This window comes from Homalodisca vitripennis, chromosome X (genome assembly GCF_021130785.1).
Source record: "Homalodisca vitripennis isolate AUS2020 chromosome X, UT_GWSS_2.1, whole genome shotgun sequence".
Taxonomy (NCBI): domain Eukaryota; kingdom Metazoa; phylum Arthropoda; class Insecta; order Hemiptera; family Cicadellidae; genus Homalodisca; species Homalodisca vitripennis.
The window spans coordinates 136,676,696-136,786,463 of record NC_060215.1 but is presented as its reverse complement, the minus strand read 5'-3'; the positions used below and the strand labels follow the sequence as shown (position 1 = coordinate 136,786,463).

The 109,768-nt window shown below is 33.9% G+C and overlaps 3 protein-coding genes across 4 annotated transcripts; 2 read left to right on the top strand and 1 right to left on the bottom strand.

The window, feature by feature from the left end:
- The first annotated feature begins 6,405 nt into the window (after positions 1–6,405).
- On the top strand, positions 6,406–50,910 carry LOC124369884 (putative serine/threonine-protein kinase STE20-like). Its single transcript, XM_046828023.1, has 7 exons — positions 6,406–6,531; positions 14,608–14,757; positions 17,515–17,747; positions 18,878–19,046; positions 26,482–26,746; positions 37,920–38,162; positions 45,620–50,910. The coding sequence occupies exons 1-7, from the start codon at positions 6,526–6,528 to the stop codon at positions 45,718–45,720; spliced, it is 1,167 nt and encodes a 388-aa protein (XP_046683979.1). The 5' UTR covers positions 6,406–6,525; the 3' UTR covers positions 45,721–50,910.
- An 8,734-nt stretch (positions 50,911–59,644) lies between these two features.
- LOC124369883 lies at positions 59,645–76,126 on the bottom strand. Of its 2 annotated transcripts, XM_046828022.1 has the most exons (6): positions 75,996–76,126; positions 66,333–66,495; positions 63,743–63,891; positions 62,097–62,214; positions 60,414–60,662; positions 59,645–60,382 (listed from the first exon to the last, which is right to left on the bottom strand). In XM_046828022.1, exons 1-5 carry the CDS (start codon positions 76,042–76,044, stop codon positions 60,431–60,433), a joined length of 711 nt encoding a protein of 236 aa, XP_046683978.1. In that variant the 5' UTR covers positions 76,045–76,126; the 3' UTR covers positions 59,645–60,382; positions 60,414–60,430. The 2 variants fall into 2 exon arrangements, with proteins under 2 accessions (XP_046683978.1, XP_046683977.1); XM_046828021.1 differs by having other exon boundaries at positions 59,645–60,662.
- Positions 76,127–80,744: 4,618 nt separating this feature from the next.
- On the top strand, positions 80,745–103,038 carry LOC124369882 (sodium- and chloride-dependent taurine transporter-like). The gene is made up of 8 exons (XM_046828020.1): positions 80,745–80,964; positions 92,773–92,904; positions 93,559–93,772; positions 95,613–95,761; positions 96,762–96,880; positions 98,263–98,742; positions 101,340–101,543; positions 102,819–103,038. Exons 1-8 carry the CDS (start codon positions 80,802–80,804, stop codon positions 102,999–103,001), a joined length of 1,644 nt encoding a protein of 547 aa, XP_046683976.1. The 5' UTR covers positions 80,745–80,801; the 3' UTR covers positions 103,002–103,038.
- The last annotated feature ends 6,730 nt before the right edge of the window (positions 103,039–109,768 follow it).

Below are 109,768 nucleotides of genomic sequence, written 5' to 3'. Positions count from 1 at the left end.
CTAATGGTGTAGTGACAGGTTTTATTGCGGAAAATACGAGGATTTTTATACACAAACACCAGACAGCTGAATAATAACAGCTAATTTTTACCAACGGAATATTTAAAGAAAACAAAGACAATTCAGTTGTGAAAGCCACGTATGAATTAAATTAATAGCACTGCTTGAAGGACTATTGAGAAAATAGTTGTTATTTTTCCTTCTTCAAATGTAATCTCTCTGTCAGGTCCTTTTTCTTCGAATTGTAGACCTTGTGAGCTGCTAGTACAGAAGGCACATCAAATTCAAACGTAAAAGAGTCTTTATTGTTTGAGAGTAAAAAAACTGCTTATAATAACATCAATACATCGTGCAACGAAAGAAACTTGCCAAATACAGTCTTTTTTAAAAAAGGTGAAAGTAAAGTATATGACCTAACGAGAACGGAAACTTTCGATGCTATTAATGTAGAGTTCCAGAAGCACCATTTTCACTTGCTTTTTTGAACATCAGTCTCACACCTGAGAGTGTCCATCATAACTAGCCATTTTTATCACTATATGAAATTTAGACTGTCTGTATTTTACTAGTTAGATAGGATAATCAATAATATGAGATCCCTCTTAATCCAAATTTGGAAAGTTTTTGAAATGACATGTCATGATCTACCATTTCCAATACCTTTGACAAATAACAAATATTGCGACAACAGATCTACTGAAGCTTTGACATGGGAAGAAATAAGAAAGTGTATGGCTTGTGTCGAGGACCTATGCTCGGTGAAGCCAAACTGGTGTCAAGGCCGGCCTGAGACGAAATACTGTGTGTGCAAAGACGAACCTTGGCAACCCTTAAATGAGAGTTTTTATGTTAAACATATTGAAGGTACGTAATATTAAATAAATACACTTAGACATGAATCTTCCTAGCTGTAACAGCCGAAAATGTGCTTATTAAGCCATTATAACCTAAAATTTATTAAATATAATTTTCAATTGCAAAATTTCAAGGTTGTTGAGTATTTCTTGTTAATGTGTAAATCTTAGATAGGTTGTTATTCGTTTTAATTCTGAAAACATTCGCTCAGCCGATGCTACCGACATTGGCATAGGCAGGAGTACTCGCAACCACACATTTGTGTAGGCGTCTGTAGTTCCAGTTTCCAAAAGAAAGTTCAGCATGTGCACAGGTGTTTTCCGGCCGAAAACAATGAAAATAAACTGATCAACATTTTTGAAGCTTGACAAAAAACTTGTAATCGTTCTTATTGTTCTTAAAAATATTATAATTTAACTGATAAAACGATTAATAAACATAATAAGTTTTGAATAACTAAAATGTAAAATTAAAACATACCGTACTTTTGCAAGAGGTCTTTGATTAATATCAGCTCCTCACATAACACTGCTCCTTTGATATTACTGCCATCCTCATCTGAAGGTAGGCCTTCTAGTTTTTTGCATTTAACAAGCAAGTCCTCCTTCTTGGGCAATTCATCAAGTTCAAAGAGAAACTCAACTGTTGACAATATTACAAAATTAAATTTTAAATCTCTCTTGGGGGACAATGATTGTTTCATTGGCTTCGTAATTAAATGGCTTTTTATTGCTTCTTACGCATTGTGTTTTAAAGCTTGCTTTGACTTCTAACTCTTCAGACAGCTCTTTGGCTTTCATTAAACGGCCGATGAAACCATTTTCACGGAAGTGTTAAAAAATTGCCAACTGACTTCAAATCAACTGTAGCTTGAGAGAAGTTGACTGTCCTTGATTGCAATATATTAATAGCAATTTTTATTTGAAATAGGATATCATACCACGAAGTCTACGACACTAAGAAACCAAAATCTGTAATTACTTCGGGTAAGGAAATTGTTTGATTTCTAACCTCGTCTTCAAATTATTTATCTTCGTGAAGGTCTAAGACTGCGTTATCGGATTTGCACAATCTGGCATCTTACTGCTTTCATTTATTCAATTCGTGCTTCCCAGCGGGTCCCACAAAGCTCTTATAACGTGAGAGAAGGCCCAAATGCTGAATACGCTTTACATGAATGTGAGAAACTCTCTAACAATTTACTCCACTGTTTTGTTGAGTTTTATTCTTTGGATTCTTCTGTTTTTTCCGATGTTTGGGAGCGCACCCTGGTTCGCCCATTGAAGAAAACAATTAACCCTCAAACTCCTTCTGAACTACGCCCTATAAGCATTCTCTCGTGTCTCTCGAAATGGCTCGAAATAACTCCACCAACAATTTTCTCCTTATCTTAATAACAATAATATTCTGATCAAATTCCAATTTGGATTCAGATCTAATCATATTACCACTACAGCCTTATTGAAGATTATTGATGACATCCGATTGGCAATGTATAAGAGACTAGTGACCAATTTAATATTGTTTGACTTCTCCAAGGCCTTCGACTGCGTATACTACCCCCTCCTCCTGATCAAATTAAAGAAATATGGTTTCTCCGATGGCTGTGTTAATTGGTTCGAGTCTTACCTTACTGGACGTGAGCAATGTGTGAAGGAGGAGAATAACATGTCAGACTGGAAACTCGTAATACGGAGGGTCCCACAGGAATCTATACTTGGGCCCCTTTTATTCTCACTTTATATAAAAAAAGTCTCTTCAATTATAACACATTCAAATTTTCATCTGTACGCCGACGATTTGCAAATATACGTTCACTGTAAATAGCAACAGGGATCAGATCTATGGGTTACCTCAGTATCACCTATTACCAGTCCCCCGTTAAAGGTGCAAGGTTAAGACAAACATTCAGGCAATGTTAGCCCATTATCGCCCGATCCCAGCAACCCCTCAACAGATTAGTGTCCGTCGTTTTCTCTTAAGTAAGTGAACAAGTCAGCCTCCATAGCTAAGGATATGAAAGTTTGCTTTTATACTAACTACCTCTTTCTATCTTTGTTCTTTCTCAGTTTTATGAACAATTAATAACAAACTAGTTCATTCTAACTTACAACTTACTTTTGACAAAGTTATTACATGCACTTATCTTAGCAGAGAATGAACTTACCTTTGCCATTTACTTATATATTTATAATTACTTAATGAATTGTACTTATTTATTATTATACTTATTCCTATTACTGGTGTTTTCAAGACTTCTAAGAGCCTTAGCTGTTATACTACAGTAACCTTTTAGAAACAATAAATACCACTCACAAAAGAACAATTAAACGTTTTCTCACTATAATAGATTCTTTACAAGTTAGTTTTGGCGTTCACCAAGACATTTAGGCTACATTCAAAGTTAGTTCTTTGTTTTAGGCAAGGCACTTCTATGAAACACTCTTTCCCAATGCCAAATCTGCCATCAGTAAGAGCTGATATCTGATTATTTGTAAACTTTGAGTCAAAATATTTAATAGAAGATATGTCAAGACCTAATAGACTCAAAGGGGAACCATTGTTGTCATTTCTAGGATAACAGAATCACTGATACAACGTAAAACCTAATAACAATCTTGTTACATTCAAGAGGTAGTTTGCATATGTCTCACTACTTGACTTGTAGAGCGAGTAATAACAGTTAACTGTTTGAATTACCTACCTTTCTTGCATCTAAGTGATCACAGTATGATTGGATGATGTTGTCATCCAACCATATAGAGCTACTCTAGGTATTGGAGCTATTATTCAATTCCTTCTTAAAACGACTCAAGTTTATTCCAGGTCTGAGCAAGTTTGACGTGCTTGTGTAATTTCATCAATGAGCCTGTTTGTAGCAATTACCTTACTTCCAACCATGTCTCCACGCTCTTTTTCAAAATATAATGGAATCCTTTAATCTTATAAATTTGTAAATCCTAGTTTACTCTTTCAAGACTAAGCAATGACTCAATATAATAGAACCCAATATAAAGACTCAATATAAATGTGTCATTGTATACTAGTAGCTCCCTGTTAGGAGCGGTTCTATAGTCAAGGCCAAGTACATCTTGCAACAGATGAGTGAGTTCAATATTCAAATAATTGATCATCAGTCTATTAATATTCAGACGAAATTTTGAGCAGAGATTTTCAGATTCTTGTGTACGTTTACTACATTATATGTAGATTCTGTGGTCTGAGACAATACTAATCATAGTAAAACTAACTATAATGGTTTTGCTAGAACTATTTTTCAAAATCCAACAAATATATATTTACATATGATTCAACAATAGAAACGTATATTTAAACATCTTGTTGGTTATACAGCGTATACGCAGGTCATGGTTATGAATAGAAATATTATATTTAAAAGATTAAAACCATGAGTCTGTTGAGCTTGAATGGTGCATTTTAAATGACTCTAAAGGAAGTACCAAACAAGTGTCAACTCATTTCCTCTGCCTAAATAGCTAAAAACATTCATCAAGAGAGTAGAGCGATTTGGAAAGTAACCATAATTTCTTTGGCTTTAACCAAAGTATTTTTATCTAGACCCTGAACAGCTTCAGTGAGTCCTGAGTGTCAGCACTGGGAGGCAGTCTCTCGTCTTACTGATCCGGAAATAGGATAAGTCCCTATCATTTAAACCATGGAGATTGTAAGTCTATGTGCCAGCTCTAGATTGATAAGAATTTAAGTTCTCTTTTATATCCGTCACTTATAAAAAGAAAGTAACCTTATGGCTACTAAACATAGATAAAGTTGAGTTAGAATATTTTATAACTTTTTTGGATGCACATTAGCATAATTGTTGAACCTATGTTCGTTCATCGGTAGCATTGACAGTGGGTTGGTGTCATGATGTTGTAACTGTGTAGGATTTAGTGTTGATAGAGTGTCATGTGATGGTGGTAAATGTAGGGACAGGAAGGGGGAGATAAAAGTAAAGAGGAGCAAGGGGGATAGAGAGGGAGGGAGGGATTGAGGAAGAGGGAGGGAGGGAGAGAGAGAGAGAGAGAGAGAGAGAGAGAGAGAGAGAGAGAGAGAGAGATGATTATGTGTGGCGTGAGTGTATAAGTGTGTGAAAGGTTCCAAGCCTCCTAATTAACCGATATCATGTTTTTTTTATAAATTCAGTTTATATTCTTGTTATCATTTATTAATCATCCATTATCACATTATCATTTCTGCGGTTATTATCTGGTTGTAATCTTATTGTCAAACACTTGCTTTGTTGTAGCTATGAAGTATTTGTTTTTTCTTATATTACGAGCATACAAAAGTTGCATTTCATGTTGTCATTACGTTGTTTTTCCAAGACGAAGATTTACAGTATTTTTTATGTTGACGAGTACATATTCATGCAGCTGATCGCGTCTCGATCTCCACACACAGGCTATGACCATGTGGAGATCATTTCCTGTTTTTGCATGTATGTTGAGATCTTTGTATCCATGAGAGGAAATAAATAAATATTCATTCATTATATAAACCAGGATCTAAAGAATATACTGGCCGAAAACGGTCTGGATCCTAAATATCTGAAACATTGGACCTCAGTGATTCTGATAACTAGCAGATGAATTGACACAAGTACTTTCTTCTGAAAGAGATGCACAGTCCCACAGCGTGACACCAGAACAACAGTCAATATCTAAGGTGACTATGAAACAAGGCATTGTAGATTGTGACCAAATTTGTCTCAAATAGTATGTTTCTTAGTCTTCTGAAGAGGAAGGTTATCTTCGCTAGCTTGTTGAAAAAAATTGTTGATGTGGTCTCTCTACGTCAGTTTTGAATCAAGAGTAAAGCGTTAACTTCGGTATCTACATTTAGTTTCAAGTTGCATAGGATACGTTGGTTTTTTTTTCTTTATTAAGGCTAAGCTTTTTGTAGTCAGCCCACTTTCTCCTCAAAGACAATATTCGCAAAGGCTGATGGATTCTTCTGGTGATTTACCTATGCGAAAAATGTAGGATCGTCCGTAAACAAAAGAACATATAATTTCAGTTCCTCGTCATTTATTAGGATGAGAAAAGGAATAACAGTTAATTGATTACACTCAGTGTTAAAATTAAAATGTACTAAAATACAAATAAAGTTTAAAGTTTATGGAGGTTCTATGCTCAAAGTAGACAGAACTTGATGAATCCAGCGATCAAGAAAGAATATTTCATACATCAACAAATTGAAATATAATTGTAGTGGTATTTATGTATGATATGTACATCATGCATACAAATATGTATTTCTGTTCAGAGTATTGATACGAATTATCTTTAAAATTGGTTGCGTGGGGTTAAGATATTTGCCATTTAAGTTTCATACATTTTATACTTTAGTTATAATTGATACATTGTTACATGAATGTATATTATACTAGAGTTTTAATGTAACAAGGAAACTAGATTTTTCTTTTCTGTCCTTTAATGCTGCCCAGAACACTCTTCTTAAGATGGAAAAAAAAAATTATGGCAGTTTCTTATCTGTCTGACTGTCTCCTGTTTTAAACGCTTGCCCCCGCACCACTCACTAATCACTACACTATTCGTCTGAATCGTCTGTTCGCCATTTTAGGTTTTATTTAGGAGAGTTCTTTCCGAAGTGTTTGTGCTGAAAGAGAGTTTTAGGTGATTTGCAGTCATGGAGGTAATTACTTGTTTTTATTTTACTTCAATTGGTTAACTGTGTTTTACATTTGTGATTTGAGTATAAATTGTACTTAATAAATTGCCTTGTGAAGTTACCGGCATGTGGGCATAGCTAGGTCCTATACAGTTCATGTTGATGGATGATATTATAGGCATTTTTTTTATCTACCATCACAAATTATGTTGAAAGTAATATAAGTAAGATGAGTAAATACAGGATTAAAGTATATTTGCTGTTCAGATCATTCTAATTCCACTGCTGAATTATCTCTAAAAGAGTTGACAAGGTGCTCAATTAAATTGAACAAAGTAGGGTAAATGTCACATTAACGGCCGGAGCGGCAAAATACGAGTTTCGCGTTATTAACTTATTGGACCCGTCCTACAGAATAAAACAATGTAAGGTTTGACGGGGTGGAAATGAGAAATAACGAAGCCCGCGCTGATGGCTGGAAGCACTCGTCTCGAACTCGATAACCGGAATGTTAACGTAAATGAAAAATAATACTGAAATGAGCAGAATTTTGATCCAAATGAACGTTTTTCTTAAATTTCGAGCTACAAATTAATTAGTTGTTATCGAGTTGAGACGAGTGGCTCCGGCCATCAGTGCGGGCTTCGGTACTGTCCCGCGCTGATGTGAACGAAAGAAAAACATCCCTCGAGATAGTACCTATCAGTAAAATATCAAATTCTAGAGGGCAAACTTTGTTGCGTTGCAAAACGCTGTGTTCGTACAAAAACCGTTTTAATTTTTCCTGATCTTCACTTGAAACCGTGAAACTAAGTAACGTGTTCTCACACCCGTCACATAAAAAAGGATTATCGGAGGAACCACTAGCCATAACAGAAGGTCACAATTGGCCTCCCGCGCGTCTCCCGCGAGCCACTGTTATCGCGTGGACTTAGAACCACCTTATCGCTCGGCAACCTGTAGGATGGCCTTGCGGGGCTTGAATTATAATATGTTTCTTGGGTACCAGTAAGATTAAACGCCGGGGCGGCAAATCACGAATTTGACGTTACCAACGTATTCTGCTCACCCTCCTGAACAAAAAATATATATAGTACTAGGGGGTGCAAATGACAAATAACATGATTTTAGGGGGTATATTGATAAGTGGTAAAGTTTCTAATGTTTTAATGTTCAGTTTGTGTGCTGTGTCTGGATAATCTGTTTACTTGAATATTATCTGCGGCCGGGACTGATAGCAGCCTGATAGCATACCTGTTATCTGAGTTGTCCGGGGCATAGGTCAGTTCTACACAAGATATCGTGTTCAGTAGGTCGGATTGAGTGAGTGAGTTTACAATGATGAATCAACCATCCACTAGTTCAACCAACCCTAGTGAATTGTGTGTGTCGGAGTGTTTCGTAGGGCACGTAAAGAGCTTACGTTTTAACCGAAACGAAATTATCTCTTTTTTAATAGAACAGGGCATTTTTAAAAATGAGTGTATTTGTTCGTCGTGCGGTCGAGTGGTGTTTTTAAACCGGGAGACTGTGTCGTTTCGTTGTGATAGACCACTTTTTTGTTGCTGCTGTTTAGCTATATCCGCCAACACACTAATGGTAAGTGTTCTCTGTTAATATCCATCTATATATTTGAGTTTTTCATGATTTATTTAGTTTTTAAACTTTACATAATTGCCTTTGCATTACATTTCAATTTATATTTTTGATCAGCCCCTCTAGAATTTTATATTTTACTGATAGGTACTATCTCGAGGGATGTTTTTCTTTTATTGACATCAGCGCGGGGCAGCACCGAAGGTGCTGCCCCGCGCTGATGGCCGGAGGCACTCGTAATTAATTTTTTTCTCGAAATTAAGAAAAACATTATTAATTTTGATCAAAATTCTGCTCATTTCTGTAATTTCTCATTTACGTTTGCAAAGATGGCGGCGCAACCGATGACGTCATCACGAGGTTCAATCATTGGCCACAAAAGGTCACGTGACGCTAGACGTGGATGTAGAACATGGAGATATTACTGGAAAGTTATTTAATTTTTTATTTTCTAGAACTTCGTTATTTCTCATTTCCACCCCATCAAACCTTATACTTTTTTTTATATAGGACGATTCCAATAAGTTAAGAACGCAAAACTCTTATTTTTCCGCCCCGGCGGTTAATATGATAATTACCGTTTCTTGCTTTCTGAGAACATCCTTATGACCGTAGTAAAATATGAAAAAGTTTGGAGTTGAAAAGAATTGCTCAGAATTACCCAAAAATGGAACAACTGTTCAAGCGTGGAGCAATATTTCCCTGTTTTACATCTACATTGGGCATCACCATGATTCAACCTCGTGATGACGTCATCGGATGCGGCGCCATCTTTGCAAACGTAAATGAATAGTAATACTGAAATGAGCAGAATTTTTAGGCGGTTCAGTGCTGCCCCGCACTGATGTCAATGAAAGAAAAACATCCCTCGAGATAGTACCTATCAGTAAAATATCAAATTTTAGAGGGGCTGATCAGAAATATAAATTGAGTTGTAATGGAAAGGCAATTATGTACCGTGTAAAAAAAACTTAATAAATCATGAATACTCCTAATATAAATATATAAATGGACATTAATAGAGAACACTTACAATTAGTGTGTTCCACAGAATGTACAGAAGCTAAATATTCTCGTTTCGGTCAAAACGTAAACTCTTAACACGCCCGACAAAACACTCCGACACACCAATTCACTACGATTGGTCGAACTAGTGGATGGTTAATCCATGATCATCACGCACTCACTCGATCTAAACTACAGTACACGATATCTAGTGAAGCACTGACTTCTGCCCCGGAGAGTTCAGATAACAGATACGCTATCAGTCCCAGCTGCAGATAATATTTACGACACCAGTTCATAACAATTGGTCAAACTAGCGGATGGATGATCCATGATTGTCACGCACTCACTCGATCCAACCTACAGTACACGTTAGCTCTGACTTCTGCCCCAGAGCACTCAGATAACAGATACGCTATCAGTTGAATTTACGAATTTTTCTGTCACAATGAAACATTAGTCTCCCAGTTTAAAGACAATACGCGACTGCTCGACGAAATTCCATGTTCTATTAAAAAGGAAATAATCTCCTGTTGGTCAAAACGTAACTCTTAACCCATTGCGGATCGCATTGTTTTGGTGCCCGGGCACGAATTAATTTACGGTCAGCGGCCATACGAACAGCAATGGTGCGCCACAGTATCGCTTGCTATTATTTACCAGAAAATTCAGCTGTGAAGGTATTTGTTCAGATGGAACATGGGCCTGCTGGGGTATCCGTGATGTAGGAACGATAACACGCAAGCAAGGTTCCGGGGTGGCAGGGATGATGTCTGAATCATAGAATCAACAGCTGGGAAATGACTTCAAAAGAAGAAATTTAAAAACATTAATCTGTTCCCCCATGGGATGTGTGCGGGACCGTGTACCACCTTATCACTTCATCAAAAACTTAAACGTGAAAATGTAAATTTAAATTGTATTCAAAACTTAATTTTAGAAAAAGAATTTGAATGCTGTGTGGTTAAGTATACAATGGTTGGTTTACACTTTGTTTTAATGGCAGTTTATCGATCTCCTAATTCAAATGTGTCAACATTTTTGGAAAAATTGTGTTTTTGTTTAAGAGTTTTAGTTAAGAGATTCAAAAATGTTTTAGTTGTGGGAGATGTTAATATTGATGTTCTAGATAGCTCGAACCAACAAAAGCTTAATGATGTATTGCAATTATTTAATATGAGATTTTTAGTTAATTTTCCAACCCGAATAACTTGTACTACAGAATCTGCATTGGATAATGTTTTAACTAATTTTGATGAGCATTCAATAAGAGTTGAGGGAATTGACACACAGTTATCTGACCATTATGGTGTGATGGTGTTTGTTGATGTTAATGATGGAGAGGGTTTGGAAAGATTCAAGCCTAAGCTTGAAAATAAATCTGTAACAAAAGAAACTAGGGTTTTTGATGATAGCAATTTGGCATTATTTGTTAAGGCTTTGGATAAGGAAAATTGGTTTAATGTTTATAATGCTTGTGTTGATGTAAAATTTGATGTTTTTCATGACATTTTTATGTACTGCTTTAACTTGTTTTTTCCTAAAGTTAAAAAGCGTTTAAGGAAGTGTAGAGATAATTGGATAACACCTGATGTAAAACAAGATAGACAAAAAATTTTAGAATTGAGTCAATCAGCTAGAGTTATTAAGGATCAAGAACTGTTTAATAGGATTAAAACCCTAAGGAAAAATTATAAGAATACTTTAATTAATAAGAAAAAGGATTTTTATCAAAGTAAAATAGAAAAACCAATAATGTTAGCAAAACAACCTGGCAGATTCTGAACAAAGAGATTGGAAATAAGAAAAAACACTGTAGTAACATTGAAATCGTAACTAATGGCCGAACTTTGGTAGAACCACAAGAAATTAGTAGACATTTCAATGATTTTTTTGCCAATTATGTTGAATTGTCAATAATTCCACAGTTAGATCCAATCATTCAGAATGACAATGATTCTCTGCTTAGTTTTAATAATTTGACAAACAAAAATTTTAAATTCAGACCAGTAACAGAACGTGAAATTCTAAAAATTTTGAGATCTTTTCCCAATAAGTTTTCAACTGGTTATGATGAGGTTCCAATGACGGTGATAAAGTTAGCCGGCAATCAACTAATTAAACCCTTAGTCCACTTAATTAATTCTTCCTTTATTAGTGGAATCTTTCCGTCAAAACTCAAAATAGCCAAAGTAATCCCGATTTTGAAAAAAGGAGATTCAAAAAACCCATCACACTACAGACCATTATTGTTGCTACCTACTTTTTCAAAAATTTTTGAAAGAGCAGCCTATAATCAATTAGTACATTTTCTTGAAACCCATTGTTTGCATGATAAGGAACAACATGGCTTTAGACCAAATCGATCTGTGGTTACTGCTGGCATAGATTTCATTAATTCCGTCATTGACTCTGTAGATAAAGGAGAGAAAACAATAGGTATTTTCTTGGACCTAAGCAGAGCTTTTGATAGCGTTTCACACAAAATTCTATTAAACAAGATTGAAGGCCTGGGAATCAATGGCATTACTCTAAATTGGTTCAGTTCATACTTAATCAATAGAAAACAATTTGTTGAAATAAAAAGTAGCATTAAGAATCAAATAGTCACCAATAATTCTTCACTAGCACAGATTCAGCATGGTGTTCCGCAAGGATCAATCCTTGGCCCACTGCTGTTTCTCTGTTATGTAAAAGGTATTCCGCTCTCTTTTTAAAACAGTCCAACAAAAACACTTTGTCTGTATGCTGACGATGCAAGTTTAAAAATTAGTAGTAGTACATTAAATAATTTGGAAAATAATGCTTCTTCTAGTTTATTGGACATAAATAATTTCTTTAATAATCTTAAACTATTATTAAATACCAGCAAAACTAATTTTATTGTTTTTAAAGCAGGAAAAAGGAAATCTTCAGTAAATCCAGGAATAAAAATAAACAACCACTCTTTGGAAAAAGTAAGTTCCACAAAATTTTTGGGTTTAATCTTAGATGAAAATTTGACATGGAATCTCCATACTGAACACATAGTTAATAAAGTTACTTCTGGATTGTATGCTTTGTATAGGTTGTCTAAATTTTGCTCATTAAATACTTTAAAAATAATTTATTTCTCTCTTATAGAATCATCAATAAGTTTTGGTATTGAAATATATGGGGGTACGTCAAAACAGAATTTGGATAGAATACTCCTTCTCCAAAAGAGGGCAATACGAACCATGTTAAATCTAAAATTTGATGACTCTGTTCGTCAACATTTTACTGATTTAGGAATAATGACTGTTTATAGTTTATATGTTTTCCGATCAATACTCCATGTAAAAAAACTAAGCATAAATAAATTGGTTCCGAAACTAGGTGACAGTCATTCATATTTCACAAGAAATCGAAATCAAATTGCTATTAATTCCCATAGGCTAGAATTTTATACCAAAAAAACATCGTTTGCAGGTGCAAAGTTTTTACTAAGACTACCTGTGGAATTAAGAAGTATAGACAATAGTAAATTATTTAAGAAAAAATTAAAAAGTTATTTGATAAACAACCCATTATATAAATTTGATGAACTTTGACAACCATCCTTAATTTATGTTGAACCTGGTAGTATGTGTAGATTGATTTGTTATGGAGAAAACTGTAAATACTGTTACTTAGATGCAGCTAATTTAATTTAACATAACAACGCCATTCAATGTATACCACTGTATATTATATGAATAAAGATGTTTCAATTCAATTCAATTCAATAGTCTAAATAAAGCGGCTCGGGCGAAGCGATCACAACATCCGGGCCATTGTCTAGACTAAACCCGTCAATATGTACATCTATGTCGTTTAGTTCTGTGTCACTAACCTCAAAAGTATTATAATAACAACTGAGGCGCTAAAAAGCACAGAGTAAACTCATATGAATGATTTTTCAACTTCAATATACAACTGCAATCCTTAGGATATTTATAAAATTTTTGAAAACTCTAAACATAGACTGTTGTTAAACATTCTTATTTGACAAGTGAAGACAATCGCCTGATCTATCAGACATTTGGAGGGAAACTTAAAAGCAGACCACTTTTGCGACCTGAGCTTGTCATTGTGCCTTTAGGCCTGGCCGCTCGTCAGTGATCCGCGATGGGTTAACATGCCCGAGAAAACACTCCGACACATACAATTCACTACGATTCGTCGAACTAGTGGATGGTTGATCCATGATTTGTCACGCACTCACTCGATCCAACCTACAGTACACGATATCTTGTGAAGCACTGACCTCTGCCCTGGAGCACTCACAGAACAGATACGCTATCAGTCCCAGCCGCAGATAATATGTACAGATATCCAAACACAGCACAAAAATAGGACACTTAGCTATTTATGAATATACCTCCTAAAACCATGTTATTTATCATTTGCACCCCCTAAAACCATATATACTTTTGTTCAGGAGTATGAGCAGAATATGTTTATAACGTCAATTTCGCGATTTGTCAGGTCGGCCCGTTATAATTTCTAGTTATTTAAATTTTAGGTATTAAAGGTCATATAAATGATTTTTATTTTATAAATTCTGGTAGAGGATTAAGTATAGTAAAGATTTAGTGTTCTAATTTAAATTTTTTTTTTCTTATAAAAATAATGGCTAAAGCATAAATGATTTTACTTATTATTTAAGGCTTTATTTGGATTTTTGAGAGACGTCTTGTGTTAAAGTATGCTTTATATGAATCCAAAGACTTACAACATTCGACTTAAGAAATGTTCACTTTTTATTATGTTCATAAAGGCATTTGGATGTATATTCAAATGCAGTAGTGTACTACAGTTGCAAAGGTTGGTTTGGTCAAGTGAATTTCTGAGAGCTTTGCTGGTGTAGTGGTGGGTTGGAGTGTAAAGAATAGAAATCATTTATAATATTTGGAACAAATTAAATTACTTGTTATTCACTTGAATATACAAAGTAAGTATCAGAATATGATCTTATAAATTCTACAATAGACATGCCAATTTTCAAAGATTGGTCGGTAGCGCCAAGAGAGAACTTGATGATAGTCTTATCCTGAGTCTGAAGATTGTCCAGCATTTTTTACTTATAGTCCGTTGTCATCTGCGTTGACCTTTGGCTTCTTGACCCTTAAATTAATCTTTTGGACAATTTATTGTTAATCTTGTTCTCTTAGAAAGGTTATCTTAATCTAAGTTAAACAGTAAATAGTTAGGTTTTCAACATATCTGTGGCTCGTATTGTACAAGGTCTGTTTCTAATCTTGTTTTAAATGTGTTATATGTTTATTGTTAGTGATGTTTTAAGATACAACATTTCATCAGACAAGTCAATATTGTTTTGATAAATAGCAATATTAGGCCTACTTATTCTTAACATGTATTGAATTCTATGTAAACTATTCTGATAAACTATTATTAGTATAAAATTTGTGTGGTAATTGAAATTACTTTTGTAAACTATGAAGTGTAAGTGTTTGATTAATTATACTTTCTGAACAGAGCACCATTGACTTCAAATTGGGAGCTGTAATTGGAAAAGGTTCTTACGGAAAAGTGCACGTAGGAAAATATAAAAACAATCAAGAAGATGTTGCAATTAAGACCTGTTGCATTGATGAGGTCCCATCTGACGAGTGGCAACTCACTTTAGTAAGTATTTGTTTTTTATTGCTTTGTCAGAACACTTATTTCTCATCTTTACATGTAATAAGCCACAATAAATATTACTGTCCGATTGCATTCAGGTTATTTATAGTTGATGTAACTCTTTGAGGACCAACATTGTTTAAGTTATTTTTGGACAGTACCAAAAGTATTTATTGTATCTTAGAAAGGGATATGTGATAAATACTATGGCTAAAATAATGTGTGGCAGAGAAAATCATAACTGAAGTACTTCATGTTTTTTAACTTCAGTGTTTGGAGATAAACATACTGTATGGAAAAAAATTATATTAAGAATACATTTTAATGAAAATAAATATATTCTTTACAGTCTTATGTAAACAAGTAAAAAAGTTTTAAAATACAGTATAGTTAGAGAATTTTAGGGTGGAAAACAAATAATTCAACTGGGAAAAGCGAATTCATTTGGTTTACGATTTTCTTTCGAACAAAAATACAAATTTTCATTTTCATTAAAAAGATTCTACTTAAAAAGTTGTGATGATAATAATGCTCACAAGCTAGGAAAATAGGAAAAATAAGCGATAGGGAAGGTAATTTTTTGTGTAAGGAAAGCAAATAATTTCTTTTTCCAATATTTTTTAAAATTTTTATTTACACACAGAACCATTTAATGTTTTAAGTAAATTTTTATTGGTTACAAATCTTTTTATGAATCCATGGCAACATCAGCCTGAGCAGGTGTCTTGGCCGACTAAAATAAACAAACAATGCAAGTTTCCTGTTGTTTGTTGCTTTGATAACAAACTAATGTAATACATTCTAGTGAAGAATAATGTTACTAAATTCACAATAAACTTTAAGTTATGCGATTATGACATTAAATGATGGATTTTGTAAAACAATATATTAAAATCATTGCTTCCGTAAAATTCTCTGTTTCTCAATCTTTGGGAGTCTTTTAGCATTCTGTAAAATGACATAATCTGCATCCTTTGAGAGTTTCACAGAATTATGGGTAACTCGAAGTGTTGAATAAGTACAAGAGTATGTATAAATTAATACAATGATAATAATGCTCACAAGCTAGGAAAATAGGAAAAATAAGCGATAGGGAAGGTAATTTTTTGTGTAAGGAAAGCAAATAATTTCTTTTTCCAATATTTTTTAAAATTTTTATTTACACACAGAACCATTTAATGTTTTAAGTAAATTTTTATTGGTTACAAATCTTTTTATGAATCCATGGCAACATCAGCCTGAGCAGGTGTCTTGGCCGACTAAAATAAACAAACAATGCAAGTTTCCTGTTGTTTGTTGCTTTGATAACAAACTAATGTAATACATTCTAGTGAAGAATAATGTTACTAAATTCACAATAAACTTTAAGTTATGCGATTATGACATTAAATGATGGATTTTGTAAAACAATATATTAAAATCATTGCTTCCGTAAAATTCTCTGTTTCTCAATCTTTGGGAGTCTTTTAGCATTCTGTAAAATGACATAATCTGCATCCTTTGAGAGTTTCACAGAATTATGGGTAACTCGAAGTGTTGAATAAGTACAAGAGTATGTATAAATTAATACAATGATAATAATGCTCACAAGCTAGGAAAATAGGAAAAATAAGCGATAGGGAAGGTAATTTTTTGTGTAAGGAAAGCAAATAATTTCTTTTTCCAATATTTTTTAAAATTTTTATTTACACACAGAACCATTTAATGTTTTAAGTAAATTTTTATTGGTTACAAATCTTTTTATGAATCCATGGCAACATCAGCCTGAGCAGGTGTCTTGGCCGACTAAAATAAACAAACAATGCAAGTTTCCTGTTGTTTGTTGCTTTGATAACAAACTAATGTAATACATTCTAGTGAAGAATAATGTTACTAAATTCACAATAAACTTTAAGTTATGCGATTATGACATTAAATGATGGATTTTGTAAAACAATATATTAAAATCATTGCTTCCGTAAAATTCTCTGTTTCTCAATCTTTGGAGTCTTAGCATTCTGTAAAATGACATAATCTGCATCCTTTGAGAGTTTCACAGAATTATGGGTAACTCGAAGTGTTGAATAAGTACAAGAGTATGTATAAATTACAGGCTCTTATTACCCACACTTCCAACTTTTCCAGAGGTCTCATTTGGTCTTTTGATGGCGTTTTTCTTAGAAACCAACGGAATGGCCCGTAGTCCTCAAAGGTTTAAACAATCCTTTAGAGAAATTACGTTAGATTTTTATAGATAGAATACTACATTGTTATTTTGTTTGTAAGCCATTATAAACATACTTAAACATATCTTTAGAAAGTGTATAATTGATTTATGGTGAGTGGACTGACTGTAATGTTAAACTTTAATGTAACCTATGTAAGCGGAGTTGCAATCATATTCTATCATGTCTGCAGAATTAATGTAGAATATGTTCTTGTCAATTTTATATACAGGTTTGCCACTTAGTAAAATCATTGGATATACAATATTGTCTCCAAGTCACTGTAGCTATAAATACGTTTAAAGTTGAAATTTTGTTCGTAACTTTTTATGGTGTTACATTGTCCTAATAGTGTGCTGATATCTTTTTAAATGTTATATGGGAAAATAGGTAAAAAAATTAGAGTTCTGGTTCAAATATAATTTTTATTTTTACTATGGAATGTTTTAGATTATTGCAAAGGGTAAACTAATAACAAAATACTATTTTTAGTGGTTTCATATAATTTGTGTTACATGTGAAGGTCCATGCAGTAAGAATGCAATTACTATTTCAGGGTGAGACGTGCATCACCATGGAATTGTGTCATGAAGGTTTGATCAAGTTCATACACACACAGATATCCAACTCTGTCTTGTACAGAGTGATGCCTTTGATGCCCTACCTCAGTTGTGACAAAATAATGGAGAAGTCCTACCCATACGGTATCCCTGAGGTTGCTATTAGCATGATCTTAAAAGACATTTTGAATGCTTTAGAGTACCTTCATGGGAGGAACTACATTAATAGGTAAGCAAGTTACATAGTCAAAATCAAGAGAACAACATAGTTAGTGATATAATTGTAATTTTAAAAAACATGTGCTGTTAGGATAGCAATGTGAGAGCAATATCCTTAGAGCTAACATGATAGCTTTGAAAAATAGGCAAAAAGGTACCAGATGTACTTTCCTCCACTTCTATGCTGAACAATTTCTATCTTCTATTGTAGTGTACAATATCATACTTATATGTTTACACTTGAACAGTCTGTGAATAAGCACATAGTAATGTAATATGTAATCTGTTTAATGAATTCAATATTTTTACTGCAACATGTCGAATGAAACGGTATCCACGTTTGATGGATTCATGAAGTGGGGTAGGTGCATCTGAGCGGTATATGTAAGTAAATATTGGTAACAATTTCATAAATCTAATAAAAAAATGTTTTACAACTTGCTGAAAAGCACTGTTACTTCTTTTTAAACTAGAAATATATAAAACTTTGTCAATGATTTAGTTTTGGTTTGGAATAAATTTGAGTTTAAAGGTACAAAGCGTACAGCTCATGTTTAAGAAAAAACATTAAAATTTCTAAAGGCCATAACAAACTTATTTTAGCCATTGGACTTAAACTTTGAAATTGAACACTGTAAGTGTTCTTGTGTAAAAATACAACATACAGTAGAACCCCTCATATCCGGTCACCACGGGACCGAGCCCCTGGCCGGATAACGATTCGGCCGGATAAACCAACCTACAGTACACAGCACTTGACGAAACAAAACAATTGTACTGCACTGTACTAACCGCACTGGAAATAATCAACGAACTGTTTACAGGTTAAACCTACTAGCTCAACTGAGGACAACACAGGAAAATGTAAACAAATAGATACACCAAAATAACGCAAGTGTCTTAGGAGACTAGTGCGTGCAACTGCGCGTCTGCGAGCCGTGGTAAATAAATTTCGATATTGGCTTGCGGGAAGTGGCCGGATAAACCGAGGTGCGGTAAAACCGAGGCCGGATATGAGGGGTTCTACTGTATATAAGTAATTTTGGAACGTTCTGTGGCCAAATCAACTTTTCTTTCTTTGTATTACACTGTAGGAAATGTGTAGTGGTACCACTGATGTAACTTCTGTACTATGTCCAGGTCGGTTAAAGGCAGCCATATTTTAATCAGTGAATCAGGAGCAGCCGTCCTCACAAGCTTCAGGTTCATGTTAAAAATGAATGTAACTGATCCAAAAACGTATTCTGTTGAGAATATCGAATTCATGAAAAAGAATATGATATGGCTTAGCCCAGAGATCATCAAGCAGGTAAGATTTACTTATTTGAAACAATCTTCTCTTTGTTTAAGCTTCATAATTATCTTTGTTAACATTGCACCCAGCTGCACTTCTTCCAACGGCTGTTTGAATTAAATTTTAGATACAAATAAATCCAGTTATGTGACAGCAGTAACAAACTTATGTACACAACACTATTGATAACACAAAAGAGGGTTAGGTACCAAGTAATTTTTTAATTTGTTTGTGGACTGAACTTTCACAATTCATCCATACACTTAGTGATGAGCTGGGAAAATATAAATTGCCTATTTTTATTTTATGGTCACTAAACCCTTTTAGTGTCAACGTTATGGACGTTTGGAAAACTATTGAGAAATTCCAACGTCTAAATGCACGGAGGTTTCCATAACAACCGAAATATGCCAACGTCCGTGTACACGAATGTTTGCAGTAAAAATTGTACTATGATAATTTTTTAAATTCATTATAAATTTTTTGGTGTATAATCAGAATGGATCAAATTACAAGAAAAAATATTCATGGGAATTTTGTAAGATTAATTAGATGTTTAGTTTAACATTTTGTGTAATAACTTTAAAAAAGTGAAAATGTAGCTTTCTATTAAAGTTTGGCTACAGTATAATAAGTGGCCACCAGCACAATCAGATGATGATGATTATCGATTTTAAATATCAATACTATCGAATACAACATTTGACCTATAGATATTCATAATTAATCATTGCCAGCTTTCTTTATTTAGACTGTGACATCATTACCAGCTGTTTTGTTATTTTGTTCATGTAGGAGAAGGTTAGTGACAACGACAATTTTAGTATTTTCTCATAATGTTTTTACGAGAGAACTTTTTACTGTCAATACTGAGCATTGTTTTAAATGACAGCAATAAAAGGGGCTAGCTCCTTTAAATCGAGGTGTCCAGTTTGTAGTGAGGAGATGAAAACATGTCTACCCTGTGAAGTAATAGTACTACCCGGTTCAAGATTACTTTAACCCTAGAACTGGCAATGGTGTCACTCTGTACTGGTGGCTCTATTTTAACAGCCTCGCAGACGTTTCTTATAATGTATCACATTTCATAACTGTTAGTCCAAATATAAACTATTATATGTCAATGTATTCACAACTATATGGAGAGCATTATAATAACAATATCTTATTGTTTCCATGGAAAAATATTTTTATTTTTTTACAAAATGTAAGAAAAATGTTTATTAGGAAATTTTGTTTGAAAATATTCCGTTGTGTAACTGCTTAGCAATAAGCTTTACATCAAAACTGTAAATGTATAACTTATTTGAAATTTTGTCCTGATTCCAAAACTATATAATTATAGTAACTTTTACCTCAAAACGTATGTGTTACAGGGCTTTGTATGAAAAAGCACCCATATTTACTTATTTTTAAAAATGCGTACATTTTTAATTAAATGTTATCGTTCATGGGTAAACATAATCTCTTGACTGCATTTATACTTATATAAGTATGACAGATAAAACAAAAATAAAATAAAATAATAAATTTTAATCTTATCTTATTTACATATGTACAATATATACAAAGTTTCATTTTTCACTCAGCGTCCCTAGGTCCCGCCCTGCGAGCTCTCTAAGATGATTTGATCGATCTCTAAAGTTTTCACCCATACTGTACAACTAAAACTATAACCTAAGAAAGCTAAAAAAACAATAATAACAACACCAAATACTATTGGATTCGTAACACAAAACCCGGTACTTGTTGACAGTTTCACAACCATGTGGTTGACCCGTACTACGTTCACATCAGCTGTCATAAAAAATGATGTTTTACGGTAAACAAAGAAGGCAATAATCGAAGTAAGAACAGTAAATCGGTACTATAGTTATTGCTCTTCCAGAATATATCAAATAAAAATCATTTATATAACCTTAATTGCCTAAAATTTCAATTACGGTACATGTCTACTTTGGCGACGAATATTCGTCGTTGCCAAATCGGACGGACCTTTGGCGACGAAAATTCGTTTCATACCAGCTGGAGGGTTAAATACAGTTTATTTATTTTATACAATTTAAAATCAAATTGATATCTGTTACATATAAAAATACAGCTTCTCTATATTAACATTTTTAAAGCCTAAAACTTAATTCAATTTGACATCATTGTTCAAAATTTATTCACAATAAAAACGTTTCTGGAAATAAATTCAAAATTAAAATCATGTGTTTTGTTATTGATTAATGGCGGCAAAAATAGGCGGCAACTACGTGTCTTCTTTGTTTCACAAGCAGTTACGTTTATCCTTGAAAATACATAAGTAAATGTTATTGTTTTGTTGTAAATATATATTACATTTTTATTTGTAAATTATATTAATATTTATACATTAATTTCAAGATTGAAAACTGATTGTTCTTTGAAATATCTATTACATTATTTGGTCTGACATTTTACTTTCAGTCCTTTGGATGGTCATGAATATCGACGATTCCATATAATTCGATAATCATCATCTGATTGTGTCGGTGGCCGTTTATTACACTGCAGCCTAAGGTTTTTAAAATATCAATAAAAACTTTTTATTTGGAATCTTTTTTTCAAAGTGCTATTTCTCATGTTTCAACTGAAAAATTTATACTAAAAGTATATATATATATATATATATATATATATATATATATATATATGTATATAATTTTTAAAATAATATTACACTTCAATATAAGATTTATTATTTGTTTTCCATTTTACTTAAACGTTTTATTTCTAAATTCAATTTTTCAGCTGTTGAAATCTGAGAGAAATCTCTGGCATCTTTCAGACAAACTTGTTTTATTATGCTCTGACACTAAAAGGGTTAAATACCTAAAACAAAGGTGTTTTTAGTTGTTGAGCTTTATATAATACTTTGCATACCATACAACTCAGAGCTTGCTTGTAAAGTTTTCCACTTATAACACCAGTGTGGGCCGTATCTGTGAGAAAACGTTATAACTGGGTTTCACTGTATTTATTGGCACAAAATCTCCTTCTTGTGTATTTTTATAAAGAGCTTATCATGTATTTATACATGAAAATGATTGAAAACCCGAGAAGTTAGTACCAATTAAATATTTCTACAGTTTGGATAGGACTTTTGAATTTTTGTAAATGGGTTAAATTTTAACTGTTGTCTAGAAAATAACGAAAACAGACTAAAAGGGATAGGTTTTGTGCAAAAACCCTTGTTTTTATATTCACCATCTAAAAATGTGTCACAAAAGGGTGTTACAATTTGAAACTTTTGTGTCAGAAAACACCCCCTTTTGGAGGAAATGCTTGACAATTTTTAATATGTCAAAAAGTTGTACACACTATTGAACTAGAAATATCCGCTAAGTTTCATTTTTCTATTCACTGTTCAAAAGTAGGGTAAATGACTGTATGATTGATCTGTATGTTAATTATTACATATTTAATGCACTAAATTGTCAAGACTGTCCATTTCATTTTTTCAATCTATACTTAAGATTTGGGCTGGTTGTGTGTGGAGCACTCCGAACATAATTAACCCTTTTAGTGCCATGGCATCGGCATATTAGGTACGGTAAAAATCTTGTAAATTGCCGGTGTCACTTGGTACGATGATCCACATTTAGGCAGTATATACAGGGCGTTTCAAAAAGGACTTTACAACTTTGAAAATTCATATAAATTTTATTAAACAAGGTACAGAGCTGGTTTTGGTGTTATTTTAAAGGAAAAAACTTTAAGTTTTTTACCTTAAACTAAAGATGTTCTATGTGGCTTCCGTTGGTTATTCTGCAGACATCCCATCGGTAGTCGATTTCTTCCCAGACTCGCACTAGCATTTCAGGTGTAACTTGCTCAGCAGTAGCGTAAACTCTTGCTCTAAGTTCAGGTAGAGTGGCCGGCAAAGGAGGTACTGGCAAATCTAGCGGTGTCAGGTCTGGGGAACGGGAGGCCATGCAATCATGGTCAATCCATTGACCTGGGAAGCGGTCATTTAGAAAATCCCGGACATCAGTCAGATAGTGTGGTGGTGCGCCATCTTGCATAAAGAAAACATTTCGTTCTCGGTCATCCTCATCGATCTGTGATATTAAAAATTGTTGCAACTTATCAAGGTATACTATCCCATTGATGGTTCTCTCCTGGAAAAAAAGGGGCTGTACACTTTCCTCTTGCTCAACGCACAAAAAAACGTTCACTTTAGGGCTATCACGAACATGTTGTAATGTTTCATGTGGATTTTCGCTGCCCCAAATCCTACAGTTATGTGTGTTTACCTTGCCACTTAAGTGAAAAGTGGACTCGTCAGTAAAGGTTATCTTGTCCAAGAAATGTTCATCATCATCCACTCGATTTAACATATCCACACAGAAGTTCCTACGGGCAATCTTATCAGTGTCTTTAATTGCTTGTAAAATCGAATATCGGTATGGTTTCAAGTGCAAACGTTTTCTTAACACACGCCAAACCGACGTATGTGGTACTTGCAGCTCACGAGATGCATGCCGGGTCGATTTCGTAGGGCTATTTGCAAAACATTGTCTCACTTGCTCAACGACTTTGTCAGATGTGCTTGGACGACCTGAGGATTTTTTATGTTTCACTGAGCACCCTGTTTCTACAAAACAACTATGCCACTTATAAATTGTAGGCCTACTAGGAGGATCTTTAGCGTACTTGGTATGAAAATTACGCTGAACTATTGTCGCAGACTTCGATTCTTCAAACCAAAACACACAACTAGCACGCTCCGGTCCAGTGAAGGCAGCCATGTTTAACGTAACTGTCACTAGCGCTTGTGCGGCGCGATTAGGCACTAGCGGACTACACGAGTTAAAACTTGACCTGTTTTCCTTTAAAACAACACCAAAACCAGCTCTGTACCTTGTTTAATAAATTTTATATGAATTTTCAAAGTTGTAAAGTCCTTTTTGAAGCGCCCTGTATAATACAGTACACAGTTGAAATATCCAAGTAGCCATATAGCTGCATTCTATATGTTTCAATGTATCGATGATATTGTTATGGTCTGTCGGCCGATGAATTTGTCAGATGCGAATTATGCGTTTGGCTAGTATCACTGTCTACTTCGTTCTGTAATTATGTTTCGATATAAAAAATATCATAAAGTGGTATACGTTTACATTTATTAGTGTAATAATACCTATATTGATATTTGGATGTTTTCATAGCAGTTTTTGTATTTGTTTTATTGTTTCTAGTATTGCTGCCAAGTGCATAAATGTTTGTTGATCTACTGTTGACTTAATTTTATTACAGATAAATATATTATTATACATGAATTTTGTTCATAATTTCATGGCCTTTCATGTGGGATGACTAAAAATATGTAAAAAATAATTAATATGGACAATTTTTAATGAGACTCAAAAGTTTTAAACAAATTTCGAACTAACACTTATTAAAAATATATTGTATTATATTTTTGCCTGAAAAAATTGTATTATATTATTTGTTTTATTGTTAAAACAAATATTATGAAAATCGAGTTGATATATATATATATATATATATATTTTTTTTTTTTTTTTTTTTTTTTAAAGCCCATTAGTGATAACCACAGATAACCTTCACATGATACAAGAAATAACAGCTAATTCATGATAACATTGAAAGTAATAAGTAAAATTCAAGAGTCATTCTAGTAGTTTCAATGAAAGTGTACAGTTATTTGTTATATTTCATTCAAATATGTGTGACTAAATAAATTGTTTATAAAAGTATTGTTTATGGCCAGCACTTTCTATTCTCTGAAAAAACACTGCCCTAAAAACCTGTTTCTAGTTAATTCTAGTCAATTTTAAATTTTTAGTTCAATTACCATAAATTGTGTATGTATATATTTTACATTGCATTGATGTTGTTATTATTATTTTGTGATATATAATATAATAGTATACTCGAAATGTGTGTTAAAAACTCTATTAGCCAGTAATAATGGTCAATTATTATATTACATTTAATTATGATATTTAAAAATAGGATAGTGTAAATTTTTAGTTATCTGATCTTATACGTGACTACAAGAAATAATTGTAAATGCTGCCAATTATGTTATGATTCATACAGCATGTAAATTATTTTTATTTTGATAAATGCCACCTTGAAAGAGGGGTAATAAAGGTAGGTCAGAACATTGTGAATGTTGGTAAAGCTAAAGTGGTGGTGATACCATTTATTAATTGCCAATATATTTTGATCTGGCTGCCACAATTACATAACCGAACCAAATATTGAATGTATCATTTATTATCTATCATTTATGTATTTCTGGATGTACTAAGTCCATTATTGTGAGTTTTGTGGGTTTTGTCATATATTATGTATTTTTCTGGTCTAATATTCTTTATACATAAAAAAACTATTTGCATTCCACTACATAACAGTTTGTTTTCATTACTTTTTTAGATTCTGTTTATCAAAAGACTACTTTAAAGTATTTTTTATCGGTTATGTTTTGTGATATGCTTTCTAATATTAAAACTTTTTATTTCAAATATGAATGTTTGTCATGAAGCTTACAAAAGCATTGACACAAGTCGTGTATAACATGAATATAAAAACTAATGTGATGCAGCAGTCTTGATACAGAACATAAAGTTGTTTAACCCATTGACACAAGTCGTGTATAACATGAATATAAAAACTAATGTGATGCAGCAATCTTAATACAGAACTGTGCCAGAACATAAAGTTGTTTAACCCATTGCGGATCGTATTGTTTTGGCGCGTGGGCACCAGCGGGCACGAATTAATTTACGGTCAGTGGCCGCACGAACAGCAATGGTGCGCCACAGTATCGCTCGCTATCGTATACTAGAAAATTCAGCTGTGAAGGTATTCGTTCAGATGGAACATGGGCCTACTGGAGTATCCGTGATGTAGGAACGATAACATGCGAGCAGGGTGGCAGGATGATGTCTGAATCATAGTCTAAATAAAGCGGCTCGGGCGAAGCAATTACAACATCCGGGCCATTGTCTAGACTAAACCCGCCAACATGTACGTCTGCGTCTTCGTTGTGTCACTAATCTCAAAAGTATTATAATAACAACTGAGGAAAACACCCAATCAGAACCGCTAAAAAGCAGAGAGTAAACTCATATGAATGATTTTTCAACTTCGACATACAACTGCGATCTGTAGGTTATTTATAAAACTTTTGAAAACTCTAAACGTAGACCGTTGTTAAATACTCTTAGTTGACAAGTGAAGACGATTGCCCAATCTATCAGACATTAAAAGAACTATTTGGAGGGAAATTTAAAAGCAGACCGCTTTTGCGACCTGAGCTCATCATCCTGTTAGGCCCGGCCGCTGCGTGACGAGCCCAGCTCTTCAGTGGGTTAAAACAGTTACGCCACAAAGTAAATATTATTTCAAACTTGTGAGCATAATGTCTTCATAAAGTGTAATTATATTTCAGGATAGCACAGGGTACTCCTACACGTCTGACATCTATAGTGTCGGAATTACAGCGTGTGAACTCGCCAATGGCGTCGCACCTTACAAGGACACCAACCCGACTATGATGCTTGTGAAAAAGCTTAAAGATCGCCGTCCCCAAGTCTGGGACTCCAAATATCTGGAACAGAATCAGGCATGCTCCAGCCAACAGGCTTTGCCTCGTCAGCCAGCTCCAGTGTGTGGGCAAGGTGTTAACTCGATTCTTCTCTCTGAAAGTTCCTCAGGTAAATACACATAATGGGGAATGTTGAAACAGTGCTTGCAAGGTGGTAGTGAAGCGGAACAACACGATTAAAAGTTGCAAGAGTGAGTTTGACACTGACCAAAAGTTGAAAGATTAATGGGTGGGATTTTCTTCTGCTGGGTAGCCCACTTAATTTCTTAAAACTTCTGTTTCCATTAGAAAAGGATAGAGGATCATTGGAGTGGATCAAACTTCATTTTGGGTTTGAATTTTATTTTATAGTTATCTTATCGATTTTGCAAAAACAAAATATTAGAGTATAAGTGTGGTAACTAACAAGTAATTAAAAATAATAGTACGTTTCCGTGTCGAATAGTATGTTCGTCTTCGGCTAGGTTTATTCTAGGGTTCATAAAAGAAGTTGACTGTTGTCCTATTTGTAATATCGTAGAGTTTATAATAGAGCATTGTATTAAAATTTTTGTAAAACCAGTCATTAATAAACTATTATTAATGTATGAGGTGGTTAAAATATTTGTATAAACATATGATTTGACAACTTAATCTTAGTGATTTTAGGAATGAAGGCTTTTCAGAAAGAAAAACAAGCACAAGAACATTTTATTATATACATGTGAAAGAGGGACTAAAATACTAATTTTCTACATAATCACCACACAAATTCAGGCACTTATCACAGCTGTGGACAAGCATTGCAATTCCTGTGTCATAGAATTCTGCTGTCTCGGTGGCGCGTACCTGGAATTCCTCATCGTCTTCAAAATGCTGTGTTGCTAGCCAGGTCTTCATTTTCAGGAACAAGTGAATATCACTTGGAGTGCAATTCTTCATGAATGTATTTCATGGCTATCTACAATTACTCGTTAAGAGTTAATTAGGGTGCTAAGAGATAATAGACCTCTCTGGTCAACAACTGCAGCTTGTCTCTCAATTCACCCTACAGACCTATTTAATAATCCATTTGTTTCTGCCAAACAATTTTTTTTACTTTTTTTTTTTTTTTTTTTTTTTTTACAATTTGTACTTAAGTGGTACAGTAAAGATAACTGCATATCTTAATGTCTTCCATTCTTGCCCTGGTGGTTTATATACCGTTCACAGTTCTCTTGCATATTTTCCAAAAAACATTGATATAAAATCAATACTTGAAGTATCAAATCTCAAGCTACTTGCACTTACTAGCAGACACTCTTAAAGCAGTCCTCATTGTGCTTAATACAACAAAAATGCATAAAGCCGCATCCTAAAAAAATATGTCAAGTCATTATTATATAGAGCTCTAAATATCTCTATGAAATGAAATGAAAAATGCCTTTATAAAAGAGGCGGAGTTAGGGCTATCAAGCCCTCTTTACCACTCAACATCATATTGTATACAGTAAATTTACAATAGTTTGACACAATTGTGGTAAATTAATTTATTCCTTAAATATAAATAACAAAACTGCTTAACATATACAAAATTCGTGGGGGTTCACAGCAACCTAATCTAATAGCACCTAATCTCACAGTACCTAAAATTTAACCGTCTAATAGCACCGATTCTCATAGCACCTAATATTATAGTACCTAATCTCACAGCACCTAAGGAAATGCCCGAGAGTCGCACGGCACCTAAGATCGTGCTGGAGTTTTAATAGCACCTAATATCACACACCACCTAAAAGGGAGTGGTGGGGATCGTCGGAGGGGTAGGCCGCCCACCACTGTCCGTGGCCAGTGGGCGACCGTCCGTTGAGTCGCGTGGTTAGGGGAGAGCTCTGAGTTGGTTATTGACACGTGCTGTGCGGGTTGCATTAACGCGCTCCCCCTGAAGAATTGAAGGCGGTGGACGTTTTCGTTTAGGAATTTATATTATGTTATTTTTACCGAATCCCGGCGACCTCTCTCACACACACTAAACATCTCACTTAAAACGTCTACCACATTAAAATATACCCCTTTATTACATCTGAAAAAGTTTGACGGCTTAGGTAGTATTAATCTATACATTATAGCGAAAGTGAGATATTTTAGATATGTTTATTGATTGCGATAATCAAAAATATGAAGAAAAACACAGTTTTCTTTTAAATTTAAGCTTTCTCCAATTTAACTCCTCCTAATTCAAAAATAATTACAGTTAAAAAATATAATATATAATTAGTTGTATGTCTCTTAAAAGAACGACATACTGATAATTCAGAGTTCTAAGTTAATAATTAAAGGCGTAACAAGTTTTTTGGGAAACTCATTAGACTTGTATTTAGTTATAAATCACGCAATGCTTATTACTAATAGTCTTTACTTATGAGTGAGGGTGCAGAACAAGCGAGGGTACACAGTAACTGTGCCGGAACCTTACTACATTATGGCTTAATGAAACACACATACCAACTTGCCCCGTGTGCCAAAATCACAAGATAAAATATCGACAGTTTTATTTTTACACAAACCACAACAGGAAAATGTTTAAATTAGGCTTGTATGATTCTGGTAAATTTATTAATTTAAGGAAAGGCAATTAAATTATCCATTTACCCAAAACAAACATTTAATTAAACTTATATTTGTAAATTCACTTACAGATAATTTGAGGGAAATTAATATTCCTCAAAGCGAAGCGGCCGAATACCTTCCATAATCCCATCACCATCGTCTTTGTTATCGGTGTTATATTTTCACTGTTTACCTCATGTTCACTGACACAGCCTTCCGACGAATTTCTGTCCCCCAGTCAAAATATTAGTAGTCTCTCTACAGCCTCCCCAGCAATCATTTATTGGTCCAAGCGTTATCAATAACTATTTTTTTATTCTCTACAACTTTCATCCAACAATCAGGTGTAGTCTTTTCCAGAGCTTCTTTACAAATTATTGTGATAGAAGTAATGGTGAACGACTTATTATTTTTGCGATATGTAAATTTAATTTGAGCCCATATTAGTTCCCGTGGAGCTTGACTGTCAATAGAAGTTCGGCTTTATCATATCTGAACTAAAGTGACTCCTTTCTAGTAAACCATCCTGTAATTTCCTCCTAGGTGCTTTACTTATTCATTTTGAATTATACAGTGTATTATACATAGCAATAACTACATCTTTCATTAATATACTGTAATCCACCCATAGGGGTAGAAATGGACTTGGAATTCTTAGAAGATCTTCCCTATGTCCTATGTACATAAAATGTGGCACACACATGCCTCATAACTTTAACAGAAAATCAATAGCGTCTTTATGAAGATTAACTACCATAGCGACTGAAATATAAAATTGCAAACCCTAGAAAAAGTATATTATTATTTTTCATCTTCCCGCTATCCGAAAAAAGTTTTAAATTTCACACACACGCACACGCATACACGCACACGCGCGCGCACACACACACACATCACACACACACGAGTTCTCGTCATATAAATTGATTATACAACGTATGTTAAAGAAGATAAACCTAGATTACTCGTTTTCATGGAAGTAGTTACCCGCTATAAAAAACTACGTTTTGCTTTGTAAACTTCCCTTCCTTACTTCCTTCTTGTAAACTTCCTTTGTAATCTCGGGGAGCCCATTGTCTTGATAATGTTTTTTAGTCTGCCTAGATCAGGTTATTTCATGCAACATCTTTATTTTTTCTTTCTCGGATCGTAATGGGCTTATTTTAAATATTCAAAAGAATACTTTGTCTGAAACATCTAAAACCTTGCTAAATCCAAAAGTACAGGTGACACATTTTATTTGAATTTTTCCATAATTCTCTATTGATGATCTGACAAACCATTGTGTTTTCACATGATTGGAATGTCGTAACTTAGTAATGGAAGAGTATTCTCTACCCAAAAACTCGTTCATGCATATTTCTCCATTTCAGTTCATTAAATAAACATTTTACTCTACAGTGAAAAACAACGTTCCACAGTTAGTGAGATTAAAGGTCAAAATCAAAATTATTGGTATAGTGGGGAACTGGACCAAATGAAAGAAATTTTTGTTTTTGGAGAAATCGACAAAACATTCTACTAGTGACAGGCTTCGTGTTAACTATTTAAAATCTATAGAAATGTTATAAAAAGTCCGTAGAAGATTGCGAACTCACAATTGTCGCAAAAATATAAAATAGCAGTAACCAATTATAAGGCCTGGGGAGAGGTTTTTAACGCCAATATAAGGCGTTTTCGGTGCAGATAAACGAAAATACAACCATTGAGCATCTCAATCGACATTATCAATAAATATCACTCCAGGTAACTTAAACCATTTGTTTTATCAATTCGGTTAACATCAAATAAAGGGTAGTATCAAAAAGCCTCGTGTTAATAGAATGAACTTAATAAGAAATTACCATATTTTGAAAGAAAAACATTTATCTTTGTAGAAGTCTCAATTGATGAGGTCATTAAAGCTGTCAAAAAGAGTTAAAAACTCAGAAAGCAAAGACATTTATAATAAATCTAACAATATATTTTAACGAATTTATCATACGTTTTTTGAACCCATTAACTATATGTATATTCTGCCCGATTCTTAAGAAAGGGTCTAGGAGTTTCCCTGAGAGCTATTGCCCAGTATAAATTTTACCTGTCCTGTAATAATAGAAACTGTTTTACATGATGAACCTTTTGCGTATCTGGAAAATAATATCAATCTAAATTTATTACAATAGAAGAGACAATCAATCTAAATTTATTACAATAGAAGAGGTAAAAATACACCATTGATGCAGTTTTATTCACTAATTAAGGAGGTCCTAAACACTTTTGAGATTAAAGCCTTTGCTCAGGTAACATATTTTGACTTGAGCAGGGCCTTAAAACTTAACTATTACGGTATTAATGGGAATCCGGCTTTAAAGAGTTCTTTAAAGACTATTTATCTAACCGCAGGCGAAAAAGTTTGTTTCTATTAATGGAAATCGGTCCAACAATTTGGTGATGGGGATTGTTGTACCTAAGGGTCAGTCCTGGGCCCTATTATGTTTTTTATTATATATAAATTAATTTCCTACCGTTGTTAGGTTAAAATCTCTTTTATATGCTAACGACACAACTCTTTAGAATATCCATACAAACTTTTGACAAACTACAAGTTCTTGTCATTGAATCAGTTGAGAAAGCCTCAGTGTGGTGATCAAATGGATCTTTACTAAATGAAGTCAAAACTCAAAACATTTGTTTACTTTACGACAAACCCCTACAATTGACACACCACCAAATTATTTCTTTTCTTGTGCTAAATTTCTAGGAATATTTTTGGTAGAGTAATTTTCTTACTTAGACGTATTATAAATTGTGTTACTGAAAAATATTTTAAATCTGCATACTATGCCTATTTTTAATCAATAGCAAGGTATGGCCTAATATTATTGGGTAATAGCGCTAAAATTAATGAAATCGTTATCCTGAAAAACAAAGCTATCAGAATAATAACAAAATCACAACCACTAGAACACTGTGAACCACTTTTTATTAAGCTTTGGTGGAAACTTTTATAAATTTATATATTTTTGACTCAGTATTGTATATTACAAAAAACATGTCATCATTAATTTTGACTAGCAACTTGCATAATTATAATAGCAGAAATAAATATAATATTGTTTATTGAGCATTGCAGATTATAAACAAAAAACAAAATAGGCATGTTATTAATTACTCAGAAGACAAAATTGCAATATTTGTTGTATTTTTCACGAGGCACTCCTGCTGCGTGCCTCGTAACTGTGCAGTGTGCCTGATTCAAAGGTCTACACATGTGGTATTTCCTTGTGCCTTGTGCCAGTGCACTGAGTGCTGAGACACACTGCATGGTTGCCAGGTTAATCTCCAATGCCCGTTATGTAGGCAAGTGAGCCAGGCAATAATTAGAGTTTATTTCTGATAATTATAATTTTTTATATACAATAAAAAAACCGAGATTGAAAGCCTATTTTTGTTCTATATTATAAAATTTTATTTCTTTCCTATGTAATACATCCTGTATAAATAGATTACAATGAAATGGATATGTTATTAATAGTATCATATGGAACATTTTAAGAGGTATTGAGATTGCGTCCTAAACAATTTAATAACTTTGATCCTCAAAAATCAGGAAGATTAATTTTAACAACAATCAGTCTACAAGTAGACTGCGGCAAACTTCTTACGACGCAGTGGGAGGACTGAGAGTAGTCGATCTCACTCAGTATATACCAGCAACAAAAGTGTTAATATACGTTTTTGATGTTGTCGTCTTGCACTGTATGTCATATTATATGGGTCTTCTAAAGTCTTACTGTATACTTGTTCTCAGTTTTTTCAAGTATTGTTCTAATAGTCCTCATCCTCTTTTTAAGATTCACAGACTTGTTTAACATGGTCTCATACATTCATTTTTTAATCTATGAATGTTCAGCTTTGACAATGTAATTTAAAAATTAATTTAAATTTGTTATGCAATCATTACTAAGAGAGATATTCGCGCCAATACACCAAAATTCAGAGATAGCAGGCTGATTAATAATTTTTATAAAGACTCATAACAAGTTGTTATTTTCTTTTGAACAACCAAAACAAGACACGCTCTTATATGTGCGTTACTGGCGCAATCTGTAATAAGATATATATCCCACTAATATTATAAATGCGAAAGTTTGAATGTTTGGATATTTGGATGTTTGTATGTTTAGATGTTAAGATGTTTTGTCCTCGAATCACGCTGAAACTGCTATACGGATTGTGCTGAAATTTGGAACCGGTATAGCTTTTGGTCTGAATTAACACTTAGAGTAGCTGTTTAACACTTTCAGCTGAAGTTTATCAAAGAAGCAGAAACATGTGTTTACATTTAGATTTGAGTAAATATTGAATTATTGTAAAGTGCTTAATCAGTAGTGTAATGTAGATTGCAAATACAAAGTTAATTTAATTTTAAATTTAGATTGCGCCAATGATCAATAATCCATCTAATACAATAGAAATGCTATTTATACGCTGTTATAACAAACTACCTTATTGTATAAAGCTGTGAATGTTTGCACATAACGTAATCTAATCTGGTTAGTTCCTTTAACATTGTGTATGGCCTTTTTACTGTAGTTATTGAAAATCAAATGGAGATAATTTTGCCCTAATACTTGAAGCATATACCCCTAATACATATTTAGCGATCGGTAAAAATATCAAAATCACTTAATCATCAAAATTTAACCTAAGTTAGATTCCGAAACCAACGTATGAGACCATTGTTTTGGTTAGTGCAACAGCATAAACCAATTGTGGAACTGTAAATAGATTAGACCGAGGGGGAATTTAAACGACCAGAACAGACCCATATTGACCGCAGCAATTTTTGAGTTGTACGATACACTTACGTCATTGGGATAAAAAGGCTAACTCTTATTGTTTACTGAAGCCATCGAAGAACTTCAATAAATTAACATGGAATGTGGGAGGGAAATACTAATCTTATAAAAACTGTTTCACTTTACGACTTCAGGATCCCAAATCTCTGTTCTTTAAACTTAAATCTAAATTGGATCAGGAGATTGGAATAGCTTCGAGTGACTATCGATTATCTCTAGACTGTTTATTATGTTATAGAAAAAGAATACATAGATATATTGTCCAGTTTTTCAACAGAAAATTGCGTGCGAAGCCGCGGGTAACTGCTAGTATATATATATATATATATATATATATATATAAATATATATATAAATTTTTGCCTGTCTACGTATCTACTGATCAAGCACCGTTCTGAAATTTAATTTGTATTAAAATGTTTCTGCCTGTTTTACGAACATGAACTGAGTGTCAACAACTTTTTAAATACTCAGTTAAAATTCGATTATGAAACAATATTAGAATAGTTTTAAAATTGTAAAATATTCCAGGCAACTATTTTGATCCACCTCTTCTTATAAAATTTCTTAACATTTCAACGGATTACTAAAAATTTGTCGAAAATAAGAATATGTTGTGATTAATTTTTATGTGTAATATGTAGGTCTTATTTGTAATCGTACTATGGATATTATTTCATATAAGCCCATAAGCCAGATTGAAAGAATTTAGACATCTTCACTTTTTTTAAATGTATACTCATGCCATTTATAGACAACAATATGCAAATTTTTAATAGAATATTAAAATAATATTCTTAAATCAATTTTTCAACTTCAAGTTAAAAGTTCAATCTTCTTTATTATCTAAAAATACATAATATAAATAAAATTTACCTCCCAGTGCACCTCAAGTCGCGCGTGCGGGAGTTCAGTTGAATCATAATTATTACAATTATCTTAGTGTTCATTGTCCAATTCATATTTCCATAACATTGTCTTCACTTAAAACTAAATTCATAAACTAGCCAAAAGCAGTGTAAATCTAATAAATGGTATACCACGAGATTATTATAATATACTGTAGAATAAAGCAGCATTAACAATATGTACAAAAAAATGTAATTATAAGCATTAAAAAATTTATAAGAGCAATAATAAATAGAAAAAAAATTGTATGGGCTCCTTAAATTCACCCATTTGTTCCTTAAAAAGTAATATCAAATTTTTAAATTGAGCCTTAACGGTATCCTCCATTTTGACAAAACTTCTTTGCAATTTGGCCAAAACGTCCTTAGTAATTGTTTATTTTTGCTATTTACTCTTACCTGAGCAGCAGTTCTTACACATCCATGATTCACGACGTACTTGTCCCATGCAATTCCATGTGCTTTTCAAAATATCAGCACAAACGAAGTGTAGATTTGTTTTACATTGAGAACAAACAGGCATTCACATCAGGCAGAAGATCGTCGCAAACGGCAACAATCACTCATCTTGATAACACGGAGAACACCATTGAGTTAAATATTAAAAACTAATATAATCCATTTTTGTACAGTTTGATTTTTTTACTATAAAAAGCTCAGGTTAGTTCCGTTATTTTATGGAATGAATTATAGAAAATTGCAGTTTGACTTATAAGTTTATATAGTAATATTATAAAATAAATATATTTTTTAATGCAATGTAAAGAACCGCCTATTTATTAACGCTTTATGAAGAATCGAAAGGCTTTATTGAAATTGTTTGTTGTGCGTTCGTCTGTGCGATAACTCTTATTATAAAGGCCCTAGTGACTTCAAACTTGGTACATATGCTCTTATTGGTCTAAATAAGAACTCTATTGATTTTAAGATAAAGAAGAATCGTCTGTGCGCTACCACTTATGTTACACTCTGTCGAGTCTTTCAATGCTTCTAACATCGTTCGGGTTATTTTAAGTAATCTCGTATTTTGGTTCACAAAAACATCATATATGTATAGTACTTGTATTCATTAAAACACTTATCTAGCAGTGTTTGGCATGAAATAGCTAGATTTTTCGGCTGAAAGTATAAAACTCGTGAGTCAAATTTCACTGTTATACAACATTGGGAGGTTAAAAAGCTAAACTATAGTTCTTCTAATGGTTGAAATTCCCTATGGATGTTACATTTTAATCCAAATAAATTTGCTTTTTATGTAAGTCATGATACTTACGTGTATAAAATATTTACTTTGACGTAGGGAAAATTGCAGAATAAGTGATGAATGATTTAAGGCTTTGCCTATTTTTATATAGATTTGAATGCAAATTATTACCGGTTTCAGTGCACGGAATATACGATTTGAACACATTTAATTCCAATGACGATAAAAACTTATATAAAAATGTAAAACATAATGAAATTAGATGAACAAATAATTTACATTATTGGATTATGTGCAAGATTTGCGGTTTGGCCTAAACATTCATTCAAATTCAAGGTAAATAATTTTTGGTGGTGCCATTATTAGTTGTAATCAACAACCCGCCGCACAACGCCATGCGCACGGGACCCTTCTCTTGTGCGAGGAGACAATTGTCTATCTCCGGGTCGCCTCGCCTTGTGCTGTCGACTGCTCGCCCTGCTGTAGAGGACAGTAATGGCGGGTCGTCGGAGCGGGGTGGAGGGGCAAGGTTGGATTCTCCTCCATCCCCTCTGTCCCCACCAAGGCCCCTTTGGAACAAAGCGAGAGGTGCTGTGACACTGAAACTTGAAACAGTCTCACGGCACCTAAACGAACCGTGGATCGTTGCACAGTACCTAACCTTATAGCGCCTAAATATCACAGCACCTAAATGACGACTTTTTTTCTGTAGGTGGTATGAGATTAGGTGCTAAAAGATTAGGTGCTATGAAGCCCGCACCCATATTCATAGCTCTTCCAATATAGAAAAGGTTTTACGTGTCAGTCATTATACATGCTAATTTTCAACATTAGTATGATTAACGGATCTACAAGGATATATTTTGTCTGTTTAACCCTTTGAGTGCCAACGTCTGATATTACCAGATGTCAAAAATTATGTGAAAAATGCTAATGTCCGATTTTACCGGATGTTCGGGGGGGAAAATCACTAAATATCAAAAACTTTATATTTTTAAACTAATATATTAAATTGTTCATGAAGAACTATTCTTTTAAAAATAAATTGTTATAGTATACTTCCGATCAATTGACTTTAACGAAAATCAATCTAGAATGCACTGGCATCACTGTCAACAGATTATGACGCATATTTCTCAGTTACTTAAAAGTTGTATAACTCACTAGTTATTGAAGACGATTTATAGACAATTTAATATGGGCCAGTGATATGGACAAAGAAATGATGTGAATTTTTTTGTAATGATAATTTGGTTGAAACATGAAATTTATAAATAAATTCTGGAATTTTTTTAGGTAAGTCCATTTTTTGCTATTCCTAAATTTAATGTTATAGTGACTTTGTTTTTTATGCTAATTATAGACAGAGTTTTCAGAGAGAAAAAAATATGTTCATAGCTTATTAGATAATCAAACTGAATTTTGTACTGAAACCTTGCAAAATGCCTTCAAAAGGACTGGCACTTTTAGGTACACCCACTAGATAAATATCTGGCACTTTTCAGTACACCCACTCAATAAATACTTGGCATTCAAACGGTTAATATTAATGTTGACTTTTTGTGGAACAGTAAAATACTTTATTTCCATTTATCATAAAAGATATGTGTTTATCAATAGAGTTTTTATTGCTCTAATATAAAATTGTTCTTCAAAAGCAACAATTGTATGTTGGTTACATTTCAAGAAATATTAATCGTGTTTTGGGTTTTCTGTATTACCAGTTGAATTATTGTGAAACTCTTGTTTGTTTTCTAGACTCTGATGAAGATTTCACAGTAAAGAACAACAGCATGGAACAAATGAACAAGATTTACAGGGAGAAGCTATTCTCCAAAGAATTTCAAAACTTTCTCGATCTATCACTCTGCATTGATGGGGATGCCAGACTGTCTGCCTCAGGTGCCTTGAAGCACAGATTTATAAAAAGCTGCCAAGGCCACCCTTCTACAGAACTCCTTCAACTATTGAACTTAACTGATCCCGTTGTATACCAGCCAGGTAAGCAGATCTCAATTTTTTCGTGACAGTAAAGCTGAGCATTTCTAAAAAGATATGTTTTGTTCAAATACATAATATTACATTAAGTTTAATCGTCTTTAATTAATGAAAATGAGTATGAAATTCAAATCTGTTTAGTTCTCAGTCACCTTTAAAATTATTTACGACAAAACATATCTTTGTATTTAAATTTTTTTTGCTATACCAGTTTCTTTGTTTAAAGATTTTTATTGATGATGTATGATTTGAAAGGGTAGTAGGATTTCAGACCTGTGCCATTGTTGTATGTTACAAAAAGTATACCACTAGTGTAAAGAGTTAAAAACACCAGTTTGAATCAACATAACTTTAAAATTTGTGGGACTAGCAAAATATTTGAAAATGCTTTAGTGACTCATGGGAAAGCTTGTGTTTTGTAGGTCTCCATGAGTTTTATTTTCATAGTTACTATTTTGAAACTGAACTGGTATTTTTTTCCATTCTTTTTACTTGGTTTTCAATATGCATTTAAATGTTTATATAATGCAAATTTACATTTCAGTGTTGAGATCGAAGCCTATAATCTTAGGTTTGTTGTTTTTATTTTACAACATGATTGGAGGAAGCTGTGGTAAAAGTTAATTAAGTTTTTTCTGTCAATTTCCATATCTTTTAACCCATTAGGCTACCAATTAAAAATCAAATATTTTTACCCTCAGGTACTGAATTAATATTTCATTTAGCTATGGAACTCATTTTGTGGGTGTTTAGGCTCAATTAAAAATATTAAACTACCAAATAACGTTAAAATAGTATTTTATTATCCTATATTTTAAATATTCAGATGCCTAGGAACAATTAGGTTTATACCAGATCTACCACTAAAAATAAAATTATGTGGATCATTAACTTGCCTTGGCCATAACCCAAGTTGAAGGTTAGGCCTTGTCATATAATTTTTATAAATTTCTTCATCCTCTCTTTCATTCATAATTTCGTCATCAAGGTTACCATCACTCATTTTATTTTTACTTTACTTTCATTGAGATTGTTCTGCACGTCACGTTACTAAAACTCTCTGAAGAGAACAATGGCATTTTACAGCAACATCATTTCAGACGTCAGCTAATCATAACAAACAATCAACAGATGAAACAGTAAACAACAATCAATTTCGAGAGAGCCAGCCAGCTTCAAAATCGAACATGTTATGACCATTGATATATTAGTATTGACAAATGTAAAAATAATCAATATCAGTAATATTTTTTGACTTGAAAATTATGAACTTAGTGTGACGGGCAGTGCCAATATACGTCATTGGTAGCCAATGGGTTAATCAGTTTAAGGCTTCTTATGTGAAACAATCTGTCTTTGTAACTATTTACATTCCGAGGGAGGAGGTCCTGAAACAATGTTAAAAGCACATTACAAAATATATAAGGGAAAGTCATCGATTTTTACCAAATTTACATAAGAAGTGTACTACTGGAAGTTTAAATTTTTATTGCTAAAATAGAACATTAAAAATGTAGTTAATTTTCTAACTTTTAAATCAAAAACCTAACCAGTTTAAAAAATTATAAATTTACATGAATTTACTAGCATGGTTTAGGAGCTACCTTGCGGACAGACGGCAGTTTTGTGTCTGTCTGCGGTGTGAATGGTGATGAGCTTCCTGTGGACTATGGTGTAGTTCAAAGGAAGCACTCTGGGCCCTATATTATTTTTTATATACATTAACATTTCAAAACTGCAGATTCATGGTAAACTATTTCTTTTTGCTGACGACACACTAATTATTATCAAAGGTAAAATCTTGGCAGGATGTTCAAAATAAAAATCTTTAAATGACCTCATGATAATTAAAAATGGATGGACCAAAATGTTTTTTATCACTTAACGTTTCAAAAAACTAAATTTATGCTCCTTTCTCTTACATCAAATTCAGATTACAACTTACACGTTTTTAATTATTCATTAATTGTAATAATCACTGTAACAATCATGCCTGTGCCTGTAATAAAATCGAGAAAGTGTTGTCATACAAATATTTGGGTGTGTTGTTTGATTCTCGAATGAAATGGATAGATCACATTAATTAAAAAAAAAAATAAAAGCAAGAAAGTATATATTTGCTTTTAGGCAGTTAAATGGCATTTTGAGTTTTGAAGAAAACTAAAATCGTTTATTTTGCTTATGTGCAATCCCTTTATTCTTATGGCATTCTAGCTTGGGGGGGCTGCTTTTTCCTTCACATATTAAAAGTTTAGATATAGTTCAGAAATCTATTCTGAAAAGCCGGTTTTGCGAAGTGTAGTGTATCCCTCTGATTTCAGGAATACAGGAATTCTGCCAATTAAAAAAAAAAAATTTATTAAAGTCTTAATTATTCATATTTACAAACATTTTGACTCAATTCTTTCTACGATTCCGCATTTTTATAACACAAAATATGCAAATATAGTCGGAATTAAACACTATTCACCAACACAAATCACTTGTGAACAACAGTTTTTTATCTAGCACACATTTTATATCGAAATTATTCTAATAGTTTCAGAAATTTCAAGCTGTTCGATTCTCCCACTCTTGAAGTTTTTAAGAAAAAATGTCAAGGAATTTTTTGATTCTCATAAGCAGTGAGAGGGCCCCAGTTACTTATCTCTGTTGACTACAGACGGACCTAGAGTATCTGATAACTGACTGACGGGATTGTCCCCCTTCCTCTCTTCTTCAAACTATAGATAGAAAAAATTCATTTACTTAAGTAATTATCCTATTTTTATGAATTTTTGTTCACTCAATATTTTTATTTGTTTTTGTCTACTTTTCTCTACAATATTGTTAATTATCAGAATTCCAAGTCATATCCATCAGTTATTGTGCTTCAGATGACTTCTTTCAATTAAACATTATAAAATTAATCTACACTCTGCTCAAGATAAAATTCGAATCGTAACAATTTCAAACTCGAGTCTACGCACAGGCCATTAAGGCCCATGTAGGCTCTTTTCCCATATTATTTTAAATTACTCAGAAATGTTATAGCAAATTTTAATGCTGCTTATACTAGGTATGCATGTATGTATGTGTATATATATATATATATATACATATATATGTGTGTGTGTGTGTATATATATTTCAATTTATCTCTTAATTCATTACATTGATTTATTTATGGTGACATAAGTCCTTTTTTTTATATTATTTTAGCGTAAATTATTTAATGTTAATTATTTTGAAGTCTATTACCAGAATACTTTTGTATATTTTATATTAATTAGATATACAACTGCTGCATTTGTTACCATTTTCAATGTAAAGATTTACTTTTGTCTTTCATTTTTTTGTGTGGAAATAAACGTGATTTGACATAAATAAATGTTAAATGCGCTGATATTCTAAAAATTTGACTTAACTTATCTATTGTGCCGGATCTAACTTTTCACTGTTGGATTTAAAATGAAATATAATTTAATTGTTTTGTTATTGTTAAGATTTCAGGTTTAATGTGCATAGAATTCCTTGTGCGTTAAACCTTTGAATTGTGGGCATGTTACATAAGTAGAATTGTATAAATTTCAGCTAAAAATCTTTACATACTTTGTATTAACAATAAAAGTAGTAAGTTTAAAATTGGATATATACAGTCAACAAAAGACTTGGTCAATTTCTTTAAAATATGTTCTACATTTTTAGATTAAGGTATGTTCAAATAATTAAATTAATTATTTATGACTGTTATTAACAAAATGGTAAAATATAAAGTTATATTATGTATATAAGAAAACTACCAAAACTTAATTTATACAAAGTTTCTTTGTCAAAATGGTTGCTCCTCTACGAATGGAATGTGTGTCCCTCATCCCTCACCCAGTAGTGGTCAGCGAAATTCGCCTCGTCTATGTTCTGCCAATGATGATTGGCTCTCCCAAGGTTGATAGCGACAGCTCTTTTTCGATATTTTCTTAATATCTATTACTTTGGATTATTAAAATACAAGTGCACCACTGTTAAGAGTTTCTACCTTCAGTTTGAAGTACACAAAGTATTTATCCGCACCAACGATTAAACAGAGTTCTAGCTCTTGCACTGCTATGTTGGTGGTATTGAACATAACACTTGAACTTAGCAACAGTCACTTCTGTTCCCGCACTTTTCGAATAATGTTCAGACTTTTTTTTTTAATTTGCTGAGTCCAAACTTACTCGGTTCTAATTAATATAAAAGTATGTAATTTTTGCCTTTTGTACATTGTGCAGCTCATGAGGTCTGATCTTGAACTAACTAATGTTCACACTTCATCAGGTGCAGAGGCCGAGAACTCTATATTGGTTGCGGTTCAGTCTAGCAAGTATGTAATGCTTACATTTTTACCGTTACGGAGCCAGTTTGATCTTGCATCATCTACTGGTCGCACTTCATCAGGTGCAGAGTTCGAACTCTAATTGGTTGCGGTTCAGTCTAGCAAGTATGTAATGCTTACATTTTTACCGTTACGGGCCAGTTTTGATCTTGCATCATCTACTGGTCGCACTTCATCAGGTGCAGAGTCCGAACTCTATTGGTTGCGGTTCAGTCTAGCAAGTATGTAATGCTTACATTTTTACCGTTACGGAGCCAGTTTGATCTTGCATCATCTACTGGTCGCACTTCATCAGGTGCAGAGTCCGAACTCTATTGGTTGCGGTTCAGTCTAGCAAGTATGTAATGCTTACATTTTTACCGTTACGGAGCCAGTTTGATCTTGCATCATCTACTGGTCGCACTTCATCAGGTGCAGAGTCCGAACTCTATTGGTTGCGGTTCAGTCTAGCAAGTATGTAATGCTTACATTTTTACCGTTACGGAGCCAGTTTGATCTTGCATCATCTACTGGTCGCACTTCATCAGCTGCAGAGGCCGAACTCTCTTTGTTACGGTCCAGTCCAGCAAGTATGTAATGCTTACATTTTTACCGTTACGGAGCCAGTGTGATCTTGCATCATCTACTGGTCGCACTTCATCAGCTGCAGAGGCCGAACTCTCTTTGTTACGGTCCAGTCCAGCAAGTATGTAATGCTTTCATTTTTACCGTTACGGAGCCAGTGTGATCTTGCGTCATCTACTGGTCGCACTTCATCAGGTGCAGAGGCCGAACTCTCTTGGTTATAGTCCAGTCCAGCAAGTACTGTGGAGTCCCGCTAATCCGAACACGTGTAATCCGAACGTCGGTTAATCCGAACAGGTCCAGGAGGAATTATTTATAACGATAATGAACAGTTTATAGGAACTAATTACTTAAAAAATGAAAATGGGTGCATCATTTCGTACATAAACAAAGAAAACTTTAATTAAATAGACATACAGTATTTTATTAAGACAAATTGTGTACGGTACAGTACATAAATAATGAAGTTAAATACAGTACCAAATTGAAACTTATAGGTTAAGTATGAGTTAGTTAAATTACTGTTTAAGAAGTGAAATCAAACAAAAAATTGGACGTACAGTACTGAATATTATTATTGAGTACAATATTAATTGTTAAAAGATATAAATTCAGTTATTGTCTTCTGTCGCATTGGATGACGCGTAGTTTCACCATCGTGTGATAAACATGATATCGGCAGGTGTAGCAGTAGCCTGTTGCTCTAAGTATCGTAGTGCAAGGTTAAGCGCTGCTGCACCGTCTGCGTGTGGCACCAGCTCTCCTTTATCACCCAGGTTCTCGTCGTCCCGTAGCGCGTGGACCCGTACAATATCCAGTACGCTCACATTGCTTAACAATAGAACTCTCACACTAAATACGGTAAATGTGCTTAGTATTCGTAAATACGTTTATTTGTCAAGAAATAAAATGCAACAGTCAGAAAACATATTTTAATAAAAAATGTTGATAATTCTATAACAAAATAGACCCATTCTCAAGTTTTTAAAACCGTATTTTTCTGTAATTCTGGCTAATCCGAACAATCACATAATCCGAATAGGGCTCGGTCCCAATTAGGTCGGATTAACGGGACTCTACTGTATGTAATTCTTACATTTTTTCCGTTAACGGAGCCAGTGTGATCTTGCATCATCTACTGGTCGCACTTCATCAGCTGCAGATTCCGAACTCTCTTGGTTACGGTCCAGTCCAGCAAGTATGTAATGCTTACATTTTTACAGTTACGGAGCCCGTGTGATCTTTCACCATCTACTGTTCGCACTTTATGAGGCACAGATTCCGTACTTCCGTAGTCACAGTTTCCTCTTGGACTAACAATTGTTTGCAGTTTTGTCAGGCATGGAGTATGAACTTCCTTGGTCTCGATCTATTGTAAACCCTTATCTGTTGTAGACTAGTCCATGTTCTCTCGGTCGCACTTTGGTCCAGAGTTTGACTTCCCTCTCTCACCAAACCTTTTTCCGCATATTCTTCTCTCTTACTGATAGGTCCCTTTAAACCCCTCCCCTTCCCATCTTAGAGTCGGAGCTACAATTTTATTCAGAATTTAGTTTCTACGAATTCTGCACTGGTTGAATTTCGGTTACAGATTATAGTATAAGAAATAGATTTTTATATCAGGAATTTGTACTAGAAAAATGTAATCACGATTAAAATGTTAAACATTGAATTTGAAATTATTTAAAATTCAATTCGTTTTAAAAGATCGTTTATTTGTGAATTATTTTGATTATCATTGAGCTTGTCAAATAAAAACTTCACTTATCAGATTCGTTTATTTGTGAATTATTTTGATTATCATTGAGCTTGTCAAATAAAAACTTCAGATCGTTTATTTGTGAATTATTATCATTGAGCTTGTCAAATAAAAACTTCAAATTTGTGAATTATTTTGATTATCATTGAGCTTGTCAGATCGTTTATTTGTGAATTATTTTGATTATCATTGAGCTTGTCAAATAAAAACTTCAGATCGTTTATTTGTGAATTATTTTGATTATCATTGAGCTTGTCAAATCTTCAGATCGTTTATTTGTGAATTATTTTGATTATCATTGAGCTTGTCAAATAAAAACTTCAGATCGTTTATTTGTGAATTATTTTGATTATCATTGAGCTTGTCAAATAAAAACTTCAGATCGTTTATTTGTGAATTATTTTGATTATCATTGAGCTTGTCAAATAAAAACTTCAGATCGTTTATTTGTGAATTATTTTGATTATCATTGAGCTTGTCAAATAAAAACTTCAGATCGTTTATTTGTGAATTATTTTGATTATCATTGAGCTTGTCAAATAAAAACTTCAGATCGTTTATTTGTGAATTATTTTGATTATCATTGAGCTTGTCAAATAAAAACTTTACATACTGTCATATTAATTAAAACGTTTGTCAATGCAAGTATCATATTTTAGTGGAAGCTACCAACCAAAGAGACAATTATAAAATTCTTGGCCAGATGAAAAAAAAGAGTAGCCCTGAAATTGGAGATAAAGAATTGTATGTGTGTGTGTCCTACTATGTTGATTTCTTCTTTAGTTCCAGAAACACAGGAAGCAGAAAAACCACAAGTGTTTAAACTCTCACCTGAAGACATTGACTGGAATTTTGATTCAACATCCTCTGATGAATCTGAATAGAAATTCATCTTAAATTGTGATACATTTATAATGGCTAGTGACTTTTGTTTTAGTTCTTATTCTATAATAAGAATAGTATTATTTTTAATATTGAGACACTACCATGGTATGACACTTCAGCCCCAGGCGACTATTTTACTTAGCAGTAAGACTAAACATAACATGAATCTTCATATGGGGCTGTGAGTGTTAAATTTAAGGATAACTGCTGATTGTCCACAAAGACACAAAACCAAAGTTGAATTAATACACATACTTATGTACACACAGACAAAACCAAAGTTGAAATAATACACCTACTTATGTACACACGGGACATACATATGCGTATATATAAATAAAGTAAGTAACCCAGATAAATATTATTGCAGAACAATATTAGTTCAATGACTTAGTGTTCTGAGAATAAATTCATCTATGGTATTTACACAGTCAATGATGAAAACTGCATTTTAAAGATCTTAATAATACTAAAGTCAACATCAATTTTGAATCAAGTTAAAAGCATTTGAGTTATAACATCTCATTTTTCACAAGGTAAATTTAAAAAAAATACTATTTTTGCTGTTAAAATTCAGTACACAATAGCTGAGGGCTTTTAAACAGTATGAATCATCCATTCAAGGACACTCGTGCTACCCGATACACTCATATTACTCTAAGACCCGTCTCCTCTGGCTCGGACTCTCTAACCTAGATATATGTAGCAAGCAACTCATGGTATGGAACTAAATAAATATATACGTTAAAATATAAATACTTGATTGATAATTATGTACAATATATAAAATACAACCAATTTATTTAAACCATGCACAAAGGCATTCTGGCTTCTTAACAGACGACACTAAATGTTTCTACGTGAAAACGTTCCAATTAACCCAGTTTTCATCTCCCTGGTACTTGAATCCGTGACCTGTAGTTAGAGAGCTGCATCCTCACCCTTATGCTACGATGAAGGTCTCGATTTTGGTGTGAGAGTTCGTTTGAAATAAACATGTAAAAATTAATCATTGGAAGACTACATATTTCTATATGTATACCACTGAAAAGTTAAACATATCAGCTTATGCAAAATATAACACAAGCACTTCACTTTTTCCTTCAAAAAAGCAAGTATTCATAGGCCCAACTCTACATGTGTTATCTATCCATCATGTCCACTCATCCCCTTTATTTACATTAAATGATGATTAAATACGTGTTTTTTAAATGATATTATATATTAACCTTGTCTACCGACAGCACTAATTATCATGATATCTATAAGCCAGTTTTGGGTAGTGTCTCAATTAAAAACTTGAAATATTATGTACTTCAGTACATACAGTATATGTTTTGACTTTTAAATCCTTTATGTTAAATTTGTTCTTTGTTTAAATTTACTTGATTTTTTAATTCCAATTTTAAACAGTTGCGTAAGTTCCAGACAATTTTAAATTAATTTGAATCAAATTAAATAGAGGAACAGTAAGTTATTTTTAAATAGCGTAATTAGTTTTCCATTGCAAGATCTGCATTAAGTATAGACTTTGAGTAGTGGTCGAAATCTAAATTAAAATAAGAACTGTTTGTTAGTTATGTTTAACTATGTGTAATTTATGTTAAATTCTTATCTTGTGTTTAATACTATAATTTAAAGGCCACCTAACATTAAACTATTAAGATTTGTTGTGAAATAAAATACGATACTAGCTGAGAGAATTCTTGAATAGGATGTTATTGAGATTGGTAACTTCACGGGTAGTTAGGTGGCTTATGTACTTGCCTGTGATAATACATTATAAGCCAACAAGTGTCTTTTAACTTACTTGTAGTATATTTCCGTACACACTTTCCTACACGTAAATACAATGTTGTGACTATCATTCACTGCCTTAAATAGTCTTATTGGGTGCTTAAGTTACGCACGAGGTGCTGGTCGTCAGACTAATTACGCTCAGTCATCAGTATTGAAATGGTACTCGTGTCTTTCATTTCAGGCTGTTTTTGGATGGAGAGTACTAAATGTCACACTGTTATTTGCCACATATACGAGGTCTCTGAACTCCTTAGTACTTCAGAATGAGTTCCTTTTTAATTACTTGATACTTTCAGACCCAGTAGTGATACCGCAGCGTCAAGCGCTATACACACGGCTAGTATCGATCACATCTCGTATAGTATCATGTTCTACCTTTCATCCCGTTTTGCATTTAGTAACAATTTTTTTACTGTAAAAAGATTTAACACATCCTGGAACGTCACCATTTTCAGTTTTAAGGTGAACCATTAGTATAGGAACCAAGAGAATATCCATAATATTAAACAAACTTGTTTCATTTGCATAAAAATTATCTGATTGCCATAATCTAAACCAATAAACGATCTGTTTTGAAACCAGGTAAAATGGTTGCTTTGAACACAGTAAATAAATGTGACAGCAGAATGCAGAATATTTCCGGCTAGTTTCTATTGATGATGTTAGCTATAGTTTATTTTGAGGTTATAAATTTGGTATCAGTTAATTTATATGGATTAGTCATTGACTGTCTTATCATCCCTTAGAATATTCTCGTTCACTTACAGAACACTGCTGTGTACTCTTTTTAATATTCAATTAAATTACTATTTAATTAAAGTAAATAGTACACTACCAATATTATTATATGAGAGCGTAATATTGTAATTCATCTAAATACAGCATTCAGTTTAATCTAAATTGAAAACAAAATTAGCCTTTTAAAATTTTGACAAAATATTTACACAACTTGTATGGAAAGTTAATCTGTGTTTCAAAGCTTCATATGACAATTCTAATAATGCAACTCAGGTTTAGATCATTCAATCATTAAGAGTGAACTGGGTAACTCTTCAACTTTCTTCCATCTCCATTCCCGAACTTCTAATATGTCATTGCACTTTGAATACAAGCTAGTCCATCCATTTTTCTTACTTAATAGCATCACATGATCGACTGTCCGATAATCTTCGCTCATAAATCTCAATTTATTTACATCCTTTCCTATATATAAAAATGTCTGGGTCGTTCGTATCAGTGGCAAACTTAGCTACATAAGTTTATTGGCATATGTGCATATATTCAACCTTCACTACGGTATATGGTTAAAAATGTAGTAATTTTGATAATTTGCTACCTAAGATTTCTTTTAGGGAAGTAAATGAGGTCACAACATTTTTGTGTTACTACTACAGTAACAAGCTTAAGAGTTCTATGGAAAAAGAAATACTTACTAATGTAAAATTTTACATATAAGGATTACAGAGTATATATATTATTATTTTTCAAATGAACTGTTCAACATCAAAACAGCAGAGACATAATAATGATAAGAAAGAAAACAGATCAAATGTGATTGAGGCAGATTTGGGATTTGTATATCAACTAAAGTCAATACATTCTTTGTTGTAGACTTTTTGGGCTTAGTATAAATTGTACTAAATTAAATTTACATTGTCAATATTGATGAAATGTGTTTATAATATGATGAGTGGTTTTTAACTGGGACAGTCAAGGTCAAATTGCAAAAATTCACAGATAGAATATAATAGTTGTTTGATTAAAGAATGAACACTTTTGTGTATTTGTTTAATTTCATATTGAGCAAGGAGTGTAAATTCACCTGATAGTTTTTTAAGGCTGGATCAAATCAGCATTGAGTTAATAAATCAGAGTAACATCGAATCAAACCAGACTTATAATATGAGTTTTTAGAGCATCATTTAAAGTGTCAAATTAATTATTTCACTTTGAAAATTCTTTAGTAGAGTTTGAAAGTAATTTTTCTTGGTAAACTTAGACAGTTAGGTGTCACTTTCAACAGCCATTTTTGTTTTTAAATAATTTGAAAAAAATGTTGTTCCGCTGTAATTGGTATTTACTTTCACCTCTAATGTGAGGTTTTAATTTTTGTCCTACCGAATAAAATTTACTTTGTTTTTCTCCATTTAGTCCCAAGTTGTGGAAATTACAGTATTGTTTAGCCAGATTATAATACTTTTCTTTTTTACAGCAAAGCAATTTCTTGTAAACATATGTTGTAGTGGAGATGTACTCTCTGAAATGTGTCTGCCCCAGACTGGGTCCCTGAAGAAAGATAGTAAGTTAACAGATAATGCATTAGTTGTGTTGTTCATTGCATAAATTATGTCAAACAACTAAGCACCATTGTATTGTATACTCCCGATGGTTTTAACTTTGGATTTGTTACAAATTCAGATTATCAAATTCTTTATAAAAATCATATCAAATTCTTTATAAAAATCATATATGTCCACTTTTTTTAGCTACCATGGATTCAGTCAAACTTGTGATGGTTGACTTGGCAATGATCTCAAGCCAAAAGACCCATCAAGTAATGGGTCAGATTTTTCATAAAACCTTGTTAGAACAAAGGTGTTTGTTCCATAAATCTTCTCGGAAATGTTGTAATATTTTGGGAACTGAGAGAATAAGCTAAATGGGTCTATAATCAACTACCACTTTGCAGGACTTCTGTTATATTTGAGAATACTCGAATTACTGTTATGTTGTCCTGAAAGATACCCTTGTTAGAATGACAGAGAAAGATTGATCTGTTAACCTGTCAATAAGACCAAGATTGTGACATCACTTAGTGTATATATTTAAGTGTTCTGCAAATGAAATGGATTTATAAGTATTTTGTCAACTATTAACTATTCAGTTGCTTCATGTGTATGTATATTTTAATCTTTACTGTGTTTAATGCCGAGATAAGTATTCCATTGTTTTTTTATATACTATACTTAATATTTTTTGGCATTTTGCATATGCCATTCTTAAATATGATATATTTTGAATGTTATCTATCCTAACTGTTGATTGTGAGTTTTTTTAAGTGATCCAATGTTTTTCTTTATTTGTTGCCTTCGATCAAGTTGAATGTTATCTATCATAACTGTTTTATTTTAAGTGATCCAATGTTTTTCTTTATTTGTTGCCTCCTATCAAGATTTCAGATGGTGGGTGTGTTGAACAAGTGTCATGTCAGTATAGATTAAGTTTGATTTCATATTAGTAGGTAGCATCTTTTTACATTTATTTTAAATGTGTGCCATCAAATGGCTTTCCAATGATAACTAAATAACTGATATGTTTACTTTATAAGACTGTTAGTTACCTATGTTACAGCTGTTGATACTTTTATAATAAAAAGTTACCAAAGTTGAGTTTTGTTTTATTGTATCAAGTTAACACACAACTTCTTTTTCAGCATAGATAGTATAAAGTTTTCTCTGAGATGCCTGAGTTTGGCAATGTATCATACCTTGGGTGTATGGTATTAAACCCTTAACTGCCACGCCTGTTATATCATGTGCCAGTTGCTTCACCTGGCACCTGTAAGATGATACACATTGCCCTCTATTTCTGTTTATTTGGACTACTATAAATCCACAGTAGTGCTGTTTAATTTGTACTTCACTCTAACGGTCAACTAAAAACTATGACATAAGCACATAGTGAAGTTACCTGGACGTTAGAAACAGAACATTTTTTGAAATTGTTACTGTAATTGTTTTATATTTAATTTTCATTGTGATTCGGTTGGTATGGCAGGCATTATTAGTAATAATGACAATGAGAATGATGGCGATCAGAGTGTGGACTCAATTTATCAACCACGATTCTGATGTGACGAATCAGAAGATTCTGCGGCAGTTAGGTCTATGAAGATGTTACTGAAGTTGATCATGGTGGACAAGATATACGCTACATGTGTACTGCCTGTGGAGGAGCTCTGTGCGTGGCAAATAAACCTGACAGCACTGTTGAAAACTCTGCACTTAAAGGGTTAAAGAAGTGTTTAGAACTAAAGTTTGGACGAACTGGAGGATTAAATTGTTCTTAACATTAAGTTGTACTACAATGTGTTTTCAATATGACATTACCATGTAATCTTTACCAGTAATAAATGAGTATCATATTTATTTCACATCACAAGTATTCAGTCTGAAATGAGTTCATTTGTTCAAGGTTTCAAGCAAAAGAATCCTCATTTGAATAAGACAAAGTCAATACATTAAATACAAATCAAATTGTTTAAATAGACCAGCGTTGTATTTTATTACCAATAAAATAATACTCCATTATGTCAAAGATTGTAGTGTTTTAATATTCAGTTGACGTAAAATAAACTTAATGATTACAACAAACATAGAGCAATTTTAAAAGTGTAGAGCTGATTGCTCTTACGTCATTTTGGTACACATTGACTGCAAGCTTCAATCAAGTTCAGTGAATGAGAATAATAATCATAAAAATTGTCATTACATTAAATCAATACAAGCGTTTTCATTAACACAATGTTACTTATTTTTGAAGTAATTTCAATTAAATTTCTTTTAAAGTAACAAATATCAAAGTTAATTTTCAAGTATAGATTGAATTCCTAATATTTTGAAAACAGAAAAAGGAAAAAAGGTTGCAGAAATGTAGCTCTAAATTATGTTTTTAACCCACTTACATAAGAAAACATTAATTTAGTTCCAAAATAGGGGCTAACTGTGAAAATGGAAGTATTTACAATATAGCAATAATAGGCTGTGATTTGGTATCAATATATGGGTACTCAAATTACAAACAAAAGAAAGGGGTTAATATTAGAACTTACCCTGTGTAAATACCTCTCTCATGTATCAAATCGATTAACATTAAATGTTTTATACAGATGTAAATGTTTCATTCAAGCTAGAAATCTGCAAAACACTATTGGATCTATGCTATCATGAAATCACCCCAAATGAGGAATGTAGCAAAACCTGAAATTTTGAATTTTGGTGTGTAATTTGTATTGTGAGAAACTGAAGAATTGAACTTGTCATATTTTAATCGTGTTTTTTTTTAAATCATTAAAAAATCTAGTTCCACTTATAAAACTACAGAAATAAAAAAATTATACATACCAATTAATCTACAAAGAGTAAGTAGTACACCAATTTGTATGGACATTCGTGTTACTTTAAGGTGTTAGCTGTGTAACGGATTTGGTCTCGTATCTTAGATATCCTCCTGACTTAAATTTGAATAATCAATGGAATCTTAGAAAATATTGATCCATTTCATAATTAGAAGAATGGAGAGTATTGCAACAAATACCCTTTAATAATAATCCTTAGGCTCTTGGAGAAACCTGTAAGATTTGTCATTGGAAACCAATAAATATATGAGAACCACCATACCGATAGTAATTTTGGCCGTGTCAAGCTGGAGAGCGCTATAATTGTACTGTTCTCTCTTAGTGCCTTATAGTCTAATATGATGTCACAACAGTTATGTTTGGCCACATAGATGAGATGAGGATTTCCTTTGGAAATGGCCATGATCATTGATTAAACTAACTGTCCTCGTTAGTTGGTGTCTGCTAAGTGAATCAAGGGATCTACAGTACAACACTAAATTTTTTGACAAGGAAATGGCCAGAATATAGTTGCCAAAGTTAGCAATATTCTGCCCTAGCACTGTGCAATAATTATTCCAAACAACCTGTACTGTATATGCTAGTTTTATTCTAGTTATGGTATCTTGGTCCATTGGCAGAGCTTTGTAGATGGTTACACAATGTATGCTTGATCAGGACTTCACACACTCCCATACAAGTTTCGACTAGACGATCCTTTTTGGATGTGTGTTGTTTTGTACTTTAATGACTGTAGTGGATGGTTTTTTTTCTTAATATCCACTAATGATTATAGAACTAATAATCTTTGCAGATGTATGGGTAAAACTATATTGATTTATTTTTTGTTTGAATCTGTATCAGAATTAATATGAGAAAGTATAAACAAATCTATGTAAAAAGTAACTGTGAATTTAGGAAAATTTTGTTTTATAGGTTGGCAATATCTCAGTCACTCAACAGTACCAACTGTTGTAACAGTTAGGTTGGGACCAAACCAAGTGTCTACTTGATTGTGCTGTCAGGCACATAACTTATGCTGTTTCACCAGAGTTGGTACCTTTATACAATGTGTGATTTATGTGACCTCTGTGTTTCTCATTGTAAACAAACCTAGTGTTGCAGAAGATGAAATTGTGCTTTAGAACCATGCATCAGAAGATGGTGGAGTTACCTATGATATCAATGTGGACATGTACGATGTTGTTGTTGTTGATGTTGATGTTGATCTGTTCAATATATCAGCATCATTTTTTTTGCTGTAAATGTATTATAGCATATTTATTTACATACATATTGTTCCATTAAAAGTTTAAGGCTCAAGTTACATAATAATAAATTGCTTTATTGCCCTATTCCCAATGTGTACAATATTGCATAGCATGCATCAAATAATCGAAATTCTGTGTTAAAATATACATCAGATTTGCATTGTATATACCTAAACAGTTATAAAGACTCACCCCCATCAAAATGCTGAACCAACTAAAACTCCTGATATAGGAAATCGCCAACAAAGTAACAGGCCCCTTGTACCAGTAGGCTCCTTAATTTCCTCCTATTTTCAGCACGTAGGTCAGTAACCAACTTGTTGGTAAGTTTGGCCCAACCTCAGATGGCAGGACTTCAAAAGTCCAGAGCCTGTGCCGTTTGGATCTCAACGCATTCCTCCCTCTAGAGTTATAGTGATGGACGTCCTTGTCCTCGTTACCACGCATTTGTAAGAATCAAGAATCTTTATTGACCATTAGGCAATTACACAGAAAATTACAATAGGTCTCGTCAGTTCTCTATACTATACAGTCTAGTTGCCTAATACAAAGTACTAAACATTTGTACTTAATAATATTCAACCAATAGAAGGACAGGGTGTACAATCTTTTCACTTAGTTCTGAGTTCAAAATGAGAACAACATAGCCTAAAATTACAAAAATTAACAAAATAAAATTTTTAACAGAACTAAGCCCTAGCTATCTATTTACATTCATCCCCTCAAAATCATCACAGGCCAAATACTCTTCAATGGTGTAAAATTCCTTTTTCTTTAACCAGTCACACAATGTTGGTTTGAACCTTGATAATGGCAAGTTTTTTAAGGTAGTGGGGAGTTTATTATAAAGTTTGAGCTGCTGATAGTAGTGACTCTTATAAGATTTCATTGGGTGTGATTAGATTATCTTTACTTCTGGTGTCATGGCCGTGGATATTACTGTGAGTCTCAAACATATTCAAGTTTTCCTTTACATGGACCACATTTTGAAAAATATAAATACAGGCCAAGGTCAAAATATGGAGCCCAGCAAAACTATTTCCACAAGATGCCTGGGTAGGTAAGCCTGCAATTGTTCTAATGGCATTTTTTTGCCAAACAAATACTCTTTTTGCAGCACCTGAGTTGCCCCACAAACGAATACCATAACACAGGTGACTGAGGAACAGTCCATAATAGGTCAGCACAAGTGTGTCCAAACTTACACAAAATTTGAGTTTTCTTAGCAAATAAGTTACCCTTGCAAGTTTCTTACAAATATTGTCAACATGTACATGCCAGCTTAGCTTACTATCAAGGTAAAAACCCAATAGCTTTACAGGTTTAAGTAAGCATTCATCCTCTTTATTTATTTGACTTCGTAATGTAAAAATTATATTCTCTGTTTTGTCCTCATTAATAAGTAGTTTGTTTGCAGAAAACCAATTTTTAGCTAACTCTAAAGATGTTTTTAGCTGTAAAGTAACATCAGGAACATCGTAACCTTTGCTAACCATTGTGGTATCATCAGCGTATAGTATTGAAAGACAAGGCACATTAACACTGAAATCATTGACATAGATTAAAAATAAAAAGGGCCCCAGAATAGAGCCCTGAGGAACTCCTGCAGTAACATTAAGGTAACCAGACTCAATATTGTTAACCTTAACTATCTGCTTCCTGCTGGAAAGATAAGTTTCAATTAATTGTAATTCTTTGTCCCTAATTCCATAATACTCTAACTTTTTACATAAGACACTGTGAGCAACGGTGTCAAAAGCTTTGCTTAAATCGACTAAACTACTGCCTATCACTAACTTATCTTCAAAGCCCTTTAATATAACATTTACAACAGTTTCAACCGCCATTGCAGCAGAGAGTTTTGGCCTAAACCCAAATTGAAGATTATACAATAAGTTCCTATCTACAAAGTAATCAAAAAGCTGTGTCAGCAGGCAAGACTCGATAATTTTACTAAAAATTGACACAATGGCAATGGGACGGTAGTTTTCAGGCAAGCTTCTGTCTCCTTTCTTAAAGATAGGGGTAACTTTAGCTGACTTCAGACAGGTTGGAAAAAGGCCCTTAAATAAAATTAAGTTGATTAAATAAGTGAAAGGCTCAATTATGACATCAATTATTTTCTTTACAGTAAAATTAGAGAGTCCATACAAGTCCTCACTTCGAGAATTACTAAGTTTACTAACTGCACTAATGATTCTATTAGCATCAATCATATTCCATTTAAAGCCTAAAGGTAGATTTCCTGAAAGAGAGAAGTTTTTTAGCAGATCCATAAAGTTAAAATTATGTACAGAGGTATTTGAATTATTTTTACGTGGTACACTAACAAAGTAGTTGTTTAACACGTCAGGGGAGAGTGGGATATTTTTAGTAACGTCAGAGCTATGACCAGATTCCCCTTTAATTATATTCTATGCCATTTTACACTTATTTTGAGCATTATTTATGACAGTATTGTTTGCAGCTATTTTTGCTTCACTAATGGCTTTCCTATAATATTTTTTATACTCGTTAAATCTATCTTTATCCTTAGGGTTTAAGCCTAACTTCCATCTATCATATAAAATCAGTAAACCGGTTCTCATTGTCTTGAGCTCGGGTGTAAACCACTTTTTCACACATTTAGGTTTTGGTTTATTTTTGTCAATACTGATCCTGGGACAGTTTTGATCAAACAATGCTGTCACGGTATCAAGAAAAATACTAAATCCTATATCAACATCACTTATTTTATAAAGTTGTATCCAGTTCTCATTAATTGACAGATTGTTTCTAAGACTTAATATTCTGTCATCAGTTATTAACCTTTTACTTAACTTTGATTCACAATTTTTTTCATTTTTAAAAATTTTCAAACTTAAAGTAACCAAAACGCCCGCATGGTCAGAGATTAAATCCTGATCAATAAGTGCAGTAGTACATAACTCCTTATCAATATTTGTATATACATTGTCTAGGCAGGAGGAAAATCTAGTTGGCCGATGATTTATCCAATATAAGTTAACTGACCTAAGGACATTGCAGAAGTGTGACACCTCGGGTCTGCTAGGTTTCAATATGTCAACATTTACATCACCACAAAAAGCAAAATAAGTATGAGGTAGTCTGTTCATTATGTCTAATATTAGAGTTTCTAGGTTGTTTATAAAAATACTAAAGTCTGAATTAGGGGTCCTATATACATTTAATACAACTAAATTATAATCTGAAATTAAGATTGCTGAGGCTTCACATAAATAATTAGAACAATGTTTTGATACGTCTAATGTCACATATTTCAGATAATTCTTAATAAATATTGATGAGCCTCCATGGACAAGAGGGGGTTTCCGGCAAAAGCTAGAAAGTAGCTAAAAAAAGTAACAGTAGTACAGGACAGTCTCGTACATGTAGAGCGCTTGGAGCAATCCAAGTTTTCTATGTCAATATGAATACCTAAGAATTTGGTACTGTTCAGTTCTTGAATGACAGTGTAATTTAGCACAAATGAAGAACTCTCCTGTGGCACTCTGGGCCCTGAATAGTAAATGAAGTTGGATTTGGAATCAATGTCTACAGATCGATATTTGAAAAAATTGAATGAATTTTGAAAATATTTTATTTTAAAGGATGCTTTGCATTTGCCCTGAAAACAGAGAGTTGTGTCATCCGCATATTGGATCATTTGGCTAGATAATATGGAAAATGGACGACCTGAGGTCATTGACGTGAACTAAAAAACTGCTGGAAGTTTCAAAAGTAACACCAATTTATAAAAATGTGATAATTTTTGTGTCAACAACTGTCGGTCTGTCTGAATCTTCCTAATCTTTAAAAAGATATTTGAAAAACTGTTTCTGATAAGAATATTTCGATTTTGAGCATGGGGATATACTTTCCCTGAAGAATTCATACAGAACTGTATGAAGTCTCATGGTCCTTGTTGAAAGAGTGCTGGGAAGATACCATACTCATCAGGAGACTTAAACAATGGGCTGATCCCATCTATTCTTAACTTCAAAGACAGTTACCATGCAACAAGAATTCCAATTGTCCAAGGACATCCTTGACCATATTTTTCCCTGGAAAGACTAGATTTGTTGCTGACAATATCACTGAAGATACAGTGTGGAAATGAAGCACAAAGAGGGAATCATGCATTTCCTGTATGTTGAGATGTAAACTTCTCCTTAAGCTTCATCGTTTGATGATACAATATGATACAGAAAATCGATTGGTCAAGAAAGTACCTCTGTCAACGCAACCCTGGGTATCTTTTGTAACATAACCCTGAAATATATACAATCCAAGTCATCCTGAGGTTTTTGATAAACCCCAAGACTTCCCTAAAATTTCCCCTTCAGCAGATTTCAGAAATGCTCTGTAAAGGTGTCTCCTCCTTGTCAGGAAAATTGCTTCACAGTCACAGATAATGTGTATAGCAGTCTCCTTGGACTCCCTGTAGAAATTATACATGTCCAATTTAGGTACCCCATCTTAAACAGGTGGTAGTTAAGTGTGCAATGTCTAGTCAATAGACTGGAGAGTAAACTGATGTCTGGTCTAAGTCCAAGAATTGCTTTACTGTCTATCAATAAAGGATCTGTGACAGATTTCGCTTAACTCAGACCTGGGAAGCTTTTCCAGTAGAGCGAAGTCTCTGCAGCAACCCATTTTGTGAAAGCATTTACTTAATATTTAGCCGTGTCACAAAAGTGCGGGTACTGAGAGATGGTACAGCCTGACTGTCCAATAGGATGTAGAGCTTAGCTCTTTTCGGTTTACTTGATAAAGTGATCAAGGCACAAATATATTTCAAAAATTTCTGTATGAAAGACAGTTGGGAAGGAACCCAGGTGTATAATATTTACAATTCTGTTTCTTGTTAGTATAAAATATAATTATATTGTTTAGATTAATTTGTTCTACATTTGTATTTTTTACTCGTATAATACTCAATGGGCTGGCTGCACTGGCTAGACAGACGTAGACGTATAATCAAATGATTGCTCTTTTGATTGATCAACATATTTGACTTACCCCTCTAGATTGTAATGATATCACATGATTAGGACAACGGTGTTGTTCGCTGGCTGCCAGCATTCCATAATATGAATCAGGGAGTGTTGGATCTTTATCTCGTTGCTGGTTGGGGGTTAAAGTTCTTTCTAATTGTACTCACTTTTCAATATATTTTTAAAATGTACCACTTGAGTATGGTATGGCATGGATAGTTTTTGTGTCAGTCATGTGAAGTTATGCGTTTTTGGCCAGGCATGTCGTTTAAACTCTCTCTAATTTTCATCTTTCACGACCCTGGACAAATGTGGATTACTGTGTCATTAAATTTTCCTACTTTGATGCCAGAGGGCTCTAAGTGTAACTCTACTCTTAACTGTAAATGTGCCTACAGACAGTGTGTTGACCCTATGATGAGGATGAGACATCTAAGCCATACCACACTGTGTGTGGCTGGTGAAGACAACTTCTGTGAGTGCCATTATTAATAAATTTAACCCTTTTCTCTTTATGTACACATCCTATCTTCCTATCCATATTTGTTCTTAACTTTCTAAGTGATTCACCACAGTTTTAGGATAAGAAGTTGGTCCCTTGATACTCTGACGTTTACAGTTTACACTTTATTTTATTCAGTGTTCAGTGCATGAACACTCTGGTTGGTTGTTATGAGTCTTTAGGAAATAACATGTAAAGTAAGAGGATATAATGCAAGGTTCAATAAAAATATAATTGTTATGAGAAACATACTGTTTATTTGATTTTACAAGTTAATAATTTACAATATCAAATGTTAAATATTCAGTATCTAACAGGTTCCCCTTCAGGTAATACACTTATGGTGTCACAGTTGGACTGTGCTCTGCCCTATAGTTCCATGGATTTACAAAACATTGCCGAGGTAAAACACATCAAATTAACGTTATTAAACTAAACGCTCATTTACTGTACTCCATGAAAACAGAATGATATATAAATCAATAAGACATTTTGTGCTGTTTGAATGTCCACATGCTTGTACATGTAGCAATATATTTCCTTCTATTCCCTGTCAAACTTCTTTTCAATCCCATGAAAACAGAACAGTGTACTATTCAATATGGTGAATAAATGTTAATGGCACTTTTTATCATTACTGAAGGAACTAATAGAGTTTTATTTTTCATAGGGTTTTCCAGTGTCAAATCTCATACTACTACTTATATAAACTGGTTAACATTCATGAATGGAATGTGGACCATCTGTTTGTGCAGCAAACTCTGGACTTCGGCAAACAAAAAGGATAAAGCGAATAGAATAAAATTGAAATAAATGTATTCTTTAGAACACCAATTAATGGCTTCAACACTTCAACTTATTTATTACAACTATTATATGGAGAAAATTAACCATTATACTTTTGAATTTGTCACTGAAACTCTGATAATTGCTTCGAATTGAGCATTGCGATACACCATTTTCTCCGTGCCCTGTCAGGACCCTAGATTAGAACAGAAGTAAGTGTATTGCAACATCACTCTGCTACAACCGGTGAACGAATGGGATGAGAGTGAGTGAGAGAGCTGCAAGCTTGGTGGGGGATTGGATAACTGTAGCATGTGAAACCGTGGTCCTTTTAGTACAACTCTCTCCACACTGTGTATGGGAGAAGAAAGTGTAGATGATGCTATTGATTACTTCTTGGGGCATGTAACATCTTGAGTGAGCTGCGTTGGCGCGGACGTTGCAGGTTGGGAGTGCGATCAACAGGCGACTGGAAGCAAACGCTTAGATCAAACTTTGCTCAAACCCATTCTAATCTTTTTTTTTGTTCTCTTAGGACAAGAAGCTTATAAATTGCACCTAGTCCTATAAGGACTTTTGCGCTGCTTCCAGAGTGACAGGATATTCTGGATGGGTAAGGTATGGGGTAGGGGCCGCCTCCTATCGAGATCCATGAGGATGAATTTAGGGCACTAATCTCAAAGTCATGTTCTCCTGGAAGAAGGGGAGGCCAGTTCTGAACCAACCTCTCCAGTCAAAGCAGACAGGGTGGCATACCCTTGTTGAGGCTAGCAAGAACCTCTCAGGTTAGGGAACGAACCCTACCAACTCCAACAGTCATCTCCTGTAGTAGACTAGACCTATCGAATTGCCCTCGCACCCCAGGATCTCGACATTTGCGGTTAGTGATGTGGTGCCGCTCCTGGACATCCATAGGGTTGCCCAGATTTAAGTGGCACATTGGTTTTTGCTGTGCCCAGTGGTAGGTTCAACTGGAAGGTATAAACCAGCCAGAAGTGATCCCTGCTGGGTGAATTCTAATCTTGAAAATATATCAATTATCCAAAAATTTGGTTTGAGTAATATTTAATTATTTCATTACCAAAAGTTCTAAAATAGCAATTTAGTTGCTCTACCAATTCCTAGTTGTTCTTTTATTAAAATTCATTACCGATATGGATGATTTGAAGGTATACCTGGAGCAGACATGTGCCGTTATTAAGCGTTAAATAAAAACTTACACATGTTTCAAGAACTGAACTGTATGGGCCCTCTTCTTAAGTTAACAAAACCCTTTAACAGAATGTTAATTATGGATCAAAAGTTATAAAATCAAGAATCATGGGGATTTTGATGTAAAAGTTTCCTTTTCTTAAGTTTGAGTGTGGTGTATTCTGCGTCATGGCCCTTGCGTAATGTTATGCTTACAACTGAAGAAGGGAACATATACCAGTACTCAAAATGTTTCATTTCGTTGTTAGTGATATTTGTTATAGCAAATTTCCTTGTTAATATTTCCTAGTTTGTGTCATAAATCTATTAAATATTATGCAAACCATTGTTTAGTTCTAGTGATTTAAAGAAAGCTAGTGTTTTGTTCTAGTGATTTAAAGATTATTTGTTTTCACAAATCATAGAGACCAGCTGAGATTTGGAAAATAGAGTTTCAGCCATTTACCATCTTACGAGAGATTACAAATGTCCGAAATCTTGTTATCCTTTCAAATCATCCATCACCAATAGGTAACAAACTTTAAACAAAGAATTTGGGAAACAGTAATTGTACTGTTTCCAAAGTTATAATGAAAGCAAGTGCCAGGTACAATAACTCCGGGAGTAAATACTACAGTAACTCGTGTGTATTTAAAAGTAACAACAGGAGTGTTTGAACGGTTTTTTTATGTCTGAAGCAGATACCACTTACTTGCACTCATTGGTGTTAAGGATAACTTGTAGAAGGTCCACAACATGTGTCACTTGGGTCATCTCCTCCACACACTCCAGGAACTCGTCACTGTTAAAGCACGGACTTTCCAGCAGCACTGGACAACAATTCACTAGTTAGATAGTGTTGAAGAGTTTAAAACTTTTTTATAGAGATTTGGCATATACATTCCAAGTCAATTTCATCTACTTGTCCAAAGTTTTTCCGGCCAAGCCAATGGCAAAAAAAATTGAAAACTTTAAAACTATCTAATAAAAGTTAAAGCCAGAAAACGAGTAATACAATAAGCAAAACAGTGTTTACTGGCTTTGCTTCGGTCCCACTGTAGTAACATAAGTAGTAGAACTTGGATGACTCAAACCTGAGGGAACAAAAAAAATTCAAATTACACGCTTACAAATAGGCTGACAAAATCATTTTAACTCTATTTTATATAATTTATTTATATAAAAAAAATGTATGTTAGATACACATTTAAACATTTCTTATACTCTTAATGCACTAGTGCTTCATTAGTGCTTTTTTGCATATAACTAAATATCCCCATGATTTTAGTTATAACTCTTGAATTGAATGAGCACTAATCATATAAGTTGGTGCATTAACGAATGACACCATTTTCTACATTAGTAGCCTAATTTTTACACTGAATGGTGCTAACTTTAGTGAAAAGTATTTATTTGTAACTCGTGAAACGAATGAGCACTAACGATTGAGTTGGATCCCTATCCATCACTATAGATGACAGCATATTCTATGTTAGTACTTTCTTAGGAAAGGCTAAATTCATAAACATAGTGACTCAACCTAACCAGTCAGAATGTCAATGGCCTGTACAGCTTTAAATACAACCGTATTCAATTAACTACAATACTACGTAGATGATGCATTTGTAATATTGCCTCGTTTAATTTTAGGAATAGTAGCTCAGACGTTATTTATAATGGGTATACTGTATAAATTTCGAATTATACAAAACAAGATTTTAAGTACATAACCATCATGTTTTAACATGATGTATAGAACCAGAACACAATGTCAAGAGACCAGAGGTAAAGTTTGAACAATAAACAATTTTGGATTTAAACAGATAATGTACCATTCAAGTTCCATTGTATAAAACCACTGTTTCGGAAAATTCTTACACCATGTAAACACTGGAGACCACAGAAACCTGAGTAAATAGTCAACTAAAAAGAACCCTTAAAAATATTTAAAAAGTTGCTAGTTTATGGAAAACTCACCAAGTTGTAAGAGCGTCTCACTTCAAATTCCACAATTAATGATTCTGTTACTAGTTTGGTACTTAATAGATGTAACTCAAGTATGTTGGAAACTATATTAACAACACTAAACTTGTGGTACTGTCCGTGTGTTGTTACAATCTTCTGTTCTATCCTAACTGGGTGAAATTTTAATGTTTGTCTTTCCCAATTATATACTCCCATGCATAGAGCAAACATTGTACTTCATTCTTGTACATGGGAAAAGCTATATAACTGCAATCAAAGTATTTAATTTTTTATTTATTATTGGTTGTATGAGAAAATAAGAATAATACAGCAATGAATCAGATTTGTTAGTTGCAACTAAATTGAAGACGCAATAAAAAAACAACAGTTTACCTCTGAGAAGTCCATCACTGCCATCACAGATTTTAGCGTATACAGCGTTGAGACCACTGAGCCAAGAGTCAAAGTTGTTCCTGCCTTCCTCGGGCTTACAGTCTGTGTCAATAATATCAGCAGCACACTGTAGGCTATCTGCTAACACACTGTAAACAAATCCATGGAACACACTTGTTCTGTTGGTGCTTGCAATCTCAAATCGACTGTTTGTATTGTGTATGGGGAGTAAATTTATAAATGATTGTGTAATGTTTTTAATTATAAGGTTAAAAGCTTTTACATCTGTTGGCGTCAAATGTAAACTGTTTTTGTGTTTGAAAGAACTGTGTTATAAACGAATCAAATCAAAGTTATTTATTTATAGCTAAAGACAAATTGATGCATTAAACACTATCACCTACAATAAGGTCTACAGTTGTAATCTTGTAAAATCTAATATTTGTATTCATTTTTTGTTTAGATAAAACAACAAGCAAAAAGTAAATAAATAAAATATTTCAGGAAGACAAAAATTCTTCAATGCTATAACATTTCTTCAACATTAAATACACCCTTAATTTCTATCTTAAGTTTTAGTTTTTTTTATAGACCTCTTTAACAGCTAGTTTTATAGATGTTGACTAATTACAAGAAACTTCCAGCGTGTTAAAAGAGGACAACAGGAATGTACACCTGAACTTCCAGTGACTATTTGTTTCAGATATTTCCAACAAAATATATTAAAAGTCACATTGTCACATAAATTAAAAGTTCATCTTAAATTTATAAATAACCAAGACTGAATTACCTTTTGTGAAAATTTATTTTCTACATGTTTAAAAAAAATATTTTCATACTTGTGAATCAAAGGATTTGCGTAACTCCAAAAAAGAGCGTAAAATATGATTTATAGAGATATTTCCATATTTTTTGTCATTGGTTCGGAAAAGTATTGGGTGTAAACTAATAAATTTGGAAGAAATATTGTGTTAGATCTAAAAAAGTCAAACTAAAAAATGCGAAAAAGATTTCTAGCTGGCTATGATCACAAATAACAGTTATATTGCTGGTTCTTCTAAGAAATATTTAATAACTAACGATGAAATGAAAGAAAGTATTTTAAAAGTTACTTTGTGTCTGAATGAATGTATAATTTCTCTTTTCATTATTACTTATTTCCTTATTAATTTGTTTGTGCCTGATGCAACATTTACGTTTCAAAAATCCAGTTAAAATACAAAAATATACCATTTTAACACAAATTACTGTGGCAAATGAAATGGTCAATTGCTTATTTGATGATTGAAGATTCTAGAGCAATTGGAAAGATTTTTAAACTAACTGTAGCTATTAATAACAACACTGTTCTAATAGCAAATAATTTCTTTTTTAGGATATCTTTTGGAATAAAGATTTTATCCCCAGTATATCCAGTGCTGAAATGCCTTTTCCTAAAAACAAAATAATATTATTGCAAATGTATTGTTGTTAATATCTAATACTAAATTATTAGATGATTACCTAACAATTGAGCATATTGTATATAATATTTTTTTAATCAGAATGTTCAGGAAATTATACTCGAATGAATCAAGAGCTATTGATTATGCTATTTATATTTTTGGTAAAATGTCTAACAAACCGATTTAGCTTGTCAGTTTGGATTCTATGATGAGCACTTTTGAACATTAGATCATTTTTGTGTGTTATAGCATTACTTACTGTATACATCTACAAAGCAGCTCGTGATAATTTTCTACTTTAAAATATACAAAAACATTCTTGCAGAATAGGATAAACAATAGATTGACTGGACTGACTTTGATGGTACATCCTGTATTGCTACATTTTAGTTGTGAGTAGTTCAACCAAACAGGGGTGAACTATTAATTGTCTAATCAACTTCATTATTTAAACTCATCTTTTTTTACCTTAAATTTAAAATTTTTAAGGCACACAATTTCTTATCCAGGATTACTTCCAGACCAGGAAATCCCAGACCTCCGATACTTTGATTTGAACCTTTCTCAAAATCCTGGCTACATCACTGTACTTGACCCAACACGCAAATGTGCATAAAGTGGTTCAAACCTTACTCATGGCTGATTCCAAACTGTATATTCTGGTACACAGACCTAAATACTCACCCATAAAAAGTATTCCTCAGTCTTACACAGACCAGTCCCATCCGTATATGATTCATCCAATTCCTTAATGTGAATGAATAAAATCCCACCTTACTCATGGTCAATTATATTACGTTAGAGTGATAATATTTACATACAGACCAGCCTCAGATGTGATCGTTCCAGCTCCTAATTATGCATAGACCGGTTCCTACTTACTCATGATACCACGCCACATATTGATTGGTTTTCATTGTAGTATTACTTATTCTTATGTGAACAGATACTGAGGTCTTAAGTGCAACCTGGGTCTATTTGAGGCTGCTTTAGACATAAAATGGAATAGATAAAACAAAAAGTAAACAAATTAAACGTTCAGGTAGACAAAAATTTTGTAACGGCATTAACATTCCTTCCAAATTAAATACACCCTTATCGTACATCTTTATTGTAACACATCATCTGTCTAGAAAAATGCTAACCTGCAGAAATCACTGAGTTCATCACATGAACCTTTGTTCTCCAGTTGACAGACAATGCTAGGCATCACATCCTTGAAACATCGATCAGCAAGTTGGGGAAGACAGAGATCGGCATTGTCTTCATTATCTTGATCATAATCATCTCCTACTTCAGACAGCACCCCTGTAAACAATCATTGAATTAAGACTTAAATAAGAAATTTGGACATGATTATTGGCTTGTTAGACACAACTGTGCAACACAAACAAGTGCTTTAAAATAAAAAAAGGGTTGATTATTCAACTCCTGCTGCTAGTATGGTAGGCAATGAAGGAAGTGGGCAGAATCTGCATGATGTGTTTGAAAACACCAGGTGAACCCTCACCAACACGATTAAAAGGTAAAAGTCTTGTAATATTTGGATGTATAACAAATACTGTATATATATATATATATATATATATATATATATATATATATATATATATATATATATATATATATAGTGATACATAATATTCAGTTAGGCAATGTAAATAATAAACTACTGATGCTTGAATCATTTCATCCCTATATTATGCCATTGTAATGGGATTCAGATATCATCAATTGCTCTAGCTATGCCTGTGAATAAAATTAATCAAACTACCATGACCTTTGTTACATTTACCTAATAATTGTAAATTCAAGCTATCTTTGAACAGTTGCCATTTCCGACTCGGTTGTCCGTTAAAGGTCAGGTTCATGGCATTGTACTCTATCAATAAAGGTATTTAATTTGATGTGCATACCAACCTATGCTTACATTTAAAATTTTCTTCTCACTCCTTATGCGACGTACCCTTCAGGAAGTAGTGGATCTCTGGATATGTGTTAAATTGTTAAATTTTTTTATCCAATCTGTACCAAGTTATGTATCTTAAATCGTTTCAAAAACATTTAACCGTGCTGGAAATTTTTGGACACCTTGTATATGTATATATATTTGTATAGCTCAACCAGTGTTCCACAAGTATATTGTTTAATGCTGTGGATGGTAAATTGTTTTTTTTTTTTATAAAACCAAACTTTACTAAGGGCGTGAGAAAATGTTTAACTAAACAATTCTATCAATCTGTTCTGCATTGGACACTAAAATACCCTCTATAAATATATTTCTTAATTAAGCTTAGTGGCTGGTATCGTTAACCAACATCCAAGTTTACCAGTTGACACCATGTCGAAACTATGCTATCACAATCAAATTCCCTTAATGTGATTGGCCATCATCAGTCAATAGATGTAAAACCAAAACTGCCAATAATATGCATACGCTTTTTTGAGTGTGTTGAATGATGCGGAGTGGTATCATGATTGCCTAAAGCCTAACTAATTAATTTTTATTTCGATTCGATCTGGTTCTGGGATTGCTGGTATAAATCTTATATTATGTACTCACAGGATGAAGCAATCCGTTATATAATGGATTCAAGTGATCATTATGGCTGCCAGCCATATTCCATATCTCAGGCTGCCAGCTTTGTGACAATTTGACGCTATCTGACTTGTTCAAGTTATTTTATTTCTTCGTCACTTTTAAGGGTTTTCTCATTATTATCCTTGGGTAATAATAGTAAGGCATTTTAGTTCTTTAATGATTCATCAAATCAATTTATCTAGTTAATAATGCTACTAAAACTAAAACATTATTGGTATTATACGATGTACAGAATTATCTAAGTGTAGATTTGTACAGCATATATGTATTAGAGTATTATTAATATTATTACAAACATAACGTACACCAATTATGCACTGGGAAAACCATCCTCTTCGTGTAAAATTGTAAACGACACCAGCGATGGATTCAAATTATTGGAGTATTTTGAAAACATTAATAATTCTCTGACAATTCTACTAATTACATTTTAAGATTGGAATCAAATTATCCAATAGGATCTTCCAGTTAGACAAACGTACCGATGGGAGCATTGTTTATGTAAAGTGCGTATATTTCATATTGGACTTAACTGTACTTACGCGGGAATTACGATGCATTCAATTAAGATACGAGAGTTGTTCGATAAGTCCTTATAAAAACCAAGATAACGCACTAAAAGCATCGAAACAGGATTGTTATCAGTTAGTGCTATCTCTGGTCATAGTGTCAGCTACATCAGCTACCATGTTGCTTGACTTAAATATGTGACGGCCCATTAGGAAAGCCCCTAACCAATTGACACTGCGAGGTCAATATTATTATTGTCCAGTGAAGTGCTACAGTATTTATATTGTAGTATTACCAACCAAAGATTCTTCATTGTTTCTAACAGTAAAATGTAAGTACTATTACTTACAAAATATCTACCGTCACCTAAATTATTAAAAGGAAATAAGGAACAGTGATTATTATATATTCTATTTAGTAAGATATAAGTCCAAGTAATAGTTGCTCGGAATGTTCTAGTTGATCTCAACTGAGTTGTTAAGCGGAAGTCGCCCGATACCCGTGGCATCTTTAGCTGCAGCTGGCTGAGGAATTTGCTGATTCTGCTGACTCCAGCCTGTGTCTGGCCAAGCTGTATCGTTTCTAGACTCTGTTACGCCCAAATAAATCGTTTGGGAGCAGCACCGTACGGAGTCTCGTCCCATTTTAACAAAATTTGTAGCGAAAAGGTATTTGCGTGGAGTTGAGTTGATCGCCGGTACTCGAACGTAATGCGTCGCTCCGTGTTTGCCCTTCCCTCTAAAATCTTAAATTCTTAACCTACTGTTTCGCTGATGAGTGTTTAATATATTTTAAAATTACAGTTTAGGGAATGTAAATAGTATTTAAATAATTGTGAAAAATTAAATTAAATCAGATTTTTGCGGCCAACTATTCTTCTGATTCTTATTTCCAAAGTCCCGTCTCGTCCGTTACGAATACCCCATAGAAAAAGCAAACTTTTGTTTATTTAAAAATGGAAAAGAATGTGTTTCGAGCACTGATAAAACGTTTTATATTGTACCTTTAACATCTCTGGTGTTAATTTTTAACACCGAAGGAGATCGAAGCTGAGTTGGATTAAGTTTAAGGTACATCTGCGCCTGTGTTTTAAACTGTGTAAAAATTGTTTCATTAACGTGTTTGTAAGTAAGAAAAAATAAATAAAAACGTTCCGGATTTCTGTTGGAATTGACTAACAAAAGCAACGATATGGTTTTGAATGATCGTCGAATCACAGAGCGCGAAATAGTTGAGCCCACAGGTGTTTCGCAAGGTACAGTGGGCAGTGCCGCATTTCCCTATAGGCCCACTAGGCCCAGGCCTAGGGCGCAAAATTTTAGGGGGCGCATAAATTTTAAAGTACACAAAAGAAAAAAGTTGCGGCGGCGGGTGGTGTTGGCGCTCGGCGGGGCGGGTGGCCAAGGTCAAACTAGGTCCGGGGGTATATACCCCCGGTATGTATATATATATATATATTATATATATATTATATATTATATATATATATATATATATTATATATATACTATTGTAATTATCGTTCATCAAAATTACGTAATTAAGAAATTTACTGGATTTCTACGTCAGTGTAATCAGAGTCCTCTGGGGGGGGGCGCTCTTTGGTCTGTAGGCCTAGGGGCGCCGAATTTGTAAATGCGGCCCTGACAGTGGGTTCACTCGTGCACGAAAAATAGGCTGGACTTGGCATGGTGGGCGAAGCCGCGTTTGCTTTCACAGAATAATACACCGTGTGGTCTGAGGATGTCTGGCTCTTTTCCGTCGGAATCCTGATGGGTTTCTGCATCGATGGACTAAACGTGGATACAGTAATACACTCGAGAGACAAAGGATCAATCAAGACGAACAGGTTCCAAAGAAGGCTGGGATGGTAGAATCGGCTGACAATGTGATGTCATTATTTTTGGATACTCTCGGAATAATATTTTTTCATTACTTTTTCCAAGGAAAAACAGTAACGGAATCATATTATTGCACCGGTTGAGCGCCAAAATGTCCTCATCTTAGGAAGAAAAGGTCCTCTTCCAATGCACGCGTGTACACTTTTAATGGTTAACATTATGGATTATGAAGTTTAAACCTTATCCACCGCACCCACCCGGATGATTCCAAGTGACTTTTGAATTTCCAAACTTGAAAAATTGCTCAGCGGACAATGATTCTTGTCAAATGAGAAGGTCATATCGCAAACAGAAGCCTATATTTTGGGGATCTTCCGAAATTCTACTTTTTGGGTAGCTTAAAATATTGAAGAAATGTTTAGAAAAGTACATACATCTTAAAGAAGGTTATGCCCAAAAATATAAAAAGAACTACCAAACAAAATTTTGGTTTCTACCTTTTTCTAAGGATTTGTACAACAACGCTTGTACTTTAGTGATTGATACACCTGAAATAATCAACCATGATCAGTCGGCCAAAGCGAATCAATGACTGAGGTGTTACCTACCGCACATGTGCAAGGTGAGTAGTTCGAGTGTTCCAGAATTTACGACAAATCCAAACCATATGATTTCCAGAAGATTTCAAAATAAATGATAAACGATGTAAATTGTTAGAACTAGTAGATAGTTGGGGCAGCTAATTTTAAAATGCGCATGGAAAATGGCCGAGAAAAAGAGTTCACGTGCAGAAGAGTGGGGAGTTCACGCGCATTTAATGTTAGATCTGTCTCTATAGATAGTCTGTATTTAACAAGTTTTCAATGAACTAAATTCCGTTCATCGAATAGAGCATGAGTCTGAGAACCTTAGTGGCTAGTCCAGTGACGGGGTTGAGAGGGAGTGATAACACTATCGGAACAGTGATTCGAAAAATAGAAAGGCAGGAAATCAGTTGGTTTAGGTCTCTAGTGGGCTTTCTGAGAAATAGCTTCAGGAGAGATAACGATGAAATTGCTAGTTGAATTTTGTACTCTGTAGTTACCACTACCATTAGCTATAAAGTGAAAATAGCCTTTAAAATAAATAGACCTAATTAAAGCTTGATTACAAGTATTTAGGTTTCAATTTTTTCCGAAGAACTAATTCATTTCAAATTAAAAATAATTATACGCATTACAATCAGAACCGTACAGTAGGCCTACTGAAGAGGAAACGCAAAAATTATCTGACTCATAAAGTTAGTAATTGAAGTCTTTCATCTGATGGAAGAAAAACATTCTAGATGGCTATAGATAGCAAACAACCATTTGAGGCTTGTCATTATTTTATTATCTTGCCAGCCTATTCAACCAACATACTTTTACAGGATAAAATGGTCAGTTATGCAGGGCTGCTTATTAAGTGCGTATGAAAGTGTTGATTCTAAAATTGCTTAAATTAAAATCTAATTTAATTTAAATGTTACTACCATTTTTTGTTATGTCAGGGGAATGTCCCGTTAGGAGTCAGAAGAAAATCTTAAATGAAAGCATAGTACATCAAATTAAAGGTCTATATTAGTAGAGTACAGTGCCGAAAATCCGATCTCAAAGGGTTCACTCTTTAAAAAACTTACGTTAGTTTAAAGTTCGAAACATTTACAATGTAAGTCCTGTTATTCTTGTCTTGGCTCAAGTTGTAAAGTTAAAGTTGGTAAATGAATAATGGACTAAAGATTAATAGTTTTTAAGGTAGTTAGTTATTCTTCACATCCAATGGAGGATGGTCTACAAGGAGTTGGGGGGGGGGGGGTTAACCAAGCCATAGCTCAAAGAGATACATCATTTTAAAATTGTTACACTATCCTAGTCGAGCGTCTTATCGCTATTCAGATAACGGATTTCTAGCGAAACAGCTTGTCAGCCGGGCTTGGAACGTCCCACTCACTCGCCATTCTTACTCGGAAATGTCCACGTGATCTGCGTACTTCTTGTATTAAATTAACATATTTATAATGTAGTAGGCAGACTAGATGACTCCTTCCGAATCAGTACTGGTGATTGCGTGAAGATCTAAGGCTGCAAAAGTCTTGTGGGAACAACTGGTTTCACCAGGTAGAAGTCTGGGTATGGGAACAGAATTAAGACATATTGATGGGAGCTGTTTAGTTAGCGAGTGTAGAGGCAGGGTGCTCAAATCTAAATGCGCCAATGAAATATGATATTCGACCTTGAAATGCTCCCTGACTTATTACTGCGATATCAGGACAATTGCTTGCCAGCAGTTTCAGCCTTGTCATAATTATTGATCTGAAATATACAAGCCCTAATATTAAACTTGTTAAATCCTCTTTGCAATTACCAAGAAAATAAAATTTCTTCCACTTAGTCGTCAGTTATTCTGTTGTATTATAGCGATCGGAGATCTGTTGGATTGGTTTGGAATTCCGGAGCTAAGTGAAAATCAACTCCAGCGTTATTTGAATGGTCTGGCTTTGGAATGGAGGGCTATTTCAAGGTTCTAAAGGATGGTTACCTTATTAGCAAATACAGAATTAAGGCATTGATGTATAATATCGAAAAAAACTATTACAATTAATAATAAAACAATTGGTTTAGATTTTATTGAAGATTTTATTTATTTTTAGTAAAGTTTTGATATAACATTAATATAAGTTATTTTATAATCAATTTCACATTAAACATTACAGACACCGAAAAGTTAAGTTCAGTTCAAGGCTTAACAGTTTTTAACATGTAGGCTGTTTTTAAATCTGTATATTTAAATATACTCTTTATTTTCCTTCCTCTTATCATTAATGTTCATTTATTTTTATGCACAATTACAAATTCGTAACTGTATTGCATAGATTAGTTATCTGGAAACAGCAGGAATTTTTTTTATACAGGATGTGTTTTTACACTGTGCCACCGTTATCAGTTATACGAGTTACAAGATTACAAAGGTGGTACAGTAAAGTTAATATCCAACTTGTACCTTCTGTATCTCGTATACGATTAGGTTTATCATTAAAATGTCTTATAATGACGTGTTGTACCCCAAATCATCCTAATATATAGGGTGTTCCATTAGAATAACTGAAGTTGACCGTATTTTGGAAAATTGTGGGGATTTACAAAACTGTATATATTTAAAATCTCTTAGTAAGTAAGGAATATTCCTTCATTTACATTTTTCTGAAGATCTGTAGTTTGTGAGAACCCAATGGTAGCACAGCTAATAACACACTGTATGCAAACACCATGAAGTACAATAACAATCTTGTGGGTTCACATTCCACACACAATGTCTTCAAGAATTTTAAACCATCCAAACATATCAATTTGCCCAAACACAGTCTTTACATGAAACTTAATTATTTCAATCTCTAATTTGGCCAAAGCTTATTCACTAATGTAATGTAATGGTGTTTACTGAGAAGTTAAGTACTTAAAACACAATACTGGCTTGCAGAGTACAAAATCTGCTATCAGTTTTCAACTTCACGCTCGACGAGGCACACCAATCCACAAGCTTCGATTTACAACTAGTTTTATTCAGTCATCGAAATGGAGTCTCCGGAAGAAGTTGCCCAACTCGTATTCTTTAAAATACGTATGTTGGATAGGTTGCATAGGCATAAAATGTACGGTGTTCATTTTCTAAGCAGGTCCGGTGAGAATAATCATTTTTTTGGCGGTTTGAGAAGAGATGCAGCGCGGTTTTGTGGTATAAACCAGAATGTCATTTGGCATTACAAGACGTGATGTCACCTTTTGGGGATGAAAATAGCGGGTTTGCTGCAGTAAGTAAAGCTTAAAAGGGGCTAGGAGTTAGCGGTGAGCGGCACAAGCAGCACGTGTGGTAGCACACTGCCACTCATGTGTGTTGTGGTCAGAGTCGAGCGTTCTGCGTATGCACAACACAAACATTAAACAGCGTCGCCGCTCGGCACTCAATTGCTCGCAGCTTACCGCTCATTTCGTGGCCGAGGCCTAAACTCATCACGTATACCAAAATGAACAATAGAATATTGCACTTTCATAAAGCAGTGACCTGTATTTTATACAATAAACTGGGTTTCATGCATTTAAGGCTCAAATCCCCCCATCACTGTAATCATCTAAGGATAGTGGTTTCTGATATTTTATACGATAAACTCGGTTTCGTGCATTTAAGGCTCAAATCATCCCATCACTTTAATCATCTAAGGATAGTGGTTTCTGATATTTTATACAATAAACACGGTTTCGTGCATTTAAGGCTCAAACCCTCCCATCACTGTAATCATCTAAGGATAGTGGTTTCTGATATTTTATACAATAAACTCGGTTTCGTGCATTTAAGGCTCAAATCCTCCCATCACTGTAATCATCTAAGGATAGTGGTTTCTGATATTTTATACAATAAACTCGGTTTCGTGCATTTAAGGCTCAAATCCTCCCATCACTGTAATCATCTAAGGATAGTGGTTTCTGATATTTTATACAATAAACTCGGTTTCGTGCATTTAAGGCTCAAATCCTCCCATCACTTTAATCATCTAAGGATAGTGGTTTCTGATATTTTATACAATAAACTCGGTTTCGTGCATTTAAGGCTCAAATCCTCCCATCACTGTAATCATCTAAGGATAGTGGTTTCTGATATTTTATACGATAAACTCGGTTTCGTGCATTTAAGGCTCAAATCCTCCCATCACTTTAATCATCTAAGGATAGTGGTTTCTGCTATTTTATACAATAAACTCGGTTTCGTGCATTTAAGGCTCAAATCCTCCCATCACTGTAATCATCTAAGGATAGTGGTTTCTGATATTTTATACAATAAACTCGGTTTCGTTATCAAACAAAATCCTCCCATCACGTTAAGCACTTAAAGATAATTGTTTCTAATTTCTCAGCAAACATAATGCTTATGATAAACTACAAAAGTGATATTGTATATAATTATATCATATTACATTTGATATTAACATAGTCATATAAAGAATCGTTGCAAGATAAAGATAAATGGATGTTTCAAGGAAGGCTGAATTGTGTATAGGTACTGGTTTCATCCTTATGGGCATTGTATGTGGAATTTCACTAACCGTAAGACACTTGTGATACTGAAATTTTACTTGTAAAACGTTCTGTGTTTTGTTAGATATTATTCTATTATATAAACATTTTGTTGAGCCCGAATACTTGAAAAAATTATACAATACATTGCTTGGTTTGAGTTAACATTCGATATGGTCTTGTTTCTTGTACCCATCCTACAATTGTTTTTCCAGTAGCTTACCTTACAGATTTACCCTGATTTGTGTGTTCAATTAAAAATTATTCACACACTCAACAACGTTACCAACATGCACGGGGTTTAGAAGAAAATATGGCTGGTAGTTAAGTAATTGACTAAACTACTTAAATTTGCAAATCTCTACTGAAGTATAAAACTTGTATAAATAGAGTTGAGGCTTCTGTATGCATTGTTTGTTTATAATTTTAAACCTCAACCTGCGAATCTATTATTGTATTATTTATCTATTCTTTGAGTTGTCATTTTAAATAAAAACACACACAAACACATTGCTATACAAGCTATAAAAGAAGCGGGACGAGATATGTGTTTATATAAGTGGTTGTTTATAAGAACATTATTGTCCTGAAGCACGAAGTATCTACTGCTTATATGCGTTCTGTATACCATAATTAATTTATCAGTCTGCAGTGTTAGTTTGTAGTAAAATAAAAACAGAAATAATATTCACTTGATAGATTAGGCAACAACAATAATGAAAATAAAAAAGTGCCTTCGACAAAAATAGACATAATATGAACTGAGCTTACCACTGTCACAGATGGTAGTAAAGAATATGATGATCCAGAAAAGCTCCATGACGCTTACGAACTGGCCGGGACACAGGACTGCAGGACCGGGTGCAGAGAGGGTCACTTTATCTACAGTTCTGGCGAGGTGATAACAAACAGGAAGCGATAACGCCCTACGCAAAACTCTTCATCTGGACATATTTTGTGAGTCACAACAATATAGGAAACCATGCCCTCTCGAAGATCCAACAAAAACCCTATATATTCATGCTATTCTACGATGACAAAAATTACAAACTACATTTATACTCTAGTGATCGCAACATGTTACCTATACATAAAGCAGCTATGGTTGGAAGGGCTGATTCGATGCGAATGTGGAGTTTGGTCCAGTTCACTTCCTCTTACGTGCAGCATCTGAAATTTGATTAACTGTACACCTGATGAGACAATGAGAATACCTCTTCACCTAGATTGCACTATTTTTGTAGTCTGGATGCCTCTGATGTCAAAACTATGCGGGGGGGGGGGGGGGGGTTCGTTTTAAACTTCTTCGTTCTTCGTCGACGACTATTTTTGGATCCCTTCAGACGAACATGACTCCAGATTTCAGGAGTCAAGTCTGCAACAGCATCAGATTTCAAATGCTGCACATAAGAGGAAGGTGAACTGGAGCTGAACTCAACATTCGCATGTTTGCCTATGTTTCAAGAGGAAAACTGAACAATAAAATGACAACTCAAGTGAATGTTCTCATCAAGTGATATTTGATAATTATTCTTAATAACTCTAAAATATCAGGATTTTAGTACAAGTATATTTTTATAATCTAAAGGCACATTTAAAAATTCTCATTCACCCATTAATCCGACGTATAGGACACTAGGACAAGGTAATAAATTTTAGCCACTTCAGGGCTTACAACACGTTCATTTTCATTACACTGTTAAACGAGATTGCCCCAACATTGGTGAATTTAATTTTCATGTGTATCAAAGATTTCGGCCTCAATAAAAATTTATTTAGTATTATGGGAATTGTTCTACCAAAATGTGAATAAATTAATAAATATGCAGTTTTAATGAAACACATTTTTATTTAATGTGGAGAATTTTAATAACACATTATTTTTTTATTAATCATACTACGAGAAAATCATTAGTGTTTAGTAAAGTAAACAAGTCATGCATTACACATTCACTGTCCTTACTTTTTTAATGAACATTTCTTAATAACGTCGTAAAAGTTCATACTATATAGAATTTACATAGAATAGTTGGAAATCATAATTTATGTTGATCTGATATTATAGTTTCCGATCCCCACAGGACCTATTGGTAAATCTGTAATTTTGTTCTAAAGTCTTTTATGAACACCTCGACTTTACGCAACAATTCCGTTACTTTAAAAATATGTACTTCCTTTAATTTCTGGATATTTTGAGTTTTCACTCTTTAATATTACGTTTGGTACATCATAGTAATCTGTGATTTAGTCGGGTTTATTTTATTGTTACTTTATTTTTTTCTATATTACTAAGATAGGTGATATAGATTTTCAATAAATTATGATAATATGTTCGTTAACTACAGAAAGATATTTATATTTTTTATTAAAGGTGAAAACTATACTACAGCTTTTTTTATTCACAAATAATCAAAATCAAACTTATTTTTGGCCTTACAAACATACGTAGTAACTTTATGAACTCGAAATCAGTCCCACATGGGCCACAGAGGCTTGTGCGTGGTGACGAGTCTATTTCTTGTATAGCTGTATTAATTTCATATTGATCATAATGAACAACTTTTGTATATTGTAAAAACAATTACCGTATCTCAAAACTAAAATAAAAATAAACAACTGTAATTTATACCACACGCGTAATAAATTATGCCACAATACTTCATAATCTAATTATTTTAATATCAAGCCATATCAAACCCAGATTAGATCTAAAACTTGATTAAATTAGTTTTTAAATTAAATATACTCGAAGAAATCTAGGTGCTTTTTAATAAAATAAAATACTAATTAAGAACATTATTTTTATTCATAAAACATGCTTTTATCTCCAGTAATTTTTCATATGAGATCAGATTAATCATGCAAATTCCTGAAGCTACAACACATGTCTACACAAATGGTCTACACAATATGTAGATAGGCCTACACAATATGTAGATACAGTTGTGCAGTTGATGGGACAATGAGAATGCCTCTTCACATACATTGCACTACATTTTGTAGTCTAGGTGTCTCTGAATCGAAACGATGCATCCACCTAATGAACTCTGCAGAGTTCGTTTTGGGCTTCTTCGTTCTTCGTCGCCGACAATTTTTGGATCTTTTCAGATGAAAATGATTTCATATATCAGGCGTTAAGTCTGCGACAGCATCAGATTTCAGTTGATGCACGTAAGAGGAAGGAAGGAGCTAAACTCAACATTCGCGTGTAGATACTGTAAAGAAAGATTTTTTTCTTTATAAAAGGCTATGACTATGAAAACATATCCCAGCCATAAACCGACTATGACGTTAAAAAATAGTCCAAATAAAAATCGATCGCGCTGCTTTCATTTTTGGTTTTAATCCGTGCTCTGAGACCATACACATATCACATATAAGCTATCACACTCACCATCAGTTCATAAAATATTTATTGCGAATTGTACGTTAAGATCAATTACATTTTTCAGTCGGACATTTTGAAATATTTTCGTTATTTATCCATGTAATCATATGTAAACTCAAATTTGTATAGACTTTTTTAACGCTCTTTAATTCATTATATAAAAAGTAAAACGTCGGTCTACACCTCCCTGCTCATAAAATACCAGGCCATAATCTCCGACCACCTCAATCCCCAATACGCCACTTACAATACCAAATACACTTCTAATATTAGGTTACAAAACCCATAGTTGTACTTAAACCTATAACTCATTTCTTCCCTGCTCTTTTTTCAGATTGCCATGTATCCCATATGGACAAAATATCTCAAATATTATTCAAAGCCTTGTTCTCGCATTTTTGCTTACCTGTTTTGCTTCCCCACTGTAAAAATTGTTTACAATCCACCACCACAAGTTGCTTCCCCACTGTAAATATTGTTTACAATCCACCACCTCCAGATGCTTTCACATTGTAAAAAACTGTTTACAATCCACCATCTCCAGTTGCTTTCCCAATGTAAACACGTTTTACAATCCACCATCTCCAGTTGCTTCCCCCATTGTAAAAATAATTGTTTACAATCCACCATCTCCAGTTTCTTCCCCACTGTAAAAAACCGTTTACAATCCACCATCTCTAGTTGCTTCCCAACGTAAAAATTGTTTACAATCCACCATCTCCAGTTGCTTCCCCACTGTATAAACTGTTTACAATCCACCATCTCCAGTTGCTTCCCCAACGTAAAAATTGTTTACAATCCACCATCTCCAGTTGCTTCCCCACTGTATAAACTGTTTACAATCCACCACCTCCAGATGCTTTCACACTGTAAAAACTGTTTACAATCCACCATCTCCAGTTGCTTTCCCAATGTAAACACGTTTTACAATCCACCATCTCCAGTTGCTTCCCCATTGTAAAAATAATTGTTTACAATCCACCATCTCCAGTTTCTTCCCCACTGTAAAAACCGTTTACAATCCACCATCTCCAGTTGCTTCCCCAACGTAAAAATTGTTTACAATCCACCATCTCCAGTTACTTCCCCACTGTATAAACTGTTTACAATCCACCATCTCCAGTTGCTTCCCCAACGTAAAAATTGTTTACAATCCACCATCTCCAGTTGCTTCCCCACTGTATAAACTGTTTACAATCCACCACCTCCAGATGCTTTCACATTGTAAAAAACTGTTTACAATCCACCATCTCCAGTTGCTTTCCCAATGTAAACACGTTTTACAATCCACCATCTCCAGTTGCTTCCCCATTGTAAAAATAATTGTTTACAATCCACCATCTCCAGTTTCTTCCCACTGTAAAAAACCGTTTACAATCCACCATCTCCAGTTGCTTCCCCAACGTAAAAAATTGTTTACAATCCACCATCTCCAGTTGCTTTCCCAATGTAAACACGTTTTACAATCCACCATCTCCAGTTGCTTCCCCACTGTAAAAACCGTTTTACAATCTACCATCTCCAGTTGCTTCCCCAACGTAAAAATTGTTTACAATCCACCATCTCCAGTTGCTTTCCCACTGTATAAACTGTTTAGGGGGTATGGGTCTCACAACTCAATAAGTTCTTGTATGTGGACCCCAAAACGTCTTCAAAGAGAAAAGCGTATTACTGAAATTGTTTATTATGCATTCGTATAAGCCACCTGAAATTCCCACCCCTAATTTTAAAATTCTGGATATGTCATTAGGTAGTCTACCCATACATTTTGGGTTTTTAAAGAGCTCAACAAGTTTACCGTCTTTTCTGAAGAACCTAACAAGTCACATTGACTCCAAATCTCCAAGGTCATTTTATTTTATATCCAAAATGAGATTTGTTTTAAATGATAATGTGTGGTACACCCTTCATGGGTGAAAACCCAGTAATGTAATGTTCTGAGACCTGCGCACTCAAGAAATTTATACAAAACAGGTTAGCGCAATCGTAGAGCTCAATAGGACAGTGCTGCCTCCTTGTCCAGGTCCGAGACCTAGGCAGGGGTCAGCCGCAGTCGGTATCATGTGGTCACCGATAATGATCGACATCCTGTGAGGTCTCGCTATTATTTATCAATTGCCATTTGCAGGGGTGCCTAATCGCGTCCACTTGCGGCGTGCGCGGGCGCCTGGCGGCCATGCCCAGTCGCCATGGTCGAGACGCTGCAGCTGGACAAACCTCCTGGGTCTCCCGCCGGGCCCGCGCGCGAGAAGTGGGCGAAGCAAGTGGAGTTTGTGCTTTCCGGCATCGGCTTTGCCGTCGGTCTCGGCAATATCTGGAGATTTCCTTACTTGTGTTACAAAAATGGAGGAGGTAAGATAGAATAAACAAATAGCCTACATTTACTGCCGCCAACAATATGACAAACTAATAGGGAATATATAAATATAAGCAATAAATATCTGAACATTTAACAACAATATTAAAAGATAACAATGACCTATTAAACAAAAAACAACAACAATAATAAATATGTAACAGTATATGCAGCCTAGTTTTTAACAAAATCTGGTTGACCGCTGAAATAACTAAGCTTTACCCAATCATTCACTTTATTTGCCTGTGCATTTGTGTGTACATAATTTATGTGTTTGTTTGTAGAGTATGTAGGGTGTATGTTTACTTAGTTCAGATGTTAGCTAAGTAGTCAGCTCATTGTGTGTTGTGGTAAGCCATCTCTGCACTGCCTCTCTAAAAGCCCTGAAGTTTCTCAAGTTTTTCAATTTCATCTGGAAGTAAGTTTAAGTTAAAATAATATGGAATATAAAAATCGAGCAACCTCTCACCAAATTTGGTGGCCATTCTAGGTATAGATATTTTGTGGTGAGTCGTTTACTAAAAAATGTAATTGCCAAAAATTGAAAATTTGGGGGGCCCGGACCCCTTGGACCCCCTCGCTGGCTACGTCCTTGTGTCTAGCTATGATTTACCATATTAAAGATAATCAAGATTGAAGGAGCATGGCTCCACGCGATTCTCGCGGTCTGCCATCCAGGAGCCGCAAATATCTCGTGTTGCTGTGGTGTTGTATTTGCTGCTGTGGTGTTGTATTTGCTGGTGTGGTGTTGTATTTGCTGTTGTGGTGTTGTATTTGCTTATGTGGTGTTGTATTTGCTGCTGTGGTGTTGTATTTGCTGGTGTGGTGTTGTATTTGTTGCTGTGGTGTTGTATTTGCTGCTGTGGTGTTGTATTTGCTGGTGTGGTGTTGTATTTGTTGCTGTGGTGTTGTATTTGCTGCTGTGGTGTTGTATTTGTTGCTGTGGTGTTGTATTTGTTGCTGTGGTATTGTATTTGCTGCTGTGGTGTTGTATTTGCTGGTGTGGTGTTGTATTTGTTACTGTGGTGTTTTATTTGTTGCTGTGGTGTTGTATTTGCTGGTGTGGTGTTGTATTTGTTGCTGTGGTGTTGTATTTGCTTATGTGGTGTTGTATTTGTTGCTGTGGTGTTGTATTTGCTGATGTGGTGTTGTATTTGCTTATGTGGTGTTGTACAGGGTGAGGCAGTGAAACGGCACGATTTTGTAAAACCACCAAAGATTTATTTACAAGTAAAATCATAATAGTTGAACATGGATCTCAAGTACAAGAGTGGAAATTAAAGATTTAACTTAAAAACAATCATTTTTTAAATATGGTGTCAGTGAGGTGTCGTCCTTGGTTTTGCACACATTGTCTAAGCCTGAGATGAAATTGTCCCATGACGTTTCGTAGCATCTGTACTGGAATGTTGTTAATTTCCTGTCGAATTCGCTCCTTCAGGTCTTCTTTTGTTCTTGGTGGATTTTCCTGGAAGACTTTGCACTTGAGGTAGCCCCAAAGAAAAAAGTCTGGTGCCGTCAGATCTGGTGAACGGGCAGGCCAGGGGAAATCGCCATTCCTGCTGATTAGACGTCGTGGAAATGCAAGTCTGAGCAATTCCATTGAGACATTAGCAGTATGGCTTGTTGCACCATCTTGCTGGAAGAGTGTTTCAGCATCTGGATCATGTCGATCAATTCCAGGCAGACCAAAAATGGTCAACATGTCAGCATAACGTCCAGAGTTTACCGTCACTGTGTTGCCATCTTCATCTTCAAAAAAATAGGGCCCCACGATTCCACGAGATGACATTGCGCATCAGACTGTTACTTTTTCAGAATGGAGAGGTTTTTCATGAAGTTCTTGCGGGTTATCTGAGGACCAATATCTGAAGTTTTACTTATTTACGTACCCACTAAGATGAAAGTGGCTTCATCACTCATCCATAAGTTATGCACTCTTTCTTCATTTCGTTCAATAACGTTAAGCATTGACTGGCAAAAGCGTATACGGTTATTGTAGTCAATTGGTTTAAGGGCTTGCACTACCTGAATTTTGTATGGATGATAGTGAAGGTCACTCTTCAAAATCCGTCTTACTGATCGATTGCTGAGACCAAGTTCTGCGCTGTGCCGTCTCGCGGACTTCGTCCCAACGCTTCGCGCACACGATTAATGTTCTCGGGTGTCCGGATTGTTTTTTGTGCTGCCGCCTCTTTTCTTTGTTGTGCTAGCAGTATCTTCAAAGGTTTTAACCCAAAGGAGAATGGCTTTCCTTGATGGCACGGGAGCCCGTGGCGGCAGGTTGAAAGGCGCGTTGAGCACCAACCACACTATCCGCGTTTTTGTAATATGCCTTTACGGCATATGCACGTTGCGCACTCGACCAACGCTCCATGGCTACTGAAACTTCCACCACTCTAGACGCCCAAGGTCACTTCCCCCACTCTCGCAACCCCCCTCCGCGCCCGACAACCACTATCGAAATCGTGCCGTTTCACTGCCTCACCCTGTATTTGTTGCTGTGGTGTTGTATTTGCTGCTGTGGTGTTGTATTTGCAATCACGTAGAGCGTCCGACACAGATGATCAATATGTCAGAAAATGATTCAGTTCATCAAAATACAAAAATAATAAAAGTTAACACACAATATCCTTAAACGAATTGTTTTAGGCCAGCGAGGATGTTTTATAGAAACCCATCTTTATTTTAGAAACGGTTCAAGCTACAGCACTCAAGTCGTATAGCTACATACGAGTATTGTTAGTGTAAGTGCAATCGTAAATATTACAATATTATACCATCTATAATTTCTCAATGGCGTAGTGGGTATTGTTTTGAAATAGGTCTAATGTCGTAAACTTTTAATATTACATTTCATTTAACGGGAGGGGTACACAATATTTGAATGAAATTTAAATCCACTGGTTGCAGATACATCAGTAAGACTATTTATAAAAAGTTAAATTCAATTTCTCCTCCAATTAAATTAAATAGTTGGCAGATTTAAAAAAATGTGGTATCACAGCTTTTGTGACTACGTTGTCCACCTCTTATTAACTTATTTTGTAAAGTAAACCTCGTTAATTTTATATGAAAATTAGCAATGAAAGTTGAATTCTTTCACCCTTTTGACATTAGAAATGGCATAGTTATTTTTAAGATTGTACTTAACGATTATCACATTATGTGTACCACATTTACCTATTGCACCTTGGACAGTTTTTAAAACAATAACATTCTTCTATATAACACATACAGGCTATATAAACAAACGTAAAACAATTTCGGATATAAGTTCCTCTGAACGTTTCCTTACTTTGATGCTCTAAGCCACTGTTTGGAATATAGATCACACATTTATGGGACACCCTGTATAGGGCACGTAGTAACTTCTGATTAGCTAAAGAGTAGCGTAAATGTTATTATAAAGGGACTCCTTCAAGAAACGGCTTAGCGCTTAAACATGTGTTACCGTTATATTTAAGTAAATATTTCAAATCATGAACTAATTTTAATATGAAGAGGTTTCTTGGTAAAACTGCCTTCTCGATTTTCGATATTTTATTGTGTTGTCACATTAATGGATCAAAGTTACTGTGTATTAATTAAGAAAACCGTAAGAGGTCCTGTGTTACATAAAGAACTTTTAAAAAGCAAATTTACCCACAAATTCAGTTATCGATATTAAAGGTAATTATTAATAATCACGAATTTGTCAATATTTTGCTAGCTCTGATTTCGAAAAGATAGACCTACAAGCGTTACTTCTACCTATAGAAACACATCCTAGAAGCGTATGGGGTACATATATTGCATACATTACATTGCATGAAATACATTACATTGTAAATGTCAATCCAGTTTATCCAGTAGTCCTTCATTTGTTCAGAGCAAAATGTAAAGTTGCGATCATTTGTACTGGCGACATTTCACATTGTGGCGTAGTAAAATAAACAGGTGAAATATTGATACACTTGTATACCTACTAAACTGTCATTGGACGTCCATTTGATGTCTTAAAAGTAACATTTGACTATTTTAATAAGAACAAAGGTCGCGTTTGTACGTTAGTAACCGTTACATTAGTAAAACTCGTTGGTGCACAGTAAGTTCCAAATTTTATGCAAACGGAAGAGATTTTTAAAACTATGAGCAAAGATTAAATAGATAAAGTTGTGCCTAATAACAAGGCCAACAAATTAATGTGGTCAAGTTAATTATTGGTTGCGTCGTTCACTCGCTGCGCTCAACAACTGTCACAGCTCTCTTATTAGGACCACATTAATTTGTTGGTATTGTTTATTTCAACCTTGTCTATTTAATCATAGATAAGGGTGGTTTTGGTCAAAATTGGCAAGCTGTCACAGCTCTCTTATTAGTACCACATTAATTTGTTGGTATTGTTTATTGCGCAAAAACTTGTCTATTTAATCTTTGCTGTATCTTTTATAGTTTCCAAGATCCTTTCAGTGTGCATACACTTTGGAACACACTGTATATTATCTTTTAAAAATTAAGGGAAAAAGTACGTTTCTAATAGATTTCCGTTAACAATATCAAAAAACGTACTGATTAGACAATACGCTTCTAAATTTTAATCGAAAAATATAGGTAACCAGTTAGTTTAATAGTAAAACGTTATAATACAGTAATAATCCAACTATAATATTGTTGTATACTTAGTATATTTGAGGTAAATTAGCTGAATCTGATACACTGTAACATAGTCTATGTGGTACTACTCACTTCTACCTACAATCTACATTAATATTTTGTTCTAGCATTTAATTGGAAAGCGTATTGATCCGTACATATATTTGATTCAAGATTAAATACAGAGTGAATTCACTAAATCGGCAAATTAACAAAACTTGCTCAATTAAATCCGTGTTAAAAATGAAACGTTCTAATTAGTGGTTTACAAAATGACACGTCCAACATAATGACTTTGAGAGCTCCATAACGAGACTATACCGAATGTGTAACTGCCCGGTTAAGACGATGAATTAATAACAACTTTGTCATATAACACTAAAAATGTCATACTCAACAACCGTAGGTTACTTATAGCTACACTGTACAACAATTCGGTCGTAATCGAATAACAAGTTTCCGATTTATGAATGTTCAAAGATACAGTTAGTCTGAAAAGTGCTAAAATCGGCACGCTTTTCGTTGTTAAACTCAAACTCAAAATGCTCTATTGTAGTTGACAATGTAAATTGCATGACAATCGTCATTATATAAAATAAATAAAACGAAATAAAATGCCTTAAAACTAAAAGCTTTTACCAGATATAAAATTTTTTATAAAACAATGGATGCTGTAGTAAGTATTCTTTTAGAATTAAAACTTTTCAGTTTATTCCTAAAAGAGTTTAAATAATGGCATCATTGAACCTTGCGGGCAAGTTGTTAAAAAGCTTGATGCAAGAATAAAACGTGTTTTTTCAAAAAGGATGTGCAATGTTTTTGGAAGGGCCAAGAAATTATTTCCTCAGAGGTTTATAAGTTTTGCGTTTTATTGGAAATTATTTTAATTTTATGTTTAAAGGCAAATGTCAAGCATTCTAGAATGCATATACTAAGAAAAGTTAGTAAATTATTTTCACTAAAAACACCTTTACATGACTGAGATCGGCTGAGTCCAAAAAATGACACGTATGGCCCTCTTTTTAAGAATGAATAGGAATTTAGTCTTGGAAGATTCATAACCCCAAATGGTCCGGACCCCCTTGAATCCCTGGCTACGTACTTGGCTTCTCAAATGTCCTTTCGGGAAAGTTGCCTACACCAATCTGGCCTGCCACATCACTTCAGGGCCACCTGTTATGTCTACGGTAAAAGAAGTGGACTAAACTTTATAATGTTAGGGGTTTTAGGCACTTGGAGATAATAAGGAACAGCCACTTGTTCCTTAGCAAGAAACAGGATGTTTTAGGACATTTTCCATCGTTGAGTAATATAACAAACTAGTAACAACTACGTTTCGAGATCAGCAATCTAATCTCTTTCTCAAGTGAATAGCTAACCTCACATAACTACAATCTAGATTAAAATAAACAAGTCATGCCGACACACATGTAGTGACACACATAAGTCAGGGACGCTCCGGTATGATTTGTTTATTTTAACGTACATTATAATTAATCTATGTGTTATGTTAGATATTCACCTTGAGAAAGAGATTAGATTGCAGATCCCGAAACGTAGTGTCACTGATTAATATCACTGAACGATGGTAAATGTCCTAAAACATCCTGTTTCTTGCCAAGGAAATCTTGTTTCCTTGATTATCCTTCCACAGTCAAAAACAAACTTCGATTAAAAAATTGTTTTAAAAAAAAATGTAATATACAGTGTGGTATACGAGGTGAGTGTTGTTTCATTGGATGTTAGATTTAACTTAATTTAGATGCTATTTTTAAAATAAAGTGCTTGACCATGATAATCTCCAAAAAAAAAATAGTATAAGAATAAATAGATTACAACACGAATCTTTTTTGATGAAAATATGATGTTATTTCTAAAATAAATCCATTAGTACCAGGCAACAGATAACGAATACACAATTTACTATTAAAATAATTGGTTAATCAGAGACTTACTCATATTTTTCGATTAAAATTTAGAAGCGTTTTGTCTAATCAATAAGTTTTTTTATATTGTTAACAGAAATCTCTTAGAAAAGTACCTTTTCCCGTAATTTTTAAAAGTTAATATACAGTGTGTTCCAAATTGTATGCACACTGAAAGGATCTTGGAAACTATAAGAGATACGGCAAAGATTAAAGACAAAGTTTTGCTCAATACAAATACTAACAAATCAATGTTGTCCTAATAAGAGAGCTGTGACAGCTTGACAATTTTGACCAAAACCACCCTTATCTATGATAAAACCATTGAGTCATAAATCTACATATTATATCCATATAGATGATATATTTATATATACAAGAACAACGTAAACGCGTTTATCGATCTTCTTATAGTCGAATAGAGGTCTATGCACATAAAGAAGCAGCAGACGCTTTGCAATACGTGACCATACACACAAAAATACGAACTTAAAATCAAATATTATTTTGAAAATATACAAGATTTCGTTGCTCTAGTTATCTTTCTTCTAATTTTAAAATATAAAATACGAAAATATGCTTTAGCGATTGAACGTTTGTTTATACAAATCGATCGTTCGCACAAAGACTATTTGAACATCAGGTCAAATATTAGGTTAAAAAATACGAAATTTCTTAACTTTGGTTTTCTACCTACGGAGTTTCGCGATCAATTTGATAAAAATGTAAATGAGATTCGGGTTGCTATGCTGATCGTGTGTATTAATGGACTGAATATTCAAAATATGTATAAACTAAAAATATAATGAAAGAGGTAAATAATTGAGTGAGTATAATTTGAAAGTGTTTAAGATTGTCACTTAACAATTGAAAACTGGTTGTTTATCAAGCAGCTAGATAAACAGAACCCCACCAGATAAGAATGAGCCCATCGCGCGAGCCTTGGTGATAAGGGATAGTAGAGGGTGACAACTATGGGAAGGGATGGTAGAGGGTGACGGTGGGAGGGGTAGGGCGGCGGTAGATAAGTTCAGAATGTCTCACCAAGAACTGATTATGCGCCCTCAATTGATAAAGAAAACAACCATTGGTTGACTTTCCTTTTAAAAACTAAATGAGAAGATTTTTTAAACTCAGAAAGTGTTGCCGACATATAAAAAATGTATGTAAGCTAGGTAGTAAGATTTGGTGTTTTAAAAGGCTTATTTCGTTCCTGCAGATCTAGAAAAATACAATAAGATTCGTGCAATTTACGATATATTGGAAGATAGTCTCCAAAAATTAACTAAAGAGCAGGATTGAAATTAATTTTTAACATGATTTACAGAATAAAATAATAGAATACTGTATGATGTAACATGGGGTTAGTCAGGTTCTAATATCAAAGTAACATTGTAGAATGTTTTTATGCTTCGTCCATACTTTCTTTACTCCTATACAGTCTATGAAGCCTTATGAGGGTCGGATGTTTAATTGGTACAAAAAAAAAATCAGTGTTTGGATTTGAATATTGAAAAAAATCTCTATATGTTCGTGAATAGTTTGACGTAAGCATTATTGATTTATGAAGGAAACAGGATTTTTCCGGACATTTTGCCATCGTTCAGTGAAACAAGAAATCAGTAACACTACGTTTTTCGAGATCTGCAATCTGATCTCTTCTTCAGGTAAAGAACTAACCTAATACATAATTACAAACTAGGTTAAAATAAACAAATCTTACCAAAGCGTGTGGCACGCCTAAGTCAGGAATCACAACCTACATGTTGTTTGTCAACTTCACTAACTCTATAAACATGCACTTAATACACATGCTTAAAATCCTGTTTCCTTCACAATCCTTCCATCGTCAAAAATAATCTTCAAACTAAAGTATTGATTTATGTTGAGTATTTTTGAAAATTTAATTATTTTTTTGATGAGATGTACAAAGATTTTTTGTGCAGCTGCTCACTAGTTTTGTTGTTGCTTAAAAAAACTATTTTTTGATAGTGATGCTGTTTAAGAACCGTGGCGTGTATTTCGTTTGAAACGAATGATTTGGTTGTTTTCTGCTATGATAACACATTGCTTACATTCACTGTAAATGGAAAGGTCAGTTGTGATTAAGTTTCGGTTTTTGGTGTGTTTTATAAAAAAAAAAAAAATAATCCAGCGAATAATTATTAGTTTAGGTTTTTTAAGCATTTTCCAAAAGTTTTTGATTTTTAAACTTTAGGTACATTTTTTTCGGGAAACACAAAATACATCAGCTTAGTTTTTTGTTTGCTTTACCGGTTACATGTAGCTCTTCAAATTGAATGGTGGGTTTTACAAAATATAAAGATTTTCTTTATAAATAGTTTTAAAAATTATTTTTAGGAGAAACTTTCTGAATAGAAAGAAAAGTATTTCTTGAAATAATTTATATATTTCTAAGCCTCATATTCAATTTAATGTGTTTAATATATAATCTAAAAAACAGAAAAAAAGTTGGTACCTTTTGTAGTTTTTCTGAGAAAAATGTACCTTGCCTAAAGTTGCCAAATTAACAACTACAAGATACAACCGTCCAACTTCCCTTAAGATAGTGTAATCAGTTTTTCTATTAGAGTAATGTTTTTATGAATACCTATACTAAATTTTCCGGACATACAGGAAAAACAATTAAAAAATACATTTGATCATTTTCCACGAGTAGTTGTAGGGCAATTTGAAACAGAATTTTAGGTTCATTTTATAATCAGGCCCAAAGAAAAACGATTGAAGATACGGAATATTTGCACTGTTTTAGTAAATATCTATCACTCCCTGAAACTACACTTCATGCTGTACATACTCTAAAATATTCACATTCTTACCTTAACCAGTTTTTATTTAGATCTGGTTACAAAATTTCATAAATTTACTGCTTTAAACACCTGTAATTCCTGCTGGAAGAAAGATAAAATATACGATTTTCTTCTTTTTTGCCTTCAGGGAAATAAGGGTTTACGAACTTTAAAATAAAAATTATTATTCCAATCAAAAAACCAATTACACCAGCGTAAAACAGAAGCAAATGCAAATCGTATATGCTACTTTACAATTACATATTTTTTGTTTTGTTATTTGTTAAAGGGAAAGGGACAGGAGTTGCCGCCGCACATAGTCCTAAAAGGACCTTTGTGCGCCTCCCTTACTTAGGGTTTTTAGGCACTCCAAATCTAAGGCTTTAGCAAAAGCCTTTTAGATTTGAGGGCTCTTGATATCTAATATCCTTGGAGCTGAGAAAATAGGCCTCTAGGAAGTTTCTCCTGGTTTTTGCATATGGCAGGACAATGAAGCCATGTGTGCTCTGCTACATTCATCTGTCTGGCTTAGACCCATCTTCATTAGATGTTTGACCCCCTGAGAGGGCCGTGTCCTGTCAACATCCCTATTACTAATCATATATCCTCCTTACTCAATTCAAGGAGTACTGACCATCCCTTTGCGTAAGGAGTGATAAACATTTTGCTTGCCTTATCCTGGAGCACTTGTCCAAATTTCAGATGTAGTCCTCCTATCCCAATCTTTTATGAGAGCTTTGCTGTAGGAGAAGGCCACTCCACAGCCTGGCTCTAGCCCTACTAGCAGTCTTTCTGTATCTGTCTTGGCAAGGGTGTCTGCTTTTTAGTTTCCCTGAATGCCTTCATGGCCCGGCACCCAACCGAGGGTAACCTTGTTCCTCTTTGCCGGTTCCTCCAGTGCATTTTTACATTTCCATACTGCCTTTGAATAAAAGGAGAAGCCGCTTGACTGTCTGATAATATTAGGCATTCTGCTCCTTTTCGCTTCGTTAGTATTAACCTTCTGGCAGATGATTCTATAGCCGTAACTTCTGCTTGGAAAACCGTGGCATGTTTCCTCAGAGGCACTGATAGTTTTGCCCCTAGACCGTATAATTTAAACCCTGCCCTTTGGTCTAGCCGTGATCCGTTAGTATAGTACTTCAAAACACCTTTAGTAGGGTAGGGCTCTTGGATTAGGGCGATATCCCGGACTGTTGAGATAAACCTCCTACTCAAGATGTCAGTTGCGCCCTTAGCATGATGTAGGTTTATCTGATTAAGGCGAATAATTATGCCTTTTTGCCACCTCCCCCAGGTAGATCACTTTTGTCTGATTTTTTGGAGTATTTGGAGACAGTGCCCCCCTTTCCTACCCCTGGCAGAAACTGATGGTCCCTTCAAGGTAGTGAGGGAAAAGGGAGCAGGTAGGTCTTATCTTGTCCTCTGCGTTTCTTTTTTGAGTGGACCTCTCTGATAAGGTATTTGTAGGATCTACCTTTGAAGTCTCTTCAATGACTTTTTCATTGGTGGAGGTCTCTGTCCTTTCACCTTCTTTAGTTTTCTTTTTTAGCCTAAGCTGAATCTTCCCAAACTTGCAGCTGACCCAAGGACCCTCTTTTTCAAGCTTATTTGCTGCAGTGCAGTAGATGGCTAGAGTAAGCAGAGCTGATTTACCCTCGTCACTCCTACGCAGCATGTTTCATTCTCCCACCATAAGGTCCTTGTTCTGAACCTTTACGAATAACAAAGATCTTGAAGATGTTGTAATCTTTTCGGTGGGACAGTTAAATGTTACAAATTCAATAACCTCTTGAAGTGTTGGTAATCTTGTCCTATCAAGAATGCTATCAAGTTCTTTGTTACCTGTGAATCTTGTAATAAACACAAAAGGAATTCTGTTCAGTGTAATAAGATGTTAGAAGACTTATATTTCAAAGACATTTTTGCAACAGGTATGTGTTACAGTGTATATGTACTTTTATCCTTAACTCACTTGCTTTCCCCTCTTTATTCTGTTTATAGTTCCAGCTGATTAAGTGTTACTCCTGATTCTCAGCTGTTACATTTGACATTGATTATATACCTATTGAAGATATTGCGAGTAAACATATATCTTATCACTATATTGTACCATTTTCTTTACTAAAATTATTTTTGCAACCTGTTAAGTATGATTTCTTATGAGCAAAGAAAATAAGATACGAATTTATAAGTATAAGTAACAACAGACATCAATTCTGTGTAGCCTTGAAATGATGCTTACAAAATCTTGTTGAGAATATCTGAACCACTCCACCCCCTTCTCGCACATGCTGTTTGGACTAAATCTTGATAAAATCCAATTCTGACATACAACTAAGATTGAGTTTTCCAAATGTGATATTTATAAATAACCTGGGATAGGTTGGAATAAGTTTGAAACCTGTTGTTTATATTGTTATATGTGTTGCAGGTGCCTTTTTGGTTCCGTACTTCATCTGTCTCGTGACAGGGGGTATCCCCATCTTCTTCCTGGAGGTGGGGCTAGGGCAGTTCATGAGTGAAGGGGGTATAACGTGTTGGAACATCTGTCCAATCTTCAAAGGTAAATTTTCCAAAGAGTCAGTCACAAAATATAAAGAAATAATCAGTTTGCATTCCTATGATAAATGTGAATAACGTAAATAACCCATTGCCAACTACTACAGATTGAAAAAAGTAGACTTTTACCACCTTTTCACTAACAATATCACAGCAAAAAACATAAATATGTTAAGGTTTTGACACCAAATTCCTCTCACACATTGCAATCTGTGTACACTATAGTTTTACTATATGTGGAGAGATTAGTTTAAACTATTTATGTACCATTATATTTGTCATTAAATTTATAGTGAAACATTCTTGCAAAATTGTTGTATGAATAATACAACTGTTTTCAATATATTTCATTCACAAAACTCTTAATTGTTGCATTGTTAAAGGGTGAGTTATATTATTTAATTTTTGTTAATGTCCCTTTAACTAGCTTAGCATAGATGCAAAGTTTCAAGTTATCTACATTAACAGTTTTGAAATGTTACTTTCAAGATATAAAAGCACATAAGAACAAACATATACTACACGAAGTGAGATAGGACATATTTTTATAAAAACGTTTTTTATTGTTTTCGTGTGAACTAAAGTATCTTGAAATCATGCCAACTTTTTGTGAAACACGACTATAAAAGATAATACTAATATATTGGCTCTGCTGCAGGAATAGGTTATGGAACCACCATAATCTGCTTCTTGCTGAACGTCTATTATATTGTAATCCTGGCTTGGGCATTCCACTTCTTTGTCAACTCGTTCTCATGGGAACTACCTTGGGGATCTTGTGACAATTGGTGGAATACCGACAACTGTTTCCGTGGCCACAACAGATCCGCACATGGCCCTGCTCCTGTTGATCCAGTGGTAGAGTATTGGGAGTGAGTTGCCCACCAACCTAAGCCATCACCATTTTAGTTTTAGCTAGCATTCTTAGAGAAATAGTCATAGATAGATCATTGAGTTTGCAGCTAAAATTAGATGATCATGAAGATTAGGACAGGAAAATTCGCTCATTCTGGTAGGGATTTCAGTCTGCACAGTTAGACATTTAGGTCTAATGACATACAGCTCTACATTATACTGTATTATTCTTTAAGTTATCAATGCTAAAATACATAAACACATCCCTGCAGCCAAAAGGGATAACTACTGAATATTTTAATCAATCTTGATCATTATGGTATATAAATAATCTCAGACTTATTAATAAAATTGTATACTCAATAATATAATGCTCAGTTGATGGATAAAAATCATTGGTCCATAAACAAATCATACCATTATTGAATTTGCCTTGGTTTAATTTGTCCAATCTGTAAGATTTAAGTTTCTTATAAAGAGTGGGATGTTTTAGCTTACAATGTAATATCTCTGTACATTATTACCACATCAGGTAATGAACTTAAAATGGATTTTGTACTTTCCAGCTAGGTTACATTAACATCTGTTTTCTGGTTCAGTGTTGAAACCATGTTTACATAATTAAATTCTTGAAATATTTCAACACTCCCAACAGATCTTCAACAGAAACTGCCAGTTATTTACCGCGTGTTGTACAGGTGAGTTGAACCATGATTGGTCTGAAGACCAACAGAGGTCAATAAGGCTTCTTTATTACAGGCTACCAGCTTTTTGACAATTTGATGCTGTTGTACAGGGTACAGCAAAAAACGATGTATCACTTACACCTGGACAACCCTATTGACATCCAGCAGCGGCACACACTAACCACAAATTTTGAGATATTGGGGTAAAAGGGTTGATTGTTAGGTCAGTTTATAGATGATGATGACTGTTGCAATGGGTGGAGCTCAAAAAATGGGTGTGAAATGAGTGTTAAAGGTTGTTGTTAGCCTAAACATCAGTGAGTATTGTCACCTACTTGCTCTGGCTGGAAGAGGCTAGGCTCTCCTTCTTCCTAGTCGACATGACATAGTCCTCCGTTGTCACTCCTCATGGAATCTGAACAGGAGGCAGGCACCCCGTACCCCTAACCTTACCATCTGAATAGCCTGTCACTCCAGAAGCAAGCACAAACATCCTTTTAGGACTAAGTGCAATGAGAGATTTCTCAGCTTCTTGTCCAAAGTGAACACAAAAAATACCAAACTGCATGCCGGTGTAAACCAGTAGTTGAAATCGCAGGTGGCAAATTTCTACGTTGATGGTATTGAAAATTTGTGGTATTAAAAGTGCCTTTGAATGTTGATATGTAGAAAAATTGCTTAAAAATAAATCTTTAAAGGTAATGCAATAAAATATGGTTCTTTCATTTTGTTTAAACATGAATAAACTTTCTGGTTGTCCAAGTATTTCCAAAATACATGTAAAGAGTCATACTAATGGGTTTTTTTAGAACATTTCACATGAAAAAATTAAAATGCTGATTATAAAATAGTAAGCAGAATCAACCTTACTTTACATGATCTTTGACGTTTAAAGAAATAGCAGCAATCTCCCATATAATACAAATTTTTCATTAATAAACTATTATTTGGATTTTTTAGTAGATAAGAAAGTTATTGCATTATTTATACGTAAGTTATAGGAAAGTAAATTATATCTGAGTTTTTTACTGTAAAGTCAGTAAAATATTTGTAAAATGTTATGTATTAAACATATACAAGAAGAGTCAACCTTTTGGACTGTTAAGACAGTAGCTGTGGTAATAGTTGACAATAAATTTAATCTAAAATTTTCGTTTGTTTTGTTTTAAAGGCGAAAAGTGTTGAAAATCAGCTCCAGCATTGAAGAAGTTGGCACAATCAACTGGGAACTAGCACTTTCCCTCTTGTTTGTTTGGATTGTTGTATTCTTTTGTGTCCAAAAAGGAATCAAAACATCTGGAAAAGTTGTTTACTTCACAGGTATGTATGGATTAATTAGGTGCTAAGGCTTATACTAATCCTAAATAAGTTTGGATTTAGTTCTCAGATTTTTAAAAAGATAATATCAAATCTCAAAATGTAATACTATAAATTTCAGAAATGATGGATTTTTATTACTCTTGATGTAATTAGTTTGACTATTGAATGGACATACTGTATATTGTAATTGAGATGGAAAGCGTAACATAAATGAATGAGTGTAAAAAAATAGATCTTATATTGGCAATATTTTACATTGAAAATAGATGAGAAAACTAGAGCCAATAAAGATCCCTTCAGTTACCTGAGTAACCCCCACAGAAACCCAGACAAATATACAAATTTATGTGTTTTAAGATATGGTAAGAACTATTTGCAACTTTAAAAAGAGTCCATCTTATTGTATGAGGTTATAACTGTGCAGAATTAGAAAAAATATAATATATTCTATATATACTCATGAGATTGAGCATATTAGCCACCCTGAGTCAGAATTCCATTGCCGATGTCTATTCTTCCAAGCGATGGTACTATTATAACGCAAAACATAAGGTTCCCTTGTGACTTGTTTAAAAGTAATTATATACGAGTATAATCGTTAAAACCAAGTCACTAATAAACTACATTGAAATATTATTTTGTAATATTTTTATACATTTATAAAGTAATTTCATTGTCACATTGTTATACAAAACCAACTTTATTACTATAAACTTTAAACAGACTATCTCTGTATTATTTGGTTTTTATCAATCACACCGTCTCTCCTTGGTAAGGTAAAATTGTTTTTGGGGACACATTAGACATTCAAAATTATATTCAAACTACAATCGGATTTTTCATTGTAACCTCATGGACCATCATCCCTCTGAGATTGTCAAGAGTCACAAAGTTCAAGTGATGAACTTCAAACAGTTATTACACCTTTATGATACTTTTCAGCACCTTCGTCCGGTATAAATCATGGTGAGAACTGAAAAATGCTTAATAAATGTTGCAGCAATTTTCCCATATTTCATGCTGACTGCTCTGTTGATACGAGGGGTGACCCTGGATGGAGCTATGCAAGGATTAGAGTTCTACCTCAAACCAGACTTCTCGAAACTGGCAGAAGCTCAGGTACCCGTTTTATGCAACTGGGTTTAATGACCCAATCGATATAATGAATAATTTAGATTTTATTTCTAACAATGGTATAGTAGTTTGAATAATTCCTAGGTGTGCAATTGATCTCTGATTGTAAACAACATTAACAAATTTTTATTACAAATGTTTCAAAACTCCTTCAACCCCCAACTGCATCTTTTCAAGTACTCTTAGTTGTGTACATAATATATTACTTTACGATGAAGCCCCACTCCCCTTATACCTCTCTGGCCCTCCTATTGGCTATTCATACCTGACCATAGGAACATTGGTGTTGGACCAGTAAAACTGTTGAAAAATCAAGTATTCAAAATTAACCTGAGGATTAAGCATGTAACACCTCACAATATGAGACCTTACTAAAACCAAGCTGAGCGTGAGAAAGTGCTACACATTCACATATCATTTTCATGCTCCATAAAAAGTAGCCGAAGTAATTTAAAAATATCTAAATTGCTACATCATTGTGATCTCATTATCGAATCGCATTCTCCAAAACAAGAACTAATAAACAGATCTCTCGTGCATGAGATACACTCCAGAACTTTCATGTTTATATATTCTCCTGACAGGTTATGACCATGCAGGTCTTCAGAAAATCAAGTTCACTAGGGTATAACGAGCTGGAAGAAAAGGAAGTTATAACTCCTTTTGGACATCGATTGTAACCAGCTCAGGAAACTTCCAGACCATCCAAAATAGGAATCTCTTCTGTACAGCCTCAATAGATATCTTTGACCTCTGCTCCTATTTCAGACAAGGGTAGCGTACTCAAAATGGCTATGGAATAAGGATCTTAGTAAAAATATTATTAACAATTCAGGGGATACAAAGTTTTGTGTATCCCAAATCCCTCTCAGCTTTAAAATAATGTTCAGAGCAGATGAACGCCAAAATTCTGCAAGATACGCTCTCTTTTAATCCTACTGAACTTAATCTCACAAAAGAGGAACAATGGATTCGTTTTAAGACTAAAGGTAACTAATAAACATTTTGTTGAGGTTCAGTAGCATGTGATTGATTTCAGTTCACTCTACAGTAGAATTAATGATTAATTACAGAATAAATTGTCTGTCAATCCCATGATCGCTAGAGAGATTATCGGCATAGTTTAGTTAACATAAATGTTATGTCATTAACACCTAACGGTTTTCTTTTTGTACCTTAAACTATGTTGTTCAGCTGAATCTATTTTACTGTGTTTTGTAGAATGACATAGTGTCCCACCCTAATCAAACGCAGTAGGACAGTGATTTGTCTAAACATTATATCTCTGCTTCGGCTGCAATAAAAATTATCTGTGTGCACACTCTTTATGTATGACTCGTTGTTAAAAACCGTCTATTGTTTTCCAGGTTTGGATTGATGCCGGCACCCAAATTTTCTTCTCGTACGCAATAGCTCTTGGATGTATGACTGCTCTCGGCTCTTACAATGACTTCAACAACAACTTCATCCGTGACTGTATACTGATCTCGGCTGTGAACAGCTGTACCAGTCTGTACTCAGGGTTAGCCGTGTTCAGCGTGCTCGGCTTCATGGCTCAAGAGCTGGGAGTACCAGTAGCGGAAGTTGCAGAGTCAGGACCCGGCCTAGTCTTCATCGCTTACCCCAAGGCCGTCACTCAGATGCAGTACTCTTCTGTCTGGGCTGCCCTCTTCTTCTTCATGATCATCCTGATGGGTCTGGACTCCCAGTTCGTGGGTGTGGAGGGGTTTGTCACTGCTGTGGTCGACCTGTTCCCTGGTATCCTCCGGCAGGGGAGACGGAGAGAGCTTTTCATCATCATCGTTAGTGTCATCAGTTACGCCATTGGTCTTCTAATGGTCACCAATGTAAGTTAGCGTTTTTTTTATTAAATTTTATAAGTTTATCTATTATAGATTTAATGTTTTTATCACAGAGGATACAAAATAAAAGTTCAATCAATTTTTAAACAAGGAGTTATTTGATGTTAATTTATATTTTAGAAAACAAGAATTTATGTAGCAAACATATACTGATAAACATTCAGTGTGTAAAAAAATGCATAAAAACAGCTACTAAACTATGAAACTTAGACTGGTACAACTCCCCACTTTGCTTTAAGTCATTACAGATTTGAATCTTTGACATTGACCCATCCAGGAGTTGGTCAACAACTTTTAATAAAAGCATATGTTTTTAGTATCAAAATGAAACTCTATTTAAACTGAGTACATAATTGAAAATCTAACTTCTAAATGTTGTCTCTACCTTGAGTAGCGGTTGTTTAAAGTTATTTCATAACAAAATTGGATTTTTCCTTATTGGTTATTTCTCCATAGTCTTTTTAATAGTTTTCACTGTTCTAAAGTATGAAAATTGAAAGAAATAAGTTTTTAATACATTGGAAGGTAGAATTTCTTAATATAAAGTGTTTTTGTGACCACATGTTAATGTTTTCAACCACCTTAAATGGCCTTTCCTGTATTATTAGTAACTACCTCCTTCCAAACAGTAGGGGGGAGGGTCAAAGTTCATTCATGAGATCAAGTAGTTGTCTATATATAAAGAAATTATGGAAAAGTAAGAGGGGAAATGTTTAAAACTCATCACAAGTATATTAATCATTATTATTTTAACTTCTATTATTAAAATTTTCAAGGAATAGAATTTGTATTTAAAAACTATTTAAATGGTCACTAGATATTTATTTTTCATTTTAGTGAAAATAAAAATTCTAGTAAATATATATTATTTTAAAACAATTTATAGTCCATTTAATATCCTACTATTTGAAAACTATTTGAAAACCGTTTTAAATTGGCAAAATATTTATTAATTTTAAATTCTATTATTATTACACATTTTAAAAACTTATTTAAATAATAATTTTATGTAAACATGAACATCTATTTAATAATCAACAATATCAAAATAACTATGAAAAATAACTTTTATCTACTTGTTTAATTATGCTACTTAAAGAAATTAAGTTGAGACAAAACTGAAGATTGAAAATAAAATATTTAGAACAATTAAAAAAATGTGTTAAAATAATAAATATTTTGTTTTAAAAATACTACAGATAAGAAAACCATCATGTCCTTCTAAATAACATATTAGTAAATATTTTTTGCATTAGAACAATGAAAGTTTGTTTTTACATCAAGAATATTTTAAATAGATTTACGTACAGACAGACGTGTACTTTAACCTGATTTATTTTTAAACAGAGGTGTACACATTTATGAATTCCAAATGTTTATTTTAAATTTATCCATAGCTATTAACCCTTCCAACGCGGCTAACGCCTAAAGACGCGGAACTGCCGATGCTTTAAACGCGGATTACGTCTACAAACGCAAAAGCTTTACTTATGAAATGGCGAAGAATTAGTTGTTAAAACTTCCGTAAGAGAGCAGATCGATGTTCCTTTCGACTGTCGGGACTAGACAAAACGCTTTGTCACCGTTGGTGGACTTTGTAACGGTATCTACTCGGGTTGAAAGCAATCGCCCCCATTTTTTGTATAGCCTGTGACGCGGCATACGCCTACAGACGCGTTCGTTTCATTCAGCTGTTTAACTACGTGTGTGTTGGTCGTATGTTGGTTATATTGTTAAACAAAGTGTTTTGAATCATTCCGTTGTAATTCTTATACAATTATCTTATACAATTCTTATAAAATTGTTTTTACTAATATTTAGTATAATTTTTTTGTTATAATGGCTAATCCAGATGATCCAAGTTTGACAAATGTGGGCATTTTTGGTATATAATGTGTAATATTTTTTTCAATTATTTGTTTTGTATTTTATACCAGTTTCACCATACAAGTCCAGTTTCTTTATTCTAAATAAATAAGGTTTATAAGTACAATATTTGTTTCCTTTCCCTTGTAGGCTATCATATAAATAAGTTTGTGTTGAATTTCACATTATTACATTTGAAAATCTTATACTGAACTTATTTATTTTATGTACTAATTATACAGGAACTTCAGTTACAATTTACTCATTATAAATAGCCTGTATAAATGTAATGTAATCTGTCAAATAGTGTTGCTATGTCCATTATCCTGCAATGCAGTTTATTCAAAATTTCAAATATTTTCGTGCGTATAAAAATTCTCAAAAATATGTAATATTACATGTTTATTATTTTTTCTTATTAGGGTAATACCAAGGTATACGAAAACAAAAAATTAGCATTGGGAAATTAAAAAAAAATTTTTTTTTATGTCCTAGCGTTTGACAGTAATTTAGATTAGCGCTTTAAGGGTTAATGGTCTGGATTGTTGTTCTGGCTAACTCCAATTACGAAGGAAAAACCTAACTTCCTTATTGTTGTACCAAATGTAAACAACTCCAAATGCATAGGGTTTATTGTAACAACAAGAATAATAATTGAGAATACAATGATTAATTTACATAAAAGTAATTGTACTGACTTGTGTGTTGTATGCTAGGGGGGAATGTACGTATTCCAAGTATTTGACTACTATGCTGCCAGTGGGATGGTCTTATTATGGTTTTGCTTCTTCGAGTGTGTGGCCATCGCTTATTCATACGGAGTTGACAAGTTTTACGAGGATATCTCTACGATGGTGGGCTACAGAATGAATTCATGGTTGCGTTGGTGTTGGCTTTATTTTACTCCGCTTGTCACAATGGTATGTATTTACTGTGGATTTAATATACGTATGCCTTTTAGATGAGAGTAATTAAGAAGAGTATAAACTGAACTTTGGTTTCCTCTGATGTATCTAGTAAACTGGGCAGATGTACTGGTGAGATTGGAAAGGACACAATCCTTTTCGAAGAATAAAGGAGACGCAAACGTTGTATCGGCATCAATGGTACTTCATAATATTAAACAGTTTTAATAAGATATATCACATATGTAAATGGCTGATTAGGTTATTATCAAGCAAAACAAGGGTAAGAGATTACAAAATTGAGTTTTTATTTTTTTTTAGTTATAATTTGCCAAATTATTAGCATTTGCTTATGGGCGATTAAAAAATTTGTAGTGAAATGGGGAAAAACTCCAATGTACAAATGAACCTTTTCATTTAAAACAAGATGACTTGTTAAATGATGACACAACTCACAATTACCATTTGTCGACTTCTGGCAATGATGGAAAATGTCAAAATTCATATAATTAATTAAGTCTGTATATAGAAATCAGCCTATTAAAGAGAGTTACTAAAATAGTTAAAAAATAATCTGGAATAACTTGGAGCTTTGTTTAGCAAATTTATTGGACGATAGATGAAAAGAATCGTCTTGAAATATATGCTTCGAAATTCTCTATGACGAATGTATATATTATTTGTAATTCATAAAAAAAATTATATTCGAAAACATATTAAAACTTATAATACAAAATGTATCAAACTTGAAAACTAGCTTATCAGAATAACAAGGTGCATAGTTAGTTTGAATTAGTAAAAAACTATACTGTAATATAAACATCTTCCTGTATGGCACCTTTACAGCCTACATATAAGAGATGTGAAGAATATAAGTTACAAACCATCAATTCTAAAATAAAACCTATAAAAATTAAACAAGATGTTAAAAATACTTCAAACCAATATCAAATTGAATCTATACCCATTTATTTAATTTAGAACAAAATGTGGGAGTGTGCACAGTTCTTTCACTCAGAGTCGTGAATTGGTCAAATACATTAGTACTAAAAATAGTTGATACTGATATGAAGACGTTTCTGTTTATTCTAGTACCCTGAAGTTGCCTCAACTTTAGGTATTATAGAACGAGTCGCTGCTTCCTAGATTACCATTAGAAATATTTCTTTTAACTTTCACAAAATGTTGAACTAGTTACACATTTATCTAAATAGAAAGAAACTAGGTCTTAAACATATTTTAGGATTGCATGTAAAAAAAGAAACTCTCATGAGACTGTACTGTGTGCAGGGTATCTTGATATTCTCGACAGCATCATCGTTGCCACTGACCTACAACCGGGTGTACGTGTACCCCCAGTGGGCAGTATCAATAGGCTGGACCATGGCTCTGGTGCCTATGTCACTCATCCCACTCTACTTCTTCTGGCACCTCTACACCAGACCTGGCACGCTTTCAGAGGTAAGTAATTGATGTCACTGACATACAACCGGGTGTACGTGTACCCCCAGTGGGCGGTATCAATAGGCTGGACCATGGCTCTGGTGCCTATGTCACTCATCCCACTCTACTTCTTCTGGCACCTCTACACCAGACCTGGCACGCTTTCAGAGGTAAGTAATTGATGTCACTGAGATACAACCGGGTGTACGTGTACCCCAGTGGGCAGTTTCCCCAGTGGGCAGTATCAATAGGCTGGACCATGGCTCTGGTGCCTATGTCACTCATCCCACTCTACTTCTTCTGGCACCTCTACACCAGACCTGGCACGCTTTCAGAGGTAAGTAATTGATGTCACTGACATACAACCGGGTGTACGTGTACCCCCAGTGGGCGGTATCAATAGGCTGGACCATGGCTCTGGTGCCTATGTCACTCATCCCACTCTACTTCTTCTGGCACCTCTACACCAGACCTGGCACGCTTTCAGAGGTAAGTAATTGATGTCACTGAGATACAACCGGGTGTACGTGTACCCCAGTGGGCAGTTTCCCCAGTGGGCAGTATCAATAGGCTGGACCATGGCTCTGGTGCCTATGTCACTCATCCCACTCTACTTCTTCTGGCACCTCTACACCAGACCTGGCACGCTTTCAGAGGTAAGTAATTGATGTCACTGACATACAACCGGGTGTACGTGTACCCCCAGTGGGCAGTTTCCCCAGTGGGCAGTATCAATAGGCTGGACCATGGCTCTGGTGCCTATGTCACTCATCCCACTCTACTTCTTCTGGCACCTCTACACCAGACCTGGCACGCTTTCAGAGGTAAGTAATTGATGTCACTGAGATACAACCGGGTGTACGTGTACCCCAGTGGGCAGTTTCCCCAGTGGGCGGTATCAATAGGCTGGACCATGGCTCTGGTGCCTATGTCACTCATCCCACTCTACTTCTTCTGGCACCTCTACACCAGACCTGGCACGCTTTCAGAGGTAAGTAATTGATGTCACTGAGATACAATCGGGTGTACGTGTACCCCAGTGGGCAGTATCAATAGGCTGGACCATGGCTCTGGTGCCTATGTCACTCATCCCACTCTACTTCTTCTGGCACCTCTACACCAGACCTGGCACGCTTTCAGAGGTAAGTAATTGATGTCACTGACCTACAACCGGGTGTACGTGTTCCATTTGGCACAAACTGATGAGTCATCTCAACACAAGTTATAGGGAAACAATGATTCTGCAATGTGTGACATAGACGCAGAAGACACAACACCACCTTAAGATGACTACCAGTAGAGCTTATCCTATGATATAGATTGTTAGAGAACTTCAGGTACAGAGGGAGGAAACATATCAGTTGAAATTTCAGTTCTGGACATTCAGATTTGAGATGCAAGAAATATTTAGACATAACTTCGATAAGTTTAATTAAACTTGTTCAGGATGAAACATTAAGAATTTCTACAAAACTATTGTTTCATAATAAACCCTTCATAATAATACATTACCGTATTACATTTCATTTTACATATTCTACAACAAAGTAATTGTGGATAAGACAACCAACATACATGGAAAACATTCTGAGTCTGGTCTCTCATTGAGGAAATCGCTGCCAATTTTCCAAAGTTCTGTTTTCCAATTAAAAGTAATCGATAGCTAAAAGAGGATTTTTGTACAGGTATAAGTAGCAGGGATGGAGATATAGTATGAGAGCAGGCTTCTTGGAAACGTTTGTGCTAACAAAGATCAGACTTAAAACGAGAATGTAACATTGCATTACATGATTTACAGCTGGTGACTTTTAAATTGGCCATACCTAATGTCTGTCCAGGGTTTAGTTGGCAGAACATGGCTTATGGGCAAAACCTCCCTCTTATAGACAATAGACAAATATTTATTGTACAATACGTTTTCTGGTATCGCAATGTAATAAAAACTGGTACATAGTCAATGATTAAAAACTACATAACTAAACTTATTCTAAAACATTACTTTCATACTTATAAAAAATAACTTTTGACATATTGATCTATAAAACATAAAAAAGAAACATTGATTAAATCTAAGGCTAAACCTATTGTAGATATTTTAAAGATATATTTTTACTATTCGTTATCATCATAAACTATCTTCAAAGAATTCATTTATACTATAATATGTTTTTTGACAAAGTACTTCTTTTAATTTTTTAATAAATGTAGATAAGGGAAGTTTTTTATATGCCTGTGGAATATTATTATATAATTTCAAACCTAGATAAAGAGGACTAGTTTCAAATTTTTTTAGTTTATGTGCCGGATATTGAAACAAATTACAATTTCTTGTGTGGTATCTATGATTACATTTGTATTTTTCAAATTGATCAGGATTATTATGTACTCATTTAAGCATTTCAAAAATGTATATACATGGCAAAGTAAGGATGTTAAATTTTTTAAATAACGGTTTACATGTTGTTCTTGAGTTGCAATGACCTATTGTTCTAATAATTGACTTTTGACTAATAAAGAGTTTTTGCACATCTGAGCAGTTACCCCACAAAGTAATTCCATAACTCAACATCGAGTATACATGGGCATAATATACAGCTAAACCAACTTCCAAAGATGTTATTCGAACTAGTATACTCAAAGCATATCTGGTTGAATTAAGTTTCTTATTTAACATATTGATATGGTTGGAAAAATTTAATTTAGTGTCTAAATGTATGCCTAAAAGTTTTACTACGTGTGTATTATTACTAAACCCTTTACAAAAATTATCATTTCTTAATTTAAAGCGTAATGTATTAGTCTTGTCTCGATTTAACAACAGACCGTGAGTAAGGAAAATTTTGTGAAGTTTGTCAATGACATCTTTGGTGTAAAGTTCTAAGTCACTTAACATTTTCCGTCTAATTAAAGCAGTTGTATCATCTGCATATAAAAAGAGGCTACAAACTTCTTTAGGAAGGTAATTTGGCAGGTCATTGACATAGATAATGAATAACAATGGGCCTAATATTGACCCTTGGGGTACACCATGTTTTACATCTGCCCAATTAGAATAATATTTTCCTGATTTATTAGTAATAACTGTCCTCTGTTTACGGTTAAATAAATAAGAATATAATAGTGTAAGAGCTGTGCCTTTGACACCAATTCTTCTTAACTTTGTCAGCAAAAGTGTGTGGTTTACACAATCAAAAGCCTTAGATAAGTCACAGAAAACTCCCGCAGTGTAACTTGACTCATCCAAGGCTTCAATGGTACTGTTTACGAAAGAGAAAAGAGCTGCTTGTGTACTAGAATTTTCTCTAAAGCCATACTGCTCTTTACATAATTTGTTATTAGATTCTAAAAAGTCAAAAAGTCTGCTATGGATAATTTTTTCATAAATTGTTGAAATCGAACTTAGAAGAGAAATTGGTCTATAATTGTTTATTTCACTATGTGAACCCTTTTTATGTATTGGGTGAATTTCTGATAACTTCAATAGTTCAGGAAAAATTCCTTCACATAAGGACTTATTTATAAGTCCACTTAGTACATCAGAGATTGTATCAACAGACCATTTAAGTATCTTATTAGGGATCTCATCCCATCCACTTGAACTACTGTTGCTCAAATTTAAAATTATTTTTGACCTCAGTTTTGTTAGTGGGTGAAAAAACTTGCAACTCAATGTCATTTTGTTCACATGTAAGATAATTTGAAGGGGGTAATGTGACAGGAACTTTTAATATCTCCACTATATTTGTATATTGATTGTTGAAAAGTTTAGCTACAGATATTCGGTCATCTATCTCCTTATCATTAATCTTTAATTTAATGTCAATTTTACTGATTTTATTAAGACCTAGTTCATCTTTAATTACATTCCACATTGCCTTAGTTTTGTTTTTAGAATCTATTATATAAGAACTATTACACGATTTCTTCGCTTCCACAACAACCTTATTGAACACTTTTTTATATTTTTTGACATAACTTAGAAATAAAGGATCTGTACAGGACTTTGATTGAATATGAAGCCTTCTTTTATTTTCAGAGGATTTTATGATTCCCTGAGTAATCCATTTCTTTGGTTTTCTCCTTTGCTTGGAAGAGATAGCATTGGCAGGAAAAATTTCATCAAGAGACAGCTTGATTATAGATAAAAATCTTTTATAACTCTCATCAACAGACTTGTCAAGAATAAAGTATTCCATATAACAGGATAGTCTGTCCACAAATAAGGGAACTTTTTTGATTGGAAATAATCGTTTTTAAAGATGTAAGAGTTATTTTTATTTTTGATATTTTTGCCTTTAGGCAGCTGAACAAGTAAAGAATTATGATCAGACAAACCTAGGTCAGTAAGCTGTTGAGAGATCTAGTGCTTCAACAACACTTGGACCATTAATCCCTAACCCATTTGAGAGCAAAGACTGACTTTCAACACTGACACGGGACACTTGGGGTAATTGTAAAGTTAAATCATCTTGAGTTGAACTGCCATCTGCTGCTGTCTCCTCCATTTGAACTCTCCTAAAGTTTTTAGCTGTGGGTAGTAGAGGAAATTCACTTATCTGCTCAAAGTCCTGAACATGATTTTCCAAACTAAAACTACCAATATCTTCTTGAAGCTTCTTGACGAATTGTGAGTAGCTCATACCATTATGTAGTATTTTTGTTGATCTTTCATCATGAGTTAATAATGATAACTGAAGCTTTGGTGTTGCGTTGAAATCTTACAATGTTTTCAGCAAAAACCTCAGTAGGAATCATATCTCGGACACATCCCATCGGTGTGCATATGGGTACTTTAAAATTCCTTGCCTTGAAGTCATCTGTCAGCTGTATAAAGGCCTCATTATAAGCAGTTTTTTATGGTTTACTGTAGTAATTAGGCTTAGTTACAAGACCATAAACAGCAGCCCCGTCCACAGAAACCTGGTATGTCAAGTTTTCACTGAGTAGGTCCGAAGAACATGGTCTACCAAAATGCTTTCTGAACGAGACAGCAACTCCAGCACTCATGTTTTTATCATTATTAAAGTCTCTGGATATACAGTGAGAAAAAGCGTGAAACTCGTTATGTTTTAAATTGTTAATAACATAGTCCATATCTCCCTCAACAATATTGATACAGTTTTGAGGATGACCTATAAGCCTATCAAAGTTTGAAGGTTGCATCCTACATTTTTCATGTTTGGAATTTGTAGTCGTAATCTTTTCTAAATTTCCAGATTTGTTCCTAGACTGCCACCAGGAAAGAGCATTTAAAATTACATAAGCTAATTTTGATTTACCTCTGTTGTTTAAGTGGAGGCCGTGAGCGGTATAATGAAACCTCTTGAAACCATTCAAATTAATTAGGAAGACATCATCTAGCCTGTTTGTTAACTCAGTAATGTAGCTATTGACAAGTCTCAAATCATTGTTTTCTGCACTGCTTAAATCTTTGTCATATCTAATTGGAACTGTAGTAATAAAGACAGGCCTGGTCTTACTAAGATGTTGGAGTTTTAATTCAAAATTAGAATAAATATTCTGAAAATTTCCATTTAGACTATAATTACTTCCTCCTAAGAGGATGACTGGACTAGTGTCATCCCATAAAGAAGCAGAGTCAGCCACTTGAGTCAGAGTAGTGTTAGCTCGCACATACCCAAAGCAGTTCACTCTGCCATTACTTAGCTCCTCCAATTTTGATGACAAAAGTTAACCTTGACTATCTGAACAAAGGTTCACTTTCATTTTAAACTGAAATTTAAATGTTGTGCCCTTCATACCAGTTTTACTTTTCCCACTGTAAGATTTATCAGTACCAATATTATTTTTCTTAATATGGTTCTTAATGCAATGATTTTTATCATATGATTCATTTTCTTTTGTACAAATTTCTGAGAGTCTATCTAAAATGCTGTACTTATTTGCAGTAACAGTCTGTGAGGTTGTCTTATCTTGCATCAAAGAACACTGATGGTTAAAGCGTCCCTGCATACTTTTCCTTTTCACCACTGACCACTTCTCCATACCAGAAATAGGACTTAAAGAATCTTCAAATTCCTGTTGACACTTTGTATTTTTTGCAGAATATACTTGTTCCTCAGTAATCTTGCATGTCTCATGTGATGGCTGTCTTTCATGAATATTTATTTTCTCTTTGGACTGGTTTGTTTCAAGATCTCCTTTGCCAGATATGTTAAATATTAGTTCTTTAGCAATTTCTTCTTTCAACTCCTTGTATTGTTTATTTATATGTTAAGTACGTCATAATAGCACGCTTCCGAATTATATCTGAATCCCTGACTTCATCTGAAAACAGTAAGCTCCAATGGGAACCATTGATCTCCGTTGCTCCTTTAGAATCGTTAATTGGAATGAAAATGTAAGATTTACTAATCATTTCAGGTTCCAAAAAACAGTCAATATCATTAGTACACTTAATACCTTGGCTTATATTTGGGCTCATGAAATAGACATTTTTCATTACATTGCTTTGAAGCAGGAAATCGAAGTACAATGAAATTGAGTCATCTAGAATCCATTCATTCGCCAAGAGTGTATTGCATAAATTAAAATTTACATCATTTTCATGTAGACCTAGGTTGTAGTTTTTGTTATTAAAATTTTTGTTAGGATTATTCAATTGTTGTTCAAATTGTGTTATTTGCAGTTTTAGGGCAGTTTCCAAGGACTTAAAGTTATCTATTTCGCTCGAAAAATTGATTTTTTCTTTGTCTGCAATTTCTTTTAGTTGATCAATCCTGTTGTTGAGAATACAGTTTTCCTTCCTTAATTGGCTTACTTCACTGTTTAAAATA

Bases quoted from the DNA above. Each gene is read 5' to 3' on its own strand.
- LOC124369882 (XM_046828020.1), top strand. From the start codon at position 80,802: ATGGTCGAGACGCTGCAGCTGGACAAACCTCCTGGGTCTCCCGCCGGG. The intron at 92,905-93,558 runs GTAAATTTTCCA...GCTCTGCTGCAG, and splicing joins CATCTGTCCAATCTTCAAAG to GAATAGGTTATGGAACCACC. The intron at 98,743-101,339 runs GTAAGTTAGCGT...GTTGTATGCTAG, and splicing joins GTCTTCTAATGGTCACCAAT to GGGGGAATGTACGTATTCCA.
- LOC124369883 (XM_046828021.1), bottom strand. From the start codon at position 76,044: ATGGAGCTTTTCTGGATCATCATATTCTTTACTACCATCTGTGACAGT. The intron at 63,892-66,332 runs GTTAGCATTTTT...ATTTGTTTACAG, and splicing joins GAACTCAGTGATTTCTGCAG to TGTGTTAGCAGATAGCCTAC. The intron at 62,215-63,742 runs GTAAACTGTTGT...ATTGTTGTCCAG, and splicing joins CAGTGATGGACTTCTCAGAG to TGCTGCTGGAAAGTCCGTGC.
- LOC124369884 (XM_046828023.1), top strand. The intron at 14,758-17,514 runs GTAAGTATTTGT...TTACTATTTCAG, and splicing joins ACGAGTGGCAACTCACTTTA to GGTGAGACGTGCATCACCAT. The intron at 26,747-37,919 runs GTAAATACACAT...TTTGTTTTCTAG, and splicing joins TCTCTCTGAAAGTTCCTCAG to ACTCTGATGAAGATTTCACA.